The 128,389-nt window shown below is 45.5% G+C and overlaps 2 protein-coding genes across 4 annotated transcripts; one reads left to right on the top strand and one right to left on the bottom strand.

Moving 5' to 3' along the window:
• Positions 1-11,143: 11,143 nt before the first annotated feature.
• Positions 11,144-41,986, bottom strand: SLC25A27 (solute carrier family 25 member 27). 2 transcript variants are annotated; one of them, XM_040427302.1, is made up of 10 exons: positions 41,816-41,986; positions 39,990-40,172; positions 37,227-37,311; positions 27,976-28,098; positions 24,755-24,867; positions 23,813-23,897; positions 23,245-23,337; positions 19,431-19,533; positions 13,817-13,903; positions 11,144-11,670 (listed from the first exon to the last, which is right to left on the bottom strand). In XM_040427302.1, the coding sequence occupies exons 1-9, from the start codon at positions 41,904-41,906 to the stop codon at positions 13,832-13,834; spliced, it is 948 nt and encodes a 315-aa protein (XP_040283236.1). In that variant the 5' UTR covers positions 41,907-41,986; the 3' UTR covers positions 11,144-11,670; positions 13,817-13,831. The 2 variants fall into 2 exon arrangements, with proteins under 2 accessions (XP_040283236.1, XP_040283238.1); XM_040427304.1 differs by lacking the exon at positions 13,817-13,903.
• Positions 41,987-42,191: 205 nt separating this feature from the next.
• Positions 42,192-120,128, top strand: LOC120997277 (24-hydroxycholesterol 7-alpha-hydroxylase). Of its 2 annotated transcripts, none has more exons than XM_040427301.1 (13): positions 42,192-42,436; positions 43,099-43,234; positions 44,229-44,403; positions 66,237-66,386; positions 80,526-80,619; positions 83,174-83,269; positions 85,497-85,587; positions 92,293-92,426; positions 92,622-92,717; positions 93,382-93,470; positions 104,189-104,276; positions 119,055-119,145; positions 119,983-120,128. In XM_040427301.1, exons 1-12 carry the CDS (start codon positions 42,230-42,232, stop codon positions 119,124-119,126), a joined length of 1,428 nt encoding a protein of 475 aa, XP_040283235.1. In that variant the 5' UTR covers positions 42,192-42,229; the 3' UTR covers positions 119,127-119,145; positions 119,983-120,128. The 2 variants fall into 2 exon arrangements, with proteins under 2 accessions (XP_040283235.1, XP_040283234.1); XM_040427300.1 differs by having other exon boundaries at positions 92,290-92,426.
• Positions 120,129-128,389: the final 8,261 nt, after the last annotated feature.

Raw genomic sequence — 128,389 nt, 5'->3', positions numbered from 1 at the left:
GACGACGCGTCCGGAAGCCCCGCCCCGACGTAACTGCCCGCCGCGAGGGCGGCTCAGCGTGGTGACGTCACTACCTAGCGCCATAGCCCATGGCACTGAGGGCAGACTGTGATGTCAGTCTCTGCTTCACCGGGCACCGACTGGGGGCTCCCCAGCTGTGCAGGAAGATGAGCACTCAGCATTACCCTCTGGGGACACGGTCATCGGGGGAACGGGACAGGGGGAGGCCTACTGATTTTTTTTTTTTTTTTATAGACAGTACAGACTATAACTACTGTGTGGAGGCACTATAGAGGGTGTAACTGCTGTGTGGGGGCACTATAGGGGATATAACTGCTGTGTGGGGGCACTATAGGGGGTATAACTACTGTGTGGGGGCACTATAGGGGGTATAACTGCTGTGTGGGGGCACTATAGGGGATATAACTGCTGTGTGGGGGCACTATAGGGGGTATAACTACTGTGTGGGGGCACTATAGGGGGTATAACTACTGTGTGGGGGCACTATAGGGGGTATAACTGCTGTGTGGGGGCACTATAGGGGATATAACTGCTGTGTGGGGGCACTATAGGGGATATAACTGCTGTGTGGGGGCGCTATAGAGGGTGTAACTACTGTGTGGGGGCACTATAGGGGATATAACTGCTGTGTGGGGGCACTATAGGGGATATAACTGCTGTGTGGGGGCACTATAGGGGATATAACTGCTGTGTGGGGGCACTATAGGGGATGTAACTGCTGTGTGGGGGCACTATAGGGGGTGTAACTACTGTGTGGGGGCACTATAGGGGATGTAACTAGTGTGTGGGGGCACTATAGGGGATGTAACTACTGTGTGGGGGCACTATAGGGGGTGTAACTACTGTGTGGGGGCACAATAGGGGATGTAACTAGTGTGTGGGGGCACTATAGGGGATGTAACTACTGTGTGGGGGCACTATAGGGGGTGTAACTACTGTGTGGAGGCACTATAGGGGGTGTAACTACTGTGTGGAGGCACTATAGAGGGTGTAACTGCTGTGTGGGGGCACTATAGGGCAGGGCTGGCCAACCTGAGGCTCTCCAGCTGTTGTAAAACTACAATTCCCACCATGCCCTGCTGTAGGCTGATAGCTGTAGGCAGTCTTTGCATGCTGGGAGTTGTAGTTTTGCAACAGCTGGAGAGCCGCAGGTTGGCCATCCCTGCTATAGGGGATATAACTGCTGTGTGGGGGCACTATAGGGGGTATAACTACTGTGTGGGGGCACTATAGGGGATATAACTGCTGTGTGGGGGCACTATAGGGGATATAACTGCTGTGTGGGGGCACTATAGGGGGTATAACTACTGTGTGGGGGCACTATAGGGGATATAACTGCTGTGTGGGGGCACTATAGGGGATATAACTGCTGTGTGGGGGCACTATAGGGGATATAACTGCTGTGTGGGGGCGCTATAGAGGGTGTAACTACTGTGTGGGGGCACTATAGGGGATATAACTGCTGTGTGGGGGCACTATAGGGGATATAACTGCTGTGTGGGGGCACTATAGGGGGTGTAACTACTGTGTGGGGGCACTATAGGGGATGTAACTACTGTGTGGGGGCACTATAGGGGATGTAACTACTGTGTGGGGGCACTATAGGGGATGTAACTAGTGTGTGGGGGCACTATAGGGGATGTAACTAGTGTGTGGGGGCACTATAGGGGATATAACTGCTGTGTGGGGGCACTATAGGGGATATAACTGCTGTGTGGGGGCACTATAGGGGGTGTAACTACTGTGTGGGGGCACTATAGGGGATATAACTGCTGTGTGGGGGCACTATAGGGGATGTAACTGCTGTGTGGGGGCACTATAGGGCAGGCATGGCCAACCTGTGGCTCTCCAGCTGTTGTAAAACTACAATTCCCACCAGGCCCAGCTGTAGGCTGATAGCTATAGGCAGTCTGGGCATGCTGGGAGTTGTAGTTTTGCAACATCTGGAGAGCCTCAGGATGGCCATCCCTGCTATAGGGGATATAACTGCTGTGTGGGGGCACTATGGGGGATATGACCGCTGTGTGGGGGCGCTATGGGGGATATGACCGCTGTGTGGGGGCACTATGGGGGATATGACCGCTGTGTGGGGGCACTATGGGGGATATGACCGCTGTGTGGGGGCGCTATGGGGGATATGACCGCTGTGTGGGGGCGCTATGGGGGATATGACCGCTGTGTGGGGGCGCTATGGGGGATATGACCGCTGTGTGGGGGCGCTATGGGGGATATGACCGCTGTGTGGGGGCGCTATAGGGGATATGACCGCTGTGTGGGGGCACTATGGGGGATATGACTGCTGTGTGGGGGCGCTATAGGGGATATAACTGCTGTGTGGGGGCACTATGGGTGATATGACCGCTGTGTGGGGGCACTATGGGGGATATGACCGCTGTGTGGGGGCACTATGGGGGATATGACCGCTGTGTGGGATATGACCGCTGTGTGGGGGCGCTATGGGGGATATGACCGCTGTGTGGGGGCGCTATGGGGGATATAACTGCTGTGTGGGGGCACTATGGGGGATATGACCGCTGTGTGGGGGCGCTATAGGGGATATGACCGCTGTGTGGGGGCACTATGGGGGATATGACTGCTGTGTGGGGGCGCTATAGGGGATATAACTGCTGTGTGGGGGCACTATGGGGGATATGACCGCTGTGTGGGGGCACTATGGGGGATATGACCGCTGTGTGGGGGCACTATGGGGGATATGACCGCTGTGTGGGATATGACCGCTGTGTGGGGGCGCTATGGGGGATATGACCGCTGTGTGGGGGCGCTATGGGGGATATGACTGCTGTGTGGGGGCGCTATGGGGGATATGACTGCTGTGTGGGGGCGCTATAAGGAGCGTTTTACCGTATGAGGACATAAATGCTGTTTTGGAGAACTATGGTAAAGTAAACACTGATGGCATTATATGGGGGAATGAATACTGAGTGATGGCACTATATGGGGGGCATAAATACTGTGTGAGGGCACTATATGGGTGGCATGAATACTGAGTGAGGGCACTATATGGGGGGGATGTAAACTGAGTGGTGGGATTGGGAGTGTATAGACTTTGTGTGTAGTTAGAGCCGCTAGTAGAAATACCAGGGAACAGACCCATATAAGTACCAGCCATTGTGCCTCCATAAATGCAAGCAGTAGAGCTCCCACTAGATAAGGCCCCGTTCACACAACCGTATTTTTGGTCTGCATCAGATCCGCATTTTTTGCAGATTGGATTTGGACACATTCATTTCAATGGGGCAACAAAAAATGTGTACAGCACACGGTGAGCTGTCCGCATCCCCGTTCCACGAAAAAGATAGACCATGTCCTGTTCCCCATTTTGCGGACAATAGTAGGCATTTTTACCATGGAGCGGAACGGGAAAGTGCGCCATGCACACCACCGGTATCTGTGTTTTGTGAATCTGCACTTTGTGGATCTCAAAATGAATACAGTCATGTGCCTCAGGCCTAATGGGGCTTCATACCAGTTAAGCCTCATTCACATGTCCGTGCTCAAATCCGTGAGCAGGTGGTCAGTGATGCATCCGTGAAGGATCCATGTTGGGTCCGTTTTTTGCTGTCTGTGTTGCATCCGTGTTTCACAGACACTGAACAGCTGGAAAATAATTTTCAAAGCATCTCTTCTGATCTGATCTGTGAAACATGGATGGCATCTGTGGTTTTCACGGACCCATAGACTATAATGGGTGTGCTGGATCCGTGAACACGGACAAAATAGAGCATGCATCCGTGCTGAAAACACGGACCTGCGGACGGTGCTAAAACACTGATGTGTGAATACACACATTAAAATGAATGGGGACGTGTGCTGCCCGTGGAGAACACGTACAGCACACGTCCGTGAAACACTGACATGTGAATGAGGCTTTAGTCGTTTATTGGGATTTCATTCAGGACACATTTCATCTCGCGCAGCCGCTTGCTAGGACCAGGCTCCCGCTCGTCTCGTTAGTCCTGCGGTTCCGCAGATTTGCCTGGGTGCCAAGCTCGGGTTAGCCTATGTTCACACGGCCCAAATCTGCTGTGGATTCCGATGTGTCTGATCGGAGGGGTCTGACTGCTGGTGCTCCTGCCTGTCACAAAAATTGGGCAGTGTTCCCCCGTCTAAATGGAGCTACAGTCCCACATACTTGTCCGCTGCTCTATAGGACTGGCGGGATAACAGAGTCTAGGCACTCCGCTATCTCCCGCAACCCCATAGAGTTAGGCTACTTTCACACTCGTGTTTGGTGCGGATCCGTCAGAACGGATCCGTGTGTATTATCTGTAACATAGCCAAACGGATCCGTCTTGAACACCATTGAAAGTCAACGGAGGACGGATCCGTTTTCTATTGTGTCAGTGAAAACGTTTGCCTCCGCAGCAAGCAGCGTTTTGGTGTCCGCCTCCAGAGCGGAACGGAGACTGAACTGATGCATTCTGAGCGGATCCTTATCCATTCAGAATGCATTAGGGCAAAACTGATCCGTTTTGGACCGCTTGTGAGATCCCTGAACGGATGTCGCAAACCGAAACCAAAACGCGAGTGTGAAAGTAGCCTTACATGGAGCGGCAGCATGCGTGTCCACTTCTCCATTCAAACATGGGGCTCCTGTTCTCATGATTAGCAGTTGGACCCTCGCTAATCAGACTCTTATCCCCTCTCCTGTAGACTTTTGCCATACGGTCGATCCCCCGATGATCGGACACTGGATGGGGGGAGTTGTAATGGGACAACCCCTTTAACGGCGATGATTGAAGCTGATGACCATGCAGTAAGACAACGAGCCAGAGCTCCACCCTCTGCAGCCTTCATCCTCCATTTGCAGACCTCCAGGTGGTTTGCAAAACTACAACTCCCAACATAACCTGGAGGGCCATAGGTTAAAGGGAACCTGTCACCGGGATTTTGTGTATAGATCTGAGGACATGGGCTGCTAGATGGCGGCTAGCACATCCGCAATACCCAGTCCCCATAGCTCTGTGTGCTTTTATTGTGGAAATAAACCGATTTGATACATATGCAAATTAACATAAAAGAGTCATATCTTACTTGTGTGACCAGAGAAGAGTCATATTTTCAAGCTCTGACTCATCTCAGGTTAGTTTGCATATGTATCAAATCTTTTTTTTTTTACACAATAAAAGCACACAGAGCTATGGGGACTGGGTATTGCGGATGTGCTAGCGGCCATCTAGCAGCCCATGTCCTCAGCTCTATACCCAAAATCCAGGTGACAGGTTCCCTTTAAGGATCACTTTTCTGGACTATGGTCATGCCCTCTAAATAGCCTAGCCGAACCTGCCAATTTCGGTAGAACCACTCGACCATCTAATGCAGGCATCCTCAAACTGTGGCCCTCCAGCTGTTTGCAAAACTACAACTCCCAGCATACAGCCGGGCATTGTGGGAGTTGTAGTTTTACAACAGCTGGAGGGCCGCAGTTTGAGGATGCCTGATCCAATGTGTATTGGGGGGGGGCTTCCAACTACCCCTCCCCCAGATGAGCATTGGGTAGTTTACTTTGAGCATGACTTATCCTTTAGTTCTTTTCCTGTTCGTATAAGGGGTGGGCGGCGAGCACCTGACAGCCATTAGGGACCCTCGCTAAGAACCAGCCCACGTCTTAACCGCCACCTAGGCCCCTTTCACACAAGTGAGTTTTCCGCTCGGGTGCAACGCACTGAATCCCGACCTATCCATTTCAGTGGGTCTGTGTACATGAGCGCTTTTTTCCACACATCAGTTCTGAGTTGTGTGAAAAATGCAGGATGTTCTATATTCTGTGTTTTTCACGCAGCCCTGGCCCCATAGAAGTGAATGGGGCTTCAGTGAAAAACGCATTGTATCCGGAAGCAAGTGCAGATGCGATGCGTTTTTCACTGATGGTTGCTAAGAGATGTTGTTTGTAAACCTTCAGTTTTTTATCACGCGCGTGAAAAACGCATCAAAACGCATTGCACCCGCACGGAAAACTGACTGGATCAGCCCCATAGTCGGCTCACAAAATACTCCGAGTGCGCGCAGGCTGGATTCACAAGTTTTATTTTTGTAATTTTTTTTTTTTTTTTTCAGGCATAATGGCAGAGATTTATCAAAACTGGTTTAGTTGCCCATAGCAACCAGATTCCATCTTTAATTTTTTTAAGAACTGTTTCATAAAATGAAAGGTGGAATCTGATTGGTTGCTATGGGCAGTGTTTTTAGGCAAACAAAATGCAGGACAAACCGGTTTTAGTAGTGATGTTTTTTGATTGTTACGCTTTGTGGCTCAATAGTTTTTTATTTTTTCTTATATTGCAGCATGCCTGGGGTCTGGTGTTTTTACCCCATAAACACCCAGCAGTGCCAGTGTATGTTGCCTTATTTAATGGAGTTATTGGCATTTATACTGCTGTAAAGAGGAAGGGGTACACATACTTTCCAATAGAAAAACACAAGCCCTGCAGAAAAAAAAAAAATACATGAAAAATGCTAGGGGTCTGACACCTTATTTAGGCAGAAACGCCACAAAAAATAAAAATAATAAAAGGTAACAAGCAAGCTGCACAAGTCAGGCATTTTCGGATACGTTTTTCTCGGACACAAAGAAAAATGGTAGGACAGGGACATGGGGGAAAAGTTATCATCCCCCTACAAAATGGTTTTGGCATTAAAAAGTCACAAGATGGGCCCTCAGTAGGTCTTCTTACACCGCCCTTGCCAGTTTCCAGAAAGTGGGTGCCACCTTTACCATCATTTATGCCAGAAACTGAAGTAAGGGGGGGGGGGGAATTTAAAGGGGTTTTCCGAGATTTTAATACTGATGAATTATCCTCGTGGGGGGGGTCTGACACTGGAGACCCCCACCAATCAGCTGTTTGAGAAGGCACCAGAGCTCGCAGTACGGCTGTGGTCTTCTCTCAGCTTTTATAGCCTCATAGAAGTGAATGGGGCTGAGCTGCGATACCAAGCACAGCCACTATATGATGTACGGCGCTGTGCTCGGTGAGCAGGCTGCAGCACTCACAGGAGCCCTGGTGCCTTCTCAAACAGGTGATCGGCGGGGGTCGCAGGTGTCAGAGGACAGGTCAACAGTCAAATCTCGGAAAACCCTTTTTAAGGTCTGCTCCTCCAGTGGCACACCCCAGTCTTGATAAATCAGGGCTATAGTGTGTAACCCTCCCCATGCTACCAGCGCAGATTATGCAGAAAAACCACACCCTCCTACAGTGCCAGCAAAGTGAGTGAGGTTTTTATGTGCAGAAATTGCCCAAAACAGGATCGTCGCTAAATCTGCAGCTTTGCCAATTTATGCTGCGGATGTCCACCATGGACGTGGCCCTTTTCTATGCATAGAGGGAAATCCAGCGTAAATTATGACCCGTGTGGATCTATTCTAAGTGACACTCTGTAGAGTGGTTTCCTCATGGACTTTAATGGGGTTTTTAACATAAACAGAAAACCCACAACCAAAACTGTGGTGAGGGCCTCATGCACATGGCCGTTGTGCGGCCGTTCCGTGCATTAGGGACCGCAATTGCGGTCCCCAATGCACGGGCAACGTCCGTTGCAGCGGGCCGGACCCATTCAACTTGAATGGGTCTGTGGTATGTCCGCACCGCAAAAAAAATATGACATGTCAATTTTTTTTTGCGGTGTGGAACCACGGAAAGAAACACCACGGAAGCACTCTGTAGTGCTTCCGTTCCGCATTCAAGTGAATGGGTCCGCATGCGGGGTGCACACAGCCTGGCGGCCGTGGATTGCCGACCCGCCGTTTGCGGGACGCAATACAGCCGCGTGCATGAGGCCTGATAGTGTGGATTTCCCGTCTTCTATGTGGTTTTGGTGCGGATATTCTGCATACAAATGCGCACCATGTGCAGGTAGCCCTAGGACTGATTCACACGGCCCATGTGTCAGCTGACTGCGGCACAGTGCTTTATGGTAGTCAGCTCCTATCTGATGGTGGGGCTGTTGTACTGTGCTCATATCAGATTGGTTTGATTGCATTTTTTTTAAATGCTGCTTTAGTATTGTTTTTTGAGCCAAAGCCAGAAGTGGAGAATTCTTCTCTTTCCTACTCAATTCACTTCTGCCATTCGCTTATTAAACAGAATAAAAAAACTGCAGTGAAAAGCCTCATTCACACGTCCGTGCTCAAATCCGTGAGCAGGTGGTCAGTGATGCATACGTGCGTCCGTTTTTTGCTGTCCGTGATTCACCGAGACTGAACATCTGAAAAAAAAAATTTCGAAGCATCTCTTCTTAATGATCCGTAAAAACACGGATGCCATCCGCGTTTTTCACAGACCCATAGACTTGCTGGATCCGTGAGCACAGACAAAATAGAGCATGCCTCCGTGTCTGAATACACACATTAAAATGAGGCTAAACTCGTACGTCCCACATTGAATCATTTGACAAACATGGTCTGAATGGGAATCCTGCCACTGGGGTAGATGGGAGACGGTGGGAGTTTTCTTTTTTCCATATTCTTGTACAACCAACACGATATAATGGCGTTATTATGTATTTTATCTGCCTCTCAACACTGCCCTGGCCGTAACAACAAGAATGTTTCTATAGGGTGACAGCAAGCAGAGTTGGAAATTTATGAGGAATCAATGCTCAAAAGCAAATAGAACTGTACTGGTGTGTATCTCCTGCGCAGCGCACGTGTCGTAGTCGCCCACTGCTACTTTCCAGGACTGAAAAGTGGAAGGATTTTATTATGAAAAATTTGCACACTGTGCGCCATTGTGGGGCTCCGCTCCCCTCTTTTCGGGAGCGGAGTAAAGTTGAAGTTCAACCTCACTGCCATTTTGTTCTAGAAAAATGCAGCAAGGTCAACGATAAATCCCCCCCCCCCCCCCCATTAGGATGTCGGAGACACAATTTTCATCAATAATTTATTACCCCAGACGGTGGCAGATCTATAAAAAGTTTTATGCCACATAAGTGGCATAAAAAAAGTTGGAAATTATGAAGCACATCCTATCTGTGCTATAATGTGTGACTTTTTACACCTCTCACCGCTTTGGCAGAAGTGGGCATGGCCTCCCGCCATCCAATCAATTTACTATCGGGCGTAGATTTCAGTTCTTGGCGCGCGCGCACACACACCACCAGAATACGCGCCTCATTTAGTAAAGGGCACCTAAACCTTTGCGGATACCACGAAGGGGCAGCTCGCAGAGTACGGATCCCATATACTGTCTATGGATCTGCAGCAGAGCGCCCTGAGAAGCACTGCTGCACCATCATGGCGTCCCCTGTAGTAGATTAGGGGCATCTCACTCATCGTATAACACCCGTCTTGATAAATATCCCGCATTTCTCCTTTACAGATATAGGGGTATTCCACGCATACACATTTAAAGGGATAACACAGTGTCATTTAGAATACAGCCACACGGGTCATAATTTGTGCAGAATTTCCCCCTATAAATAGCAAAGGGTCAAATCCATGGTGGACATCCGCAGCAGAAATTGACAAGCTGCAGATTTAGTGACGAGCCGTTTTGGGATTTGGTGACCAAACAATTTTTTGATAGTCTCCATCCAAGAACTATAACTTTTTTATTTTTCAGTCTCTATAGTCATATGAGGGTTTGTTTTTTTGTGGGTCAAGTTGTAGTTGTTTTTTAATGGTACATGTGACTTACTGATTAACTTTTACTAACTCTTTCTTATGAAAAACAGCAATACTTGCCACTAAGTTTTTACATTACAAATTTTCTGCCGTTTGTTTTCTTAATAAATAACACAACTTTATTCTCTGCGTCAGTACGATTACAGCGATGCCAAACACATTAGTATTTTTTTATGTTTTACTATTTTTGCACAATAAAAGCCCTTTAAAACTTTTTTTTTTTTTGCAGAATCGCATCCAAAGACCCATAACTTTTTATATTTTTCATTCTACTGAGCTGTGTGAGGGTTCGATTTTTGCGGGACGACTTGTACTTTTCATGAGTATCATTTCGGGGAACATAACACTTTTTGTTTCATTTTTATGGTAGTGAATAGACAAAAGAAACTGCAATTCTGGCAGTTTTTATTTTTACGGCGTTCACTCTACGGGTAATTGTGTAGTGCAGACCAATATGGACTCGAAAATGCCAAATATGTGGAGGGGATTTTATTTTAAATAGAAAAAAGGTGTATTTTTTTATACTTGGATTTTTTTTTTTTTATCTAATAACTATTTTTTTTTAACCATTTACTATTCCCACAAGGGATCGCTTCTATAATAAATTGCAATTGCTTATGCGATACAGTGTATTATTCTGTCAGTGTTGAGATACATAGCAGCCATGGATGAGGCCTTCATTAGGTCCTAGCCTGCCGTGCACAGACATCAGCGCCTCACAATCTCATTCTTGGGGTGCTGATTGGATAACAGAGTCCGCTCCCTCTCTAACCGCTTAGTTGCGACTCTTGCTATTGAACGTGGCATCTAAGGGCTTAAACTACCCAGATCGGCGATTCACTCAGTCCAGGCAGTTAAAGAACAAGCCCGGCTCTCCGCTGCACGGTAGGCCAGTGCAGCACTTAGACTGGGCTACAGTAAAAAGATGTATTGATGGTCAATAAGGGGTTAAAATCCACACCGCAGGTAAATTTACAGATTTTTTTTTTTTTTTTTTTTTTTTTTTTACAGCATGTGAATGAGATTTTTTAAACTCTCATCGATTTTGATGGTACTGCAAATCTGCATTGTCCATGTGCACCTACCCTAAACAGCTGTGCAGGGGAATACAGCTGGCTCCATTCACCTGAGTGGCTGTGGGCTGCTGGGCAGGGAAAACCAGGATTGTCGGGGGTCCCAGAGATCAGACCCCCCATAGATCAATGACGTCCTCTTACACACTGTATCTCATTATTCTGCAGAGGAACGATCACCGCATTATCTCATACGTGTCCTATGAGGTGTAGGGATACCCGGCGACTCCGACCATGACACATCTGCCTGTATCACCACTAAATGAAAAAGAGCGGCACCACATTGAGACCCGCAAGATACAAGAAATCCAGAGGCACTTCTCTAAGCTTCGGACCTCCGGCGGGTTGGTACCTAAAGTTCTCGCAGATTTAGAACAAAAAACACCAAAAATCACAGTCAAGGGTTCAAAGTAATATTTATATCCAGATTAAATAATGAGATATTTTCATATAAAAATTAAAAAATTTGCATAGCAAATCAGAAGTAGGATATGAGGCCCTTTTAAAGGGGGTTCTCTGGGAATGATTCAAAATGGGCGCCAGCAACCGGTCCTATAATGTGAGCAGGACTGGTTTCCACCACTAGAGCTGTCTAGGGGGATGTGGGCCTCACTGCGCTGCTCTACGATAGATGGTAATGATGTGATTCTGTCTATGATATGTCATCATGGCTGAGCAGCCTGACAGGAGCACTCACCAATATGTAGTATAAGTAGGTGCCAGTCGGTAGTGAGGCCCTGCCACCTAACCCCCTAGGCAGCTCTGCAAGTGGTGGCAACCAGTGATGCTCAGATTCTAGGACACGTTTCTGGCGGGCAGCCATTTTAAATCATTCCCGGAGGACCCCTTTAAGGTCTCCTTGCTTTGCATGGTGCCCGCTTCTACTCCGGATCATCCAGCACAGCCATAGTTCCTATTCCCACCAGGTCTTCATACCTGCAACTAACAACATACAATCATGATATACCGTATAATGAACAGTCCAGTGGCAAAGTGAGAATCCCAAACATGTACACCGGTACGTTTAACCCCTCAGTGACCATTTTTTACCATTAGCACATGTGGTTTAACAACCCTAACTTTTTATTTGGTGGACTACCAAAATTAGTTTTGCAATGTGTAGTTTTTTTTATGTGACATGAGGCTTTTTACTAATATATGTTTGTTTTGTTTTTTTGGCCGAATGCACACGGCTGTGTTCTCCGCGGCCGTGAGCGGTCCGTGGTATGCCGTGCGCTCCTGCTGTCAGCAGGAATACAGGCCGGCATACCACGGACCGCTCACGGCCGTGTACAGTCAGCCTTTTACTGTATTTGGGGAAAATTGAAAAAACCTTTTGTATTTTTTTTTTTTTTTTTCAACTTTAGCCCCCTTTTCTTCAAAGGAGTTTTCCAGGAGTAGAATATTGATGAACTTTCCTCAAGAAAAATGCTTGAAAAAGGCTTTGAGCCGAAATGTTGCCGATTTTTTTACATGCTGGTTTGATGCAATAAAGACACCTTTTGGAGATGCTGACGTCGCTGATATTTTTTGGATCAATAGGTGAGGCCATCTGTTGCATTCCTGCGTTGTGCTGCTCTCAAACTAAAATTGAGACTATCCTCCGGATCAGTCTTCAATATCAGATCCATGGGGATTCGACTGCCAGCACTCCTACGATCAGCTTTAAAGCACAGCGCCGTACATTGTATAGTGGCTGTGCTTGGTATTGCAGCCCAGGCCCAGTCACTACCCTAGAGAGGCTGAAGCACTCACCAGAACACCACGTTCTCTTCAAACGCTGTAGGTACCAGGAGTCCTCTAAGGATAGGTCATCCATATTTTACTCCTGCAAAACCCCATTAGGCTACTTTCACACTTGCATTTTCCTTTCCGGTATTGAGAACAGTCATAGGACAACGCAAGAACACGGATCTAGCGCCCACTGACTTGCAATGATTTTAGTGCCGGATCCGTCTTGTTCATTTTAGAGATAATACAACCGGCTGCATTTGTTATGAACGCATCCATAATGAAAGCGTTTTTGCCGATCCGGCAAATATGCAGATGTGAAAATAGCCTTAAATATGCAAGCGGACATCAAAATAAATTATTTAAATGGATTCTCTATATAGAGTTGGTCATTTTTATTTTAATCTTTATTTGTATTTTATTATATTTTTTTTACTGATATTTTAAATGTATTTTTTGGCATCATTGAAAGAGCTCTGGTGGACATTGGCACTTTAAAAAATATATATATTTGCACTTTTCCACTATAACTGGGGCATCCAAGGTAGCCCCGGTTACAGGGGAAAACGGGCCCCTCTGGGGGCATTGTACACAGGCAGACTGGCCAGGGTCTGCTAAGACTCAGCAGCTCTGCTATGCCTGAGAACAGCCGGCGATCACCAAGTCCAGTAGAGGGATCGGCAGATCCGCTCCCTCTATTCACTGCACTCAATGAGGGAGATCTATCAAGACTGGCGCATCCATCTGCCAGTTTTCATCTCGTGAGATGCGCCAAATTAATTAAGTGGCAGATGACTCTTAAGAAGTCTCTGCCCTGCCGGACACCAGAACCTGAAGTCTACGCCAGCTACAACTTCCGCCACTTTCTGGCGAAAGTTATACTTACGGCGGTGGGCAGGGTGAAGCCCCATTTTTCTGAAGCTCAAAAAGTTGCAAATTATGGTGCACGCATGCCATGCACCATAATTGCGACTTTTTTACAACAATGGTGTAAGCGGCTTAATAAAATGTCCCTCAACGAGCGCTATGTTCCGAGAAAGGAGACGATAGAAGTGATGATAAAGTCTCAGGGTCCCTGGCGGTCACTGTTCACCAGGTGGAAGCCCAGCACATTTACGGTAGGAGAAATAATCCATGGCAAATTTGCCGCAAAATCGTAATTTTCTGTATCTAATATCTGCAGTAAGACCCATCCGGTGAACCCCGCACCCAGCACCCCTGGTCTGCAGCTTAGCTCCAGACCCCGGACTCCTTAGCTATGATCCACTACTATAGTCATACTATGGATGTACAGCCTTTTATTAAAAAGAGACTGGAAAAGACTTATGAATGCTCTGGCAGAATGACTTACCCCCCATGACGAGGATCAAAATGAACTCACTCCCACAAATCGTCTGATCTGCTCGTACGTCAGCCAGAAGACCAGTGACCAGGGAGCCTGCGCCAAACACAACACCAGGGCATTAAATCATGGACGGTACCTTACGGGATATATCAGGCAACAGCTCAATGGGGGAGATCTAGAAGTTACATACACAGTATATAGAGCACAGCGCCGTACATCTTATAGTGGCTGTTCTTGGTATTGCAGCTCACTAGCTCCACAATGGCCATGTAACCAATGGGAGTGATGTCACGGGCTTCAGCCCCTTCAAACAGCAATGATCCGATATTGATGACCTATCCTGAGGATGGGTTATTTTTATTTAATTTCCAGAAAACTCCTTTCGACAACAATTCTATATTAAGGGAACAGACCATTGTATCTGATGTAGAAGCAGCACCTGTATACATTGGAAGGTGGTGGTGGGGGGATAATGTGACATGTTCTATTATTTTGCGTAACAAAAATGGAATGCACACAGAGTAATTTCCGGTTTTTTTTGTGGACCCATTGTGTGCCCAAAAACGGAACGGACATCGCAAGAAAATAGGTTTGTGTGCATGAGCCCTAAAGCTGTATTAGAGAGCCCGATTCTGCAGACGATTGACGGGAAGGAGGCGTTGCTTCCTGGCAACCGCCTGCTCACTAGCGGAGGAGACACATTTACATGCAGTGATCGTTATGCCATTGTTCGTGATTAGACAGCACATTTAGCCGCCGGCAAGCCATGATTTTTGAGTGTGCTTAAAAATCACAACTGCCAATGAAATTGGCGGCAGTGTAAGACCGCCGGATCATTGTTAAAGAGCCGAGAATCGGCCCGTATAATACACCCTTTACTGAAGAGGTGCAGAACGTTTGTTTTTGTTTTTTTGCTCTCACAACCAAGGGACACAATAAAACTTAGAGATAGTCCCAGTGATTACATCAACTGTGTATACCATAAATGTCTTGGGTTTCCAGGAGTAAGATATTGATAATGATAGGTTTTCCGTATCGGATCAGCTGTTTGAAGAGAACGTGGTGCTCTGATGAGCACTTCCGAAGCCAGTGTCGTCATGTCCGTCGGCCACGTGGCTTATGAGACCTAATTGTGAAGAAAAAGTACTTTTATTCCATATGCGAGTGAGCAGTTAAGTGCACCAAGGGCGACTCCAAGCCACTCTGTGCACACTTGTTCCCCCTGCTAGCCCCTCCCTTTTTTTGGATTGACAGGACCAGATGAGATGACCCTACAGGAACCTGGCCCTGTCCATCAAGGAGAGGGAAAGGTTGACAGAGGAAGGAGCAAGGGTGCACAGAATGTCTTGGAACCTCCCTCGGTGCACTTAGCTGCTCATTTGCGTAATACAGGTAGTTTTTCTTCACAATAAGGCTACATGCACACGAACGTTGTTTGTTTCCGTGTCCGTTCCGTTTTTTTTTGTTTTGCGGATAGGATGCGGACCCATTCATTTCAATGGGTCCGCAAAAAATGCGGACAGCACACCGTGTGCTGTCTGCATCAGTATGTCCGTTCCGTAGCCTCGCAAAAAAAATAGAACATGTCTACTGTTGAGCAAACTTCTGTTTTAAGTTCGGCTTCCGGTTAGCGGAGAATCCCGATATGGATTCCTAATTCCGTTGGGGTCCATGGTAGCGGAATCAATAATAGCCAATTATTGATTCCGCTACCACGGACCACAACGGAATTCGGAATCCATATCGGGATTCTTCGCTAACCGGAAGCCGAACTTAAAACAGAAGTTCGCTCAACACTAAACATGTCCTATTCTTGTCAGTTTTAGGCATTGTTACAATGGATCCGCAAAAAATTTTTTATAAAACGGATGGCATACGAATGCCACTTACTGAAGTGAGAGACAACCCCTTTAAGTACACTCATTGACAAAAAAAAAAATACCGCACCCAGATAGAAATGTTGGATTGCTGACAACCTCATCCTGCCGTTATGTCTCAGGCTGATATGGAAATGATTACAGGTGTGGTCGGATTAGACACTGGGTCTTGCCACAAGAGGGAGTAAAAGTGCTTCCCCGCTCCCCTATAGAAAGGCTCTCAGAGCCTACTTTTGGGTAGTATACCTCTTTGTGTGAGATCGTTGACTGTTAGACACACCTCTACAATGCACTTCAAGACATGTTAGGGTGCATTCACACGACAGATGAAAACGGCCCTGTGACGACTGATTTCAGAACCATTGCAGTCAATGAGGCAATTCACGTGGCAGCCCTCAAAAACAGGACACGTCCTATTTTTTCCCGTTTGAACAGCCAGACGGATCCCTTTGAAAAGCTGTTTAGACAGAAGTGCTCAGCTCCCCACAGGCACTCGCTGGAACAGTCTCCACACTGAAGGCAGCAGGACCTGACGGGCCCAGTGTCACAACGTCACATGATCATGCTGGGAGCGTCAGGTCCTGCTGCCTTCACTTTGGAGACCGTGTTCTGGCGAGTGCCTATGGGGAGGTGAGTATTTTTTATATCATCTATACTGGGGGCACTAATTAAGGGAATCATTTCTCCTAGGGGCAGGATTGAGGGCCATTATTTCTCCCGGAGACAGTACTGAGGGGCTATATCGATACTGGGGGTACTATTGAGGGGCATTATACACGGCTCAAAAAAATAAAGGGAACACTTAAACAACACAATGTAACTCCAAGTCAATCACACTTCTGTGAAATCAAACTGTCCACTTAGGAAGCAACACTGAGTGACAATCAATTTCACATGCTGTTGTGCAAATGGGATAGACAACAGGTGGAAATTATAGGCAATTAGCAAGACACGCCCAATAAAGGAGTGGTTCTGCAGGTGGTGACCACAGACCACTTCTCAGTTCCTATGCTTCCTGGCTGATGTTTTGGTCACTTTTGAATGCTGGTGGTGCTTTCACTCTAGTGGTAGCATGAGACGGTCTACAACCCACACAAGTGGCTCAGGTAGTGCAGCTTATCCAGGATGGCACATCAATGCGAGCTGTGGCAAGAAGGTTTGCTGTGTCTGTCAGCGTAGTGTCCAGAGCATGGAGGCGCTACCAGGAGACAGGCCAGTACATCAGGAGACGTGGAGGAGGCCGTAGGAGGGCAACAACCCAGCAGCAGGACCGCTACCTCCGCCTTTCTGCAAGGAGGAACAGGAGGAGCACTGCCAGAGCCCTGCAAAATGACCTCCAGCAAACCACAAATGTGCATGTGTCTGCTCAAACGGTCAGAAACAGACTCCATGAGGGTGATATGAGGACCCGACGTCCACAGGTGGGGGTTGTGCTTACAGCCCAACACCGTGCAGGACGTTTGGCATTTGCCAGAGAACACCAAGATTGGCAAATTCGCCACTGGCGCCCTGTGCTCTTCACAGATGAAAGCAGGTTCACACTGAGCACATGTGACAGACGTGACAGAGTCTGGAGACGCCGTGGAGAACGTTCTGCTGCCTGCAACATCCTCCAGCATGACCGGTTTTGCATTGGGTCAGTAATGGTGTGGGGTGGCATTTCTTTGGAGGGCCGCACAGCCCTCCATGTGCTTGCCAGAGGTAGCCTGACTGCCATTAGGTACCGAGATGAGATCCTCAGACCCCTTGTGAGACCATATGCTGGTGCGGTTGGCCCTGGGTTCCTCCTAATGCAAGACAATGCTAGATCTCATGTGGCTGGAGTGTGTCAGCAGTTCCTGCAAGACGAAGGCATTGATGCTATGGACTGGCCCGCCCGTTCCCCAGACCTGAATCCAATTGAGCACATCTGGGACATCATGTCTCGCTCTATCCACCAACGTCACGTTGCACCACAGACTGTCCAGGAGTTGGCAGATGCTTTAGTCCAGGTCTGGGAGGAGATCCCTCAGGAGACCGTCCGCCACCTCATCAGGAGCATGCACAGGTGTTGTAGGGAGGTCATACAGGCACGTGGAGGCCACACACACTACTGAGCCTCATTTTGACTTGTTTTAAGGACATTACATCAAAGTTGGATCAGCCTGTAGTGTGTTTTTCCACTTTCATATTGAGTGCGACTCCAAATCCAGACCTCCATGGGTTGAAAAATTAGATTTCCATTTTTTTTATTTTTGTGTGATTTTGTTGTCAGCACATTCAACTATGTAAAGAACAAAGTATTTCAGAAGAATATTTAATTAACTCAGATCTAGGATGTGTTATTTTTGTATTCCCTTTATTTTTTTGAGCAGTGTACATACTCAGAGTACTGCAGGGGTTGGAGTAAAAAAAAAAAAAAAAAAGCCAATGAACGGATTCACAAACTGATGCAAAAGGGCCATGAAAAATTGACAGTTTATCTGTATTGTTTTTCACGTTTGTGTGAATGTAGCCTTAGCAGGATAGTCATTTTGACGAGCTGCCCGCCATATGGGGCGTTCTGACCTTGCTGTTGGGGGCAGTGGTTACGTGAGGGCATGCACACACTGCCAACAGGCTCCGGACGGTCCACACAGACCAGTAGTAGAGAGGATCTTTCGATCCGCCAACCACGAGCAGCACCGACCGTTTCATAGTCCACCATCCAGACACAGGTGGCACCTTCATTACACCCATATCTCTGCCTGGACCATTTCCAGACGCTTAACAGAAAAAGTGCTATTATTGCTGATAGACTAAATATCGATATATAAAGAACTGGTATACCTAATAATAAGTGACATTGATTACAGGAGCTGTTGAACAATAGAGTATGGTTTGAACTATGTGGACCTTTTACCCTCTTTTTATTGCTGCTATTTTTTTAGTGCTGTCTATTATCTTTTAGTGCCATTATCACTGATACTTTTATTGCTGCTCATATTGATATCCTATTGGGAGGTTTTATTGTGTGGCACCTTTTATCGATTTAGTCTGGAAATTTTTTGTTTTTTATTTCATCAATTAAAGGTTTATTTATTTATATATTTATTGACTGGTTAGTGGTCCATGTGGTCCCGGTATTGAGTGCCCCCCACAGTTCTCTTTTTATTTCGATATACATACGGGTGTGGGTGAGCCAGAGGGGTATGCACCTTTGTTCATCTCTGCATACAGAACCTGTATGCCTCCATGACCAACCGTATCTCATCTAGTATCCAGGCTAGAGGCCGTATCTCATCTAGTATCCAGGCTAGAGGCCGTATCTCATCTAGTATCCAGGCTAGAGGCCGTATCTCATCTAGTATCCAGGCTAGAGGCCGTATCTCATCTAGTATCCAGGCTAGAGGCCGTATCTCATCTCGTATCCAGGCTAGAGGCCGTATCTCATCTCGTATCCAGGCTAGAGGCCGTATCTCATCTCGTATCCAGGCTAGAGGCCGTATCTCATCTCGTATCCAGGATCTAATATTGTGATCACTTCCATCTATCATCATTACACATTCCAACAACTCCTCAGTGCGGTATTTTTTTTTGTCAACGAGTGTATTCTTACCCTTACTCCAAGTGCACACTTCATGTTCTTATTGTATACCGTGACAATGGAGAAGCATTTTAATTCAAGACTCAAGTAGTGTGAAAAAAAAAACATAAAAGAGAAATCTGGCAAATGAAGCGACTGCAAATACCAGATATTCCACAGTTCACTACAGTGCAGTTACCATTCTCATCCATGTGGGCATGAAGCCTTTATAAAGGGACATGAAGCCCTCCCCGCGCACAGCTTGAATGAAGCAATCTGTGGAAGACTTGTACAAGATCCCCCTGGAAAATACACGGACACAGCACATTACAGGAGGGACAAAAAACAAACAAACAGTCTGTCCCAGAAACCCAGTGAAAGCAGTTTCCCATTATGTCCCGGCTCGGGAGCAGCATCATGGAGCCATATGTACACGTGGGCTGGAATTGCTCTGGATTTTACCTGCGGATTTGCACATACAGGAGGATGAGATCTTACAAATCTCATCCACTCGCCCTAGAATTTATCCTCATGGAAATTTGTCACTTTTCCAATTGACTTTAAGCAAGTAACAATCTTACCCAATACCCTGCCGCTCCCATTCTGAAGCCTCCCTGGTCCTCCAGCAGTCTCAGTTTCCAAACACCCAGCAACGATATGGTGTATCAACATGTGACCCCTGCAGGCAGTAGCGGTCATATAGGTTACCATGATATCACTGCGGCAAGGTGAACAGAGACCAGCTGGGAACCAGGAAAGTGTCAGCATGGGAGTGGCAGGGGGTTGGTAAGGTGAGGGTCAGCTGATCGCACAATTTGGTGCGGATTTATCTTGGCGATTTTCCTGCAGGTGCTTGGCCGGCTTTGCTATGGAAACAACAGCAGTAAATCCGGCTTGAGAATAATAATAAAATAATAATAATAAAAAGAATAATATATAATTATATATATTATATATATATATACATATATACACACACACACACACACACACACACACACACACACTTGTGTCAGCCCTTCTACCCGGATGTTTTTTTATCTTTGCGTTTTCGTTTTTTTCCGCTCACATAGCCATAGAAGGGCTTGTTTTTTGCGGGACAAGTTGTACTTTCCAACACCACCATTTAATATTGCTTATGATATAGTATATTTTTATAGTATGGGCGGTTTCGCACATGGTGATACACGGGATGTGTATTGTTTTATTTATTTATTCTTTTATTTGGGGGGGGGGAATTAAAAAATTTTTTTACTTTTTTTTTTTTTTTTTACACTTTTTTAGTTCCAATAGGGAACTACACTGCTCAAAAAAATAAAGGGAACACTTAAACAACGCAATGTAACTCCAAGTCAATCACACTTCTGTGAAATCAAACTGTCCACTTAGGAAGCAACACTGAGTGACAATCAATTTCACATACTGTTGTGCAAATGGGATAGACAACAGGTGGAAATTATAGGCAATTAGCAAGACACGCCCAATAAAGGAGTGGTTCTGCAGGTGGTGACCACAGACCACTTCTCAGTTCCTATGCTTCCTGGCTGATGTTTTGGTCACTTTTGAATGCTGGTGGTGCTTTCACTCTAGTGGTAGCATGAGACGGTCTACAACCCACACAAGTGGCTCAGGTAGTGCAGCTTATCCAGGATGGCACTTCAATGCGAGCTGTGGCAAGAAGGTTTGCTGTGTCTGTCAGCGTAGTGTCCAGAGCATGGAGGCGCTACCAGGAGACAGGCCAGTACATCAGGAGACGTGGAGGAGGCCGTAGGAGGGCAACAACCCAGCAGCAGGACCGCTACCTCCGCCTTTGTGCAAGGAGGAACAGGAGGAGCACTGCCAGTGCCCTGCAAAATGACCTCCAGAAAACCACAAATGTGCATGTGTCTGCTCAAACGGTCAGAAACAGACTCCATGAGGGTGATATGAGGGCCCGACGTCCACAGGTAGGGGTTGTGCTTACAGCCCAACACCGTGCAGGACGTTTGGCATTTGCCAGAGAACACCAAGATTGGCAAATTTGCCACTGGCGCCCTGTGCTCTTCACAGATGAAAGCAGGTTCACACTGAGCACGTGACAGAGTCTGGAGACGCCGTGGAGAACGTTCTGCTGCCTGCAACATCCTCCAGCATGACCAGTTTGGCATTGGGTCAGTAATGGTGTGGGGTGGCATTTCTCTGGAGGGCCGCACAGCCCTCCATGTGCTCGCCAGAGGTAGCCTGACTGCCATTAGGTACCGAGATGAGATCCTCAGACCCCTTGTGAGACCATATGCTGGTGCGGTTGGCCCTGGGTTCCTCCTAATGCAAGACAATGCTAGACCTTATGTGGCTGGAGTGTGTCAGCAGTTCCTGCAAGATGAAGGCATTGATGCTATGGACTGGCCCGCCCGTTCCCCAGACCTGAATCCAATTGAGCACATCTGGGACATCATGTCTCGCTCTATCCACCAACGTCACGTTGCACCACAGACTGTCCAGGAGTTGGCAGATGCTTAGTCCAGGTCTGGGAGGAGATCCCTCAGGAGACCGTCCGCCACCTCATCAGGAGCATGCACAGGCGTTGTAGGGAGGTCATACAGGCACGTGGAGGCCACACACACTACTGAGCCTCATTTTGACTTGTTTTAAGGATATTACATCAAAGTTGGATCAGCCTGTAGTGTGTTTTTCCACTTTAATTTTGAGTGTGACTCCAAATCCAGACCTCCATGGGTTAAAAAAAAAATTTTTTTTTTTATTTTGTGTGATTTTGTGGTCAGCACATTCAACTATGTAAAGAACAAAGTATTTCAGAAGAATATTTAATTAATTCAGATCTAGGATGTGTTATTTTTGTGTTCCCTTTATTTTTTTGAGCACTGTATAACGAGCAATCATTAGATTAGTAATTCTCTCAGAAACTTCTCATAGACTTCAATGCTTTGAGAATAGCAGTTTCATATGAAGCCCTGCTACAGACTAGGGCTCCATAGGAAAGACTGTTTAGCAGCCTCCTGTCGTTCACTATGACAGGGGCTGTTGCACACAAGCTCCAGCTCCTCCGATCACCACATGGGGGAGCTGGAGCATTAACGGATGCGCACGCTTCTGGTATTTAGAGTGTTCAGATGCAGTGGTCAGGATTGACCACAGCATCTGAAGTGTTAAATGCATTACCACCGGTCACAAACATTAGCTGTGGATGTCCGCTGTATGAAACCGGTCAGCGTACTAGTACGGTGCTGGTCGGGAAAGGGGTTTTCCCAAGACTTTTTAACTGATGCCTAATCCTCTGGATAGTTCATCAGTATCTGATCGGTGGAGGGCAGACACCCAGGACCCTCGGCGAACAGCTGTTTGAGAAGGCAGCGGCACTCGTAGTAGCAACGCGGCCTTCTCGCAGCTTTCCCTAGGCCAGTGACGTCATGTTCATCGGACACGTGGCCTAGGCGCAACTGAATGGGGCTGAACGCAATACCATTCACAGCCAAGAGGAGCAGTAGGGAATATTACAATTAATTCCAAAACTGTACTACGCCATTTTATTTACCCTATCCTATGTGATTTTTGCTTCTGCTGTGAAAATCCAATTTTGGCTGAGTTCACACTTCAGTTACTTGGAAAGTTATTGGGAGCCAAAACCAGATGCGGGTCAACAACACAGAACAGGAGCAGAACTTTCCATTACACCTGGTCTCTGTGGAGGCTTCACTACGGGTTTTGGCTTACAATTACTGATGGAAAATCGCTGACCAAATAACTGAATTGTGAACTGGGCCTAAAAAGGTCCTGGGATAGTTTTCCTGTTCCCAGGTTGGTATCAGGCTGTATATACCACGTGGTATCAGTATTGGAAGCTGTATTCTTCTTCCACCTTCCTGGTTACATCTCCAAGGGTCTAGGAAGGTGAGATATTGGAGGTTCTTTGTTGGGGGCAGAGGTGGTGGTGACTGGCGCTTTCCCAAGTGATAGAATAGCCCTTCTGTAGGGTTAGTACCAGCCCTAGCTATATAGAAAAAGGATGCACTCACCGGCCATGCTTGTCTCTCGGCTGGTTCATTATCCTGGTCTTGATCACGTCAGCTGGGGTTCCTAAAGTAGCAGCTACCAGTCCTGAACATATGCTGTCCAAAAGATGAAGATCGGTGTCAGAGTTGGGCTCAGATAAATCAAATGTACAATGAATAACCTGACTGGACAATCCCTTTAAAGGCGGTCATCAGTATCTGATCAGTGGAGTTTGACAACCAGGACCACCACCGATCAGCTTTTTGAAAAGGTTGTGGTGCTCCTGGAGCGTCTCGGCCTTCTCGCAACTTGTCCTAGGACAGTGATGTCACGTTCATCGGTCAAATGGCCTAGGTGCAGCTCAGCCCCATTGAATGGAATGAAGCTGAGCTCAGGAGGCTGCAGCGTTCAACAGTGCCACAGTCTCCTCAAACAGCTGATCGGCATAAGCCCCGGGTCTTGGACCCCCACCAATTAGATACTGATGACCAATCCAGAGGACAGATCATCAGTATAAAAAAGTGGGTAAAAACCCTTTAACCGGTCACATGTCATAAGGTTCACTAACTGTACATAAAGCAAAGAAATTACCTCGAAATACTGTGACAGAAACTGTTGTCCTTGAGGCTGGTGTTCCGAAGTAGAAAGTGTTTCACTGTATCATAAGTGGTCAGATCTGAGGAGGACGAAAGCGATAAAAACAGCCAGAAAGAAGTAATTCAGGTTTTACTACGGATTAGAAAAACGGTGACAGAAACAGCAATTTCCAAAACTCTCCTAGTCTTGTATGTAGCTGGACATGCACAGCAACCTCAAACCCTGCATGTGTCAGGCAACGTCTACCTGCAAAACAAGGTTTGCAGGTCCCTTGCCCAGCTTATACCTGGGGTCTCAGAGATTTCTGTCTCATGGAGCAGCTCCACAGGAGGATCATATTACACATGTCAATATAGGTCTATGGAGAGGGGAAGGGGAAACAGTGAGCAGCAGCATGAGTGAGACGGGATTCAAAGAGACACACTAAAGAGACTCCATAGCTACATAGCTCAGCAAAAGTGCTAATTTCAGAACCAGTACCTCTCTGTAATGTCCTTCATGATCCTGAGGCTGCTTCTGAGTGAGTAAGAGAAGGTTAGGAAGCAGATTCTCCTCTACTTTGTGTGTGCAGTGAATGGCAGCTAGTCTACACCAACCATGCCTGAGAGAACTGCAAACTAGATGTTCAGCATGTACACAGGAGAACTGCTAAAAAAAATACAAGTAATATAGCGGCCAGAAATAGTATTATTCTTATGTACACACACACTATGCTAATGATTAATATAGAGTCTGTTGAAAGGTTAGTGACGCTTTAAAACTAAATAAAGACAGACCTTTTTTTCAGTTGAGCTAAGCTTATTTGTCAGTGGCCTTGGATTATTGTCCATGTTCCTGATGGCAGGCTCCTTCTCTATACAGTAGATATATGATAAATGTTTTCTGCTGGAATCCCCCATGTAAGGTGTCCCCTGTGTGCATACAAGATCCATTTACCTCCCATATTTACCAGGGCAGCTCTCTGAACGTTTGGCACCCAACCTGCCCACAGGCCACGGATTCCTCCTTTGGACACAATAGTCACAAATGCGTGATAAGCCCCTCGAACTCTGGAAACAGATACGGAAGACGGTCAGAATAGACAAACGATTCAAACTTCTAAACTACCTTCATTCCAGTTAGCATTTTATCCTGTAATATATGCCCTACAACAACGGAGGGCAGTATTATAGTAGTTATATTCTTGTACATAGGAGCAGTATTATAGTAGTTATATTCTTGTACATAGGAGCAGTATTATAGTAGTTATATTCTCATAAATAGGAGCAGTATTATAGTAGTTATATTCTTGTACATAGGAGCAGTATTATAGTAGTTATATTCTTGTACATAGGAGCAGTATTATAGTAGTTATATTCTTGTACATAGGACCAGTATTATAGTAGTTATATTCTTGTACATAGGAGGCAGTATTATAGTAGTTATATCCTTGTACATAGGAGGCAGTATTATAGTAGTTATATTCTTGTACATAGGAGGCAGTATTATAGTAGTTATATTCTTGCACATAGGAGCAGTACAATAGTAGATATATTCTTGTACATAGGAGCAGTATTATAGTAGTTATATTCTTGTACATAGGAGGCAGTATTATAGTAGTTATATCTTGTACATAGGAGGCAGTATTATAGTAGTTATATTCTTGTACATAGGAGGCAGTATTATAGTAGTTATATCTTGTACATAGGAGGCAGTATTATAGTAGTTATATCTTGTACATAGGAGCAGTATTATAGTAGTTATATCTTGTACATAGGACCAGTATTATAGTAGTTATATTCTTGTACATAGGAGGCAGTATTATAGTAGTTATATTCTCGTACATAGGAGCAGTATTATAGTAGTTATATTCTTGTACATAGGAGGCAGTATTATAGTAGTTATATTCTTGTACATAGGAGGCAGTATTATAGTAGTTATATTCTTGTACATAGGAGGCAGTATTATAGTAGTTATATTCTTGTACATAGGAGGCAGTATTATAGTAGTTATATTCTTGTACATAGGAGGCAGTATTATAGTAGTTATATTCTTGTACATAGGAGGCAGTATTATAGTAGTTATATTCTTGTACATAGGAGGCAGTATTATAGTAGTTATATTCTTGTACATAGGAGGCAGTATTATAGTAGTTATATCTTGTACATAGGAGGCAGTATTATAGTAGTTATATTCTTGTACATAGGAGGCAGTATTATAGTAGTTATATCTTGTACATAGGAGGCAGTATTATAGTAGTTATATTCTTGTACATAGGAGGCAGTATTATAGTAGTTATATTCTTGTACATAGGAGGCAGTATTATAGTAGTTATATTCTTGTACATAGGAGGCAGTATTATAGTAGTTATATTCTTGTACATAGGAGGCAGTATTATAGTAGTTATATTCTTGTACATAGGAGGCAGTATTATAGTAGTTATATTCTTGTACATAGGAGGCAGTATTATAGTAGTTATATTCTTGTACATAGGAGGCAGTATTATAGTAGTTATATTCTTGTACATAGGAGGCAGTATTATAGTAGTTATATTCTTGTACATAGGAGGCAGTATTATAGTAGTTATATTCTTGTACATAGGAGGCAGTATTATAGTAGTTATATTCTTGTACATAGGAGCAGTATTATAGTAGTTATATTCTTGTACATAGGAGGCAGTATTATAGTAGTTATATTCTTGTACATAGGAGGCAGTATTATAGTAGTTATATTCTTGTACATAGGAGCAGTATAATAGTAGATATATTCTTGTACATAGGAGCAGTATTATAGTAGTTATATCTTGTACATAGGAGCAGTATTATAGTAGTTATATCTTGTACATAGGAGCAGTATTATAGCAGTTATATTCTTGTACATAGGAGGCAGTATTACAGTAGTTATATTCTTGTACATAAGGGAAGTATTATAGTAGTTATATTGTTGTCCTTGAGAGAGGCAGTATTAAAATTATTGTCTAGTCCATAAAGCCTTTTTATAGCCTTGCCCTTTTAGCACCATTAGTTTATTCTGGCAACAGATTTTGCTTGATAGTGCACTGCTATTTCCAGGGTAAAGATATCATGAACTTTGTGCTCAATCTTTAGTGCATGATATAAACGAATCCAGAACAGATAATAAAGGGAGTCTTGCTTAAAGGGGTTATCCAACTCCTATAATGACCCCCCCAAATGCCTGGGCCCCTCATATAGGTTAGGTTATACTTAACCCGCTCCCCAGCACCTGTGTCGCTTCTGATCCCTGCACGAACCTCCCTAGCATAGCAGGTGACGCTAGGGAGGCTTGTCCCTGTCATGGCCTGCTATTGTCTGCATCCCCCCCTCCCCCCCTCCCCCCCCGTCTGTAATCCGCACAACGGGGAGATGCTTTGGCGGCCATGCAGGGATCAGAAGCAATGCAGGTGCTGGGAAGCGGGGTAAGTATAACCTATTTGAGAGGCCCAGGCATTGGGGGGGGGTCATTATAGGGGTTGGATAACCCCTTTAACATTATTCTTAACATTTTTCTATTATGGAACTTTGAATTTTTATAGTATGTATATTTAAATGTTACAATACTTCCAAAATCTGGTTGAGATAATCACTCAAACAAAATAAGGCCATTTAAAGTAAAACCCACCAGAAAATCATCATAGGGTAGTGTTTCTAAAGTTCTTTTAAATTGGTTTATAGGAGAAAACTGAGTTGGGAAAAGGCTTTCACGGACAGAGGGATCCACTTTACTGGACATGTGCATCTGGTTATATGAGACCATTCAGCTACTATGGAGCCCAACCTTGGTGGATTCCCTCACCTTTGCTACTGTGTGGCAAAAGGCCCAAAGGGCAGGGAAATGGAGTGGAACAGGAAAGGAACACCAGGCCTTATTGTCCTGGGAGAGAAAGCCCACCACCATCATGAGGGGCCCACTTTGATCTTCGTTACGAGGTCTCAAGTTGTCTATATACACCACTGATAATAAGTAGGGTTGCAAATCTGATACATGACTAAAAAGCTGCACATGACGTACAGAGCGAACCAAGAGAGGTTATATGACTCCCATCTGCCCTGTAGAGCAATCTGTAAACTGAAAAAGTGCCACGGCCTCTTCTATGTTATTTCATAGGAGGAACAAAAGGTGACAGGTCCTCCTGAATATCAGCAACTATCTGAACTCACCTGGGTGGTTTTCCTTCGAGCCTCCTTTTTCCCTCCATCTGCATCTGAACTTTTACCAGGTCTGTTGGACTAGCGAAAAATTGTCCAATAGCTCCAGCGGTCATTCCCCCCACCACGGCCTTCCTAAAATGGAAAAAAATTAATTTTTGTACTTCTGTTCATTGGGGGACACAGGCATTGACCATGGGTATAGCTGTTGCCGCTAGGAGGTTGAGACCAAGCTAATCAGTTTAGTGCAAAAGCAGTAGGAGAAGCCAGACATAAGAAAATTACATTATGTGCAAACCCAGAACCACACAGGCCCGAAAAGGTCCATAAACAAAAAAACTGGGTGGGAGCTGTCCCCTCCAATTAACAGAAGAAAAACAGATTTTACGGTAAGTACAAAAATCTAGTTTTTTCATCCGTCTCATTGGGGAACACAGGCTTGACCATGGGACGTTCCAGAGCAGTCCCTGAGGGTGGGCTTAACTACAACCCCCCTGCCAATCAGAACCGTTGTTTGCAAAACTCTACGCCCCAAAGAAGTGTCAGAAGATGCAAAGGTGCGCATTCTGTAAAACTTAGAAAAAGTATGCAAAGACGACCAGGTTGCCACCTTGCACACCTGAAGGGCCGAAGCCCCGTGATGCACCGCCGAAGAGGCTCCCACTGCCTGAGCTGAATGAGCAGTCACTTGAAAGGGCGGAGACCCAGTCCTTAACGCGGTACTCTTCCACAATAGCCAAACGAATCCATCTGGAAATGCAAGTCTTTGACGCTGTCAGCCCTCGTCTCGGCCCCTCTGGAATCACGAACAGGGAATCCGTCCGCCTGAAAGATCCCGTCTGGGACAGATAGATAAGCACTGCACGCACCAGATCCAGAGTATGGAGCGACTGTTCTCGAGGAAGAGACTGGACCGGACAAGATGAAGGAAGAATTATCTCCTCATTTAGATGGAATGTCAACACCACCTTCGCAAGAAGGACTGCACAGGGCGAAGGACCACTTTATCCCGATGAAGGATCAGGTAGGGCGAATGACATGACAGAGCCGCAAGTTCCGATACTCTACGGATAGAAGTAATTGCGACCAAAAAAGCCACCTTATAAGACCGGAAGCACAGAGACACCTGCTGCAAAGGCTCAAACGGAGAAGATTGGAGAGCGTTGAGCACTAGATTAGGCACTGGATCCAATGGAGGACGAAGGGGGGGCGCAGTATGCGCCACCCCCAACAGAAAAGTCCGAACCTCCGAAAGCGAAGCAAAATTTTGCTGAAAAAGAATGGAGAGAGCCAACACTTACCTTGAGAGAGCTGAGAGACAGCCCCAAGTCCATGCCCGACTGCAGGAAAGCCAAAAGTCATGGCAAAGAAAAACAAACGGGAGACGGCTGTCTCCGCTCGCACCAACTAAAGTAGGACTTCCAAGTCCGGTGTTAGATTCTGGAAGACAGCTTCCTGGCACGAATCATAGTTTGGACCACTGCATCTGAAAAACCCAGAGCCTTCAGTATGGCGGCTTCAACGGCCATGCCGTTAAATGTAGCGACCCTAAATTCGGGTGGAAGATCAGCCCCTGCGACAGCAAGTCCTCCCAAAGAGAAAGACGCCAAGGTTCGTCGGCAAGAAGTGTGACTAGGGATGCGTGCCACACCCTGCGCGGTCAATCTAGGGCCACGAGAACGACGAGCAGTCCCTCGGACCTGATCTTCCTGAGAAGCCGCGGAATGAGTGGAAGAGGCGGGAACACGTAAGGAAACATGAACCGACGCCACGGGATCACCAGTGCATCATATGCCAGGGCCCTGGGGTCCCTTGACCGTGCGACAAAGTCCTCGACCTTGTTGTTGAACTGTGAGGCCATGAGATCCACAACCGGCTGACCCCACCTCTCGCAGATGTCCCGAAAGACCTGCGGGTGAAGAGCCCACTCGCCGGGATCAAGACTCTCCCGGCTGAGAAAGTACGTGATCCAGTTGTCTACGCCTGGAATGTGAACTGCCGATAGCGCCGAAACCTGTTTCTCCAACCAGTTGAAAATCAGCGCCGTCTCCTCCATGACTGTCGGGCTCCAGGTGCCGCCCTGGTGATTGATGTATGCCACCGCCATGGAGTTGTCAGACTGCACCTGCACCGGACAACCCCTGAGATGGTCGGCCAAGTGTTGCAGAGAGCCGAATCGCCCTCAACTCCAGAACATTGATTGGAAGGGGGCGCTCCTCACGTGACCATAACCCCTGGACCGAGAGATTTTCCAACACTCCCCCCACAACCCCTGAGGCTTGCGTCCGTTGTTAACACCCTCCAATGGAGAGGGAGAAACTAACGCCCCAATGTCAACATCGGAGAGGCCATCCACCAACAGAGGGCCCTTCGCACTGGGGCAAGGAGACGCATTGGCCGATCCAAGGAGTCTGGGGAGCGATCCCAGCTGGACAGTATGGCTCGCTGAAGCGCTCTTGTATGGAACTGAGCATAGGGAACTGCTTCGAAGGCAGAAATCATGTGCCCCAGAGCCCGCATGCAGCGACGAATGGGAACCAGAGCTGGCCGCAACAATGAGCGAATCTGAAGATGGAGAGCGGATAGTTTTTTCGGAGGGAAGAACACGTCTGACAAGTGTCCAGTACCATGCCCAGATAAGTAAATCGCTGCGATGGATAAAGACAAGACTTATGTGTTCACGATCCATCCGAAGCGCTCCAGGGTGTCCAGGACTATGCTTAGGCTGTCTGCCATCCCTTGGAACGACGGACCCTTCACCAGGATGTCATCTAAGTAAGGGATCGCGACGATCCCCCTGGCATGGAGCCGGGCCATGACTGCTGCCAGAACCTTCGTAAAGACCCTAGGAGCCATGGCCAGGCCGAACGGGCCACAAATTGGTAGTGAAATTGACCCACTGCGAACCGGAGACTGACGCATATGGGCACGTGAAGATAAGCGTCCTCGATGTCTATCGAGGACAGGTACTCCCCCGGTTCCATGGACGCAATGACCAACGCAAAGGAAATGGTTGCGCACCTTGAGGTCCAGAACGGGACGGACCGTCCCCTCTTTTTTTGGAACCACAAAGAGACTGGAGTAAAACCCCTGAAAACGTTCTTGCACAGGAACCGGAACAATCACACCTTGCTGCAGCAGCGTGTGAATTGCCAGAAAAAAAGAATCTGCGGCTGCGGGAGAGGCCGTAGGGGACGACCGAAAAAAAACGTAACGGAGGGGAGGACTTGAAGTCCAACTTGTAGCCCTCTGCAATGACCTCCCTCACCCACGCATCTTTGACAAGAGCCAGCCAAACATGCTGAAACACATTAAGCGGACCGCCCACCCGAACGGAGGGCGCCGCGAGCCGCCTGTCATGCAGCGGAGCTCTTAGGGTTAAAGGACTTGGACCCCTGTTGACGGAAATGCCAGGAAGGCCGCAGCTTAAAAGAAAGGCTTGCGCTTCTGGCCTGTGGCTGACTTATCAGACGCTCCCTTGGGGCCGGAAAAACTCTGAAAGGGTGGGGGAAAAAAAGGCTTTCGCTTTTTTTTTTTTTACTTATTAGACCGCCCCCTGTTCTGTGGTAAATGGGTGCTCTTACCACCTGTAGCATCCAAAATGATCTCATCCAGGCGCTTACCAAAAAGTCTGCTGCCGGTAAAGGGGAGGGCCGTCAGGGTCCGCTTTGAAGCATTATCTGCTGCCCAGCAGGAGAGTCATAGGATACGGCAAATAGCCAACAACAGGGCTGACGAGCGAGCCATAAACCTGGCTGCGGCTAAAGATGCTTTACAAATATATGCACTGGCATGTGAGAGCTGCAGGGCCACAACTGCAAGTTCCCCCAAGGGGACTTCCGAGTCGAGACCCTGACGTTAATTACTTGCCCACTCTCCTATAGCCTTGCTCACCCAGGTAGAGGCAAACACCGGCTGCAGTGCTGTGCCCACTGCTTCAAAGGCAGATTTTGCAAACGCTTCCAGCTTCTTATCTTTGATATTAGAAAAAGAAGCCCCATCCGCAATTGGCAAGGTAGTATGTTTAGCCAAGCGGGAAACTGGTGGGTCCACTATAGGTGGAGCCGACCATTTCTTAGTCAAATCCTCCAGCCGGATCACCACCTTTGGTGACGCTACACCAGAAACAGAGGGGACTTTCGCTGGGGCGGCCGTGGTGATGCGCTTGCTGGCGGGAGACAGAGGTTTACAGGGACCTCTGGTCCTCCTTTTCTTCTAGAGAGCAGGAACGAGCAGGGGGTTTGGGTGGGAGTGCAGGCAGTTTTTACCCAGACTGCCTGAAGCTTCCCGCTAGAAAAAAAAAGACCAAATTAGTAAAATCAGCAGACCTGCAAAGCAGGAAGGTTTGCCTCCTACAGACACTAAGCTAAAACTGATTAGCTTGGTCCCTGCAGGAAGGGATATAGTTGAAGAGGGAGGAGCTTACACTTACACGCCGCCTCCTAGCGGCAACAGCTATACCCATGGTCAATGCCTGTGTCCCCCATTGAGACAGATGAGAAACAAACTTTCCAGTTGCACAGCATACAGTATGCATTTTTGGACAACCCCTTGTCCACTTTTAAGGTCACCCAACAAGAAGTTCATTCAAACATCAGAAACAACCCATGGACAGGTGTGGTGCTGTTTTTGGAAGAAAACCTGGACAAGCCCCTTATAAGTGGATCCTGACTACAAACAATGTTCTCCGTAGTCAGACTCCGTAGAAGCTAACCCCTTCCCAAACCCAGCCCTGAATTCTTAATGGTAAATAAGACATCTTCAATGTGCGGCTGTTCCCACTGAGGGATAGTGTGCACCCACACAGCTCTTGCCTTAATGAAGGGCAAAGTGCTCCTGAATGGATCTGCCCAATCATAAAGAGAACTGTGCGGCTGTACAGTTACAGCTGCACAGTCCTCTCTATCCCTTCCGTCCACTAATCTCTATGACTCGTTCACAGAACAGGAAGATGAACGGTTAGTGTTTAGCCTCTGTATTGTGTTTTATTGATTTTTTCATACATTTTATGTATCGAGTATTAAAAGGTATATTGATCAATACAGTTTAGGTGAATCTTTTCGTGCCGTACTAGATGAGTGTGCCCGTTATCAAAACCACTTTTAATAATATTATCACCCAATTATTCAACCAATGAACAAATACTGTATTTATAGTACTTTATGCAGTTTTTTTTTTTTATTGACTGGCTTGAGGGAGAAGCACTAGAATCGCACCTCTGGGATCTGCTCCTATTTCACGAGCATGGCTCCATTGTGAATGGCGAGCAAGTCACTGCTATGGGACTTACGAAAATAGATAAAGGCCATTTCCACATTCCCTTCAATTGGAGCAGAGCTGCAATAACCAATGCGGCCAACTACACAATGGAGAGAGATGTGCGGTTCCCCCACTGGAGCTACTAGGGGTGGGGGTGTCAGACCCTCGCTGATCAGACACTGAATATAAGAATACTGGACAACCCCTTTAGGCTACATTAGAAAACGTCCTGCCAAATAAGATAAAAAAAATTGGCTTCTGTGAAGTAAAATTCACCCAAGCCGCCAATAAGCCAGACAAGCAAATAAACAAGCAAGAGCGTAAATGCAGACTCAGCACTAAAAGAACCTAAAGTGAACCTGGTCAAAGGTGCTACCAGAGGTCCTCAGAGTGGTGAACAGCGTGACAGGAGTGACCATGGTAGGCACGAAAAATGGCATGGAAGCAGGCGAGACGGGTACAGCAAGGAAAGGTTAATTTTATTGGGGTACAATTCCTTATTTCTGGAATCAGTAGGGCCCGATCGGTTGTGAATTCTCATAGAAACCTACACAGAACTTACTTGTAAGTGTAGAGAGAAAGAAATCACACAATATGAAATGATAACGTCAGGGTTTTTGTGAAATCTCACAATCTCTCTGCCGGATTATCACAATTTCTGGATTGTCAGATGTTGGATTAAAGGAAATTGCCAGGTATAAAACCTTCAGTATCATTTTGGACTGTTTTGATGCATAGTTTGCATTGCTTTTAGGTGTATGTTTCGCGGCATGTTACACAAGCGTTTTAAAGGGGTCGTCCACGTTTTAGGACAGGTCATCAATATCAGATAAGCGGGGGTCTGATATCTGGCACAGCCGCTGATCAGCTGCTTGAAGAGAAGGCGCCGCCTTCTCTGCTCCGTTTGCTCGCCGCAGCCATTGCATCGGCGCCATTACAATTATGGCGTCCCGATTCACTTCTATGGGACGGAGAAGTCTGTTCAGCTGGACAGGACGGAGCCGTCCCGTAGAAGTAAATGGGGACGCCATACTTGTAATTACACCCGCTCACCACTGCAGTTGCTGCGGCGAGCAGGTAAACGGCTGATATTGATGACCTATCCTGAAGTTAGCGCAATTTTGTAGGTAGAGCAGCATTTCTGTACCTTACAGACAGATTCAATCGAAGAATTGGACAACTTTCATGAGCATCTCAATAGGAGCATCCCGGGATTGCAGTTCACTAGGACTGTGTCTCAGGCTGAACTGCAGTTCCTGGATGGCAGGGTTTAGGGCTCCATTCACACGTCCGCAAATGGGTCCGCATCCGTTCCGCAATTTTGCGGAATGGGTGCGGACCCATTCATTTTCTATGGAGACGGAATGGATGCGGACAGCTCACAGTGTGCTGTCAGCATCCGCATTTGCGGAGCGCGGCCCCAGTCTTCAGGTCCTCAGCTCCGCAAAAGATAGAACATGTCCTATTCTTGTCCGCAGCTTGCGGACAAGAATAGGCATTTCTATAGGGGTGCCGGGCGGGTGTGTTGCGGATCCGCAACACACCACGGACGTGTGAATGGAGCCTTATGTTGAGGAAAGATGTATTAAGACAGATCTGTATCAGAAACCGACTGACAGTATGGCAGTAATCATCCAGGCAAAATGGTGGAATCATTACCATGGAGTCAATTACTCAGAGTCAGACGGGTGGTCTCTGATGATCGGAGATTTGGCTCAAGGGTTGAAGAAATGTGTAAAAAAAAATAAAATCATGGACAGGGGGTATCCATCTAGGCTATTAACAAGGTCATGTAACAGGAGATAGCACGTTACATTCTCGACCAAAATGGCGTACAACACAGAGGATTCCGTTTGGATCCACTTTTGGTGATCATACTGAGGAAGGAATGGCATACATTACATAGGTGTGCCCACTATCCGAGAGTTTGAAGTAACTCCCTTGAAAGCTAATCTTAGGGATCGATTGGTGAAAACGGATATAGGTAGTACACAAATAGACAAGCAGCAGGTTTTAGCGCCACGTAAAAATGGCAATTTCCCCTGTTTGGGGTGTTGTAATTGCGTCAATATGATGAAAGGCGATACCTTGGTGCACCCCTATACAGGACGAACATTTAAGATCAGGGGATATGATACATGTAGATCGAGGGAGGTCGTCTATAGGATTCCATGTCCATGCAGCTTGATCTACATAGGAGAGACTACGATGGAGATTAGAGAAAGAATCAATAAACACTAAATGAAGAGATTGACGGATAAGCCTGTGGCCAAACACTTTATAGAACGTGGCCATTCAATTAATCAACGGCGATTTAGAGTAATTGACTCCGTGGGAAAGCTGAGAAGACGGGGCGACAGAGAAATGATCCATTTGGTTTGAATATTGAGTTTAATGTGATCTTTAACAGTATAGACCGGAAGTATGTTGCTACTTTTATGTTGATTTTAACTGTTTTTATTATTGTTCTTGCAGGGAATAACACTGCGCACTTCACGTGCATGGTCCGACACCGCTTGCGATCCGTGGTTTACAACTCCTCTACTATAATGGAAGCTCCGTAAAGGCACTTATTAAAGGTGGTAATTACCAGTAGGTGTAATCCTATTGGCAGCCTTATAAGTAGAGTGTGGATGAACAGTGATGGTCAGTTCGCAGCGAACACATGCGGGCTGCCATCTTTAGTAAGGTAGACTCACCCGTCCGGCGATGCACAGGTGAGCCCTTGCCTGTGCCGGTCAGAAATCAAATGCGGTCACCGGGAGCAGGCAGTTCCGAGAACAGCCCGATGAAGGCCCCCGGCGGCTGTTCTCGGAACTGCCTGCTCCCGGTGACTGCATTTGATTTCAGACCGGCACAGGCACAGGTAAGGGCTCACCTGTGCATCGCCGGACGGGAGAGTCTACCTTACTAAAGATGGCAGCCCGAATGTGTTCGCTGCGAACTGACCATCACTGTGGATGAATAACAATTGCCTATTGTGATTGAACCATGGAATTGAATGGGTGGTGACCTGTATCATAAAGGTTTGGAGTAAGCACTATATACTAGGCTTGACAAAGGACTACATTGTGGTCGAAACGTTGATGCTATTATTGGTCTTTTTTGCACATATTTCATGGATTAACGACCAATAAAGAATTAATGGAGAACGATGCTGCCGTCATCTACTAACTGAACGTCTATCCTGAGGTAAGGTCATCAATAGTAAAAAGTGGACAACCCCTTTAAGGACCCTAGAAAACAAGAAATGCAGATTTGAACCCCTAATCCCTTCTTTTTTGCCCCCATTTCTGCCCTCACACTAGTGGTAATATTAAAAAGAGAGCTGCTATTCAACCAAAATCATTTAGTGCCGCTCACACAGCTGAGGGTTTGTTCCAATGCAGGTATGTAGGGGCATTCAGCCTGGAGTCCAGGAGAGGTGTAAGATTTGTGCTGCTCCATCCAGGTGACAGAGGGGCTCTGCAGAAGCTGCTCTGGACATCATATGGTTGCCTAAACCACTCGCTTACCCTGTCTGACCCGGTATCTCCTACTCCTGGTTGCAAAGATACATCTACTAGCCCCTGACCGTGTCATCTTACATTGAGTCCCATCTATCATCTAGTGTTCCTTCTAATACAGAGCTCCAGCCTAACATGTCGGCTACCTACAGCCACCACTAGAGGGAGCTAACTGCATTCTGGGTTATTACTGAGGCTAGTAACCTGCCAGAGATGGCACGCAGGCAATGTTTTACTGCCAAGCCTGCTGCCACCCGACACCTCGGCGGTGCCGCAGATCCCGCCTTTCATTTTTCAGAGCTCAGGCGGAATCGGATTGGCTGCTATGGGCAACTAGGCCAGTTTTCCTTTACGCCAGTTCTGATAAATTTACCCCTATTTAATACCAAATATACACCCAAGGGGCCTATGTCCGGTCTCAGCCATACGATACTCCCCCCATGCACAACGTGTGATATACAAAACAGCGAGGAATATGGGAAATATTCGGCCACCTACCACAGAGGAAACGTCTCACTCTCCCCTTTTCCAAGTGGCGAGTCCCGGAGCTGCTCGTAGGCGACCATGCGGACCCCCGAGTACACTGCGTCACAGGGAAAGTACCGTCACTCCATTGTAGAACCCACATTATAGGTTATTAGAGCGAAAAGTCACAACAATGATAGAAAAACGTGTCAAATACAATGAATGGACCCGATCCACGGCCCTAGAGCCTCACGTGTATCACAGGAACCATCTGCATCATAAGCATAGTTGCCAACTGTCCTGAATTTGGGGGACTGTCTCAGCAAATTTGTGCTGTCCTGGGCCGGTGTTCCGTGATATTTCCCCTACCCGTAAAATTTCCCTACCCTCGTCACTTCCTGTTGTGACGCGGCTGCACCGGACATGACGTTCCCAGCTTTGGAAGGAGGTGTGCTGCGCCGCGCAGGCGCACAACGATGGGCTAGGGAATTTTTACACCACAGTTGGGGAGAAGGGGCCACCTAATGCACTTACGGCTTAACTCTCAGCTGGACACCGGCCAACACTGCGCATGCGCCGGGAGCCTCACCAGCAGTTAGAGGGTAGGGAAAAATTACAGGCCAGTGCGCAAGCGCGGCTAACTACTTCCCGACCGTGAGCCTTTGCTGGAGCTAGTCTCATCTGCGCAGGTTCTGGGTTGATCTCTCATGCTGGTGAGGCTACCGGCGCATGCACAGTTTCGGCCGGTGTCCAGCTGAGAGGTAAGGCGCAAGCGCATTAGGTGGCTCCTTCTCCCCAACTCTGGTGTGAAATTTCCCTACCCCGTCAATGTGCGCCTGCGTAGCGCGGCACTCCCCAACTGTGGTGTGAAATTTCCCCATCCCGTCGTGGTGCGCCTGCACGGCACACCTCCTTCCAAAGCTGGGAACGTCATGTCCGGTGTGGCCGCGTCACAACAGGAAGTGACGAGGGTAGGGAAATATCACTGAACACCGGAAATGGATGTGGCTACCATAAAACGTGAGGAGGTAGATACTGATACAGATGGTGGGGTGGTATTTTTTCACTTTTGTGAGGCTCTGTTCACATCAGTGGATCGGACATGCGACGGCCACCGACCGCATCAATGGATTCATGTATAATGGGCTCCTCTAAGGCGCCCATAGTGTGGAGCCTCTAACACAGAGGTGAACATACACGTAGCTTAAAGGGGGTTTTCTGAGTTAATGGCTATGGACTCCTCTGAGACCGCAATTTTTTATGATTGCATTCTATTCATTTTGGGCTAAAAATCATTTTTGCAATTGGTCTTTATTAGAAATTTTCGACAGTTATTCCCCTACAGCTTTCATTTTGTGCATCTGCAGACGACTGCTTTTGGTTTCACAGCTGAATCCGTCATCTGTATATAGGTCTGTAGCCTTTATCTATGATCTCCTGACAGCTCATAAACACTCATTATAGCTCCATTCTGATCAGTGTTTTATCTCTTATGAGTGATCATGAGCTGTCAGGAGTTCAGAGACAAGGGCTACAGACGGAGCTGTCAGAGCAGCTCCCTGACAGATTCAACTGTGAAACCAAACGCAGTAGTCTGCAGATGCACTGAAGGTGAAAGCTGTAGAGTAAAAACTGTTGAAAATTTCTAATAAAGACCAATTGCAAAAATGATTTTTAGCCCCTAGTGAGTAGAATGCAATAACAGAAAATTTCCCCAAAGGTGTCCATAGATTTTAATAATATTGCCAACCTATCCTCAGGGTAGGTCATCAGTGTACAATTGGTGGGGGTCCAACTCCTGGCATCTCCACCGATCAGCTGTTCCCTGCAGTCTCTGGAAACAGAACTAAGACAATGTACAGAGATAAAAGCACAGCGCCATTCAAAGTGTAGTGGCCGTGTCGGATTACTGCACCTCAGCTTCCATTCAATTGAAGGGTAACCGGGCAGGGCTATGCTTCTTACTCTGCTCAGAGACTGCAGGGAACAACTGACTGGTGGGGGTGCTGGATGTTGGACCCCCACCGATCGGATATTGATGACCCAGGTAGGTTTCCAATATCATTAACTCTGAAAAGAGCATCTGTCAGCAGGATCAACCCTATGAAACCAGGCATACAGCCTGGTAGGGTCGATCATGCTGACAAAAACGATACCCCGATTATGACAGTAGGTGGCCCCACTGATGAGAAAGCTGGATTTTTATTCATATGAAAATAAGGTTACTGGAGCACCGAGGGGCTGTCCAGAGCCCTCAGAGCACCAGATTGTTACACCCCTTGAGATTTGGTCCCTTCCCCTGGATTGACAGCTAGACTTATGCCTGCGCTGTGTGTCCCGGTCTCAGTGCTTGTACAGTGCTGTATCTACCGGTCTCTGCTCGGAGAACAGCAGAAGCACCGAAACTGGTAGACACAGCGCAGGCGCGAGGTGACAGATATCAGCGCTTGCTAAGTGGGAATCTGCACTGCTGAAGATGCAATGTGCACGCGCCAAGACCAGGAAATGTGCAGGTACCAGATGTCTAGCCCTTTCCATCCAGGGAGAGGGACTAAAGCTTAAGGGGTGTAACAATCTGGTGCTCCGAGGGCTCTGGCTGGCCCCTTGGTGCTCCAGTAGGCTTACTTGTATATGGATAAACATCCAGTTCTCTCATCAATAGGGCCACTTACTGTCATAATCAGGGTATCAGCGGCACCACGACAGACCCCAATAGATCTCGTTATACGTCAGTTGGGTGACTGCGTTGTGTAAAGGTTCTACCCTCATGTCGCTCTTTCTATACACATATATTACCAATGTGGCGATAGACTGCAGGCGTTGCCCCTTGCCAGAGCTTCAGCAGCCCTTCCTCCTGCACAATCCCCACCGCTGTGCGCACCATCCCTCTGTAGGGCAAGCCCCCTTCTCCAGACCGCTTCAGTGCCGCCTCGCCTTGTATCTGTAGACGCGTTTTGGTGAGATCCAAAGGGAACGTCACTGTAAAGACAACATGACTGTAACATCCAGTAGCAGACACAGGCATATCATGTCGACATGTTTTTGTTTTTTAAACAGCGCCACGCCTAGGCAGTGTCTGGTATTGCAGCGCAGCCTTATTCAATACCAGACTCAATCCAGGGATAAAAATGCTGCCGTATCCTTTATTCTAATCGATGCAACCCCTTTAACCATGATATCACACACGGAGGGCAAAAAACGGACACGAAGACCAAACATGGATCCTTCACAGATGAAACACGGTCAAACGGACATGGAAACGTGGCCTACATTCTCATGACCGTATGTATTCTGCGGTCCGCAAAATATGGACGATGTCCGTGAGATATCAGTGTTACATCATTTTTTTTTGCAGATCCATTGACTTCTATGGGGCTGCATTTTGCGGACAAGTATAGGACACGTTGTGGAAATGTGGAAAGCACATGGATGTCCGTTTTTTTGTGGACCCATAGAAATGAATAGGAACTTGACTGATGTACTTACTAGGTTACATTTTGTTCCCAACGAGAGGCTGAAAACCCATTTGGACCTCACACTTCCCACCGCTGGACCAGTGTAGACTGGGAGCTCGGTCCATCAGCAGCATCAAACTGTTTACTAGCCGGACTGTTTGCTACAATGTATCAGCGCAGGTAAAATATAGCAGCCTGGAGTCCAGGCCGTTTAGTAAATACAACTGTAGCAAAGCATCTGCTGTGAGAGGCATACGGTTTCAGCCTCCACATTTCAAGGGGTGGCATATCCACAGGTGGGACCTTCGTGTACAGTACCTTCAGAACGGGGGTCCTCCAACCCCTGTCTTGTGACTGCTGAGGTGGCCGCACATTCGCAGCTGTCTCCATTCACTTCTATAGCAACTCAAAAAAAATAGCCGAGCGCATGTGCTGCTGCGAGATGGGGGTCGTGTGGATATGCTAAAAAAAAACTAAAAAACGCTGCTTTAAGAATAACCTTTTAAAAGGGTTTTCCAGGAGTGGAATATGGATGACTTACCTTCAGGATATCCGATCGGTGGAGGGACCAATTGCCGGCACCCCCGCCGATCTGCTATTTGCTCTCACTGCTCACAACGACGCCACCCATTGCATAGTGGCTGTGCATGGTATTGCAGTGCAGTCCCATTGACGTGAGCTGCACATAGGTCGTATGACCGATGAACGTGACATCACTGGCTCAGGGAGGTGGCCGCAACGCTTACCGGAGCTGATCGGCAGGGGGTGCGTGCAGCGATCAGTTTTTTACTCCCTGAAAACCCCTTTAACCAGTTAATGTTTCTATTCACTGACAGCAAGCAGAGAAGATGAAAACGGTGAAGAATTGAAACAAAGTGCATTAGAAACGTGCAGAACTTTACATTATGAGGGGTTAGACATATTTGTATGTGAAATCTGAACATGGGGGCTCTGGAAATCAAATCAGGGATCATATGACTCAAAACACATCACGTGACACACACCCCCCAAAAGTAAGACTGGCAAACTGTGGACACATGATAACGAGCTGCAGTAGAACTACAAATACCAGCATGCCTTTTCTTTGAAACGTGTTAACAGAACATGCTGGGACTTGTAGTCCTGAGAGCTAGGACAGTGAGCGACAAGGACACACACAGCAGATACCTAGCTCGGCCACACTGGCCGCACAGGCGGACAGGACAAACTTGCTGAGCCGGGGCCATCCGTCCGGCAAAGCCCTGACCTCAGGCGCCATCCCGGGGCACAGCCTGGTGCAAAGAACCCAAACCACATGGGGTGCGTGACGTCACGCCGCCTGCAAAGAATGACGGGAAACGTAGTTTTGGACTTGCCAAAGGCTACTGACCGGGTCGTCTGTCAATAAAAAAAAAGCCCGCCCCAGAGCCGAGCCTCCGCTTCCGATTGGCTGGCTGCAGGGTAAGCAGACGCTGATTGGTTGCCCTGGATCTGAGCGCTCTCCTGTCATTTGTCCAGCGGCCACGCCCTCTCCGTGACGTCACCGGCCAGCTGCCAGCAGGAACTGGGGTAGGTGCCAGTCAGGTGTCATTAGGCTTCAGGATGCTGGAGGGGATTGATGGGCTGTGCTACTCAGTGCTGGGGCTCCTGCTGGCCTTCCTGGCTGTACAAGGGGCCAAACGTTACCTCTTCAGAAAAAGCCAGAGCTTTCCTGCACCTCCCTGTATCAGCGGCTGGATACCATGGCTGAGGGCTGCGCTAGAGATGGGCAAAGCCCCCCTGGAATTTATAGAACAAGCCAGGCAGAAGGTAAAGGAGTTTTGTCTTCAGTGTACATTGTGGAACTACAAATCCCAGCATGCCCAAGGAGCCTGATGATGTCAGGGCACGCTGGGAGTTGTAGTTCTTGGTTTTCTACACATTTTGCTGCACATCTGGAGCATATGACTACTTTTCATCTTTCAAGATAAGCACGTTTTAGTAAATAATCCATGAAATTATAATTCTAGTGCATCTTTCTCTGTTATTCCTCTTGGAAATAGGTGAATACATTGACAACAGGGTGTTACCAGTTTGGGGGGGGGGGGCTGTTCTTACACGGTCTGATACTGTCAGCAGTGATCGGACAGGGTCAGGGTACGGGCACGCCGCCAGGTTTTTTGAGTCCGTTTTAGAATCCAAAACCAGGAAGCGAATAAAAAAAAGAAAAAAAAAGTCATATCTGTCTTTTATACTTTCTCTTCTTTTATGATCCGACCCTGATTTTGGCTTTCAAAACTGCCCCAGTAAAACCAGGCGGCGTGCCCGTACCCTGACCCTGTCCGATCATTGCTGACAGCATCAGACCGTGTAAGGACACATCTCTTTGACAAAGGGAATAATGACACCCAGTTGTCCATTAGGAATAATAGAGGAACCAGAGCAATACAGCGTTTGTCCTGAGCTATGGGTCTATGATTTCCTTTGCACAGCACGGTCCAGTCTTCACGGTGATGGCGGCTGGGAACAGGCTTACCTTTGTGAGCGGAGAGGAAGGAGTGTCAAAGTTCTTTACATCCAAGCTGGTGGATTTCCAGCACGCTGTGCAGAAGCCGGTCCAGTACACAGGTAACCGCAGGGGGCACCCCTCACCTCTCCTGACAGGTCCGTTTTTAGGAACTACTTGCCTTCCCCATGTAATAACATTTCTTATGACTCTATGTTGTGCCATTCCTCTATTATTCCTCCTTAAAGTTATGAATGAATTGCTAGCTGTTTGCAATAAAGGTCCAGATGGGTGTTACCACTTGAGGGTGTCTCTGCACAGACTGACTTTATCCAATCAGTGTTGGCAGTGTCAAACTGTGCAGGGACACCCCCCCCCCCCCCCCCCCCCCCCCCCCCGCTCCGACAGGTGGCACCCACTTGGACCTTCATTGCAAACTGCTAGCAATTCATGCATAACTTCTAGCAGGAATAATAGAGGAATGATGCAACACAGTGTCATGAGAATGATTTTCTGCTGGCTACTCCTACAGTATAGTGGAGCAGCTAGGTATACTGAATGAGGCAATTGCTTATACTGCATTTCCGGGGCTAAACATTGACTTTCAGTCGCACTTGCATTATTTTGCCTATGGGAAAGAAGGTCACATAACTTGAGCCGATCCTGGTTGCATGCCGTCACGGTGAAATGATGGAATTGCCACCATGCATCCATGGGGAGAAATTTTTCAATAGTTTTGTAGCATTTCTGGCCTTAAAGGGGTTGTCTGGCTTCGGAGCCCACAACCCCTATCATCCGGAGTTGTGCTCCTGAGCATAAAAAGGCAGGTTCACCGACCCGCGGTCCTGCTGCGCCTGGCTGTATGCGGCCAAAAGTGCAAAAAAAACAAAAAAAACTCACTTTCTACAGCTCACTCACCAAAAGTAGTAGAAGTGGGCGTGGGTTTAATTGAGGGGGCGTGGCCTCTAACTTTTTCCTCAACTTTATTAATACTTCAGCCCAAAAATGTTGCACATTTTGTCACAAATCTATTCTGAAGTGCGGTGAAATCCCATGCGGTCGCCCTCCTGGATGCCGCCGCCACGCTCACACATGTTCTTCTCTTCTATTTTAAAGCTTCTATTAGGAAGGAGAACTTCTACAAGACGCACAGCAATATGCACGATATGCTGAAGCTGAGACTGTCCCAGAACAGGCTGGGTCCCTACATCCCCCGAATGTGCAAGGAGTTCAATGCACAGCTGGGGCAGCTGGAGTCCCAGGGCACCGAGGACCTCTATGACCTGGTAAGGTAAGGACTGCAGGGGGCAGTGTGGTTCACAAGCTCCTCCCACAAGCAACACAGTCCCTCCCCTTATTTAAACAACTCTGCCCATTTAAGCAAAGGAACTGTCCTTATAAATCTGGAGCAATTTTTGGAGTATTGGATTGTGGTGATTAATATCACCTTGGTGGCCCTATTTAAACTTTTCACTGTGTATTCAATTACCCCTTAATTCCACATTTTTGTTCCCTGTACTGCCTACTTTTACCTGTGCTTAAAATAGGGTTGCTAGGCATGGTCGTCTATCTGCTGAAGGACGGAGCACGCTGCGTGCAAGGTCAGATTACTGACAGCCAGGGACTGTAAGTAAATGATTAAAGCCAGGTCCTCCCCAGCAGCTGATAACAGTGCCTGGGCTGTGTGCACTTCTCCCTGTCCCTGCGCTTGGCAGACGCTCCCTCACTCAGCAGAGCTGGAGAATGCAGAGTTGAATCAGCGCAGACCAGGGAAGGGAGATCTGCCGTCTGCTCAGTGTATAAATGAAAGCAACATGTGGTAAGAGGACCCCTTTGTGCTGCAGGAGATTAACCCTTTAGGGGGGAGGGCTCTGGTTACTGACACCTTTGGGGGGCTATTGTTACTGGCTAGTGAGGGCAGGCGGGATTAGCCTCAGGGTGAGGGCAGTGGCGGCCATCTTAACTGAATAGTGAAATTGCAGTTTTATGCAGACTGGTTGCTAAGGGCTGAATCTTATTAAATATGGGGTAAGTCAGTCTAATAGTAACTGATTCTGGAATATCATGTTATTAGTAACTACATATATGAAAATTGAAATTAGGGTCTAAATGTGACAGTTATCCTTTAAAAATTTAAATTTTGAAATGTAAATTAAAAATGTTGAACCCCTGTCTCTGTACAGTCTTGAGTTTCTCTAGTAGCAGGATCTAAATTTTCCCTCTCCTCTGTTCTGTCAGGCAGCTCAGCTGACGGCTTCTTATCTCTGAGCTTATAAACACTGAATATAGATCAATTCTTATCTTACTGACCTTTTAGTAATTTAGAGATAAGGGTTATTAGATGACCGGCAGAAAGTGAAAGCAAAAAGTACGATTCCTACAGCTAGACAGTTAACCCTTTGTGACAGAATGGCTCAATATCTTTAATAAAGACCAATTGAAAAAGTGATTTTTAGCCCAAAATAAGAAAAATCCAATCATAAAAAAGAAATTGCCCCAAAGGTGTTCACGGCCTTGAAATGCTCTTTTACATATGGATTGAAAGTACTTTTTCCCCAGAAAGAAGCAATAGTGCTAAGTGACAGTTATCATTACATCCAGCTGGGCTAGCCCTACAAGGCGCTGTTCCTGGTGTAATAGTGAATTTCTTGGTGACAGATTCTATTTAATAGATGTCAGATTAACCACTTCCATACCGCCGGACAACTGTATACGTCAGCGGTAGAATCTTTAGAATCTCTCAATTTCTGCTGTTTTAAGCAGCAGAGACCCAGCGGCAATGTCTGCGATCGACAATAATGCCAATCTCAGACATTTATCCCTTCAGATGCCGTGGAACGTGAGGCAGCTTTCCCTGGGAGCACAGGATAGCAAAGATCCACCTAAAACTTTGAACTTAATTCAGATGAGGACAAGGATCTGACCCTTCCAAATTCATGAGCACGCGTCCTGCTCCCTGCCTAATCCCCAAACACAGTAGTTACGGAAACCATCACTTCAATGGAGAAGGATTGTATAGATGTGATATAAAATCTCCAGGCTTCTTCATTATTGAGGCTCATGGATATCTGACGATCATCCGTTTTTCATATGGTTGTTTTACTTGCTTGTACAGTTCTTAACATTATGGCCAGTGTTGGACTGAAGTCCCTTGGGCCCACCAATCATTCTGAGGGCCCACCCACTTGTATATGGGACCCCTAGGGCCCTGTTTAACTAGGGTTCCAATATTGTCGGACCTTGGATGCTCTGGTACTTTGGTGGGCCAGTCTGACCCTGGTAATGGCAATTAGAGGGGTTTTCCATGGATTCATATATGGATGACCTATCCTCAGGATAGGTCATCAATATCCTATTGGCAGGGTTCTGACACCCGGCACCCCCACTGATCAGCTGTTTGAGGAGACCTCTTCCTAGGCTGTCATGCTCTTTGCTCACGTAGCCTAGTTGCCACTCATTCTTATTCAAGTGAATGGGTCTGGGTTGCAATACCAAGTGCAGCCACTATACAAAGTATGGCGTTGTGCTTGGTAGGATGGGAGGAGACCATATCACTTACCGAAGCACCATGGCCTCTTCAAACAGCTTATAAGTGGGGGTGCCAGGAGTCAGACCCCCATCGATCAGATATTGATGACCCATCCTGAGCATAGGTCATCAGTATAAGTGTCCTGGAAAACCCCTTTAACCACCCAACTGTTCTGTCCGAGCTCAGCTCGGGCTGCAGGAAAAGTACTTAACTGCTCAGCTCGGGCAGAAGTGGAGCGGGGAGGGCTGCTTTAGCTGCTGATATCTCCCGAATAGTAGCAGCTACAAGCATGGTCTTGTTTGAAAGATGGTATTTCAGGTTTTCATACAAGACCAAAATGACCAGCATTAGCCCAAGGAGATATCACTGTTAGAAATCGAGTCTAGCTTTCAAACAATACAAAGCCCATAGCAGCCACCCCCCCTCCCCTTCAGTCTGGAGGACGGAGGGGAGCAGTTGCAGAGCTGACAGCCCGCAGGAGGAAAGGGAAAAATATATAGAAGCGTGGCATTATCATCATTGTACGGACTTACATTTTGCATAATAAAGGTATGTTATTTTTACCACACAGTGAACGCCCTAAATAAATTCCACAAAATAATGTTAAAATTGCATCTTTCCCCTAAAAATAAAATAGTAAAAGTTATTTAATACACTGTATATAACTCAAAATGGTTCCTAAAAAAAACCTACAACTAATCCCGCAAAATAAAATAAAAAATTGGATGAGCATGACCGCGCCGCGTGAGCCTTGAGCTCCTGGACTTAGCACCAGAAAGCAGCATTATAATAGCACTATCACCGCTCTGGTCATCGTAAAATTCGGATGGAGAGAGCATCTCAGACCGCATGGTAGACCCGGGCATAGCTATTTTCACCAAGGGCTTCTTGACCAAGGCCCTCTCTCGTGCCCTAGCCCCTCTTGATGCAGAACTGGCTGAGATCAGGTCAGATATACGCCAGATTGGATGCCGTGGTGGAGATGCTAGAACTCCCTCACCAGGAACACCTGACCTTCTCCCAAACCGTGGGTTAAAGATGGCAGAGCATATCTCCATGATTAATCAGGACTACTTACTGGAGGATCAGGAAAACCAGAGCAGACAGAGGAATGTGCGCATTCGGGGAATGCCGGAATCTTAGGGCCTAGAGACTGTACCAGATATGGTTTGGAAGATATTTGAGGCCTTGGTGGGCCCTGAAAGAGCATGTCTGATTGTTATAGTGAGAGCTCACAGGGACTTGAAGCCAAAGCCACAGCCTGGGGAACAGCTCCGATATATTATGTGGACTCATTGGCAGCTCTAACCTCCGCAAAGGCAACTCCTGAATTTGTTTTTGAAGGCTTGCCGCTCACCTTCTATCAAGATATTGCTCCTTCCACATTACTGAAGCGGAGGAAGCTAACTCCCATAACTCAACATCCCCCTCATTCCTTATCGCTAGCTGTTCCCATTCAGGCTTCTCATATCCAGCACAGGGAAACAAAACATGATTAGGTCCCCAAGGGACCTTCCTGCTGCTTGGAATCTTCTCCAAATGACTCTGGTCGACATTCCATCATGGCTACCAGTGGATGCCGGCGGCGCTCTCCAAACAAAAGGACGCCAAGGCAAAGAAGGACAGACATGGAATCCCCCCTTCCCCCACACTGGATCATGAGCTGGCGAGGAGCGGGACGTCTGGTGGAGGGGTGGAACAGTTGCCCTGCCACTCTTAGTTTTATTGCCCTTTCATAATTTGTTCTATCTCTACTTTTCTAAAGATTTGTTGATACATGATAATTACATTTCAGACCTATATAACTGGTGGTCCCACCGATCAGCACTTATGAAAACACTGCCCTCCCACAAACCTTTGGCCTTCTTAATGCTATTACGTAGTTAGTGCCCTTGGACTACCGAGTTCTAGTTTTTTTATGTGTTATAGCTATTCGCTACTTAACCTGAGTTTGTTCCGGATTAGCGGTTTGATGAGGTATGGTGCACCCTGCAGAGCACACTGTGGCTGATGCCCATTTCTCAGTGATGGCCACGTCTCATATTACATTTGCTTCCTTCAATGTAAAGGGTTGCAAGTCGCCTTCTAAGAGGAGTCAACTGCTTACACTCATGAAGAAAGACATAGTAGATATTTTTTTTATTTCAAGAAACACACTTCCACACTGGCAAAGTGCCTTCTATGTCACACCATGTGTTTGATAAGTGATACCATGCACAGAGGCCCATTTCTCAGGGATGTATAAGTCGCTTGATTTTGTGTTCAAAGGTGTTCTGGTAGATCCCCAGGGGAGGTTCCTTCTGCTCAAGAGCCTTATTTGCTTATTTGCAATCTATACGCCCTTAACACCCATACTGCTCAGGGAGGTCTTGCAGAAAGTGTCCATGTTCACTGATGGTATCTTGATCCTGGGAAGTATCACATTAGACCCACTAATAGATTCTTCCTTTTCCACAACAACCCTTTCCTTCCGCGCCTTAAGAGGTGTCAAGAGTGCTCTTCAAAGCCTCCACCTAATAGATATTTGGTGCTTATTGCACCCGACAGAGTGCGATTATAGTTTTTTTCTCCAACCACAGTTACCACAGACTGGATTATTTTCTTTTGGACAGCAGGATCCTTGCCCAGGTAGTACATTCAACTATAGGTGTTATATCTATATCAGACCACGGCCCTAACCTTCTAAAAATTGCTCGGCAGGATGTTCAGCCTCGGGACTGGACCTGGCAGTTGAATCCCACTTTACTGGATCCTAAGAAAGCAGTCGTTGCTCTCACCGTTGCTCATAAACACTTATTTCCAACATAACTCAACACTGAACTAGGCTGCCATTTGGGAAGCTCACAAAGCATATATGAGGGGAGAATTTATCTCTCCGAGCTTCCACCTGAAAAAGTTGAGGTCTCAGAAACTCTCTACATTTCTCACTTCCATATCTAGAACGCCTTTATAAAAAGTCGTTAGCGGAAAGAGAGCATGTGTAACAACCTCTGCTTCTTCTGCACACACTTATCTAAAAGTTAATGGGACAAAGGGGGCAAGGTCATGGCTGCCCTAGTAAATAAAGCTAAACAAAAAATCATATTTAGACAAATCCGTTCCCCCCCCAAAACAAAATACTCACCTTTACTGAAGATATATTCGCGCAATTTTCCCAATTTTACAGTGGCCTCTATAACCTACGACCGTAAGAATCGCAGCCTGACCACGACCTCCGTGACAGTTGTATACAGCATTTCCTAGACACACCTTACCCCCCCCCCCATGTCAACAGCAGATGTGGAAAGCTTGATGTTACCAGTCACATCCTCAGAAATTAGGTACCTACCCGAATGGAAAGGTCCCAGGGCCAGACAGCTACCCCATATTGTACTACTACTAAGAAGTTTTCTCCTACTCTATTGCCACACATTACATCCTATAGGAATTGGCTTCTTTCTGGATACTCTCCCCCACTGCAAGCCTTGGAAGCACACATAAGTGTTCTACACAAGGAGGGGAAGGATCCCACTAGCTGCGGGAGCTATCATCCCATCTCGTGCCTCAGCACAGACATAAAACTATGGACAAAATTGCTGGCTTCCGGACTGGCCTCCATGATTTCCAAGCTCATTGCCCCGGATCAGACTGGATTTGTCTAGGGCTGGGAGAATTGGGATAACTGATTCAGAGTATCCTCAGGATAGGTCATCAATATCAGATCAGCCAGGTCTGACACCCGGTACCCCCACCAATCAGCTGTATGAAGAAAAGATGCTTGCAGTGCGCAGAAGAGAGAGAGCACACCCGCACGGCGCCCACCTTATCTTCATACAGCTGATTGGCTGTTGCCCCAGCTGTCAGACCCCCACCGATCTGATATTTGCCATGTGCCGCCCCCCAGGGCTGATCGTGTCCCAGGTTTTTAGGAATTGCCGAGTGGTGTGGCCTTAAAGAGGTTGTCCGAGTTATGAAAAAAAAAATTATAGCACTGAGGTTCTGATGGGCAGCGATATACAGTCAGGTCCATAAATATTGGGACATCAACACAATTGTAATATTTTTGGCTCTATTCACCACCATAATGGATTTGAAATGAAACGAACAAGATGTGCTTTAACTGCAGACTGTCAGCTTTAATTTGAGGGTATTTACATCCAAATCAGGTGAACGGTGTAGGAATTCAAACAGTTTGCATATGTGCCTCCCACTTGTTAAGGAACCAAAAGTAATGGGACAACTGGCTTCTCAGCTGTTCCATGGCCAGGTGTGTGTTATTATCCCAATTACAATGAGCAGATAAAAGGTCCAGAGTTCATTTCAAGTGTGCTATTTGCATTTGGAATCTGTTGCTGTCAACTCTCAAGATGAGATCCAAAGAGCTGTCACTATCAGTGAAGCAAGCCATCATTAGGCTGAAAAAAAAAAAAAAAAACATCAGAGAGATAGCAAAAACATTAGGCGTGGCCAAAACAACTGTTTGGAACATTCTTAAAAAGAAGGAACGCACCGGTGAGCTCAGCAACACCAAAAGACCCGGAAGACCACGGAAAACAACAACTGTGGTGGATGAGCGAAGAATTCTTTCCCGGCTGAAGAAAACACCCTTCACAACAGTTGGCCAGATCAAGAACACTCTCCAGGAGGTACCGTATTTTTCGCTTTATAAGACGTCTTATAAAGCGAACACTGCCATGTTTACTTTGGTGACGCTGATACATCGCAAGCCGCGATGTATCAGAGGGGTGGGAAGAGGGGACGGAGGCTGGCAACACTCGCGGCGGGGCCCGATGCAGTAACTGTACTGTAATACATCGGGCCCCGCTCACGGCAATTATCACATGTACAGTCTATAATCTTCAAGCAGTATCTCTGCTTTAAACTAGGGCAATCCTCTGTAGCAGTACAACTCACTATGAAAGCGGCAGGCAGAGCAGCTGCGTAACCTCGCGATTCTCATTCATTCACGTTCCTCCCACTTCATTCATGGGAAGGAAGTGGGAGGAGCGTGAATGAGGGAGAATCGCGAGGTTACGCTGCCGCTCTGCCTGCCGCTTTCATAGTGAGTTGTACTGCTACAGAGGATTGCCCTAGTTTAAAGCAGAGATACTGCTTGAAGATTATAGACTTTACATATAGAAGAAAGCAGAGTGTAATGAAGCAGTTTTCATAACAGTACTCACTATGAAAGCAGCGGTCCAGCCGGCGCGTGACGTCACTCACTCGGTCATGCTCCTCCCACTTCATTAATGAAGCTGGCAGGAGCGTGACTGACTGAGTGAGCGACGTCACGTGCTGGCCAGACTGCTGCTTTTAGTACTGTTATAGAAGAAAGCAGAGCCATTAAAAGATTTTACATATAAAATCTACTGTGTGCCCTGTGGTGTAATGGGGGTCACTATTCGCACAGGGACAATATACTGTGACACATATGATACTGTGACCAGCATAAGATCATCTTATGCTGGTCACAGTATCATATGTGTCACAGTATATTGTCCCTGTGTGAATAGTGACCCCCATTACATAAGATGCTATATATGATGCTACATCCCCCGTAGTAGTGTATCATCCACACATCCCCCTCATAACAGTGCGTCATCCACAGATCCCCCATAACAGTGCGTCATCCACAGGTCCCCCCATAACAGTGTCATCCACAGGTCCCCCCCATAACAGTGCGTCATCCACAGGTCTCCCCATAACAGTGCGTCATCCACAGGTCCTCCCATAACAGTGCATCATCCACAGGTCCCCCCATAACAGTGCGTCATCCACAGGTCCCCCCATAACAGTGCGTCATCCACAGGTCCCCCATAACAGTGTCATCCACAGGTCCCCCCATAACAGTGCATCATCCACAGGTCCCCCCATAACAGTGCGTCATCCACAGGTTCCCCCATAACAGTACGTCATCCACAGGTTCCCCCATAACAGTGCGTCATCCACAGGTCCCCCCATAACAGTGCGTCATCCACAGGTTCCCCCATAACAGTACGTCATCCACAGACCACCATTAGTTCAAAACCCCTCCAAAAGCACACCTTTTGGTTCAAATTTTTTATTTCTTATTTTCCTCCTCAAAAATCTAGGTGCGTCTTATCATCAGATGCGTCTTATAAAGCGAAAAATACGGTAGGTGTATGTGTGACAAAGTCAACAATCAAGAGAAGACTTCACCAGAGTGAATACAGAGTGTTCACCACAAGATGTAAACCATTGGTGAGCCTCAAAAACAGGAAGGCCAGATTAGAGTTTGCCAAACGACATCTAAAAAAGCCTTCACAGTTCTGGAACAACATCCTATGGACAGACGAGAACAAGATCAACTTGTACCAGAGTGATGTGAAGAGAAGAGTATGGAGAAGGAAAGGAACTGCTCATGATCCTAAGCATACCACCTCGTCAGTGAAGCATGGTGGTGGTAGTGTCATGGTGTGGGCATGTATGGCTGCCAATGGAACTGGTTCTCTTGTATTTATTGATGATGTGACTGCTGACAAAAGCAGCAGGATGAATTCTGAAGTGTTTCGGGCAATATTATCTGCTCAATGACCCAAAGCATACTGCAAAAGCAACCAAAGAGTTTTTTAAGGGAAAGAAGTGGAATGTTATGCAATGGCCAAGTCAATCACCGGACCTGAATCCAATTGAGCATGCATTTTACTTGCTGAAGACAAAACTGAAGGGAAAATGCCCCAAGAACAAGCAGGAACTGAAGACAGTTGCAGTAGAGGCCTGGCAGAGCATCACCAGGGATGAAACCCAGCGTCTGGTGATGTCTATGCGTTCCAGACTTCAGGCTGTAATTGACTGCAAAGGATTTGCAACCAAGTATTAAAAAGTGAAAGTTTGATTTATGATTATTATTCTGTCCCATTACTTTTGGTTCCTTAACAAATGGGAGGCACATATGCAAACTGTTGTAATTCCTACACCGTTCACCTGATTTGGATGTAAATACCCTCAAATTAAAGCTGACAGTCTGCAGGTAAAGCACATCTTGTTTGTTTCATTTCAAATTCATTGTGGTGGTGTATAGAGCCAAAAAATTTAGAATTGTGTCGATGTCGACAAGGAACTTCCAGGCATCTCGAATTCACTCACCTGCAAGCTCACTTTCACTGATCTATACGAAGAATACAAAAATAATATCAAATCCTGGTGGGAAATTAAGTCCCTTGAGAGTTACCTCGAACATAAAATTATACCGCGGGGATTACGCATTGGAATCACCCCCGCCGAACGTATACGCTCCCCAGGTCTCCTGTCCCAATGGGAACAGGAATTAACCAGTAGCTCCTTAAGACTTATGAATTTACTCCTGTCCGAGGAACGTATCTATTTTGAAAAATCATCTGATAAACTCAGGGCCTCTATTGAGCTAGCTGTGACCTTTAAGACTGACCCTGAATTCAATCGACGAGAGTCCTCCCTACAGACGGCGGTGGAGAGATTCCAGGGTCAGATCAAGGAGAGAAAGCACAGACAGTTCGGTAGGGACCTCAGAGAATTCAGGGAAAATAGAGCTTATCAGTTTGATAAATCGCAAAATCAACCTGAAACTGATATCTCGTCTTCCGAACAGGAGTTCTCGGACAGTGAGGTACCCAGCAATAGGGGGAGATACAATACAAGACAGGGACAGAGGGGAAGGGGTCGAGGGTACTCTAATAAGAACAAAAAATGGCCAAAAACCAGTGGACAGAGAGGGAGAGAGGGAGAGTATCACCCACCATCTGGACCCTCCTCCTCATCCTCTTCATCTATTCCGGCACCAGACACACAGGGCAGTTTTTTAGGAAAAGGTGGCCCATATCAGCTGCGGGATCGTCCATAAATCGGACGCACCCGGTGATCCACGACCAATTACAGATTGTAAATCTCTCCCCTCGTGCCTTTAGTGCAGTAGAAGAATCGTTACTTCGGCGGGGGCGTTCCTTTGTCCCTACCACAAGGTTTGACCCCTTTATATGGACCAAGGACCTTAATTTATTCGCCAGGAATCTCAAGTGGCATAAGTTCATGAAAAACAACGACCGGAGGGCCTGTGAACAGCTGGGCTTGCAGGAGAGTGACTTTGCAGATTTGAGAACACTCTGTGATCTCCAGGAAGAGGGTTCACGCACATCGGGGTTGGGTCCATTTACGGACCTTCGCCCTAAAAGTAAGAGAATGCCCCCTCCCATGAATTACGACCATATAGAAATTTTTCTACAGATGACCACTGATGAAATCAACAGACTATCCCCTAAGAAATCCTATTTTCATAATCTGTCTGGGGAGGAGATGGAAGCATTGCGTAATCTTGAAAAGGACACCTCAATTGTGGTAAAACCGGCGGACAAAGGGGGTAATATGGTAGTGATGGGACACATGCAATATAAACTAATGTGTAAACAACTGCTGAATGACAAGAGCTGTTACCGTATATTACCCTCTGATCCCACCGAATCCTTCCTGAAAGATTTGTCGGTTATTCTTCAGGAGGGTTTAATAAATCGGGTGATTAGCGATGCGGAATATCGTTTTTTACTCCCTACGAAACCCCAGACAGCCACATTTTATGGGCTACCAAAAATTCATAAAGGAACATCTCCCCTCAAAGGTCGCCCCATTGTGTCAGGGGTTGATTCTATCATTCAGAACAGTGGCATTTACATAGACAGTGTACTCAAAGGTTTTGTGTCCTCCCTTCCATCCTACACAAGAGACACGATGGATTTCTTGCTTAAAATAGAGGCATTGAGCATCGATCCATCGTGGTCTCTTGGTAGCGTGGATGTGGAGTCACTTTACAGTTCGATTCCCCATGAGAAGGGCCTCATGGCCACTTCTGCGTACCTTAAAACAAGGGCAGTTAGTCATGGGGTACACAATTCCTTTGTGATAACCCTTCTTGAGTTTGTGCTCACACACAATTTTTTCCTGTTTGATGGGCAGTTCTTCCACCAGCTCAGGGGGACCGCGATGGGCAGTCCCTGTGCCCCTACCTACGCAAATCTCCTCCTGGGCTGGTGGGAGGACCAAGTGGTCTTTCCTGACATACCATCTTGGTGGGGTGACAAGATCGTCTTCTGGACCAGGTACATCGACGATGTTTTTATCATCTGGAACGGCAGTTCGGGCGAATTCGACCTATTCATCAAGGCCCTTAATGTCAACGATGTTGGATTATCTTTTACTTCTGAGTTTAGCCCGGAGTCGTTGACATTCCTTGATGTAAGGGTCACCAAAACCGGGGACGGTCTTGTCACCTCCACGTTCAGGAAATCTACGGCCACCAATAGCCTATTACATTGGGACAGTCACCATCCAGTGAGCCTCAAGAAGGGTATCCCCCGCGGACAGTATCTGCGGATGAGAAGGAACTGTTCTGATCATGAGAGTTTTTATCATGAATCCAAAAAATTACAAAAGCGATTCTCCTCTAGGGGCTACCCCCAACACATTCTTGGGACGGCCTTCCAAAATGCATCTCTTTGTGAGCGCAATACCCTCCTGATACCAAGACAGTCAAGGGAGAGTGACGGGATTATTAGAATTATCTCTACGTTTGATAATATGAGTCAGGAGGTGAGGGATATCATCACAAAGTACTGGCCCATTTTATTAATGGACCCTGACGTTTCAGATAAACTGCCTCCCCGTCCCAGTATTGCTTTTAGGAGAGGTAGATGCCTCCGTGACAGACTGGTGCATAGTCACTATCTGGGGCCTGCCCCTAAGGGTACCTGGCTGGACCGGAAACCACTTGGTACCTTCCGTTGTGGATCCTGTCTGGCATGCAAAAACATTAACAACACCAAAATGAATGTATGCTCAGTTACGGGTAAAACATATGACATTCGCGACTTTATTAACTGTCGTAGCGAGGGGGTGGTCTACTTGGCTCAATGTGCATGCCCTAAGGACTATGTGGGCAAAACTTTCAGAGAATTTCAAAAGCGCATATTGGAACATCTGAATGATATAAAAAACAAAAAAGACACCCCACTCGCGAATCATATGTGGGAAGCACACCATGGAGATTGGAGATTACTTCGTTTCTCCGGTTTGGAATTGGTCAGACCCTCACCTAGGAGGGGCGACTGGGACCGCAGGATCCTCCAGAAGGAAACTGGGTGGATTTTCCGGTTCAAGTCGCAATCTCCAGCGGGTCTGAACGAACAGCTCACCTTCACTTGTTTTCTGTGAGTCTGGGCTCCTGGTCGTTCCTGCCCTGACTAACCGACCACTTCATCCTCATCTGATAAATGACCTTAAGCCTATCGACACGTGAAGTGTCATTCTGAGTGGAGGTCCTTTCCACATTAGTAAGGCCCCTCTATCATCTATAAGTATTGTACTTCTCTATTAAATATACAAATTCTAAACTATATTTCATTTGCAAATTTCATGTGGTTTCACATTTGACTTATCTAGTTGAATATTGACTCCGCGAAATTCATCAGAGTCCATACACCTGTCAATCATATCCCACTGTCTTCCTGATTGTTCCCATGTGGGTCCCTTTCCTACATATTGGGTTGTCTCTGTCCCCCTGTATCAACTTCTTTATCCACTTAAAAGCAATCAATACAATACTACCGATTTGGGGCAACGGTTGAGATGATCGGGCGGTGGAACGCATAACCACGCCCCTTTTTTGCCGCTGTGGAACGCATGAATTTGAGTCTGTTGTTTATCGATGACGCAGGCGGTGCGTGATTGGTCACTATTGGTGGAACGCATAACCACGCCCCCTTTTGAATTGCTGTGGAACGCATGAGCCGGAGCCTGCTGCATACTGATGATGCAGGCGGCTCCTGATAGGGTGCCGGGGTTGGAACGCACGGCCATATTGGTAATCCCGGCGTGCGTTCCAGCACGGAACAGAGTTATACAATCACGTAAGAAGTAACATGGTGAGCATTATCCATAGTATTGGGTTTATTTTAAGGATTAGGGACTAACATCAGCACACTACTACCATGAGAGTGTCATTCCCTGACCCTGCCTACCGTACCTGGATGTATGTGTCACATGGAGCAAAGGGGATGAGGTGATTGGTGGTGGACCCTCACCTGTAGGGTATAAATAATCAGTGTGTGAATCTGCAAATTGGAGCATCATTTTTTCAGCCCCCTGGAGTACCCCTGACTGCGGACCACTATATGGAGAGATCTAAGGATGGGATAAGTACTATACATCTATGAGTTTTATCGTCACTACTCTGTCCCCCCCTGTTTTATTGTAATGGTCTACTAAAGTGGAACACCGCCTCGGGGTGCTCCAGCTATTTTTGGTTCCCTTCTTTTCATTTACTTTTGAAAGGGCCATATAGCCGCTTCATTATAGCAGCAACTTATTTTTCTCCTTATCTCTTGTAATAGTCTCCTGATGAACCTTTGAATGAAGGGGAAACGCGTTGAGACTTTGTATTGAGAGACTTTGTATTGAGTGTAATATTCCATGTTGTAAGATCTTGGACTGTGTATAACAAATCATGCTGTTGGTAGAGAGCTACCCAGCGGGACATACTGCCTTATCATCCGATTATGCATTCAGTTTGTTTTGACATGGTTGATAATCAAATTACACCATTGTGACTATCATTTTTGAGATTCTGAATTGACTGCTGTGGAATAACCGTTGTTCCTACATGTCTTTCTCCACCAATGTTAATGCATGATCCAGACATCTATAGGAAATCTGATATTCCAAATTTGCTGGCAGAGTGCTATCCATCTTGATGAATTGTCTGCACTTTTCTTGGCATTAGCCACCAGAGCTGGCAATTAATCAATCTGTTGCCACAATAGACTTGGGGTTATCCCTGTATCTATTGATTGCTTAGAGCCGCCACTCCTGCTTTGGAATAACCGTTATCCTCAATTTGTCTTTAATTTTGATGCATGATCTGGATGTCTACATGCTGGAAAAATATCTCTATCTTGACCGCTGTGGAATAACCGTTATATCTGCTTGTTTATTCTTTATTGTTGATGCATGACCCGGACATCCATATGGGTCTTTTTGCTATAAGGGCCTTCTAAGGACAGGCAGACTAGGCACGGGGACGGAGTGTTCCCACCTTCAGGGTGCATCTCCGGGCTGAGACAAGTCCAGGGACACCTTAGGGATACACCAGAGACCCGGATGGTTTGTCCTGTGGGTGCACCATCAACACGAGCCACCCTGTCTGTCACTTACATCTGGCCTCCAGTGTTTGTTTGTGAGTGTTGTATGTTTATTAGTCCCCAGGTGAGGGACAGTGTAATATTTTAAACGTGAAATTAAAAGTTATATTTTAGGTAGTTGGCCTCTGTGACTCGCTCTTCTATGTACAACTACCCATTACGTATATAAATTACTTTCCATTAAAGCTGACGGTCTGCAGGTAAAGCACATCTTGTTCGTTTCATTTCAAATTCATTGTGGTGGTGTATAGAGCCAAAAAATTTAGAATTGTGTCGATGTCCCAATATTTATGGCCTTGACTGTATAACTAAGCTAAGCAAGTTATATGCAAAAAAATATATATATTTCCTCTATTTCCTGGTTCTTTTCTGGCCCTTTGTTTACATGCTATAAAAACAATTTCTGCCCCTCCCCCTGCATTGCTAAGAGTGGCTACAAGAGCTGCCCTGAGTGACATGTCTGCCTGCTGGGAGAATCAGCAGCATGTTGTATGTGAAGGACTACAAGTCCCAGCTGTATAATGACACTGCTAAGGGAGTGGAAACAAGAGCTGCCCTGAGTGCTGGGAGAATCAACAGCAACTTGTATGTGTAGAACTACAAGTCCCAGCTGTATAATGACACTGCTAATACACACAGGATCTTCCCCCTACCTTCTTGTGCAATGCTCTCTCTAGTCTGTCAGCTCCTGTGCCCAGAATTGTCACTGCCTGCTGCTACCCAGTCTGTGCAGCTGAAGGGCTTAAAAATCCTAGGAGAGAGCAGATAGCAGTGAAGGGGGTGTGGCCAGCACAGTGATGTCTCGTTTACAAGCTTGTAAACAAACTTTATCAGAGCAGGGACAGAAGCTGACATCACAGGTCATGTGACCCTCAGTCAAATCTAATAAACCAGGCACTGCATATAAAGTGAGTTAATTGTAAAGTTGTTATATTTGCCTAGTTAGGAACATAGAAAGAACAAAAAAATAACTCGGACAACCCCTTTAATAGTCTCTGTGTGTGTCACGGTGCTCTTTCTTTGATACCGTCCCTCCACGGTGTTAGGCTCCGAAGCAATAAACGGGAGAGGAATGGTGCAGAATAAGTCGAGTCCGAACTTTATAAAGTTCAACAGATTTACTTGAATCAACTTGCATCCGTACAAGAAGTGATCTTTCTCTTGATACTGTCTTTTAATCTGTAAGGAGTCAGGGTGCTCTATGAGCTGCTTCCCTTGGGAGACTCCTGCTACAGGAAGGGGAACTTTCCCCTCACTGTGACATCTTTAGTCGTCTTCTCCCAACACTAGAATCCCCTAAGACTTACTAAGAACTTCCTGCAGCCCTTCCCTTGGTAGGAAACGGGACTGTCCCACTTCTGCCCAAAAAGGGGAGAATAGAATAGTATCTCTCTGCAATATATGCTGCCACCTGCTGCCAATAGCAGAACAATTAATGCACAGTGTAAGAAGAGGACCTGGAATAAATACACAGATGACATTATGGTTAGCCCATTAGAGACAGTAGCAGGGTGTAGGAATGGTACTACCACTCTGGGATATTGCATATTGATGACCTGTCCTGAGGATACGTCATCAATATTGAAAGCCTCGAGAACTCCATTAACGGATTATTGACCCCCCCCCCCGTTCACCATTAGCAGCAGGACACTTTTTATTATTCTGCTTGAACCATTTTCTTGCTTGGTGCTGTGCCTCCTTTGTGTTTTCTAGACAATAAATCCTGTTGCGTCAATATTAAGGACGATAACATCATTAGTGAGGGTTTTCGCAAACCCACCGCTACAAATTCCATTCTGCACCATGGGAGCTTTCATCCACGTAGCGTGAAGAAATCCGTACCGTACGGACAATTCATCAGACTAATTAACAGCACCGATGAGGGCTTTATGAGACAGGGTTGTGAAATAAAAGATAGGTTAATCAGGAGAGGTTACCCCGAAAGAGATCTAGAGGAAGCAATGCACAAAGCACAGGATTTCAGGCAACAGGATTTATTGTCTAGAAAACACAAGGGAGGCACACGCACCAAGCAAGAAGATAGGTTTGTGTTCACATTTAAATTCAGTCCCATCTCTGAACTGGTCAACCAAATCATTTGCAACAACTGGGGTATTCTCAGGAATGAGCCCAGCTTACAGGATATAGCAATCAATAAACCGCTAGTGGCTTATAAAAGGTGCCGCACATTAAGGGACGTATTGGTCAGCAGCCGTTTAGCTGAAGACAAGGCAATGAATTGGTTAACCAGCAAAAGACCCGTAGGTAACTACAAGTGTGGCAATTGTCCCTTCTGTAGCTGTAGCTTGTTATTGTTACCAATAAAGGAATTAACAAGAAGCACCGATTGTGGAACTGCCGTTTCTTCCTAAGATTCTCCAGGCGATCCAGGCGAGGGAGGTTAGTTTTTGCGGATGTCTTGAGCTTCACCCCGCAAAACACCTCCCTGGTGAAGGGAGTCTTTATTTTTGGGTCTTTAATTTATTCAATATATATTCAATTCTGGTTATGTATATCCCCCTCCCCAGGGATGTTTTGATGATTTTATGTTTTATGACCCCATGATAGATCTTCCCATACTATACTGACATAGTAACTGCTAGTCGTTAGTTATACTCTACATCAGGGGTACTCAACTAGTTTTATTAAAGGTCCACATACCTGGGTCTGCAGTCAGTTGAAGGTCCGAGCTGAACGCCAACAGTAAAGATGCAATGCGATCATGTGATCCATGCGCGTGGGGCGCTCTGACGTTTATAGTGGAGCGCCCCGGGTAAGTCCCAGAATTAGTAATGGCCACATTAGTGCCCCTGTAAGAATAATGCCCCCAGTAAGAATAATGTCCCCATTAGTGCCCCCAGTAAGAGTAATGCCCCCATTAGTGCCCCCCTTCTCTGCTTTTGCAAAAAAAATAAAAAATAATTAGCATTCACCTGGCTGTGGTGAACATTCGCTGCTGACTGCACGCTCAGGACCGGTGCTCCAACGTGATGACGTCTTGTAGGTCCTGTCCTGAGCTTCTAGTCAGCAGGGAGTGTTCTCCACAGCGTCAGCAAATGGAGGTGGAGGTACCGTATTTTTATTTATTTTTTTACTAGCACAAGTAGCGGTGGAGGTAAATGCTGTACTAATGGGCGTTCCATGATGGAAGCGCTCATTAGTAAGGGTACTTTCACACTTGCAGCAGGACGGATCCGACAGGCTGCTCATCCTGTCATATCCATCTTGCCACTACTTCGCCGTGCCGCTGTTCTGTGCCCATCGACTATAATGGGGATGGGGGCAAATCTACAGCGCAGCACGGTGAGAGGCCGCCAGACTAAAAGTACTACATGCCCGACTTTTTCATCTGGGGGCCTCACGCCGTGCACTGCCATGCTGCGCCATAGCTCCACTCCCGCTATAGTCAATGGGGAGTGGCAGTCCAGAGAAATAGTGGCAGGACGGATCTGACAGGGTGAACAGCCTGTCGGATCTGTCCTGCCGCAAGTGTGAAAGTAACCTAACAGTCCTTACAGGAAAATTCTGGCACCGGCAAGGGAACTAAAATAGCAGCCTTGCTGGTGAACTACTGGCCGGGTGGCAACCCAAGCCACAGAACAGACATATCATAGTTTTGTTCCGCATCCAATTCCCATTATTGGGGGATTGGATGCAGCCCCTTAATTACAATGGGGCCACAAGAGATGCAGACAGCACACTGTGTGCTGTCTGCATCTTTTTCCGCTCCATTGAAACTAAGGGGTCCGCATCCAATGCCCCAATAATGGGAATTGGATGCGGAACAAAACTATCATGGTTTGATGGGGCTTTATCACTTTATTTAATCAGGTTACCTAAAGAAGATGGCCCAGGAGAGATGGGAACACGACACTGACTGGAGTCCTTTCCTGCAGTCAGTGACGTGTTCCCGCCTCTCTGTAGCCCTCTCCACGCCCCCTTCCTCCCCAAATGTGACATTTCTATCATTGGTGGCAGTGGTGATGTCCCTCCCCTCTCCAGCAGCACGTAAGTTTCCTTTGGAGCTTGAAGCTCCCTTACGAGTTGCCGCTGCTGCAGGGGAGGAGGGACCTGTGAGCGCACTGAGGGAGAAAGCTCCCTCCACAGGCAGGTGCCGGATGAAAGCGCTGGTGCCTGCATGTGGAGGGAGCCGTCTCTCACTGCGCCCCTGGGAAGGAGGAAGAAGTGCGCCGGTAAGCTCCGCCTCCTGCACGTACCAGAGTGTGCAGGAGGAGGAGCGCTACATGTCTCACTGCGCTCAGCGCTCTGGAAGTGGGACAGGAGGAAGTGCGGTGGTAAGCTCCTCCTCCTGCACGGTACAGTGTGCAGGAGGAGGAGCGCTCTGAAGGATGGCCGGGGTCCGGACAACTGGCGGCCGCGGTCCGTATTTGGACCGCGGTCCGCCAGTTGAGTACCCCTGCTCTACATCATTTCTACTATTACCTTCAACTGCTCTAAATCACTACTAGGTGTTTGGCGCCGTTTCTGTGGTTATACTCCCCTTTTTTATTCTTCTCATCCTCTTTAATTTTTCTTCTCATCCTCTATATATTTTTTTCCATACACCCTCGATCAGAACTTCCAAGATCCTTTAGGCCCCTTTCACACGGGCGTTGCGGGAAAATGTGCGGGTGCGTTGCGGGAACACCCGCGATTTTTCCGCGCGAGTGCAAAACATTGTAATGCGTTTTGCACTCGCGTGAGAAAAATCGCGCGTGTTTGGTACCCAAACCCGAACTTCTTCACAGAAGTTCGGGCTTGGGATCGGTGTTCTGTAAATAGTATTATTTTCCCTTATAACATGGTTATAAGGGAAAATAATAGCATTCTGAATACAGAATGCATAGTAAAACAGGGCTGGAGGGGTTAAAAAAAAATAAAAAGTCATTTAACTCACCTTTATCCACTTGCTCGCGTAGCCGGCATCTCCGTCTGACTCTTTTACTGTATAGGACCTGTGGAGAGCATTAACTATAGTTTAAGGACCTGGGATGACGTCACTCTGGTCATCACATGGTACGTCACATGATCTTTTACCATGGTGAATCACCATGGTAAAAGATCATGTGACGTACCATGTGATTACCGGAGTGACGTCATCCCAGGTCCTTAAACTATAGTTAATGCTCTCCACAGGTCCTATACAGTAAAAGAGTCAGACGGAGATGCCGGCTACGCGAGCAAGTGGATAAAGGTGAGTTAAATGACTTTTTATTTTTTTTTAACCCCTCCAGCCCTGTTTTACTAAGCATTCTGTATTCAGAATGCTATTATTTTCCCTTTATAACCATGTTATAAGGGAAAATAATAAGGTTCGGGTCTCCATCCCGATCGTCTCCTAGCAACCGTGCGTGAAAATCGCACCGCATCCGCACTTGCTTGCGGATGCTTGCGATTTTCACGCAACCCCATTCATTTCTATGGGGCCTGCGTTACGTGAATAACGCACAAAGAGGAGCATGCTGCGATTTTCACGCAACGCAAAAGTGATGCGTGAAAATCACCGCTCGTGTGCACAGCCCCATAGAAATGAATGGGTCAGTATTCAGTGCGGGTGCAATGCGTTCACCTCCCGCATCGCATCCGCGCGGAATACTCGCTCGTGTGAAAGGGGCCTTAGGTTTGTGGAGCAAATTGGCAACCGTCCCAGTAGGAAAATTTCTGAGGAACTTCTCCCTACCCTCCCAGCACTCTCTGCAATCTCAGTTTGGTATCAGTCAGTCTTCTGAAGGTCATTACCTGGACTTTAGTTCCGTGGGTCAGCAGTTTCTGACTATGGCCTCATGCACACGACAGTATTTTTTCACGGGCCGCAAAACGGGGTTCCGTTGTTTCGTGATCAGTTTCCATTTTTGTTTCCGTGTGTCTTCCTTGATTTTTGGAGGATCACCAGACATGAAAAGTGAAAAAAAAATCTAAGTCAAGTTTGCCTTGAAAATGATAGGAAAAAAACTGACACGGATCACGGACACGGATGACAATCTTGTGTGCTTCCGTGTTTTTTCACGGACCCATTGACTTGAATGTGTCCGCGAACCGTTGTCCGTGAAAAAAATAGGACAGGTCTTATTTTTTTGACGGACTGGAAACATGGATCACAAACGGTGCATTTTCCGAGTTTTCAACGGACCCATTGAAAGTCAATGGGTCCGCAGAAAATCACGATAAACGGAACAACGGACACGGAACCCAACAACGGTCGTGTGCATGAGGCCTAAGTTTGTGAAGCGAGATGGTATGTGGATGGAACATGTTGTTGGCATGACATCCCCTCCAAGGCACCTCCTACCTTCTTTCTATAAAAGATTGGTAACCAGTGGGGCACCTTCATGTCCTCCTTATTTGCAGTCCTGGGAGAAAGAACTTGACATCTCGCTCAAGAACAGGGAGGTTCAGACGATACTAGCTAGAACACATGGTGCTGCTCACCGGATGTGGTTGTAAGGATGTAACCCTCTTCACCAAATGTTCACTACAGATACAGGGAGTGCCCTATAATCTCAAGGTACTTGAAAGCTGTTGAGGAAAACTTTAATGATATTTGCCAAGCCACCATCACCCTCTCCCCTCAATTTGTCCTGCTGATCCTGCCCTCGTCGGATTTTAAAATCTCCAAAACCTCCTTACCAGCCCTGTTAGTCATGGCAGCGAAACTGTTCATCCCTCTGCATTGACTAAATCCAAACCCACCGTCCATCGAGAAGTAGATCTCCAAAGTTCAACAGATCTACAGTTTGGAGGAACTCACCAGTTGGGAATCGGGGTGACATGACAGATTCCTCATACTTTGGAGCCCTTGAACAAAGTAGTTGATGTCCCTTCCTGCAGGCCCTACCCGGACAGCTCTGTGTCTGGAAAATGGGTCCCTTCCTTCTCTACAAGAGTGGGTTATCGCCATATGTACTCATGTACTGTGTATACATGACTTGCAGAGGTTTGCTAATCCTGTTATTTATTTTGCTTTGTGTATTCCTTTGCCTAATTTACATGTTATCTGGCTTGGACAGTATATGTCTTTGCACGTTCCAGTGCTGTTGGATGTTCTGTTTGAATGCCTCAAAAATGAAATAAAGATTATACAAAAAATAATAATAATAATAAGAAAAAAATGCAATTGTTTCCCCTGAGTTGTGCGCCAACAAGATTTACTGCAGACACATATTAAAAATCTACAATAAAAAAAAGTGACATTTTTGGGAGGGTTTTTCCAATTTTAACGTGACTGTTAGGAGGTTGCAGTATAAAGCATGGGAGAGGGCTGCAGCCGCTGTTGAGACAGGAGGTGGATTTAAGATTGCCTCCTCCAACTGGGTAATAGTTAAAATGATGGGACAATCCATGCCTAGCGGAAAAAAGGGTCATGTTAAAGGGGTATTCCAAAATACAGGTGACGTCCATTGTGAGCTCAACAGGTCCTTGTAATTCTCTTGTCAGGCGCATCATGTATCCAGCCGTGGTGGACAATTTTTTTGGAAAAGGGATGTGCCCTACTAGTAAGGATACCATAGAAGAATTTCAGGAGCATTTCCGGAGGTTCGATGACGGCTTTGAGTATGGATCACAAATACCTGAGTGGTTTCTAAGGTAAGTGATTCCCCAACCTTCCCTCCCCCACATATAATATCTGGTAATGGGATATGATAAGTGTAAGCTCCTGTGACCAAGAGAGCCCCGTGTTGTCCTTATATGCCAATGGCACAGACAATAGAAAAAGACGTAAGGCAGCTCTCACCTGCAATAGTAGAATCACCAGAGGTGCACGGATGCCGCTCCTGGATGCGGTATATGCAATGAAAAAGAGAAGAAAATCCGGCTCTCTTCGGTGAAAAAATGAAAAACTTTATTCCAGCGAATTAAAATCCATACAGGTGTACATGAAACCGTCAATGCATTTCAGACCTCAAGGAAATGTGGGTCCTTCCTCATGTTTGTCATGAGGAAGGACCCACATTTCCTTGAGGTCTGAAATGCATTGACGGTTTCATGTACACCTGTATGGATTTTAATTCGCTGGAATAAAGTTTTTCATTTTTTCACCGAAGAGAGCCGGATTTTCTTCTCTTTTTCAATGGCACAGACAGGTTTCTTCCTCATGGAGTGAAGTTAATTTGCATAATTTTCCCAGGGATCATTGCCTGTCAGGCACACCACACCAGCTGGATCTCCACAAGGAGAAATGGTGCGCATATATATATATATATATATTTATATTTATATTTATATTTATATTTATATTTATTTTTATTTTTTATTTATTTATTTATATTTTTTTTTTTCCTTAAAGGGGTTATCCCATGAGTAATGTAAAAAATGAAAATCAGACATCATATAGTACATGACAATCTCTTTCTAACAAAGCTAGAACCAGCCCTGTACCTCACATGGATCCAGAGATCTCCCCATTCATTGCTCTGCTAGATTTATATCAAGCTGATCGTTCAGGGGAGTGTCTTCTGCTGCAGCTCAGGGGCCGTGTCCATTCTCTCCCTATCACAGCTCAGGCGGCAGATGAAGGATGAAACTGAGCATGTGCGGCTTCCTCAGTGAGCAGGACAAAGAAATAAAAAAAAGAACAAACAGCAGGTGGCGCTATACAGATACATTTTATTGAATAACTCAGTGGCTATGCAAAATGTTTAATTACATGCAATTGCAAAAGTGTTCAGATCCATGTGCTGGTTTGAAAACTGAAGAATAATTTTCGTGGGACAACCCCTTTAAAGGCAGAGACCAGAATAACCAAAATAACCTAATGTTCACATCCCTGATCAATGTAGCCCTTCAGTTATGGTGGCAATATCCATAAGGAAACTATACATTTTCTCTAAAATTGTAATTACCTAAGCTTTTTACCTAGGCGGCAATAGATTAGACATTGCATTGAATTCAGCAGAGGAGGAGGAGCCACTGATAGGGGAGGAGACAGCAGGGGCTATGCATGTCCTTGAAGCCCGGGTGACTCTGTGACTAAATGACAATTGGTTAACAATGGCAGCTGTGACAGCTACTACTTGGGATGAAGAGACACTGTAAGAAAGCTCAGGGCCAGGACGAGAAGAGATAAGTGCTGTAATCTGAAAGGATAAAAGTCCATCACCCGGTGTAATACTTTGTGCTTTGTTATATACAGTACAGACCAAAAGTTTGGACACACCTTCTCATTCAAAGAGTTTTTGTTATTTTCATGACTATGAAAATTGTAGATTCACACTGAAGGCATCAAAACTATGAATTAACACGTGGAATTATATACATAACAAACAAGTGTGAAACAACTGAAAATAAGTCATATTCTAGGTTCTTCAAAGTAGCCACCTTTTGCTTTGATTACTGCTTTGCACACTCTTGGCATTCTCTTGAAGAGCTTCAAGAGGTAGTCCCCTGAAATGGTTTTCACTTCACAGGTGTGCCCTGTCAGGTTTAATAAGTGGGATTTCTTGCCTTATAAATGGGGTTGGGACCATCAGTGGCGTTGAGGAGAAGTCAGGTGGATACACAGCTGATAGTCCTACTGAATAGACTGTTAGCTGCTTTTTTCTTGCCATAATACAAATTCTAACAGTCTATTCAGTAGGACTATCAGCTGTGTATCCACCTGACTTCTCCTCAACGCCACTGATGGTCCCAACCCCATTTATAAGGCAAGAAATCCCACTTATTAAACCTGACAGGGCACACCTGTGAAGTGAAAACCATTTCAGGGGACTACCTCTTGAAGCTCTTCAAGAGAATGCCAAGAGTGTGCAAAGCAGTAATCAAAGCAAAAGGTGGCTACTTTGAAGAACCTAGAATATGACATATTTTCAGTTGTTTCACACTTGTTTGTTATGTATATAATTCCACATGTGTTAATTCATAGTTTTGATGCCTTCATAGTCATGAAAATAAAGAAAACTCTTTGAATGAGAAGGTGTGTCTAAACTTTTGGTCTGTACTGTACGTAGTAATATTCCAGCTGATAAAATTCCTATGGTAAGTTAATGTATAATGTAGTGTATACAGGTAATATCCAGTATCCAATATACACGAGCTAATATCCAGAGAAACCGCCATGTGCAGCACAGACAGCAGCTAGACGGGCTGGGGGAGACTCCATAAGGTCCTGGTAGGTTGTCCCCGGTATGTGGAGCCATGCTGACTGCAGTGCGTGGTCGAGGTGGTCCCACAGATGCTCAAGTCTGGGGAATTAGGGGGCAGGGGTAGTACTTGGAAGTCTTGGCCATGTTCTTCCAAACAATGGCAGACATTTCTAGCCATGTGACATGTCGTTCTGTTGCTGGTAGATCTCATCCACCCCAGGGAAGACAATCAGCATGTATGGGTGGACGTGATCTGCAAGGATGGATCCATACCCTAATCGGTGGAGAGAGCCTTCCACATGGATGAGTGGCCCAGAGAATGCCACAAAAGCCTCCCCCAGACCATAACGCTGCCACCACCAGCTTGTGTTCTTCCAGCAATGGTTGCAGGGTGTTTGTTCTCTGTTTCTCGCCAACGTTTATCCATTCAACGGAGCAGAAAATGTGACGCATCGGAGAAGACAACCCTTTACCAATCAGCGGAGTCCAAAATGGAAGCCTTTTCTATCAATGTAGCTTTATTATCAGAGGTGCAGTGACTGTCCGTCTGCTCCGGAGCCCCATACACTGTAGGGTCACTGAGCTCTTGTGTTAGACACACGTCTGGTGGCCCCTGGGTCATTTTGGGGTTGAGCTGCTCCCCTGTAGCGTGTCGGTCCGCTCTCGCCCACCTTAATATCTGCCGTTCACCTATCACATTAGTGGCACATGGCGCGCCGCAGTTTCCACGTCGCTTATTCACAATGGCGCCGTTTGTCCACTCACCATACACATTCACCACAGCAGCAGAGAACAGTTTACACGGCGCAGTTTCAGAAATACCGCCACCCTCGGCCCAAAGGCCAATAATCGTCCCTTTTACAACTCTGATAAATCGCTCCTTGTACCCATGACCGTAACGAGGGAAATGTGTGCAGACAGCCTATCGCACACGTTATATACCCACCGAGCCAGCTCAGCACACCTTATATACCCACGAGCAAGCTCAGGACACCTCATATACCCACCGAGCCAGCTCAGCATACCTTATATACCCACCAAGCCAGCTCAGCACACCTTTTATACTCACCTAGCCAGCTCAGCACACCTCATATAACCACCGAGCCTGCTCAGCACACGTTATGTACCCACTAAGGCAGCTCAGCACACATGACTTTCATCATGAGCTACACGCTGCTGATGTTGAAAGATGGAAGTGGTCATAATAATGGGACTCCACTGTGTAGATAGTATAGCAGTTAATTAGCAGTTAGAGCAGTATTGTATTTCATGATCTGCCGCCATATTGGTTGTCACCTTTGAATCAGCTTTACTGGAAGCCATTTGCCACTTTCACGCTGCTGAGGAACTCGCCAAGATAATGAAACCTTTATGCCGCAACCATGTGGCGCTGCCGAGACCATCAAGCGACTCTGAGGAACCCTCCTTCTTTCCCAGCTGGATCTCCAGGTTTTGGCCCTATGGGGTAGTCGCCCATTGACATTGCATGCTTTGTAGAGAAACGCAGAGAACAAACGTGGAGCGAAGGGTCGATACCAGGAGGGCAGACCAAGCGGCGCAGAGGTACTGAAGATACCTATAAGTCAGGGATGCCCAGCCTGCGGCACAACTACAACTACCAGCATGCCTGGACAGCCTACAGCTATTAGGGCATTTTGCAACAGCTGGAGGGCCACTGGTTGGGCACTCAGTACCTCTGCGCCGCTTTGTCTGCCCTCCTGGTATCGAACCTTGGCTCCACGTTTGTTCTCCTCGTTTCTCTCCTTTGTTCTCTCCAAAGCATGCAACGTCAGTGGGCGACTACCCTATAGGGCCAATACCTGGAGATCATGTCGAAGTCGGTAGTCAGGGAATGTGACTTTTGCCATGGTGTCCCAACAGCATCGCGCACTGAGTTCCTGAGATCACCAATTGAGGGCAGCAGAGGATCAGGGAACAGTGATTGGCTTAGTACAGGCATGGCAAGGGAACATGATAAATGTAAGCTCTTAGGTTAAGGACTTACTGTTTTGTCATAGGGTTACAGCCTTCAGTTCTCATTGTAAGCCTCGTCGGGAGAAGTCCCTCAGGACACTATAGATTTGCTGCAAAATACTATTGTCCTACCTTTACCCCCAGGCTGCAGTACATTAGACAGAGCATTGAATTTAGTGTAAAAGCGGAGGAGTCACTGATAGGGGAGGAGACAGCAGGGGCTATGCATGTCCATGAAGCCCGGGTGACTGCGTGACTCAATAACAAGTCCATAAATGGCAGCTCTAGGAGCGTAACTGAATGACATAGGAAGAAAATTCAAGACTAACGCTAGGTTCACACATGAGCGTATTTGATACGCGCGTTTTACACGCTTTTTTGTCGGACGTTTTCACAGCGCGTTTTTGGAAATAGGAAACGCGCGTTCTTGCGATTGACCACAGAGGCGTACAATGAAAAACAGAGGTGTTACGCGCGACAATACGCCCCAAAGGAGCTCCTGTACTTCTTTGGGCGTAGGGCGTTTTACAGCGCGTTCGTACGCGTAGGTGAGAACCATGCCCATAGGGAAACATGAGTTTTCGCCTGTTGAGCATTTTACAGCGCGTAGGAACGCGCTGTAAAACGCTCAAGTGTGAACCTAGAAGTTCTGTGCTGTGATCTGGTAGGAGCTCAAAGATCGATCACCGGGAGGAATACGTTGTACATTGCTCTACAGATAGTGACCGTGTGGATGATACCGTAAAGATAAGACTCACACACTGTGCCGCTCCTCTGCCAATATTGGTGAAGTGGTCGGAGTGGTCACATTTCCTGGCCAGGAAGTAGAGATCGGCGGTGGATCGGGAAGTGTCAGAACGGGAGCGGTGGGAGATTGGTGAGTATGATTTATGTTATTATTTTACACTGTTCTGAGCTTTTAACAAAATATAATTAACCCCTTTAAAGAGGAGCTCTCACCCTTTTCCCATGCTTTTTTTTCTCCTCCCTTTGCCTCGACCCTCTTTATTCTTTACAACATTGGCTCTTATTTCTAACCATTAGGCTCCATTCACACGTCCGCAAATGGGTCCGCAAATGCAGATGCTGGTCCGCAGCTCTGCAAAAGATAGAACATGTCCTATTCTTGTCCGCAGCTTGCAGACAAGAATAGGCATTTCTATAGGGGTACCGGGCGGGTGTGTTGCGGATCCGCAATTTGCGTGTGAATGGAGCCTTGGAGTTGTTGCCATACCAAATTTTTGATTCGATTTCGATACCATAAAAAAGTATTGGGATACTCGATACCACGCGAAAAAATAAACAAAAAAAGCCACGTGCATTCCGCATTTTTAAAAAATGGCGAATCGCGCAGTTTTATTTATTTTTTTCTGTTCCAGCGTTCACCGCATAGATTTTTTTCAATATTTTAATAGTTCAGACTTTTCGGACGTTGCAATATGTGATATGTTTATTTATATATTGTTTATATATTTTATATGTGAAATTGGGAAAGGGGGTGATTTATACTTAATATTTTGGTGGGGTTTTTTTTACTTTTTTTTTTTTTTTTTTTACACTTTTTTTTATTTAATAACTATTTCCCCCCTTAGGGGCCAGAACCTGGGATCTTTTCATCCCTTGTCCTATTCACCCTGATAGATCTCCATCAGGGTGAATAGGACCTCACACTGTTCCTGCTGCTCTGTGCTCTGTGCACACAGCAGCAGGGAGCTGACTATGGCAGCCAGGACTTCAGTAGCGTCCTGGCTGCCATGGTGACTGATCCGAGCCCCAGGATTACACAGCCGGGGCTCCGATCAGAAACTGCCACTGCGACCAATGAGAGGAGGGGACCCTTTGGCCACTGCCACCAATGAGAAGGGGAGGGGACCCTGTGGCCACTGCCACCAATGATTTTAATACTGGGGGGGTTGAGGGGGGTGGGCGCACTGCGCCACCAATGATAATTAACCTTTAATACAGGAGGCGGGTACTGGCAGCAAATCAGCGGCAGTTAACCCCTCAGGGGCCGCACCTGATGGGTTAACTGCCGCTGATCGCAGCTCCCTGTCAGAGGCAGGGTGCCGGCTATGCGATTCTGCTGCCGGCACCCGCCTCCTGTATTATGTGTTAAAGACGACCTTATATGGGTCCGGACTTAGTTAAGTATTAGGCTATACAGAGCGGCGCCCAGAGATGTCCCAGCACTTACTATTAGTCCTGGGCGCCGCTCCGTTCGCCCCCGCCGTGCCCCATTACTGTCTCCTGCTCCATATGCTAATTACTATCGGAGCAATGGGGAGGAGACATCAGCTTCTCTAGTGGGCGTTCCTTCGCCCTGCGCTGCGATTGGACAGCGTTACAGCCAGGGAGAAGGAACGCCCACTAGAGAAGCTGATGTCTCCTCCCCATCGCTCTGATAGTAATTAGCATACGGAGCAGGAGATAGTAATGGGGCACGGCGGGCGAACGGAGCGGCGCCCAGGAATAATAATAAGTGCAGGGACATCTCTGGGCGCCGCTCTGTGTAGCCTAATACTTAACTAAGTCCGGACCCAGGAAAAGTCCTTATCATTGGTGGCACAGTGCGCCCTCCCCTCCTCTGCTCCCTCTCCGATCATTGGTGGCAGCGGCACAGGGGGGGGGGGAGGACTGCTTCCTTCTCCCCTGTGCTGCTGAGAGAACATGAGCGCGCCGACAGCAGCGCGCTCATGTTCGGAGATGCTAGACAGCTCAGCAGCGCAGGCCAGTATCGAAAAAATGGAAATCCCGGTATCGTATCGATACCTGGACAAAAGTATCAATTGGGTATCGAAATTTCGATACCCGTAACAACCCTACTAACCATTTTACGATTTGTTAAAAAATCTTCAGTAAAAACAGTTTGTAAAAAAAAAAAAAGCTGTCTCCTCTCCTGACATGTCAGTTTTAGTGATTATTTGCATCCTCCGTGTAATAACAATTCTGGAGCATCTATTCTCATGACTGTATGATGTGCCATTCCCTTATTGCAATTAAGGTCCAGCTGGGTGTTACTGACAGTCTGACATAATAAAATCAGTGCTGCCTCTGTCAGATGCAGGGACACACCCCCAACCGGTAACACCCATCTGGACCTTCGTTGCAAACTGCTAGCAATTCATTCATAACTTCTAGCAGGAATAATAAAGGAATGATACATCATAGCAGTGTCGGACTGGGGTGCCTAGGGTCCACCAGTGGAAATTATACTAGGGGCCCACCCTACAGCTAACAAAAATAAATATTACTTGTTCATTTTTCGGGCTCATGCACATGAATATTTGCAGTTTAGCGCACAAATATTGCACATTTTTGGGGCCAGGGGACCAAGAAATGGCTGTTTTAAAAAAAAATTTTTATGGCATTCACCTGAGGGGAGCCCTGAAAGTTGGTGGAGGGCGCACTGAGCATACGCAGCCGCCGTCCATTTATTTTCTATGCGGCCGCCACAAATAGCTATACCGTATGTTGGAGTGTGTATGACTTTTTTAGCAATTTTTATTCCAATTTTTGTAGCACGCAATCATAATTGTGATATCAAACTACAGCATGTTGCAGGAAAACTACAACTCCCAGCAGGTCCTGAAGGTTTGCATCTCACAGGGCGTGCTAGGAGTTGTAATTTCCAGAGAGGAATGCAGTCAAATGTGATATTAGATTTTTATTAAACTAGAGATTTACCTATATTATATCATACTGTCTTGGGGGACTAGCGGCAGCCTGTGATGTCCACCACTGAGTCACAGCAGCACCACCAGCACGTCTGCACACTCAGGAGCACAGTACAAGCCAGCCGCAATGCTCTGCAGACTCTAGAATATGGGCGGGCGGCAGGGATCTGTGAGAACGCAGCGTGCGTGCAGCGCAGGGAGTGAGAAGGAAGCGCAGGCACCGCACCACAAGTATCAAGAGGCGGGTCCTGCCACCCACTGAAAGATAGCAGCGCCAGCCGCCAGCTTCACTGCAAGGCAAGTTAAGTGGCGAGATGATCAAGATCATCCCGCCACCTTCTGTATGTCTGTGCAGCTCTGCTCTTCCTATTGAAGCGGCAGGCAGCGGCTCTTGCCAGCAGAACGCTGGGGCTGCCTGTCACTGCTGATTAATATGTAGACCAGAGGTCGCACTACATTTTTTCCAGAAGAGTAAAAAATACTCCTCTTAACAATTTTGAGGAGTATTTTTAGCCGAGGAGGAGTACGAATTTTGCGGTAATTCACATATATAATGCATAGGCCCACATAACGTTATGGGGCTGAACCATTGCTAGTCTCCCATGCAGAAATAAGTGTAGACAATCTTACATTTACAACATCATACACTAAACATAAGACCACTGCTGCTATACACAGCGCCCACCTGACACCGCCATACACAGCGCCCACCTGACACCGCCATACACAGCGCCCACCTGACACCGCCATACACAGCGCCCACCTGACACCACCATACACAGCGCCCACCTGACGGCGCCATACACAGCGCCCACCTGACACCGCCATACACAGCGCCCACCTGACACAACCATACACAGCGCCCACCTGACACCACCATACACAGCGCCCACCTGACACCACCATACACAGCGCCCACCTGACGCTGCCATACACAGCGCCCACCTGACACCGCCATACACAGCGCCCACCTGACGCTGCCATACACAGCGCCCACCTGACGCTGCCATACACAGCGCCCACCTGACACCACCATACACAGCACCCACCTGACGCTGCCATACACAGCGCCCACCTGACGCCGCCATACACAGCGCCCACCTGACACCACCATACACAGCACCCACCTGACGCTGCCATACACAGCGCCCACCTGACGCTGCCATACACAGCGCCCACCTGACACCACCATACACAGCGCCCACCTGACACCACCATACACAGCGCCCACCTGACACCACCATACACAGCGCCCACCTGACGCCGCCATACACAGCACCCACCTGATGCCGCCATACACAGCGCCCACCTGACGCTGCCATACACAGGGCCCACCTGACACCACCATACACAGCGCCCACCTGACACCGCCATACACAGCGCCCACCTGACACCGCCATACACAGCGCCCACCTGACACAACCATACACAGCGCCCACCTGACACCACCATACACAGCGCCCACCTGACACCACCATACACAGCGCCTACCTGACACCACCATACACAGCGCCTACCTGACACCACCATACACAGCGCCCACCTGACACCACCATACACAGCGCCTACCTGACGCCGCCATACACAGCACCCACCTGATGCCGCCATACACAGCGCCCACCTGACGCTGCCATACACATCGCCCACCTGACGTTGCCATACACATCGCCCACCTGCACAGTTGAGTAAATGGAACTTTTTTTTATTATGCTCACAATAAAATCGTGATAAAACGCCTTATAAAATTATTATACAATCAGGTCCATCAAATCCAATGTCCCTAGGGCATTGGATTTGATGGACCTGATAGACCTGATTGTATAATAATTTTATAAGGCGTTTTATCACGATTTTATTGTGAGTATAATAAAAAAAAGTTCCATTTACTCTGTGCGGCCCTTCACTATGTACCCGAAACTTTGATTCCGTAGGAAGGTTGCTTTGAGGATAGGCTACTACCCACGGGATTTAGGTGTGCTGGTTGTGTCAAAGAAGATTGCCGCTTCTCTAGAGCTTGTGAATTGGGACGTATACCTGGCAGCGCGACCACCTTTTTTTTTATAAAGACTGGTTTATTGTGATTTTACCTGCATCACACGGAGGTCAGCGAAGCCGATCGAACATCAGGAAACGCAGTGGTGAACTTTTTAGTTTGTTTTTGTTTTGTTTTTTCCATTTTAAATCTTGCCACACACTGCGCCCACCTGATGCTGCCACACACTGCGCCCACCTGACGCTGCCACACACTGCGCCCACCTGACGCTGCCAGACACAGCGCCCGCCTGACGCTGCCACACATTGCGCCCACCTGACGCTGCCACACACTGCGCCCGCCTGACGCTGCCATACACAGCGCCCGCCTGACGCTGCCATACACAGCGCCCGCCTGATGCTGCCATACACAGCGCCCGCCTGACGCTGCCATACACTGCGCTCGACTGACGCTGCCATACACTGCGCTCGACTGACGCTGCCATACACTGCGCCCGCCTGACGCTGCCATACACAGCGCCCGACTGACGCTGCCATACACAGCGCCCGCCTGACGCTACTATATATATATATAACATACACAGCTCCACAAAACTGTACAACAGACTGGTTACACTGACATAGCCCTGCTTTATACACACCTTCCATACATGAAGTACCTCTGCATTTTCCGCCAGCACAAACCTACATGGAGCCTGTGTTCCCCTAACTCCTCCCACACACATGACTGTGACATCACCACAGGTCCTGTAACCACAACCTAGTGTTTAGTCCAGTGTCTGGAGCTGCTCCTGGTGAGATGTCCGTGAGGGGCGTGGCTTCAACTAGGCAGGGGCCCACCGAGGATTTCCCCGACTCCCCAGTGGGCCAGTCCGAGCCTGCATCATAGGGTTAGGCCTCTTTCACACGACCGTTTTTTTTTTCCATTTGCGGGCCTTTTTTTGCGTTCCGTATACGGTCCGTATACGGAACCATTCATTTCAATGGTTCCGCAAAAATAACGGAATGTACTCCGTATGCATTCCATTTCCATATTTCCTTTTTTCCGTTCCGTTGAAAGATAGAACATGTCCTATTATTGCCTGCAAATCACATTCCGTGGCTCCTTTCAGGTCAATGGGTCTGCAAAAAAAAACGGAACACATACAGAATGTATTCCGTATGTCTTCCGTATCCGTTCTGTTTTTGCGGAACCATCCATTGAAAATGTTTTGCCTAGCCCAATTTTTTCTATGTAATTGCTGTATACTGTATATGCCATACGGAAAAACGGAACAGAAACGGAAACACAACGGAAACAAAAAAAACGGATCCATGAAAAACGGACCGCAAAATACTGAAAAAGCCATACGGTTGTGTGAAAGAGGCCTTATAAAAATAGATGCTTTAGAATTGTTATTATATCAGGAGAGGTGACAGGTCCTCTTTGGGTGCTTTTCTCCTTTTTCCAGTTGTGAAAATGAAATATTTGATGTTGAAATTACATTTCATTAAGGCCTCATGCACACGACCGTTCCGTTTTTTGCGGTCCGCAAAACACGGAAGCCGTCCATGTGCCTTCCGCAATTTGCGGAACGGAACAGGCAGCCCATTGTAGAAATGCCTATTCTTGTCTGCAAAATGGACAAGAATAAGACATGTTATATTTTTTTTGCGGGGCTACGGAACGCGGAGTGCACACGGAGTGCTGTCCGCATCTTTTGCGGCCCCATTGAAGTGAATGGGTCCGCACATGAGCCGCAAAAAACTGTGGCTCGGATGCGGACCAGAACAACAGCCGTGTGCATGAGGCCAAAATGTAATATTTCATTTGTTGTTCCAATAAAAAAAAAAATTCTATAAAACACCTGCGGTGTTAAGCCAATCATTATACCCCTAGGTGTTTAGTTTCGAAAATTGGGTAACCTTTTCTGATTTTACACTGTACTGGTATCTCAAGGGCTCTGCAAATGTGACGTAGCACCTGAGAACCATTCCAGTGAAATTTGCCCTCCAAAAGCCAAATGGCGCTCCTTCCCTTATGAGCCCTGCAGTGTGCCCATACAGCAGTATACGAACACATATGAGGCATTGCAGTATTCAGGAAAAAATGCATAACAAATTGTATTGTGCTTTTTCTCTTGTTACCCTTTGCAAAAATGAAAAATCTGGGGATTTTCCTGTAGGAACAACTTGCTGGAGTTCACCATATCCGGCATAGCCAGATAATACAGGGAACTGCTGGATCACCATTGACTATAATGAGGACCTGCGGTGATCCTGGACGCTTTTCAGCAAAAACGCTGGGTTTTTCGTTGGACAAATACCGCCGCATACAGTGAATACTGGCAGTGTCTTGAAGGGTATAAGTAGACCTTGGCAATCAGTAAATCCATCATTGTCTACTTTGCATGCTCAGGCCCCAGGCAGCAGTTGCTATGACTGCCCGAGATGGTCTCTCAGCTTGACCAGCGGAATATAAATTACGACACATGTCCTTTTGTAATGATCAGGCCCTTGGCTCAGAACAGGAGCGGCCTTGATTGAGGTAATGGATATATGTAAGAGAACTTGTTTACTGCTCCAATACATCTCATAAAAGACACGAACAAGCTTTGCAAGAAGTGTGGATTTAAAAGACCTCTTGCAGTTTTGTGTACACAGCTCCCATGCAGATCTATGGGACTCCATATTTATAAACTACAAGCAGACCCCATGTATTGTCGTATCCAGTGCCCGTGATACAAGTCCTACAGTAGAGAAGATATAAGCACGCAGTGCCACTCCTTAGCCTAGGAAATTAAAAGTCAGTGATAGCGTATTTCGGCACGGTCTGACGCCATGTTGGTTGCCATCTTTAATTTAAATTAACTTTACCGCTTTCTCGGTGGATGAAACGCACCAGGATAATGAAACTGGTTTGATATTGCCTAAGGCAGGGGTCATCAACTTTTGGCACTACAGTGCCCAGCATGCTCCATTCAGTTCTATGGGAGTTCTGAGGAGAGCAGAGCAAGGATGCATGCTGGGAGTTGTAGTTTTGCAACAGCTGCAATGCCGGAGATTTCCTACCCCTGGCCTAGGGGGTATAAGGGGTGTTTCCATATCCGCAGGGTAGGCCGCAACCTCTGGGACCCACACCTATCTTGAATGTGAATGGAGGAGTGGCTGCAGTGAATGGAGTAAGTGCTTCGTAGCTCCCATGGAATTGAATAGACAGAGCCACGCGTGGCCGCCCCCCCGTTTACAAGATAGCCATGAGATACCGACACCTGTCGGACATTTATCCTGTGGATAGGCCATAAATGTCCACATGGGAGTAGCCCTTTAATTAAAAAGCACCTATCAGCCTTGGTAGGGTTGATCCTGCTGAGCGAGCGAAACAGCCCCCTTCTTGTTTAAATCCCGTTTTTGAGAAATCTTCGTTTTGTATAGCATATGCCTAGCCGCCCCACCACCTCCGCCTTACCCTCAGAAGGGTAAGATATGAGAAGGGTTATAGTAGTGGGAGCCCTTCTAATCAGAACAGTGCCAGGAGGACAGCCCTGATTCAAGGGGTAGACGCATGTAAAGCAATTGCTTATATTGCAATTCCTTAATCTGTAAGCCAACTTTACTAAAGATCAACCTTTGCTTTCAAGTCTATATACAGGTTTGCGAATATTTTTTATCCCTCCAGTGCATCCAGTATAAAAATGTAGAATTTGGGCCACAGTCTGGATCCAAAAATACCCTACCGTTTTGTGTATGCAGCACCCGTGAAGACCTATGTTGTCTTTGCGGTTCCAAACAAACTCTATGTACCGTCGTAGCCTCACTCTGCCCGCCTTTTTGATGACCCTACTGACCAGTCAACTGTAAAAGAGGGGGCAGATGGAAGGGATCAGACTACGCAGGGCTTGTTTGTAGTCTGTAACCATGGCGACACCTAGGTCTGCACAAGAGCTGTATACAAAAGATGCAAGAACTTCTTTACTCAAAACTATTTGCAAAGTTGCTTCACTTTTTTTTTTTTTTTTTTGCAGAGATTGGGCCCAGTCCAAGTGGTGGCTGCTGAACTTATTTAAGAACATTGTCGCTGAAGCCGAGCAAAATAAACCGCCTGAGGACAGCAGTAAGGTAAGAAAACGGGGGCGGACATGGCGGCGTGTGCACCTGTTCTAGAGCACTGGGAGCACAGGGGGTGCCACCAGATTTAGAGGCATGTTTTACAGAGCAGAAGAAATGGAGCTAAGATCTATGTTGGCAGAGTGAGGCATAGGGGCTGCCACTGGAGGGGGGGGGGGGGGGGAATATGTTATAAGGGAAAATAATACAATCTACACAACCTCGAACCCAAACCTGAACTTCTGGGAAGAATTTCGGGTCTGGGTACCACATTCAGTTTTTTATCATGAGAGTGAAAAACGCATTGCACCCGCGTGATAAAAACTGAACAACGGAACGCAATCGCAGTCAAAACTGACTGAAATTGCGTACCTACTCGCGCGGGTTTGCCGCAATGCACCCGGGATGCATCCTGAGCCCGTGTGAAAGAGGCCTAACAGGAGCGAGGTATACGTGTGCAGACAGCCTATCGCATACCTTACATACCCACGAGCCAGCTCAGCACACCTTATATATCCACCGAGCCAGCTCAGCAGACCTTTTATATACCCACCGAACCAGCTCAGCACACCTTATATACCCACCGAACCAGCTCAGCACACCTTATATACCCACCGAACCAGCTCAGCACACCTTACATACCCACCGAACCAGCTCAGCACACCTTATATACCCACCGAGCCAGCTCAGCACACCTTATATACCCACCGAGCCAGCTCTGCATAACTTATATACCCACCGAACCAGCTCAGCACACCTTATATACCCACCGAACCAGCTCAGCACACCTTACATACCCAGGAGCCAGCTCAGCACAGCTTATATACCCACCAAGCCAGCTCAGCACACCTTATATACCCACCGAGCCAGCTCAGCACACCTTACATATCCACGAGCCAGCTCAGCACACCTTATATATCCACCGAGCCAGTTCAGCATAACTTATATACCCACAGAACCAGCCAGCACACCTTATATACCCACCGAACCAGCTCAGCACACCTTACATACCCACGAGCCAGCTCAGCACACCTTATATATCCACCGAGCCAGCTCAGCATAACTTATATACCCACCGAACCAGCTCAGCACACCTTATATACCCACCGAACCAGCTCAGCATAACTTAAATACCCACCGAACCAGCTCAGCACACCTTACATACCCACGAGCCAGCTCAGCATAACTTATATATCCACCGAGCCAGTTCAGCATAACTTATATACCCACAGAACCAGCTCAGCACACCTTATATACCCATTGAACCAGCTCAGCACACCTTACATACCCACCGAACCAGCTCAGCACACCTTATATACCCACCGAACCAGCTCAGCACACCTTATATACCCACCGAACCAGCTCAGCACACATGACTTCCTTCATGAGCTACACGCTGTCAACATTGAAAGCAGGAAGTGGTCATAATAATTGGGATCCAACTGTGTATAACTGCTCATGCGCTTAAACATTAACTGGTACGCATCACTGTATGATTGCAAGCCAGCACGGAAGGAAACATTAGTCTTAGGGCTTATTCACACGAACGCGTGATGCCTGTTGCCGTATTGCGGATCCGCAATACACGGGCACCGTACCGTGGCCATTTCGCATCACGAATTTCGGACCCATTCATTTCAATGGGTCCGCAAATCCGGAGATGCTGAACGGAAGAACAGAACGGAACACTACGGAACTTACTCTTTTTGCGGAACCGAAGGATCGCGGACCCATTCAAGTGAATAGGTCTGCGATCCCCATGCGCCTGTCCCACGGACGGTACCCGTGCATTGCAGACTGCAATGTGAACGAGCCCTTAAGTGACATCCAGACACATCTTAGTCTGAACAGCAGCAGGAATTACTTTGAGAACCCCCCGGTATATTTTAACATTTGACCGGAATTGTGTAGTAGTAATGCACAAACTGTTTGTCAGAAAAATTATTTTAAATGTTTTAGTATTTTTTTATCCACATATTGTATTATTTTATTTATAGCAACCCGTTCAGTACTGTTGTGTATGTGATATCAGCCGGTCCTCTACATCACTGTATACTAGACGATTACGTCCATTGCTATTTGTCGGGTTCTCAGGTACCAGTAGTTTTGTGCTCTCTGATCCAGTTTAGGGATTTGGATGTTTCTGTATAAGCAGATAGATGATAGTTGGACAGCAAGCTAACAGCTCAGGGAGCGTGTCCTTTCTGCTGTAGCTTTTTCACTGCCACAGCTTCTAACAGAACAGAGGGCTGGTGACAGTTGAAGATTTCAACTGAGCACGTGCGACCACCTCAGGGAGGTGGACTAGAAAAAAGGAAACGAATAAACAGCAGGTGGCGCTATAGAGATACATTTTATTAAATAACGCTAACATTTTTACTTAATGCAATTACAAAAGTATTCACATCCAGGTGCTGGTTGAAAAATGTAGAATATTATTCATGGCACAACCCCCTTTAAGCACCAAAGACCAGATGGTCCAGTGGACTCTAACCATCAGGAATACAGTAGATACAGTATATGTGTAAAATTTATCCATTTTTGGTATTTCTCCCATTTTCCGCAGACCTTATTCCATCATCTGTTGGATGTTCTTAAAGGCAATTCCACCTACAACAACTGCTTGTTACTTCTGTGGGCATCACAGGCAAATGCCAACCCGGTAAGTGCCAGGATTTGGCGATGCCTTTTTAAGCTGCAGATAGACATTGGGCACTCTTGTCGTCTTCCCTCTTGTACAGGGTTTGTGGCACTACTTTAATCTGCCGGACCATCATCTAAAAACGATGGAACAATCTGCAAATCTTTTCTAGAAATGTTGTGTTTTGCGCTAAAAAAATGCAGCTTTTATAGTAACCACGGCCGATGGCCTACAGGACTTCTGGCTTTCACTAGTGATGGAGCAGTTCTGGGAACCGCTGGGTTACCTAAGTTCCAAGCAGGGGTGCACCTAGCCTTTCTGCTGCCTGAGGCGAAAACTGAAACAGCGCCCAACCCCCCTCCCCAATGCCAAATTCTTAACCTAACCCCTTCCCTTCAGCCCATGGCCCTTCCGCTGCCCCTCTCTTGCCCCCTACCTGGTGCTGCCTGAGGCGATCGCCTCACCTGGCCTCATTGGTGGTGCACCCCTGATTCCAACCAGAGGCATCTTCTGGGCCCCAGTGCAAATCCTTAACAGGGCCCTCACCCACTTGATGTCTTCTTAGATGGTAGCTGAACCAATGTGCCTACTCAGGTCTCAGGGCCCAGGAAGGTCCGCTACCTCTGCACCCCTTGCACCCCAGGACGGCACGGGAGGGTGCGCAGCAGAATAAGTCTACTTTCCCTTCTGAACTGGACTGCGTTTTTTGGAAGGAGGGGATTCCTCCCGAAAACCGCAGTCCAGCTCAGAAGGGAAAGTGGACTTATTCTGCTGCGCATCCTCCTATACCATCCTCCTGGGGTGCAAGAGGTGCAGAGGTAGCCAGTATTTATGGTGAAATCCACTCAAATCTATACGTGACGGGCAGCTGTAGTCATAGTAGTAATAGTTTTTAGTTTCATATTGCAACTATTGTTATTATTACTATTACTATCTCATAAAGGGGAGACATATTGTTAGGGTATGGCCTTACTTTATGATTGGTGGGGGTGTGATCCTGCAGCATTGATTCGGCACAGTGGCAATCCAGTGAACTGTGCTGGGAAAAACATTCTCAGGATCGTTGGGGGCCCAAAGGTGAGACCACCAGCAGTCATAAAGTGATGGCAAATCCTAGTGATCCTTTCCTTAATTAAAGGAGTTTTCCGGTTCGTATCAGTATCCTTTAAAATAGAGATTTTTGTAGGTCGCTGTAATTTTCTAATGTATTTCTATTCACTTTATTGCTCCCATCTCCCGTTCTGGGCTGTGGTCACATGACCATGTCCATGCTGCTCTCTATTATTTCCTGTGATGTCATGTCCATGGGTGGAGCAGCGATAGGGGAGTGTCTATGTAACTAGCTGGTGGGAGGAGCTATAACGGAGCTGGGTGTTGTTAGGGGCAGTGATAGGGGAGTGTCTATGTAACTAGCTGGTGGGAGGAGCTATAAACTAGCTGGGTGTTAGGGGCAGTGATAGGGGAGTGTCTATGTAACTAGCTGGTGGGAGGAGCTATAACGGAGCTGGGTGTTAGGGGCAGTGATATGGGTGTGTCTATGTAACTAGCTGATGGGAGGAGCTATAACGGAGCTAGGTGTTGTTAGGGGCAGTGATAGGGGAGTGTCTATGTAACTAGCTGGTGGGAGGAGCTATAACGGAGCTGGGTGTTGTTAGGGGCAGTGATATGGGTGTGTCTATGTAACTAGCTGGTGGGAGGAGCTATAAACTAGCTGGGTGTTGTTAGGGGGGGTGATAGGGGTGTGTCTATGTAACTAGCTGGGTGGGAGGAGCTATAAACTAGCTGGGTGTTAGGGGCAGTGATAGGGGAGTGTCCATGTAAATAGCTGGGTGGGAGGAGCTATAAACTAGCTGGGCATTGTTAGGGGCGGTGCTGGAGCTGTGGTAAAGGAAGGAGAAGTGCATCATGGGTTTGGTTGGAAACAGGAACAGGAAGTGCTACATACAGGATGGAAACAAACCAGAGTGATTGGTTTACATGGTGAAAATGGGTCAGGAGAGTCCAAACTGAACAAAATAAGGATGGGGAAGATGTACTTGAGGCCAGCATTTTATCTTTTGTGTTACATAATTAATTTTTTATTTGTATTGGATATCATTCTATATTATTTTCCATCTTTCACAGATATTAAAGCCTGTATAACATGCACCACGATTATTACAACTTCTCATACAGAATGACCAAGTAGTATATAGTAGTCTGCATATCCATTGACACAACTCTTATCTCTCACTTCTTTGTTGGGCAGGTCACATTTTGGGCCCTTGCATTTATGATCTCAGAGCCTGAAATTTACAGGAAAGCCATGAGTGAGATCACGTTGGTATTTGGTGAAGCAGGTGACCTATTTTATTATTTATTTGTCGTACCGAGCTGAGCTCCTATAATGCAGGGAGGGGTTAGTTTTATTTACATTAGATTACCGATTTCAGCTGTGAAGCCTGCAGAATTGTAAATGCAGCTTGGAATATTATATAGGCAGTAACTTAGGATCAGTACAGGATAAGTTTATACCTAGTGACTCCACTAGCAGTATAGTGAGTGCAGCTCTGGAGTATAATACAGGATGTAACTTAGGATCAGTACAGGATAAGTAATGTAATGTATGTACACAGTAAATCCACCAGCAGAATAGTGAGTGCAGCTCCGGAGTATAATACAGGCTGTAACTCAGGATCAGTACAGGATAAGTAATGTAATGTATTTACACAGTGATTACACCAGCAGAATAGTGAGTGCAGCTCTGGAGTATAATACAGGATGTAACTGGATCAGTCCAGGATAAGTAATGTAATGTATGTATATAGTGACTCCACCAGCAGAATAGTGAGTGCAGCTCTGGAGTATAATACAGGATGTAATTCAGGATGAGAACAGGATAAGTACTGTATGTACACAGTGACTTCTCCAGCAGAATAGTGAGTGTAGCTCTGGAGTATAATGCAGGATGTAACTCAGGATCAGTACAGGATAAGTAATGTATGTACACAGTGACTCCACCAGCAGAATAGTGAGTGCAGCTCTGGAGTATAATACAGGATGTAACTCAGGTTCAGTACAGGATAAGTAATGTAATGTATGTACACAGTGACTGCACCAGCAGAATAGTGAGTGCAGCTCTGGAGTATAATACAGGATGTAACTCAGGATCAGTACAGGATAAGTAATGTAATGTATGTACACAGTGACTGCACCAGCAGAATAGTGAGTGCAGCTCTGGAGTATAATACAGGATGTAACTCAGGATCAGTACAGGATAAGTAATGTATGTACACAGTGACTGCACCAGCAGAATATTGCAGCTCGGGAGTACAATAAATGATGTAACTCTGCAGCTCTATAGCGTAGTGGTTAAAGTTCTTGGCTCTAATGTAAAAGGTTATGAGTTCAAATCCGGGCAGAAACATTTTAGAAATAGAGGCTAAATAAAATGTATATATTTTCTGGGAGCAGCTACTGTCACATAATAATACAGAGGATAAATGGGAGAGCTTTAAATCCACATTGAGTAATTGCACAAAAAAATGTATCCCTTTAGGTAACAAGTATAAACGGCTAAAATTAAACCCCCCATGGCTTACAGCTACTGTAAAAAGAGCAATAAAAGACAAAAAGAGGGGTTAGTTGTAGCGTTTGAAGATTACAAAGGGCTTAATAAAATCTGCAAAAAGGAGATAAAATTAGCAAAGATACAAAACGAACAGCAGGTAGCAAAAGAGAGCAAAACAAATCCCAAAAAGTTTTTAAAATATATAAATGCTAAAAAAACCTAGGTCTGAGCAGGTAGGTCCTCTAAATAATGGTAAAGGGGGGGGGGGGAATAGTCACTGAAGATAAGGAAAAGGCAGAGTTCCTAAATAGGTTTTTTAGCTCTGTATACAGGGTGGGCCATTTATATGGATACACCTTAATAAAATGGGAATGGTTGGTGATATTAACTTCCTGTTTGTGGCACATTAGTATATGTAAGGGGGGAAACTTTTCAAGATGGGTGGTGACCATGGCGGCCATTTTGAAGTCGGCCATTTTGAATCCAACTTTTGTTTTTTCAATAGGAAGAGGATCATGTGACTGTCACGGATGGTGTACAGGAAACAAGATAATACAATACAAACAATGACTTACTGGACCCACAACTAAGGAACAAAAGGGAGACCCCTGCAATCGACCTGCCGCTATCCCTTATTGCTCAGCCTATGCGACCACCCCAAAGGTGGATGGGCGCATATCCACGTACCTCGGCTATCTTAGACCTGAAGGCCCTACAATAGTGAGGGGACACGACCACCGGCTCCCTACACAGACACGGAGGGAGTCAGGGTCACCTGGATCCAGAAAACAGAAAATCATAAATACATAAACAGAACTTATCTTGCAAGGACTGGGAGCTAGGAACAGCATGCATGCACACACACTCCAGGAAGTTGTATCAGCCGCACACTACTGCCTTATGGGGAGGAATTTAAAGGGAGGTAATCAGTCTGACTGCATGACAGCTGAGATAGACTAACGAGGTGAGGAACAGAAACCAAAACAGAGAAACTCAAGGAGGAGGATCTAGACGGCTCCTGTCAGAGCTTCTCAACTGTCTGGTTGTGACAGTGACACATCAAACTTATTGGGAATTTCACAAGAAAATCAATGGTGTGCTTGGTTTTAACGTAACTTTATTCTTTCATGAGTTATTTACAAGTTTCTGACCACTTATAAAATGTGTTCAATGTGCTGCCCATTGTGTTGGATTGTCAATGCAACCCTCTTCTCCCACTCTTCACACACTGATAGCAACACTGCAGGAGAAATGCTAGCACAGGCTTCCAGTATCCGTAGTTTCAGGTGCTGCACATCTCGTATCTTCACAGCATAGACGATTGCCTTCAGATGATATGAGATTTGCAGCACCTGAAACTACGGATACTGGAAGCCTGTGCTAGCATTTCTCCTGCGGTGTTGCTATCAGTGTGTGAAGAGTGGGAGAAGAGGGTTGCATTGACAATCCAACACAATGGGCAGCACCCATAGAAAATACGGCGAAAAGCTGTTCCATGTAAAATGTGCTCAAAAGACAAGGGGGCACTGCCTCCGACTGGAGAAGAAAAAGTTCAGTCTCCAGAAGCGTCAAAGTTTCTTTACTGTAAGAACTGTGAATCTGTGGAATAGACTTCCTCAGGACGTGGTCACAGCAGGAACAGTGGACAGTTTCAAAATGGGTTTAGATTAATTCCTAAAAGTAAAAAACATAAATGCTTATGAAAACGTGTAGAAATCTGAGACTCACTTCCTTCTGGGATTTGCGTCCCCACCTATCCCTTGGTTGAACTGGATGGACGTTTGTCTTTTTTCAACCGTATTAAATACATAACTATGTAACTCAGAATAGGTGATTTGTCATAGAAATGTGCAAATATCATATATAGCGGAAGGCAGATGACAGGGAGTATCACTAGCAAAGTGTGTGTAGCTGTGTGTGACTGGCAGGGTATTTTCCCCAGATTCTGGATGCCAGGGGAGTTAAAAAAAAGCCTGTTCATTAACCAGGGTGTTAAGATACAGGGTTGGGGCAGGAGCAGCACATAGATACAGTCAGATCCATAAATATTGGGACACCGACACAAATCTAACATTTTTGGCGCTATACACCACCACAATGGATTTGAAATGAATCGAACAAGATGTGCTTTACCTGCAGACTGTCAGCTTTAATTTGAGGGGATTTAAATCCAAATCAGGTGAATGGTGTAAGAATTACAACAGTTTGCATATGTGCCTCCCACTTGTTAAGGGACCAAAAGTAATGGGACAATTGGCTTCTCAGCTGTTCCATGGCCAGGTGTGTGTTAATCCCTCATTATCCCAATTACAATGAGCAGATAAAAGGTCCAGATTTCATTTCAAGTTTGCTATTTGCATTTGGAATCTGTTGCTGTCAACTCTCAAGATGAGATCCAAAGAGCTGTCACTATCAGTGAAGCAAGCCATCATTAGGCTGAAAAAACACAACAAACCCATCAGAGAGATAGCAAAAACATTAGGCGTGGCCAAAACAACTGTTTGGAACATTCTTAAAAAGAAAGAAGGAATCGGTGAGCTCAGCAACACCAAAAGACCCAGAAGACCACGGAAAACAACTGTGGTGGATGACCGAAGAATTCTTTCCCTGGTGAAGAAAACACCCTTCACAACAGTTGGGCAGATCAAGAACACTCTCCAGGAGGTAGGTGTATGTGTTTCAAAGTCAACAATCAAGAGAAGACTTCACCAGAGTGAATACTGAGGGTTCACCACAAGATGTAAACCATTGGTGAGCCTCAAAAACAGGAAGGCCAGATTAGAGTTTGCCAAACGACATCTAAAAAAGTCTTCACAGTTCTGGAACAACATCCTATGGACAGATGAGACCAAGATCAACTTGTACCAGAGTGATGGGAAGAGAAGAGTATGGAGAAGGAAAGGAACTGCTCATGATCCTAAGCATACCACCTCATCAGTGAAGCATGGTTGTGGTAGTGTCATGGCGTGGACATGTATGGCTGCCAATGGAACTGGTTCTCTTGTATTTATTGATGATGTGACTGCTGACAAAAGCAGCAGGATGAATTCTGAAGTGTTTCGGGCAATATTATCTGCTCATATTCAGCCAAATGCTTCAGAACTCATTGGACGGCGCTTCACAGTACAGATGGACAATGACCCAAAGCATACTGCAAAAGCAACCAAAGAGTTTTTTAAGGGAAAGAAGTGGAATGTTATGCAATGGCCAAGTCAATCACCTGACCTGAATCCGATTGAGCATGCATTTCACTTGCTGAAGACAAAACTGAAGGGAAAATGCCCCAAGAACAAGCAGGAACTGAAGACAGTTGCAGTAGAGGCCTGGCAGAGCATCACCAGGGATGAAACCCAGCGTCTGGTGATGTCTATGCGTTCCAGACTTCAGGCTGTAGGATATGCAACCAAGTATTAAAAAGTGAAAGTTTGATTTATGATTATTATTCTGTCCCATTACTTTTGGTCCCTTAACAAGTGGGAGGCACATATGCAAACTGTTGTAATTCCTACACCGTTCACCTGATTTAGATGTAAATACCCTCAAATTAAAGCTGACAGTCTGCAGGTAAAGCACATCTTGTTTGTTTCATTTGAAATCCATTGTGGTGGTGTATAGAGCCCAAAATGTTAGAACTGTGTCGATGTCCCAATATTTATGGACCTGACTGTATCTTCATAGGTTTAGAAAGCCTAGCTAGGACAATACACTGACCATAGGGGTATTTTGTTCTTCTTCATGTATTTCCACTGGTCACCAGCAGGGGGCAGTGCCGATTTTCAGGCTCTGTACGGTTTCTCTGTCTATGAATATGATTGTAATTTGTCATAGTGGAATGTTAAACATGGCACTGAAATTCCTTTTGATCACCAGGGATTTGAGTCTGTGTGTAGGGGAACAATCGTGCTATTTAATAAGAGAAGAGCGACCGCTCTGCCAAAATACTGCTTGATGCAGTCAGGAAAATATTTCTACATGTGTTACATGGAATGCCAACACATCATTATATGTAACACGTGTTATTTATAAACTGAAGTATGTGAAATCATAGAGACGCATCACTAGTGAGTCAGGCAGAGCTATAGGGGTGCCAATAGAGCAGTCCCAATCAGACACTGGTGCCTAAGGGGGCCCAAGGGCCCCTCTGCTACATAGGAGGACGCGAGTATTATGAATGGCATGTGGTGGGTGGGGGACCGGTTACAGATTTTGCATTGGAGGCCCCGGAGCTTACACTCATAACTTCACTATAATAATAATGTAGGAAGAGTCAATATACGGCTGCTGCCAGGTATACATGTCAGGAGACTAAGGCACCTTAAGGGGTTAACCAGTTCTATGTTAATATACATTGTATAATAATATATACTTTCGGTTACACTTCCCCACCATTTCAATATCTCTGCTTGCTGTGAGTGAATGGAAACGTTTCCGTTTGCATCCAAAGACTGAAAACTTCACCCTCATTTACTTCAGTGGAGCTGAGCTGCAATACCAGACATAACTCATGGGCAGGGGTGGCGCTGTTTCTTTAAGAACATGGCCGTGCTTTTCTAATCCGGTACCACTCCCTTTAAAGTGAGGCATCTTTTCATTAAGACAACCCCTATTTAAAGGGGGTATTCCCATCTGAGACAATGGGGGCATATCGCTGGGATATTGTCTGGGATTTGCACCTATATAACAGAGCGGGAAAGGTGGTGGCTGGAGGCCCACCACCAAGCACTCTCTCCATACAAATGAATGGTAATGCACTGCGCATGACCGGCCATCACTCCCATTAATTTCTATGGGGCCAACGGAAATTGCCGAGCCAGCGTTCTGCTATTTTCGGCGGCCCCATGGAAACAAATGCATGCGCAGTGCACCCTCCACCACCTTTCCCTGCTCCGTTCTCAGACAATGGGGGCATATCATGGCAGTATGCCCCCATTGTCTGAGATGGGAATACCCCTTTAAATTGAAGGTAGCACAGTGAAAACCCCATCACCGATGGTTTGGCTTCACGCCCTGGCGATCAGTTGTTATAATCCATGAAGGACAGCTGGACATACACTTTTTCCTACACTGGCCACTACAGGTCAAATGTGGTACTACATGGCAACTATTAATAAAGGGGTATTTTAGTTATATGAGGTTAACCCTATCTACAGGAGGACCCCACTACTCACGAGAACAGGGACTCTGTACCCTGCGGAGCCCCTGGAAATGAACGGAACGGCCGGTCGGGCTCCTTTAATTTCTATTGGACTACAGAGCTCAGCTATCCCTGGAACTCCCATAGAAATGAATGGAGGAGCTTGACCAGCCTCTCCGTTCATTTCGGGGGACTCCACAGAGTACGAGGCCCCCGTTCTTGTGATCACTGGGGGTCCCAGCAGTTTATCCTAATGCTACAAGGGGGGGGGGGGGGGAATATAGAAAACGTCCCAGATATTGATGGAGGCGGGTAGGCTGCGGTCTCATGAATTTTTCGGATTTCTGTCTCTCTAAGCAGGTAAACAACCATTGAATATAACAGAAGGTGAACTGGCGAAACTTCCCTTCATCAAATCCTGCATCCTCGAGACCATACGGCTGAGATCTCCAGGAGCCATTACCCGGAAAGTCCTTCAGCCCTTAAAAGTTTACGTACGTCATCATTTTAAGACAATGCAACTCAGGGAACCTGAGGGTGATTGCTCAGGTAGCGGCCATATTGGCTGAATGTATCACTGGATATGTGGGCAGTTTTGTCATTGAGTACCCTGGAGCTGTAATGGCGGTCATATTGGCTGTCTATATATCACTATATGTGTCTATATAATTTCTCCTCCATACATTCAGGAGTATGAGATCCCCGCAGGCGACATGCTAATGTTATCTCCATATTGGCTTCATCGGGACCCAAAATACTTTCCGGAACCACAGATATTCAGACCGGTAAGTTCCAGCATGGCTGCATCGCACATAAGACTTCTATGTAAGACGTACTTAAAGGGGAACTCCTATAAAAACTGGGCAACCCATTTCACTCTGATTCAGGGGATATACAGTATAATGCACAACCCTCCCTCACCTACAGTACATGGAGTCAGAAGTTTTTTTTGCCCCCATGGTACGGCTGCATTCCCACGACCACGGGGCTGCTATGCCCATGTTGCGGACCTAAAACCGCAGGATCGCAAAACACAGGCAACGGACTTGTACACTCTGCATCACAGAGCAGACCCCTTGCATTCAATGAGTCTGCGATCCACAAGTAACGGTAAAAGAAGGGACATGTTCTGTCTTTTGCGTCACGGACCCGGAAACACGCGGAAGTTTTCTACAAGGCCACAAAAGATAGTACGTGGCCTATCTTTCGCCGCATCTTGCGGATCGAGGACCCATTGAAAGCATGCGATTTGGAGGGCGCATGGTCGGTGCTTGTGTGTTGCAGACCTGCAGTTTGCCGTCCGCAACACGGGCACGGCGGCCCCCACATTTGATTTCCCCTTTAAATATTCAGTATGAAAGCAATAAACTATTTTTATTCAAGGAAAGTGCAGCCTGGATTATTTACTCAGGGCCTCATTGGAAAAAAAATAATATTTTCTTCCCACAGGAACGTTGGAAAAAGGCAAATTTAGAGAAGAATGTTTTCCTAGATGGTTTTGTAGCCTTTGGCGGAGGAAAGTTCCAGTGCCCGGGAAGGTCAGTGATACAGCCTGGCTGCGGTTATCCTGCGACACACGCAATGGTGGCCAAGCGCAAACCCCTCTGTATAGTACAGCGGTGGGAGGTTATACACTTTGCTAATTGGCGCAAGCTGTAAATGTGTCACATGTGTGTGTGTTTACTAGGGTGACATGTACAAGGCAATGCTAGTCTCCAGAGACATTCACAGCAAGGGTGAAGTAAAGTGGTAGAAACAGCTAAATCTTTTTTTCTGATGAATAACATAAAGTTCAATACCATTACATACCATATAACTTATAGCGGATCTGTCTGCTCTCCTGTGTGGTGTAGTATAGAGGATCTGTCAGCTCTCCTGTGTGGTGTAGTATAGAGGATCTGTCCGCTCTCCTGTGCGGTGTAGTATAGAGGATCTGTCAGCTCCCCTGTGTGGTGTAGTATAGAGGATCTGTCGGCTCTCCTGTGTGGTGTAGTATAGAGGATCTGTCAGCTCTCCTGTGTGGTGTAGTATAGAGGATCTGTCGGCTCTCCTGTGTGGTGTAGTATAGAGGATCTGTCAGCTCTCCTGTGTGGTGTAGTATAGAGGATCTGTCGGCTCTCCTGTGTGGTGTAGTATAGAGGATCTGTCAGCTCTCCTGTGTGGTGTAGTATAGAGGATCTGTCAGCTCTCCTGTGTGGTGTAGTACAGAGGATCTGTCAGCTCTCCTGTGTGGTGTAGTATAGAGGATCTGTCGGCTCTCCTGTGTGGTGTAGTATAGAGGATCTGTTGGCTCTCCTGTGTGGTGTAGTATAGAGGATCTGTCAGCTCTCCTGTGTGGTGTAGTATAGAGGATCTGTCGGCTCTCCTGTGTGGTGTAGTATAGAGGATCTGTCAGCTCTCCTGTGTGGTGTAGTATAGAGGATCTGTCAGCTCTCCTGTGTGGTGTAGTATAGAGGATCTGACAGCTCTCCTGTGTGGTGTAGTATAGAGGATCTGTCAGCTCTCCTGTGTGGTGTAATATAGAGGATCTGTCAGCTCTCCTGTGCGGTGTAGTATAGAGGATCTGTCGGCTCTCCTGTGTGGTGTAGTATAGAGGATCTGTCAGCTCTCCTGTGTGGTGTTATATAGTGGATCTGTCAGCTCTCCTGTGTGGTGTAGTATAGAGGATCTGTCAGCTCTCCTGTGTGGTGTAGTATAGAGGATCTGTCAGCTCTCCTGTGTGGTGTAGTATAGAGGATCTGTCGGCTCTCCTGTGTGGTGTAGTATAGAGGATCTGTCGGCTCTCCTGTGTGGTGTAGTATAGAGGATCTGTCAGCTCTCCTGTGTGGTGTAGTATAGAGGATCTGTCGGCTCTCCTGTGTGGTGTAGTATAGAGGATCTGTCGGCTCTCCTGTGTGGTGTTATATAGTGGATCTGTCAGCTCTCCTGTGTGGTGTAGTATAGAGGATCTGTCAGCTCTCCTGTGTGGTGTAGTATAGAGGATCTGTCAGCTCTCCTGTGTGGTGTAGTATAGAGGATCTGTCTGCTCTCCTGTGTGGTGTAGTATAGAGGATCTGTCGGCTCTCCTGTGTGGTGTAGTATAGAGGATCTGTCGGCTCTCCTGTGTGGTGTAGTATAGAGGATCTGTCAGTTCTCCTGTGTGGTGTAGTATAGAGGATCTGTCAGCTCTGCTGTGTGGTGTAGTATAGAGGATCTGTCGGCTCTCCTGTGTGGTGTAGTATAGAGGATCTGTCAGCTCTCCTGTGTGGTGTAGTATAGAGGATTTGTCAGCTCTCCTGTGTGGTGTAGTATAGAGGATCTGTCGCCTCTCCTGTGCGGTGTAGTATAGAGGATCTGTCGGCTCTCCCGTGCGGTGTAGTATAGAGGATCTGTCAGCTCTCCTGTGTAGTGTACTGTAGAGGATCTGTCAGCTCTCCTCTGTGGTGTAGTATAGAGGATCTGTCGGCTCTCCTGTGTGGTGTAGTATAGAGGATCTGTCAGCTCTCCTGTGTGGTGTAGTATAGAGGATCTGTCGGCTCTCCTGTGTGGTGTAGTATAGAGAATCTGTCAGCTCTCCTGTGCGATGTAGTATAGAGGATCTGTCAGCTCTCCTGTGTGGTGTAGTATAGAGGATCTGTCGGCTCTCCTGTGTGGTGTAGTATAGAGGATCTGTCAGCTCTCCTGTGTGGTGTAGTATAGAGGATCTGTCAGCTCTCCTGTGTGGTGTAGTATAGAGGATCTGTCAGCTCTCCTGTGTGGTGTAGTATAGAGGATCTGTCGGCTCTCCTGTGTGGTGTAGTATAGAGGATCTGTCAGCTCTCCTGTGTGGTGTAGTATAGAGGATCTGTCAGCTCTCCTGTGTGGTGTAGTATAGAGAATCTGTCAGCTCTCCTGTGTGGTGTAGTATAGAGGATCTATTATATAATTTTATTCTTTGTGTTTTCCCCTTTAACTGTTATGCAGGAGCGGTGTTTGCTTGCATTGCTTGCTCTCTACTTGTGTTGGAGAGACATCCTGTCATCACATTATTTATACCTCATAGTCTGACCCTGATGTGGCTTTTGAAAAATAAACGGAGCACTTAAAGTGTAGATGTCAGAACAACCCTTATCTATATTCCTGGTGACGGAAAGACGCAATACAACTTTTCCGATGTCTGACTGGCGCCTAGCCAGAGTTCCCATCTCTCTTCCTATATTCTGTAGTGTGCGTATATATATATATATATACATTTATATCGGTATATTTTACCCTTTTATTTCCCCCCCCCCTTTGTTTTGTACTTTTGCCAGTTTTTCCTTGTTATTTCGACCAGGATTAAAAGAGATATTGAATCCGTCCTTCATTAGCGGTCTGTTTTTCATGGGAAAAAAAAAGTTGTCACAGCCCCACCCACTTAACTCATCTCACAGCTGCTTATTTCGTTCGACCCTTGGCCTTCACTCCTGGCACCTGTGATCGTGACCTGGGGATTAGTCTATGTTCACATCACACTCCGTGTGTGCTTTTGGTGTATGATCCTGGAAAGCTCCTAGAACCTACGTTGAATGTAGCCCTAGGCCCCCATTCTCCCAACAGAGAGTCGTTTTGGCCTCCATCGGGCGTGATTTGCCCCTTGGCATCGGTAACAAAGGCTGAGGTTGACTCTGCTGGGAAAATGCACCCTTTCTCTTCGTTTTTTGTTTTTTTGTATATTTTTAATAATTGTATACGGGTCATTATTATTTTTGTAGTTAACTTGACTCCTCTGTGAGTCCATGAATGAGTTAATCACGGGCTGAAATATCTTCCATTTTTCACACAGTCTATTTTTGGCTGCGGCTTGGGATCACTGGGTCTCCTGGGAATGGAGCAGACAATATCAGACTCATGTTTATCATCTCCTGCAGTGGACGCTGCTTCGACAGGCAGTTCAGAGAACTCAAGTCTTTAAAAGACCTCTCTCGGACCAAATGACCTCCTGAAGCTTCTCCTCCCCCCTTCTCCCGTGGCCTGTTAGGGTAAAATTTGCATCAATTGCAAGTCTGGGAACAAGCAGTTGGGGGATTCAGCCATACTGCTGTATATGGCACTCTGTTTTGCTGAGGATAATTTGCATACATCGGTTTTTGTGATGTCATCATCTCTTTAACACCTGTGTGATGTCATCAACACTGCTTCCTTTGGTGATGTCACTACGTCAGTCAATATTTAGTGTAATATTTCAGGCTTTCAGGGATTCACTTACCCCCATTTATTGCTTTCAGCAAATGCAGTTTTTCTCTACTGTCACCAGTTTTGTCATCCACCTGTTATATTTTCCCTCAATGATGTCACAAGTTCTGTCTCCCCAAAGTTATATCATTCTTAGTGATGTCATTGATTCTTCTGCCAATGTTCAGCCACTACTCATTGATGTTGTCACTAGTGTGTATTAGTTTAGTAATGTCTACTGTCAATGATGTCATCCTCCTGTGATGTCATCACTACTCAGTGACATCAAACATTTTGTCTTCTCTCTGTGACGTTACCAGTTCTGTCTTCTTTGTCCGATGTTATTAGTTAGCGTTCTGATGTCACTAGCTTTGTCTCCTTTCTGTCATGTCACTAGTTTTTATCACTGTGTTGTCACTAGTTCTGTCTTCTGTGTGATGTGACTGGTTCTTTCTTGTCTGTGATGTCACTGGTTCTTTCAGCTTGGATTCTTTCTTCTCTGTGATGTCACAACTTCTTTCTCTGATATCACTGATTATGTGATGTCTTTATCATCACTATTTCTAACATCTTGGTGACATCAATGGATTTGTCTTCCCTATGTGAAGTGTAGCGCCTGTTGGCTGGAGATCTCACCGCTGGAGCCCGGACAGGTAAGTTAATTACATTACCCCCCATTTTAGGAGGGGCCAGTGGACCCTCAACATGAGGAGTAGGCTTTGATGGAAACTCGAGATGAAACTTCCTAATCAACTTCCTAAGGAGCATGAACATCCCTAGACGCAACCCATGTTCTCTCCTCAACACCATATACCTTCCATTGGATAAGGTACTGCAGAGAGTCGTGAACCCTCCGAGAGTCAAGAATTTTCTCCACCTTATACTCCAGTTCACCTTGGATAAAAACTGGATCAGGAGGTTTAGATGGAGGAATCACAGGAGGAATGCATTTCTTAAGCAGTGATTTGTGGAAAACATTATGTATCCTAAAGGAGGATGGCAGCTGTAGAGCAAAATATACCGGATTAATAATAGAGGTGATCTTATATTGGCTAATACATTTCCGAGCGAGTTTACCCGATGGGACCCTAAGGTAGAAAGCCAGACAGGTTCCCCTAGAACAAAATACAGACCCAAGAAACGTTTCCTATTGGCTTGTCACACTGGATGCTTTGAGCTTTTTACAGGCCCTTATGAGCCTGGGCCTAAACTGTAGACAGATCATACAACATGGCATCCACCGCAGGACTCACAACACTAAACTCAGACACTGAAGAAAAATGCAGATTAAACCCATAATAGAAAGGTGAGAAGTTACTAGACGAGCTGACGTTGATAGCCAACTCTGCTAGTGACAAATATTTTTTACATTTATTTTGACAATCAGATACAGAGCACCTCAAAAACTGCTCCAAAACTTGGTTGACCCTTTCAGTTTCTCCAGAGAAGGACAGTTTGATTTCCAACCTTTTGCTAAACTCTCTCCAGAATCTAGAGACAAACTGAACTCAGAGACAATGGACTCAGGTATCCCATGCAATTTGAGAATATTATCAATAAAATAAATTGCAAATTTCTTAGCATCAGGAAGCTTCATTAGCGGGACCTGATGACACATCTTGGAGAATCTGTCAATGACTACCCAGATAACAGTCCTCCCCTGAGAGGGGGGGGGGGATCTGTAATAAAGTCTCTGTGGAATGTGCAAGGGAGAAAGTTGGCCCGCAAGACATCTCCTGGGTACCCTGGCCCTTGCATAAACATCACACGCTGGCGAGACAGAGGCAACCACATCTCATGACCAAGTAGGCCAGCAGTAAGCTCTGGAGAACAGATGTTTAGTCCCAGCAACACCCAGATGATCGAAGCTGGAGATCTAGCCGCTGGAGCCCAGGCAGGTAAATTTGTGACATGATGTCACTAGTTCTGCCTTTTTCTGTGATGTCACTGATTGTGGCATCTCTTTATCGTCACTAGTTCCAACATCTCAGTGACATCAGTGGATTTGTCTTCTCTGTATGATGTCACAAGTTATGTTTGCTCTCTCTAATGTTACTAGCTGTATCTTCTTATTGCAATGTTACTAGTTTTGTCTTCTCCCTGTGATGTCACTAGTCTCTTTTGTGTGATGCAAAAATCATAGTTAAACGAACAGCTCCAAACAGTATGAAATGAACGCACAAGTGCACGCTACCATGGCAAAAGCAAAGCAACACTCCATGTAGCAGCACACTGCTTAATGTGCAAAGACTTGCAGAGAATAAAGAAAAAGATATGGGGGCGCTTCCCAAGTGCAACACCTTAGATGGTACTTCTCCCATACACATCACATACAGCTCCTTACTAGAAAACATTCTGCAGTGCCGGGCACAACACCAAAGAGCGGCATAATACCTCAAGTTAGAGGAATACCAGGCTGCTGCACCTTCCCGCCAGACATCCATCAGAAGCCGGGATGACATTTATACAAAAATTAAGTGAAAACGTGACTAAATGGATACTATGTTAATTTATTAAAATTAAAAACAAATAAAAGTATAAAACATGTAAAAAAAAAGGAGTATACAATGCATTTCAGCAGCGGACCGCCGCCTTCATATTTATACCTGATGAAAGTGGTAGTCCGACACTGAAATGTGTTGTAAATTCCCATTTTTTACAAAGGTTTTATTCTTTTTTTTTGTTTCAATTTTAATAAATTAATATAGTATCCAGTGCACCGTCCAGTTAGTCCCATTTTTTTATTTAATTTTCCTGTAATGCAGACATTATAACCATAGATTATCCTGAATTGCATTACTGTCAAAAGTGTGAGGCTCGATGCACATATTTTTCTGTGGGCCCATCTAACATACTGTACTTTAGATTGGAACCTATACTCAGATTTGCCTCTCCTGTGTGATGTCACAGTTTTTTCTGTCTTCTATCTGTGATATCACATGTTCTGCCTTCTCTGTGACATCATCAATTGTGTTTTCTCTCTGTGATGTCACCAGTTGCTTTCTCTCTGTGATGTCACCAGTTGCTTTCTCTCTGTGATGTCACCAGTTCTGTTTTCTCTCTGTGATGTCACCAGTTCTGTTTTCTCTCTGTGATGTCACCAGTTCTGTTTTCTCTCTGTGATATCACCAGTTGTTTTCTTTTTGTGATGTCACCAGTTTTCTCTCTGTGATGTCACCAGTTTTCTCTCTGTGATGCCACCAGTTGTTTTCTTTCTGTGATGTCACCAGTTGTTTTCTCTCTGTGATGTCACCAGTTCTGTTTTCTCTCTGTGATGTCACCAGTTCTGTTTTCTCTCTGTGATGTCACCAGTTCTGTTTTCTCTCTGTGATGTCACCAGTTTTCTCTCTGTGATGTCACCAGTTTTCTCTCTGTGATGCCACCAGTTGTTTTCTTTCTGTGATGTCACCAGTTGTTTTCTTTCTGTGATGTCACCAGTTGTTTTCTCTCTGTAATGTCACCAGTTCTGTTTTCTCTCTGTGACGTCACCAGTTCTGTTTTCTCTCTGTGATGTCACCAGTTGTTTTCTCTCTGTGATGTCACCAGTTGTTTTCTCTCTGTGATGTCACCAGTTCTGTTTTCTCTCTGTGACGTCACCAGTTCTGTTTTCTCTCTGTGATGTCACCAGTTGTTTTCTCTCTGTGATGTCACCAGTTGTTTTCTCTCTGTGATGTCACCAGTTCTGTTTTCTCTCTGTGATGTCACCAGTTGTTTTCTCTCTGTGATGTCACCAGTTGTTTTCTCTCTGTGATGTCACCAGTTCTGTTTTCTCTCTGTGATGTCACCTGTTCTGTTTTCTCTGTGTGATGTCACTAGTTCTGTTTTCTCTCTTCGATGTCACCAGTTTCTTTCTCTCTTCGATGTCACCAGTTTCTTTCTGTGATGCCACCATTTAGTTTCTCTCTATGATGACACTGGTTAAAAAATGTAAAAACATAGAAGAATGTTCCATCTAGTCTGCTGTTATATTACTGGCTTTTTATTATTTTCTTAGGATAGATGTAAGTTTACACCAGGCAGATTTACATTCACTGGTTTGATCCAAGCATCTCCTACTCTTTCAGTAAAAATAATATTTTCTGACATTGGTTCTGCTCTTCCTCCAACTAATTTCAGATGGTTCCCCTTTGATCTCACATTCAAGTTCTTATTAAAACTACTTCCCTCCTGAATCTTTTTTAACCCTTTCACATAATTAAGGGCTGATTTACATGATCATGCTCGTTACTAGAAACATGGTGTGTGTGTCAGCCGCATCTTCTAGACAGACGGCGTCTCCCCTGACCCAAACTGACTTCATCATTGTGTTTTATGATGCATTCAGTTTTTATCTGATTGTGAGTCTATTGTATATCATGATCATGTGAATCAGCCCTTAAAAATCTTCAGGATAGGTCATCATTATCACATCAGTGGAGGTCCGAGTCCCGGCACCCCTGCCAATCAGCTGTTCCAGAGAGCCGCTGTACTCACCGGAGCTCTGGTGTGCATTGCAGGCTCCCGGCTGCTCACCAAGCACACCGGCGCACATAGTATAGCAGCTGTGCTTGATATTGCATCTCACTTCAATAGGGCATTGACATCACATGGCCTAGGAAGAGGCCGCGACGCTCGCAGAGCACTAGCCTCTTCTAACAGCTGGTCGGTGGGGGTCCCAGGTGTCAGACCCCTGCCGATCTGATATTGATGACCCATCCAGTGCATAGATCATCAGTATTATTTCCAGGATAACCCCTCTAAGGTTTCAGTCATGTCCCTCCTTTGCCTTGTTTCCTCCAGGCTATATCACTTAAAACGGGTTTACAGACTGTTTACAGACTATAGTGGTAACGTGCGTGGGTACACGGCACATGTCTTCTACAGCCATTCACTGTCCTCAGTGGTACTGTATATCAGACTGGCAGCTCGGAGAACAGTGCCAGAGAAAGAGTATGTTTGGTTGTTTTGTTTTGTTTTTATAGCATTTGGTGGCATTAGTAGAAATTTTAAGTATCTCAGACAATTACCTTCAGTTTACATCTTCTATTACTGCTGTCTAAGTGATGTCACTGGGTTCTGCCTTTGCATGTGATACAATTTGCTCTGTCTTTGTGATGTCACTGGTTCAGTGTTTGTGAAGTCACTGGTTCTATCTTCTCTTAGTGATATCATTAGTTCTGTCTTCATTGTGATGTCACTGGTTCTGTTTTATTTGTGTTCTTACTGATCTGCCTTCTTTCTATGATGTCTCTGGTTCTGTCTTCTTTATAATGTCACTGGTTCTGTCTTCTTTATGATGTCACTGGTTCTGTTTTATTTGTGTTCTTACTGATCTGCCTTCTTTCTATGATGTCACTGGTTCTGTTTTTATGATGTCGCTGGTTCTTTCTTCTTTATGATGTCACTGTGTTTTCTTTGTGAAGTCACTGGTTCTTTCTTCTCTTAATGATATCATTGGTTCTCTCTTCTTTGTGATGTCACTGGTTCTGTTTTATTCGTGTTGTCACTGATCTGTCTTCTTTCTAAAATGTCACTGGTTCTGTCTTCTTTATGATGTCATTGGTTCTTTCTTCTTTATGATGTCACTGGTTCTTTCTTCTTTATGATGTCACTGGTTCTTTCTTCTTTATGATGTCACTGGTTCTTTCTTCTCTTAGTGATATCATTGGTTCTGTCTTCTTTGTGATGTCACTGGGCCAGATTTATCATTAGCTCAGGTCAGAATAACGGAGTAAAAAAGTCCCAAAAAAAGTCCCAAACGCTAAAACTGCGCACAAATTTGCAACTTTTTTCTGCTCTGCACTATGCTCGCCAGTTTTCTGAAAGTGGGCATGTTTTCTTATGTAAATGAATCTCTAGACAGATTTACTATTGGGACTATTTAAAAAGTCACAAAAAAGTCACAATTTCACTCCAGGGAGGACCATGCTTATCTTATGAGACTTTTTAATAGAACATGCAACTTTTTCATAAAAACGTGCGACTTTTTCGTAAAGATGTGCGACTTTTTCGTAAAGCTGCTTACTGACGGATAAACTGCTACCGTCAAGCCACATTTATTACAGTCTTAAAGGGACGATCATAAATCTGACTTGGCTAAAACTGACTTTAGCCATATGTGAAAGTGGAGTGAGCTGTCAGAGTAATGATAAATCTGGCCCACTGTGTCTTCTTTGTGAAGTCACTGGTTCTTTCTTCTCTTAGAGATATCATTGGTCTTGTCTTCTTTGTGAAGTTACTGGTTCTTCTCTTAGTAATACATTTTGTTCTGTCTTTGTGATGTAGCTGGTTCTGTATTCTTTCTGGTCACATTTTCTTCCCTCTGTATGTGAATCTGTCAATTAAAATTAGAAGAACCACAGGAACCTCTTCTGGTCACATACATACAGCAGAAAAAGGTCCAACTGTAGACATGGGCTGAAACTTTTCTAATATGCCTTAAAGTGTTTTGACAAATAAAGAGGACATTTTATGGAAGGAGTGCTGTCCCCCAATGTATTGTTCATCTCTGTGTGATGTCACTGGTTCTTCCTTGTCTCTGTGAGCTCACCCATTCTGTTTTCTCGCTGCGATGTCACTAGTGCTGCCTCCATTGGCATCCTTGTAAGTCTCTTCCAAGTGCCCTTTGTCACATACATTTTGCACATGCAAAACTAATAAAATAAAATAATAATACATGAATAATAATAATAATTATTATTATTATTATTATTATTAATGAAATAATATAGTATTGTATCTAAAATGCTTTCCTGCACCTATGTCCTATGTTCAATTTAGATGCCTTGTTGTGTTTCTATAGACTCTTTCCATAGTGTATTTCTATCTATAAGATGCTGGGTGCCATGTTTCCTGTGGAATCCAAAATATTTGGACAGGTTCCCCTTCCAGTCATCGTGAAAACAAAATGGCGACCATTGTAATCAGCCAATACAAATGTGGATGCTGCACTCGGGTGGGATTTATCATTAGTGGGGTCCTCCTCCACCCCAGGTGGAAATGTTATGTCTTATTGACAACAGGTTACGGGAACTGTACTGTATTTGATTGATTGAGCCATACTTATGAAACATGCCATATCTGATATATGTATACTTTTATTCAGGTGGTTTGCACTCATGGAAATCCAAATGATACTTGCTCTGATGCTCTACAAGTATGAATTCCAGCTCTTGGATCCCTTTCCCAAACAGGTACTTGGACATTGTATTTATAATTCTTATCTCTTCTTCAAAATCTTCTTGTGAAGTATTTCCCTTTAACCTGTTTGTGCTCCTTGGCTTAACTGTACAGTTGAGGAGCACATGGAGGGGGCTCATGAGCTGTGCCAGCTCCATGTACTGGGGGGGGCCATTTCCATTACATAGCAGACATCCTCCTTCAGCGGCCAGGATCGGAGATACGCTATATGGGCAAAAGTATTGGGACACCTACAGTACAGGAGCTTTTATGACATCTCATGTTAAACTAATAGTCATTAATATGGAGTTGACGACCCTCCCCCAGAAGTGCATTTGTGAGGTCAGACCCTGATGTTGGGTGAGAGGGCCTGGCTCACATTCTCCATTATAGTTCATCCCAAATCATTATAGTTTATCCCAAAGGTGTTGGGTGAGGTTGAGGCCAGTCAAGTTCTTCCACTCCAAACCCACTCAACCATGTCGTTATGGACCTTGCTTTGTGCACAGGGGCACAGTCAGGCTGGAACAGAGAAAGGCCTTCTCCAAACTGTTCCCATAAAGTTGGAAGCATACAATTGTCCAGAATGTGTTGTTCTGCTGAAGTATTAAGATTTGTCTTTACTGAAACTAAGAAGACCTAGGTTGACTGGTGAAAAACACCCCATAGCATCATCCCTCCTGGCATTCACCAAACCCAGACTCATCCATCAGACTTCCAGATAGAGAAGTGTAATTCATCACTCCACACAACACGTCTCCGTTGCTCCAGAGTCCAGTGGTGACGTGCTTTACACCACTCTATCTGATGCTTGGCATTGTGCTTGGTGATGTAAGGTTTGTATGCAGCTGCTCGACCATCGAAACCTGTGCCATGAAGCTCCCGGCACAGCACAGGTTTTGTGCTCAAGTTAATTCCAAACAAATTATGGATTGTGCAGTTATTGAGTCAGCAGAGCATTGATGACTTTTATGTACTATACTCCTCAGCACTCGGCGTTCTGTAACATTACATTAGTTGCTGTGGTTCCTAAAAGCTTCCTCTCACTACAATAATATCACAGTTGATGGTGGAATAACTAGGATGGAAGAAATTCCATAAACTGACTAGTTGCAGTGGTGACATCCTATTACAGGACCACGCCTTTTCAGTGAGCTCTTCAGAACGTGCCATTCTTTCACAAATGTGTGTAAAGATGACTGCATGGCTAGGGGCTGAGCCTGTAAAAAAAAAAAAAAAAAAATCCTAGCGCCTGGATTGCCTATTTTTTGGTCACATTGTTTCCCAAAAAAAAAAACTCCATTGAAGGAAAAACAGAAAATGGCAAAACAACTCAAATTTTATTTTTAGAATAAGTTATTTTTTTAATAGTAAACCAAATAAAAACCATTTACCGGAAGATACAGTCCTGATCAAAAGTTTAAGACCACTTGAAAAACGGCAAAAAATCATATTTAGCATGGCTGGATCTTAACAAGGTTCCAAGTAGAGCTTCAACATGCAACAAGAAGAAATGAGAGTGAGATAAAACATTTTTGGAGCATTCAATTTAATAAAAACAACGAATAAACTGAAACAGGCTGTTTTTCAGCTGATCAAAAGTTTAGGACCACATGCCTTTAAAAGGCCAAATCTGTGCAAAGATGTGGATTCATTGTCATTTTTTGTCAGGTAGTCACACGTTGTAATTGCTAAGGCAAAAAAACTCTCCCTTTTTGAACGTGGTCGGGTTCTTGAACTGCATAAGCAGGGTCTCTCACAGCGCGCCATCGCTGCTGAGGTGGGACGCAGTAAGACAGTCATTTGGAATTTCTTAAATGATCCTGAGGGTTATGGAACAAAAATGTCAAGTGGAAGACCCCAAAAAATTTCATCAGCACTGAGATGGAGGATCCAATTGGCTGTCCGTCAAGACACTGGACGATCCTCGACCCAAATTAAGGCCCTTAGTGGTGCTGACTGCAGCCCCATAACCATCGGACGGCATCTGAGACTGAAGGGCTTCAAAAACAAAAAGCGTCTTCAAAGACCTCGTCTCCTTGAACGCCACAGAACTGCTCGTTTGGACTTTGCAAGAGAGCACCAAACATGGGACATTCAAAGGTGGAAGAAAGTTTTATTCTCTGATGAGAAAAAATGTAACCTTGATGGTCCTGATGGTTTCCAACGTTACTGGCATGACAAGCAGATCCCACCATTTTTCAAGTAGTCTTAAACTTTTGATCAGGACTGTATTACTGTATATCGGCATAATCGCACTGACCCACAGAATACAGTCGTCATATTTACCAGGACTGTAGAAGAAAACTGCGGCACTCTAATGTCTTCAATATTTCTGGTCTTTATCAACCAGTAGGTCGAAACGTTGTGAATTTGGTGGAATAAACTAAAGAAAATATTGAAGACATTAGAGTGCCGCGGTTTTCTTCTACAGTCCTGATAATTAAGGGGTTCAAGGCCAGAACTCATCACTGCAGGCACCGCCACGGAATGGAATGACTGTTACAAATCAGTGAGTAGTGCTGTCTTACTTCTAAATATACTAGTCGTCATATTTACCTCATGGTGAACTCCGTAAAAACAAAACTAAAACAGCAATGGCAGAATTGTGGTTTTTTTCACCCCACAAATAATTATTTTACAGTTTTACAATACATTTTATGGAACATTAAATGGCGCCATAAAAAAAAGTACAACTCATTTTAAAAATGTGATAAGAAAAATTTGCCGGTTTCCTGAAGGGGGTTAATAATCATCATCATCAGCGGGATAAGGAGCTATGGAAATACTGATGTCAGTGGTACTCGGTGGCATCTGCTTGCCCCCAATTGACCCTCTTGACACAGGATAATTGCCCCTCTCTGTCATCTGAGACCGTTATAGTGGCCGATAAGGTCGGCTTATCTCTTAAAGCTGCGGAGCACTTTTTGTGGCGGAAATTTTCTATGCTTTTTAGAAAGAGCATCCTTCTGGTAAAATACCTGAAATATATATAGTCCTATTCTGTCCAGCCGTTTATGAGTTAATTAGGATTCCTGCACAGAAAACAGATCTTGGTGACAACTATTAATGGCAACCATTACTGTGCCCATAGGGGTCGTCTTGCCGTCATTCCTTTTCATAACCTCCACTGGGCATTAGTGACATGGTGAGGACCCCAAATTAAATGGATCAGACATAGAGAAAGTGGGGATGATTTATCAGGGCTGGTGCAGGGGGAGGAGCTGCCCATAGTAACCAATCACATTTGTACTTTCACTTTCCCAAAGGGCTTTGAAAAAAAAAAAGCAAAGTCTGATTGGTTGCCCTGGGCAATGGCTACACTTTTTCTTGTACCATGCGTATGCTTTGTATGTAGTCACCATTTGTGGTTTCTCCACATCTCACAGGCTCAGTTTCAGATGGGGTTTAAGTTGTCTCAGGCTCAGGCATATATTGTAAAATACCGCATCCGGAGCAGAAATCTAAATGAGCTGTCCCATCTGCATCACTGCATACTTACCAACATTATAGTTAGTAAATTCGGGGCATTTAAGCCCCACCCCCAGGAAATATCCCCCCCCCCCCCCACCCGCAAGCATCGTCCGCTTGTGGGTAGTGCTTAGCCCCATTAATTTCAACCCGGGACAGACTGAATTTGCCTGAACTGTCTTTTAAAGTTAGGCCTCATACACACGACTGTATCCGTTTTGCGGTCTGCAAATCACAGATCCACAAAACACGGATACCCGATGACTCTATGCCACCATTTCTTAACTCCTGGACAAGTATAGGACATGTTGTGTCTTTTTTGCAGGGCCGCAAAGAGGACATACGGACACCTGCATTTTTGGCGGCCTCTTTGAAATGAAGGGGTCCGCATACTTTCCTAGGGACAGTCCCTGTAAACTAGGAACTGTAGATAACCGTTTTGTTGTAGCCTGTAGAGAATCCTTCGATATTGTACACCCTGCCTTTGATAGCTGACATGTTCCATGTATTTTATAATTGGGACACATGGGTTCTCCAGGATGACTGTAGTGGTTTATAGATACGCTCATGTAGTTGTTTACTTCATGTACATCTTCCCCATCCTTTTTTTGACTCTTCTTGTTACGATGGAGTTTCACCTGTTGCCTTTATACCGTGTGCCCCAGCGTCGGCAGTGGTTCATGTTGCCACTGCTGAGTGTATCCTGCGTCAGTTGTGGTATGAATTGTTCCTTTGTGCTTGTATCACCTCTCAGTCCTGTTTTGCTAGGGTTAATCTTTCCTTGGCTGTGTGTGTGTGCATCTGCTTGCCTAATGAGTTTGTTACATCTGCTATATATTTTCTGAGTTTTGTGTCAGTCTGGTATATGTTTCTTTAGTTCTGTGACCTGCCCTGGTTGTGCAACATGCTTACTTGAATGTACTTATCTCCCTGGTCTCTCAAGTTTGTGTCTGGATTCTGTGATGTCTGTTCCATGGATTTTGCCTGTACGTGTCTAAATTCTGTCTAAGTTCTGTTTGCCATGCTCTTTTCCGTGTCTATTCCATGTGTATGGGAATTCTTTCCAAGTTCTGTTTGCCACACTTTTGCGTCTATTCCATGTGTATCTGAATTCGGTCCTAGTTCTGTTTGCCAAGTTCTAGTTTTTTTCTGATCTGCCATGCCAAGTTTCTGTATCTGGACCTGGTTTTCTGTCTGTGTCTGAACTGTGTCCTACAGTTTTGTGCCTGTTCCATCTTGCTAACTTTCTGCACATGTATCTGCTATGGCTGAATGGGTTCACCTGAGCGCCACAACCTCTTCAAACAGGTAATTGGCGGAGCCGTCTGGGGTCGGACCCCCACTGATCACATATGGATGACCTATCCTAAGGACAACCCCTTTAGGTTATGCAGTGATACGTCATAACTAGGCAACCCCAGTAATACAGCCAGGTCCATAAATATTGGGTTATCGAGACAATTCTAACATTTTTGGCTCTATACACCACCACAATGGATTTGAAATGAAACAAACAAGATGTGCTTTACCTGCAGACTGTCAGCTTTAATTTGAGGGTATTTACATCCAAATCAGGTGAACAGTGTAGGAATTACAACAGTTTGCATATGTGCCTCCCACTTGTTAAGGGACCAAAAGTAATGGGACAATTGGCTTCTCAGCTGTTCCATGGCCAGATGTGTGTTATTCCCTCATTATCCCAATTACAATGAGCAGATAAAAGGTCCAGAGTTCATTTCAAGTGTGCTATTTGCATTTGGAATCTGTTGCTGTCAACTCTCATTAGACGTGGCCAAAACAACTGTTTGGAACATTCTTAAAAAGAAGAAACGCACCGGTGAGCTCAGCAACACCAAAAGACCCGGAAGACCACGGAAAACAACTGTGGTGGATGACCGAAGAATTCTTTCCCTGGTGAAGAAAACACCCTCCACAACAGTTGGCCAGATCAAGAACACTCTCCAGGAGGTAGGTGTATGTGTGTCAAAGTCAACAATCAAAAGAAGACTTCACCAGAGTCAATACAGAGGGTTCACCACAAGATGTAAACCATTGGTGAGCCTCAAAAACAGGAAGGCCAGATTAGAGTTTGCCAAACGACATCTAAAAAAGCCTTCACAGTTCTGGAACAACATCCTATGGACAGATGAGACCAAGATCAACTTGTACCAGAGTGATGGGAAGAGAAGAGTATGGAGAAGGAAAGGAACTGCTCATGATCCTAAGCATACCACCTCATCAGTGAAGCATGGTTGTGGTAGTGTCATGGCGTGGGCATGTATGGCTGCCATTGGAACTGGTTCTCTTGTATTTATTGATGATGTGACTGCTGACAAAAGCAGCAGGATGAATTCTGAAGTGTTTCGGGCAATATTATCTGCTCATATTCAGCCAAATGCTTCAGAACTCATTGGACGGCGCTTCACAGTGCAGATGGACAATGACCCAAAGCATACTGCAAAAGCAACCAAAGAGTTTTTTAAGGGAAAGAAGTGGAATGTTATGCAATGGCCAAGTCAATCACCTGACCTGAATCCGATTGAGCATGCATTTCACTTGCTGAAGACAAAACTGAAGGGAAAATGCCCCAAGAACAAGCAGGAACTGAAGACAGTTGCAGTAGAGGCCTGGCAGAGCATCACCAGGGATGAAACCCAGCGTCTGGTGATGTCTATGCGTTCCAGACTTCAGGCTGTAATTGACTGCAAAGGATTTGCAACCAAGTATTAAAAAGTGAAAGTTTGATTTATGATTATTATTCCGTCCCATTACTTTTGGTTCCTTAACAAATGGGAGGCACATATGCAAACTGTTGTAATTCCTACACCGTTCACCTGATTTGGATGTAAATACCTCAAATTAAAGCTGACAGTCTGCAGTTACATCACATCTTGTTTGTTTCATTTCAAATCCATTGTGGTGGTGTATAGAGCCAAAAATGTTAGAATTGTGTCGCTGTCCCAATATTTATGGACCTGACTGTATCAATCTTAAAGGTTGTCATCCAGCTATCCCAAACCCCTGAATGACAAATTCAAAAATGTATGCAGCGATACAGCCCCATTTACTGCATAAGCTATTCAGGAACCAGAGAAAGGCAGACATATTGGTTGTCACCCAGCTTTCCCAGAAAGTATATTACTAAAACAGTGGTAAAAATACCTGTTAAAAAAGTGACAGAACAGGACGACTCAAAGTTTTTTCTTTTTTTATGTTGTGGTAAATATTTCATAGGGGTTGCTAGCTGTAAGCTTAATTGGCCACCTCCTTATTGTTTTCGCTGGTTAATTGAGCCCTCTGGTACAAAGTATTATGTGGCATCTCGTTAAATTAATCAGTCCAGTGTCACAGTGGAAAGTCCAGGTCACCCCTGGGCGCAGCGGTGTGATGTGATGTCGTCCATTGCCTTACATATTTCTCATTGTTGTCAAATGAATCACAGATTAAAAGAGGAAAATGAGTGTTGATTGCTGTGTATGCGCTGGAGCCCGTCCACCGCGCTGAAAGAATCATGACCTTGAGTGCTATTGCTAACATTTTTGTATCATGTAACATTAAGTGAGGAGCAAGATGACGACCGGCTGGAAACCACAGACTTAAGGGTCATTTATTCATGTGGTTTCATCGCTCAGTTCATAGGCTGCTGCTATATTTCCTGGAAAGCACCTATTAGATTTACAATTTCTAACAAAACTGATACTTAATATATTACTTAAGCTACTTTCACACTAGCGTTTTTGCTGGATCCGGCAGAGTTCAGCAAAAACGCTTCCGTTACTGATAATTCAACCGTCTGCATTCGTTATGAACGGATCCAGTTGTATTATCTGTAACATAGCCAAGAGGGATCCGTCATGAACTCCATTGAAAGTCAATGCGGGACGGATACGTTTTCTATTGTGTCAGAGAAAACACAAGTCCCCACTGACTTGCATTGTGGGTCATGACGGATCCGTCTTGCTCCGCATCCCAGGACGGAAAGCAAACCGCACCATGCTGCTCTCCGGTATGAGAACGGAACGGAATGCATTTTGGAGGATTCTGTTCAGTTCAGTTACGTTTTGTCCCCATTGACAATGAATGGAGACAAAACGAAAGCATTTTTTTCCGGTATTTAGACCCTATGACGGATCTCAATACCGGAAAATATTAACGCTGGTGTGAAAGTAGCCTTAGCCTTTAAACACCATTTATATATAGATGTATGTGTGTGTGTATATATATGTGTAACATTGAGCCACTTCTTAAATTACTTTACATGTCCGGTACTGATCCTGAGTTACATTCTGTATTATACTCCAGAGCTGTACTCACTATTCTGCTGTAGCGGTCACTGTGATTATACTGTACATTACATTACTTATCCTGTGCTGATCCTGAGTCACATCCTGTATTATACTCCAGAGCTGCACTCACTATTCTGCTGGTGGAGTCACTGTGTACATACATTACATTACTTATCCTGTATTATACTCCAGAACTGCACTCACTATTCTGCTGGTGCAGTCACTGTGTACATACATTACATATCCTGTACTGATCCTGAGTTACATCCTGTATTATACTCCAGAGCTGCACTCACTATTCTGCTGGTGCAGTCACTGTGTACATACATTACTTATCCTGTGCTGATCCTGAGTTACATCTTGTATTATACACCAGAGCTGCACTCACTATTCTGCTGGTGCAGTCACTGTGTACATACATTACTTATCCTGTACTGATCCTGAGTTACATCCTGTATTATACTTTTTTTTTTTTTAAATACAGGATAGGATAAATTTAAATGTTGCCTTAAAAAAAATACAAATTGTCCTGCAAGAAAACCCCTCATACAGTATGTGAATAGAAAAGTATGGAAAAAAAAAGGCGGGGAGTTAAAAATGAAAACAAAAAATTCAAAATTGACCTAGTCTTGAGTGGGTTAAGGCTATTTTCACATCTCCGTCATGTCATCTGGCGGGCGTTCCCGGCTTAGCCGTCGGCTGGACAAAAACCGCTGCATTTGCCCAGCCGTAAGTCGCCATTTATGCTTGAAAGTGATTGGATCACTGCCGGATCTCATTATAGTCAATGGTTTTTTACTGGTTTCCTAACTAGTGTTGAGCGAACTTGTGTTTTAAGTTCGGCGTCTATAGTTTGGGTACGGGTTATGGAAGAATTGCGTTATGGATTCCCCAACACGGACCATAACGGAATTTAGAATCCATAACGCAATTCTTTGATATCCCGAACTTTAGATGCCAAACTTAAAACACAAGTTCGCTCAACACGATTCCTAACCCATCAGTTTTTTGGTTCCATATGCACCATGTGAACAGGTTTAGCTTATATTTGACACTCCTTGACCCCAAATCTATAATATATCCAGATCCAGTGTCTTGTTATGTGGAAGATGGATCCTTGTGCCTACTCAAGCACCAGGGCCATGAGCCATGCAATCTCTGCACCCCCTCAAGTTGTGCCCCTTATTGTAAGTCTACTATGTGTATAGTTCTTGGCCTACGAGGAGTGATGCCATCTTTCCTCATCTTGGGTGGGCAATGTCTGATTTCAGCCTGTACGATAGTCATGTTGCTTCACAATGGGAACCGTGAAACCGCAGCCACCTTCTCGAGTTTCTCAGACTATTTCTTTAATGGGGAAACAGAATTGAGAGCGAGCAGGAAAACCAATACTGAGCTCTGAGCCGTGGCTGCCCGGCTGGGTTTCAGACTGGCAGATCACGGGTTTGTCTCGCTCGGTCACTGCCCAATATCTTCCCCAGTTGCAGACCTGATCTCCTCTATGATATTCTGCTTTAATGAATGCACCGTAGCACGGAACGGCTGAGAGGAACACTCAGCAGCAGGAGAGGAGTGTACTGATCTTGTAGGAGGCAGTGACTTGACCATTATGTCTTTGTGTTAGTGACGACTGGACTAAAAGTGACAGCGGGAGGATCGTGATGTGAAGAGGAAAATGGTGACATGGGAGATCAGATAGTGGGAGGAGCATAATCCCACAGTAGCACAGAGCATTTCAGGAGAAGAGTGTACTGATGCTGACCTGACCATTCGTGATCATGTTAGCGAGGGCAGTGTCATGATCTGACAAGGACAATAAAAACTCAAGTTATCAAAGCTTTAAAAGGGCTCATGCACACGAACGTATTTTCTTTCGGTGTCCATTCCGTTTTATTTTTGCGGACTGCACAGTACAGACCAAAAGTTTGGACACACCTTCTCATTCAAAGAGTTTTCTTTATTTTCATGACTATGAAAATTGTAGATTCACACTGAAGGCATCAAAACTATGAATTAACACATGTGGAATTATATACATAACAAACAAGTGTGAAACAACTGAAAATATGTCATATTCAATGTAGCCACCTTTTGCTTTGATTACTGCTTTGCACACTCTTGGCATTCTCTTGATGAGCTTCAAGAGGTAGTCCCCTGAAATGGTTTTCACTTCACAGGTGTGCCCTGTCAGGTTTAATAGGTGGGATTTCTTGCCTTATAAATGGGGTTGGGACCATCAGTTGCGTTGAGGAGAAGTCAGGTGGATACACAGCTGATAGTCCTACTGAATAGACTGTTAGAATTTGTATTATGGCAAGAAAAAAGCAGCTAAGTAAAGAAAAATGAGTGGCCATCATTACTTTAAGAAATGAAGGTCAGTCAGTCAGCTGAAAAATTGGGAAAACTTTGAAAGTAAGGGCTATTTGACCATGAAGGAGAGTGATGGGGTGCTGCGCCAGATGACCTGGCCTCCACAGTCACCGGACCTGAACCCAATCGAGATGGTTTGGGGTGAGCTGGACAGCAGAGTGAAGGCAAAAGGGCCAACAAGTGCTAAGCATCTCTGGGAACTCCTTCAAGACTGTTGGAAGACCATTTCAGGGGACTACCTCTTGAAGGTCATCAAGAGAATGCCAAGAGTGTGCAAAGCAGTAATCAAAGCAAAAGGTGGCTACTTTGAAGAACCTAGAATATGACATATTTTCAGTTGTTTCACACTTGTTTGTTATGTATATAATTCCACATGTGTTAATTCATAGTTTTGATGCCTTCATAGTCATGAAAATAAAGAAAACTCTTTGAATGAGAAGGTGTGTCCAAACTTTTGGTCTGTACTGTATATGTCACCATTCATTTCAATGGTTCCGCAAAAAAAATAGAAGTTACTCCGTGTGCATTCCGTTTCCGTATATCCGTCCTGCAAAACAATAGAACATGTCCTATTATTGTCCGCATTACGGACAAGGATAGTACTGCTCTATTAGGGGCCAGCTGTTCTGTTCCGCAAAATACAGAATGCACACGGACGTCATCTGTATTTTTTGCAGTTCCTTTTTTGCGTACCACAAAATACATACGGTCATGTGCATGAGCCCTAAGGGTTATCCCATGATTAATGTAAAAAATGAAAACCAGTCCTCATATAGTACATGACAATCCCATTCTAACAAACTTAGAACCAGCTCTGCACCTGACATGGATCCAGAGATCTCCTAATCCATTGCTCCAGTTGCTCTGCTAGATTTAATTCAAGCTGGAAGCTCAGGGGCGTGTACTTTCTCAGGGGATGTGTCCTTTCTACTGCAGCTGGTGGCAGTTGAAGGATGGAACTGAGCATGTGCTTCCATCACAGTGGGGTGGACAGACTGATGAACATCATGTTACTCCCCTAGCGTAAGCTGCAGGGTAGTCGCGGCACTCGCTGGAGCTCTGCAGCCTCTTCAGACAGCTGATCAGCAAGGTTGCCAGTAGTCGGACCCCCATGGATCAGATACTTATGACCTATCCTGAGAACAGGTCACCAGTATAAAGCTCTCGGACAGCCCATTTTAGGGTTGTCCAAGACTGTAATACTGATGGGCTTTTCAGTGAACAGCACTGTGACTGGATACACGCCAGCAGTCCTGATTTTCGAAGAACAATGACAAGAACTGTGTAGAAAAGGTGGTAGGTTATGTAAATTTACCTCAAAAGTGACCATTTTGAGGTCATCACCAGAAGGTGGAGCGTAAATGTCCCTATCAGTGAAATTTAAAGTGTACCTGCTGAGACCCCCACTTATCACTAAAATGAGGACATAAAAGCACTCACACAGACAGTGGCAGTATCTGGCTAGGCCAGATCCGGTCAACTCCTTCTCTGCCGGGACAGCCTGCTGGAGCCGTTTAACGCAAGTGTGACCCTAATCTTACTACCAAAAGGTTTTTTTCAGGGTCACTTTAAATATTGGCAACTATGGGATAAAAAAGGACCCTTCATTGACCTGGGCGGTGCAGGTACAGGGCATCAGACCCCCATTTATCAAATATTGACGATCTACTGTAATCTTAGGCCATCAATGTCTTGGAAACCCCTTCCAAATATTGCTCCCTATCCATAGTCATAGCCATTCTTTTTTTCACCCTTGTTTTGCTGACCCAGCTGTTAAAAGGGTTGTCTCACTTCGGCATATGACATTTATCATGTAGACAAAGTTAATACAAGGCACTTACTAATGTATTGTGATTATCCATATTGTTTCCTTTGTATCACATTATACACTGCTCATTTCCATGGTTACGACTAGGGATGAGCGAATCGACTTCGGATGAAACATTCGCATAAAACTTTGTTTCAATACTGTACGGAGCCAGCAAAGGAATCAATATGGACAATCACAATACATTAGTAGGTGCCTTTCTCTACATGATAAATGCCACTTGCTGAAGTGACTGGGCAGAATGGGGTGGGTGACCCCCAACACCTGGGGCACAAAGCCAGCCGCTCCGTCCCTGCTCCCACCAGCCCTCAGCGTGCATCCTGAATGCAAGATTTTGACGTCTATGAATTGGGATTTTTCTTCTCATTAAGCTCATTATGTTTTGCTTAATAAATCTGAAAAGATAATTAATGAAGAAATCCCAGCTAGGATGCCAATAACAGGAATATCAGAGCGTGAACAAGCATGGACAGATTGCCCGCTGCTCAGCAAATAACAACACGCGCTTCCTGCATCGTACATCGTATTCCCTCGCCTCGACTTCTCCGTCCTTTTCGGAGAACAGATGTAAAGAAAAAATGTCCGTGCATCTGGTGGCTTTTGAGAGAAGCCAAGATCTGCTGGCGAGGTGGCACCAGCAGATTAGTGATCTCCGTAAGGAGGGAGGGAAAGGGATGAACAATAGGCGCATCGGAATATTGTGTTCTGTTCAGTGCATGTCGCATTGGACCTCAGAGATATAACACAGTCTGGAGCAAATATTTGATAAAGTGAAATATAAGTATAGTCTTCATATCCCAAAGCATCCAAGAGGCTCCATAGGGGTTTTTCCAGGACTTAAAGGGGGTTCCACTCTTTTTTCAAACCAGCGCCTGGATCTGACCACTTTTGTATTAGCATGTAATTATTCAGTAAAAATCTATCTGTATAGTGCCACCTGCTGTTTCTTCTTTTCTTTGTAAAACTCATTGAGGTGGTCGCACATGCTCAGTTCCATCCTTCAACTGCCACCAGGCATATCTACTCTTAGAAGCTGTGACAGTTACAGGGAGAGAGCTGCAGCAGAAAGGACACGCTTCCGGAGAAATGACACACCGCCTGAGCTGTGATAAGGAGAGAGCTGCTGCAGAATGGGTATGCCCCTGAGCTATGATAAGGAGGGACCTGCAAGAGAAAGGGCAACCCCCCTGAGCCATGATAGGGACAGAGCTGCAAGAGAAAGGGCCCCCCCCCCCCCAAGCTGTGATAGTGAGAACTGCAGGAGAAAGGACACACATTCTGAGCTGCTAACTTAAAATAAAGTTAGCAGAGCAATGAATGGGGAGATCTCTGGTTCTTGCTTTGTTAGAGAGATTGTTATGTACTCTATGACTTTTTTTCAACCGTATTAACTATGTAACTATGATATCTGAGTTTCATTTGTTTACATTACCTATGGGATAACCCCTTCAAATATTGATTACCTACCCTTAGAATAGGTCATAACTATCAGATCAGTGGGGTTCACCATTAGCTGTTCGAGAGGGCTGCATCGCTCATGTGAACCCTGCGGTCTCTTCTTCAACCTGTGACTTCACGTTCATCAGTCACGTGGCCTTTCTGCAGTGCACTGAGATCGAATACCAGGCACAGCCACAATGTAATGTACAGCAATGTGCTTGGTAAACTATGGAGAGGCTGCTGCCCCTGTCCGAAATGTTTAATCCTTATGCAAATTAGAATCTTGGAGCACCACGGGGCTGGACTAGCCCCTCGGAGCACTAACTTTTCCTTGTCACCACTCCCCACCATGCCCTGATTGACAGAGCCAAGCATCCTCACTGTTCAGATGCTTGGCCATGAAATCTCACGTCTGCGCCAGTAAGACTTCATTGCCAGGCGCATACGCAGTGGATCTCAGGAGGATCTCCCCATCTGCCTTCGCAAGTGCTGATAATATTGGCGCATGGACAGTGCAGATATTTCAGTGAGGAGAGCCTCCTGAGATCAAGAGGAGGCTTTCCCCGCTGAAATCTGCACTGTGCAAGCACCGATGACGTCAGTCTCCTCCCAGAAAAGAAGATTCCTGGCTTCATTTCTAGATCAGCAAAGCTCAGCATCTTCTCTTCTGAGAGGAGACCGATGTCATTGGTGCTTGCGTAGTGCAGATTTCAGCAGGAGGAGCCTACTCATGGTCTCAGGAGGCTCTCATTGTTCTGATATCTGCACTGCGTTATCGGCACTTGTGAAGTGCAAATGTCAGTGGGGAGTGTGCGCCGGGCGATAAAGTCTCACTGGCGAAAACGCTAGATTTCAGGGCCAAGAATCTGAACAGTGAGGATGCCTGGCTCTGCCAATCAGGCCATGGGGGGAGTGGCAGCAGGAGAGAGAAAGAGGTGCTCTGAGGTGTTAGGCCAACCCCCCAGTGCTCCAAGCACCTCATTTGCATAAGAATAATAAGGAATTTCGCTCCAATGTACACCAGATTGCAGCAATAGAGGACTCATTTAATTCATCATGATCAACCCTACCAGTGTGCCTGGATTAATATGGTTGATGAACTGATGCTTTTTAAGTCAATTTATTTTTCCATTTTTTTGGGCTCTTCATGTTTCTCAATGGCACATTCATGATTTCTGGGACTGTCTCTATCCATCTTATTGTGTTCTTTTCACCTTCTTCCTTTTTTTCCCAACTCTTCCAAAAATAATTGTGTGAATGTTTTTTGCTCTTCTCCTTTATTGGTCAATTTTAAATCCATCAAGTCACCTAAATACCTGGACCATTCTGTTCTGATGGTTCCTTAAAGGTACCCTCTTCATGTATCGCTGACAGTTGCTCTTCGAAATATCTTCCAGAGTACTCTACACTTGGTAGGAACTCAGCAACCAGAAGGACCTTGTCGTGTACGGTTCAAACAAAGGGCATGAAGATAAAAACTGATAAAATGTAAGTATCAGAGGAACTTCATTTTATTTGATTTGCTTTCAGAACATTATGGGCATTATGGGTTGTCTTGTTCAGTAAACTCATTTTTCCAGGCGCTTTTAGTGAAGTTTAAGTTAATATCGGGAGTCCCTTGTTCAATATCTACTTCTGTAAGCCTGTAGAGCAGCTACAAAGAGCATTTTTGCCTCTGGAGGACTCAGCATATTGATGCATTACACATTGACTTCAATGGGAACTGTGTAATACTTAATTTCACCTGTGGTGGTGCTGCAGGGAAACAGAACACTTACAGATGAATTAATCCATAGGTTACATCTGATCGCTTGGAGTCTCATTTTTGGGATTCCCTGTGACCACTTCTAACATGAAAGAATTTGTCCAAAGATAAGAAACCCTTTAAAAGAAAATTCCTAAATGACATAATCGGCTATACACAGTCCGAAAGTAACTTTTCCTAATTTAGGTTACATCATTTAAAGTAAAAAGGTTTCCCATCTATTAAATTGATGGCATAGAACTTGAAGATGCCATAGTTTTAGGACTGTTGGGTGTCTGAACTCAGGGAGCCCCTGCCTAGTGCAGTCAGCAGTTTAGCATGGTCAGAACTGCTGATAGACTTCTGTTAAAGGGGCTTTCCCACTGTGTACCCTTATATTATATTGACTGGAGGGTTAGGGTTAAGTATAATAAGCGGGAGTCCCATTGTCTGGTCCCTGTTTCTGGTTCCCTTCATCAGTCTATAGGAAAATAGTCACCTGTCTATATACAAAACCATATACTGTAGCAGGCCTCATCCAGTATGGTAACTAACGTACCTCATGTCTGTCTTCTGTTTAGGTCTTCATAGAAGAGGCATGCCTAAAAGACCATCCACTAGAGAATTTTTAGATATTTTTTTTATGAAGAATGATTCAATAATTAATTTTTCTGACCTATCAGGTTTAATAGTCACATTATAATAATGTAATAAAGTATATTACAAAATCCTATAGGCGCTTAATGATGTATTGTGTGTTGATCTTTTGGTCTCAAGTCCGGCAGCCCCTTTTATTCTTATAATCCTATCATATAATCTGAATGATAGATAAATGTCATGGTCTGCTCACCTAGCTGGTTTATTATATTTCATACTTTCTAAGTCTCCTAGAATGAAGGAGGCTCCCCAAAAAAGGAGAGACCTCCTGGACTCCTGACTAATCTCCCCGGTAACCAGTGTACTGGCAGAATACTCACCCCTCCTTATCCCTGTGGGCACCAATGCAGACAACAGTGTGACACTGGACTGTTGGTGAAGCATTGAGAAGAGGCAAGTATCTGCAAATTCTGGTCTGGGGCCTGCATCTATTTACGGGTTCTGGTCTGGAATCTGTATTTGTTTAGGGGGGTCTGGTCTGGGGTCTATATTTATTTAGGGGGTCTGTGTTTATTTAGGATGTCTGGTCCAGGACCTGTATTTATTTAGGGGGTCTGGTCTAAGGCTTACTTATTTAGGGGGCTGATCTAGGTCCTGTATTTATTTAGGGGGTCTGGTCTAAGGCCTGTATTTATTTAGGGGGTCTGGTCTAAGGCCTGTATTTATTTAGGGGGTCTGGTCTAGGGCCTGTATTTATTTAGGGGGTCTGGTCTAGGGCCTGTATTTATTTAGGGGGTCTGGTCTAAGGCCTGTATTTATTTAGGGGGTCTGGTCTAGGGCCTGTATTTATTTAGGGGGTCTGGTCTAGTGCCAGTATTTATTTAGGGGGTCTGGTCTGAGGTCTGTGTTGGTTTAGTTTCTGAGGCATGTATTTAGGGACCTGGTTTGGGGGTCTGTATTCATTTAGGGGGCCTGGTCTGAGACCTCATTATACCGCCATACAGTACATAACATAATTCCAGTGCCTTATGCAGATAACATTTATATAGTACCTAAATAATAGAGCCATAGAGTGCTCCAGTAATACCACCATACAGTTTCTTATATATCTTCAATACAATGAGCAAATAACAGAGTTATATGGTGTCTACATAACAGAGCTAATACCGCTATACACTGTCTGTCTAAAAAACAGCACTATACAAGACACAAATAACAGTGCCCCGGATCTTTCAGCAAAGACCTGTAGTTAGAAAATGCTGTGAATTATACTGAAGAGGATCACTGAGGCCCAAAAATGGTGGAGACCGTAGGGTATTTGATCCCCTCTGCTATAATTTGGCCCTGTGAGTCAGAAAGAAATTTGGAGCTTCATCGATTTCAGTTTAGGGAACTCATGTTGTAAAACAAAAGATGGATGAAACTACGGAGATGGCCAAATATAAGGCGATCCATAGTTTGGTTTGTGTATTATGTGCCAGTCACTCAACATCATTGCCCTTCTATAACTACAGTTGCAAGAAAAAGTATGTGAACCCTTTGGAATGATATGGATTTCTGCACAAGTCACAACAATAGACAATCACAGTCTGCTTAAACTAATAACACACAAAGAATTAAATGTTACCATGTTTTTATTGAACACACCATGTAAACATTCACAGTGCAGGTGGAAAAAGTATGTGAACCCCTAGACTAATGACATCTCCAAGAGCTAATTGGAGTCAGGTGTCAGCCAACTGGAGTCCAATCAATGAGATGAGATTGGAGGTGTTGGTTACAGCTGCCCTGCCCTATAAAAAACACACACCAGTTCTGGGTTTGCTTTTCACAAGAAGCATTGCCTGATGTGAATGATGCCTCGCACAAAAGAGCTCTCAGAAGACCTACAATTAAGAATTGTTGACTTGCATAAAGCTGGAAAGGGTTATAAAGTATCTCCAAAAGCCTTGCTGTTCATCAGTCCACGGTAAGACAAATTGTCTATAAATGGAGAAAGTTCAGCACTGCTGCTACTCTCCCTAGGAGTGGACCTCCTGTAAAGATGACTGCAAGAGCACAGCGCAGACTGCTCAATGAGGTGAAGAAGAATCCTAGAGTGTCAGCTAAAGACTTACAAAAGTCTCTGGCATATGCTAACATCCCTGTTAGCGAATCCACGATACGTAAAACACTAAACAAGAATGGATTTCATGGGAGGATACCACAGAGGAAGCCACTGCTGTCCAAAAAAAAATTGCTAAACGTTTACAGTTTGCACAAGAGCCCCTGGATGTTCCACAGCAGTACTGGCAAAATATTCTGTGGACAGATTAAACCAAAGTTGAGTTGTTTGGAAGAAACACACAACACTATGTGTGGAGAAAAAGAGGCACAGCACACCAACATCAAAACCTCATCCCAACTGTGAAGTATGGTGGTGGGGGCATCATGGTTTGGGGCTGCTTTGCTGCGTCAGGACCTGGACGGATTGCTATCATCGAAGGAAAAATGAATTCCCAAGTTTATGAAGACAGAGATGCTGTGGCATGACCTCAAGAAAGCGATTCACACCAGACATCCCAAGAATATTGCTGAACTGAACAGTTCTGTAAAGAGGAATGGTCAAGAATTACCCCTGACCAGTGGCGTACATATAGGGGTGGCGTACATATAGGGGTCACAGTTGCGACCGGGCCCGGCACCCCAGGGGGCCCGGCCGCCTGCGGACCCCTGCGCGTATGCTAATGCGATAATCTCTCTTGCGGTCAGCACTCAGTTGTCAGCGCCGGGCCCGGGCAGGAGCGAGCACGGTGTCGGCGTCAATCCCGCAAGACCTGTGAACTCCTGTGGCAGGTCTCGCAGGAACACGCGCGCGCGCCTGAACTCAGCAGACGGGAACCGGACGGGAGAGAGACTAGACCTGAACGCAGCAGACGGGACCCGGACGGGAGAGAGACAAAGAGCGAGGACCGCCGGCGCCGAGGAGACAGTTGGTAAGTAAGGAAAAGCCGCGCTGACTGGAGTTGGAGTAGTGAGGGTTTCCATAGCCCTTGGAAGATGACGGGGGGGGGGGTTGAGCTGGCAGGAAAAGCCCACCTCACCACTGATTCAAGTAGTGAGGACCCCCCTGGCCTGCGATGACCAGCCCGGTTTTATTGATGAATTTATTGATGGGATTGGGGCCTGGGCTGATGCTGATCTGAGGGGTCTTTTCGGCTGATGATTGATCTGGTGGCTGATGGGGGGGGTCTTTGGGCTGATCTGAGGTCTGATGGGCATGGGGGATGACGGGGGTCTTTGGGCTGATGATTGATCTGGTGGCTGAGTGGGGGGGTCTGATGGGGGGTCTTTGGGCTGATCTGAGGTCTGATGGGGGTCTGATGGGGGTAGGAAACTAAGATGTCTGTCTGTCAAACTCTGCAGAGATGAGAGATGGCTGAAAGAAATCATCATGGTGGTCCGGTCTGAATGGAGAAGATGAAGAAAGAGAACATCTACTGTACATCAAAGGAGACGTCACTGGATGTAAGAGGTATGGGCGCGATATATAGGTAGGGCTGTGCGTGGGTGTGGCTTGAGGGTGGGCGACTGGGCGGGGACACAGGGGCCCCATAATCTACTATTACCCGGGGAAGTGCCCCTCCCGAGACCAGGCTCTGGATTTGCCACTGGGGGGGGGGGGGGGGGGGGCCATGGATCAGTTTCGCACATGGGCCCCATGAATTGTGTGTACGCCACTGCCCCTGAACGTTGTGCACGTCTGATCTGCAACTACAGGAAACGTTTGGTTGCAGTTATTGCTGCCAAAGGAGGTTCAACCAGTTATTAAATCCAAGGGTTCACATACTTTTTCCACCTGCACTGTGAATGTTTACATGGTGTGTTCAATAAAAACATGGTAACATTTAATTCTTTGTGTGTTATTAGTTTAAGCAGACTGTGATTGTCTATTGTTGTGACTTAGATGAAGATCAGATCACATTTTATGACCAATTTGTGCAGAAATCCGTATCATTACAAAGGGTTCACATACTTTTTCTTGCAACTGTAAAATGTCTTGTTCAACTCAGGCAGAAAGTCAAATGAATATTAAAACTATTTTTGACCCCTCAAGGACATGGCCTGTTTTGGCCTTCAGGGCATGGTGATTTTTTTCCCCCCAGTCTACAGTATGAATGAGATGTTATAGTACTTTTATTCTGTGGGTCCATAAGGTCATCGCGCTTTTGCACACTTATTTAAATTAAAAAAATTAATAGTTTCGGTGTCACCATATTCTGGGGATTCTAACATTTTAATTTTGTTGTCTTTTTGGGCTTTTACAGGATAATTTGACTTTTTCATTGATACCATTTTAGAGTACAAGTTTTTGATTATATTTCCATTTTCTGGGAGGTGGGGTGAACAAAACATAAATTCTGGCATTTTCATTATTATTTTTTTACTACGTTTTACTGCATTTACCATAGGATTTAAATAAAATGACAATTTTATAGTTCGGGTCATTGCAGATATAATACTTCCATATCAATTTATTTAATTTTTTTTGCAAAATAGCATATTTTTTCGTAATTATTTATACTTTTTATTTCAACATCTATGAGCCAAGTTTTGAAGTTATCCCCTATCCTGAGCATAGGGGATAACTAATTGATCAGTGGGGGTCCCATTCCCCCAATCTGATGGAGTGGAAGGTCAGGCATGTGCCCTGCTGTTCTATCCATCCTCTATAAGAGCGGCGGAGATATTAGAGTACAGCTCTTGGCTATTTTCGGTGGTCCCATAAAGAATGGGTGGAGCAGCAGAGCACATGCTCGACCTGCCGTTCCATCAGATCGGGGGAGCCCCATTCTCAGGATCAGTGGGGTCCCAGCCATCAGATCCCAGAGATCTGTTAGTTATCCTCTATCCTGTGGATATAGAATAACTTCAGAACTTGGCACAACTCCTTAAATTGCTCACACACTCACTGCAATACTTCTGTGTTGCAGTATATTATGCCTGCCAGCATAGCACTGACAGGCAACAGAGTAGCAAGATGGCAAGTATAAAGGCGATTTTTGAATTTTCCTTTTGTATTGTTTATTACATGTTGTCCTGAATTTCTTACCGCCGCCTGCCTGAGGACTGCTGCTTTATCGCAGGAGAACTTTCACTTTATGAAATAGTAATTAACATCCCGATTAAAACACGACGTCCATGTTTCCACTCTGTGTTATTGTGACATTTTCTGTGTAATCTATGCGTACACGAGGCGATTTTTAAGATTCAAAAAAATGCAAAATTCAACATTTACAGGGTTTGTATAATTGCGGTGACATATCCCACTTCATATTCTCTTCTGCTAATGGGATGCAAATACGAATAGAATTAAAAAGGAATCGCAGAGTTCATGGTGTCTCATGCACCTCGGCCGGGGGCTAATCAGGCTCCACTTGACATTTAAATTCTTCTTTCGAATACATTTTTTTAGAATCTTCACCTGAAACAAGTCGCAACCATTGTTCTTCTGTCATCAGGGATATGATGGACCTCAACATGAAAGCCATGCCTGCAGGTGTTATCTACTCACCTGGAGAGCTCGATCCGCTACCCTGGTCATCCGCTAGAGCAGATCTTGAAAGCAATACTAATACAGTTGTGTTCAAAATAATAGCAGTGTGTTTCAAAAAGTGAATAAAGCTCAAAATCCTTCTGATAGCTTTTATTTCCATACAAACAAATGCATTGGGAACACTACACATTCTATTCCAAATCAAAACATGAAGAAAAATATATCAAATTTGTGTTGTTCCTATAAAAAGAAATCGAAGAAAAGTGAATATTAGACTGTTCAAAAAAAATAGCAGTGTTTGTATTCTTCTTTATAAACTCAAACATTCATAGAAACATAGAATGTGTCGGCAGATAAGAACCATTTGGCCCATCTAGTCTGCCCAATATATCTGAATCCTATTAATAGTCCCTGGCCCTATCTTATATGAAGGATAGCCTTATGCCTATCCCATGCATGCTTAAACCCCTTTACTGTATTTGCAGCTACCACTTCTGCAGGAAGGCTATTCCATGCATCCACTACTCTCTCAGTAAAGTAATACTTCCTTATATTACTTTTAAACCTTTGCCCCTCTAATTTAAAACTGTGTCCTCTTGTGGTAGTTTTTCTTCTTTTAAATATGCTCTCCTCCTTTACCGAGTTGATTCCCTTTATGTATTTAAAAGTTTCTATCATATCCCCTCTGTCTCTTCTTTCTTCCAAGCTATACATGTTAAGGTCCTTTAACCTTTCCTGGTAAGTTTTATCCTGCAATCCATGTACTAGTTTAGTAGCTCTTCTCTGAACTCTTTCTAGAGTATCTATATCCTTCTGGAGATATGGCCTCCAGTACTGCGCACAATACTCCAAGTGAGGTCTCACCAGTGTTCTGTACAGCGGCATAAGCACTTCACTCTTTCTACTGCTTATACCTCTCCCTATACATCCAAGCATTCTGCTGGCATTTCGTGATGCCCTATTACATTGTCTTCCCACCTTTAAGTCTTCTGAGATAATTACTCCTAAATCACTTTCCTCAGATACTGAGGTCAGGACTGTGTCAAATATTCTATATTCTGCCCTTGGGTTTTTACGCCCCAGGTGCATTATCTTGCACTTATCCACATTAAATTTCAGTTGCCAGAGTTCTGACCATTCTTCTAGTTTTCCTAAATCCTTTTCCATTTGGCGTTTCCCTCCAGGAACATCAACCCTGTTACATATCTTTGTGTCATCAGCAAAAAGACAAACCTTACCATCGAGGCCTTTTGCAATATCACTTATGAAGATATTAAACAAAATTGGTCCCAGTACAGATCCCTGTGGAACCCCACTGGTAACATGACTTTGTTTTGAATGTTCTCCATTGACTACAACCCTCTGCTGTCTGTCACTCAGCCACTGCCTAATCCACTCAACAATATGGGAGTCCATGCTCAATGACTGCAGTTTATTGATAAGTCTTCTATGTGGGACAGTGTCAAAAGCCTTACTAAAATCTAGATATGCGATGTCTACTGCACCTCCACCGTCTATTATTTTAGTCACCCAGTCAAAAAAATCTATAAGATTTGTTTGACATGATCTCCCTGAAGTAAACCCATGTTGTTTTTCATCTTGCAATCCATGGGATTTTAGATGTTCCACAATCCTATCCTTTAATAGGGTTTCCATTAATTTGCCTACTATTGATGTCAGACTCACTGGTCTATAGTTGCTCGATTCCTCCCTACTACCTTTCTTGTGAATGGGCACGACATTTGCCAATTTCCAATCTTCCGGGACCACTCCTGTTACTAATGATTGGTTAAATAAATCTGTTAGCGGTTTTGCCAGCTCACCACTAAGCTCTTTTAATAATTTTGGGTGTATCTCATCAGGCCCCTGTGACTTATTTGTCTTCACCTTAGACAGCAAACTTAGAACATCTTCCTCTGTAAAGATACATGCATCAAATGATTTATTAGTCATCCTTTCTAGTGGAGGTCCTTCTCCTTTTTCTTTTGTAAAAACTGAACAGAAGTATTTATTAAGGCAGTCGGCTAGCCCTTTATTCTCTTCTACATACCTTCCGTCCTTTGTTTTTAATTTAGTTATTCCCTGTTTTAATTTCCTTTTTTCATTTATATATCTGAAGAATGTCTTATCCCCTTTTTTCATAGACTGAGCTAGTTTTTCTTCTGCCTGCGCTTTAGAAGTTCTTATAACTTGCTTGGCCTCTCTCTGCCTAATCTTGTAGATTTCCTTATCTTCATTGCTCTGGGTTTTTTTATAATTACAAAATGCTAGCTTTTTATTTTTAATGATTTGGGCCACTTCTGCTGAGTACCACAGTGGTCTCTTCCTTTTTTTGCTTTTACTGACAAGTCTAATGCAATTTTCTGTTGCCTTCAATAATGCACCTTTTAAGTAGTCCCATTTCTCCTGGACTCCATGTAATCCGTTCCAGTCTGATAAGGACTCATTTATGACTAATTTCATTTTTGAAAAGTCTGTTTTTCTAAAATCTAAAACTTTTGTTTTTGTGTGGTGGGACTCTTTCACAGTTCTTATATTAAACCACACTGACTGGTGATCACTAGATCCCAAGGTTTTGCCTACAATGACATCATATACCGAATCCCCATTTGTGAATACCAAATCCAAAATGGCCTCCCTCCGGGTTGGCTCCTCAACCACTTGTTGTAGAGATAACCCCAGTAGGGAATTTAGAATATCTGTACTCCTGGTAGAACTTGCTATTTTGGTTTTCCAGTTTATATCTGGAAGATTGAAATCTCCCATAATGATAACTTCTCCTTTCATTGTCATTTTAGCTATTTCTTCAACTAGTAGATCATCTAGTTCTTTAACTTGACCAGGTGGTCTATATA

Source organism: Bufo bufo, chromosome 4 (assembly GCF_905171765.1).
Source record: "Bufo bufo chromosome 4, aBufBuf1.1, whole genome shotgun sequence".
NCBI classification, from domain to species: Eukaryota; Metazoa; Chordata; class Amphibia; order Anura; family Bufonidae; genus Bufo; species Bufo bufo.
The sequence above is the reverse complement of the archived record's forward strand: the minus strand, read 5'-3'. Positions and strand labels throughout refer to the sequence as shown.

Excerpts from the sequence above, each read along its gene's own strand:
- SLC25A27 (XM_040427302.1), bottom strand. The coding sequence starts at position 41,906 with ATGGCGCCTGAGGTCAGGGCTTTGCCGGACGGATGGCCCCGGCTCAGC. Across the intron at positions 24,868-27,975 it reads CTCGAAGGAAAACCACCCAG|AGTTCGAGGGGCTTATCACG; the intron begins GTGAGTTCAGAT and ends ATCTGTTTCCAG. Across the intron at positions 23,898-24,754 it reads TGCCCTGGTAAATATGGGAG|ATCTGACCACTTATGATACA; the intron begins GTAAATGGATCT and ends CGTCCTCCTCAG.
- LOC120997277 (XM_040427300.1), top strand. The coding sequence starts at position 42,230 with ATGCTGGAGGGGATTGATGGGCTGTGCTACTCAGTGCTGGGGCTCCTG. Across the intron at positions 44,404-66,236 it reads GACCTCTATGACCTGGTAAG|GCGCATCATGTATCCAGCCG; the intron begins GTAAGGACTGCA and ends TTCTCTTGTCAG. Across the intron at positions 92,427-92,621 it reads TTCAGCCCTTAAAAGTTTAC|GAGTATGAGATCCCCGCAGG; the intron begins GTACGTCATCAT and ends CCATACATTCAG.